Source organism: Notamacropus eugenii, chromosome 1 (assembly GCF_028372415.1).
Source record: "Notamacropus eugenii isolate mMacEug1 chromosome 1, mMacEug1.pri_v2, whole genome shotgun sequence".
Lineage (NCBI taxonomy): Eukaryota > Metazoa > Chordata > Mammalia > Diprotodontia > Macropodidae > Notamacropus > Notamacropus eugenii.
In genome coordinates, this window is record NC_092872.1 from 257434429 (window position 1) to 257578607 (window position 144179).

Sequence of the window (144179 nt, forward strand, 5' to 3'; positions counted from 1 at the left end):
GCTTCTCTGTAGCGATAATTAGTAATACTTGTTGACTGACTTACTTTCTTAAAGACTTCCAGCAGTGGGAAACTCACTACCTGGAGAGTTAGCATGATAGGATGAAAAAAGCACTGGACTTATTTGGAATTAGGATAGACTAGGGACCATGTCCCACCTTTAAGACTGATTTACTGGATTTGGGCAAATTTCTACTAGTTCTACGAATGTGTTTCCATATTTGTAAAATGGTGATCATAAAACTTGTGCCTACCTGTGATCTACAAGGATCCGATAAGATAATATATGTAAAGTACCTCGTAAAGTTTAAAGTTCTATGCAAATATAAGCAAATATTATTACCCCGTTGCTCCTGACTTTATCCTCTGAGGTCAAGCCAAACAAGTCTAAATCCTGGGCCACAGGATATCCCTTCAGATACTTGGAAGGTCATATTTCTATAACACTTGAAGTTTTCAAAGCTCTTGGCTCACAACAATCCCACGAGGCAGGGAATGACATTATTATTATTTTGGAGATGAAGAAATTGTCTTGGAGAAGCAGTGGGGCACAGTGGAAAGAGGACTAGATTTGGAGCCAGAGGTCTTGGGTTCAAATTTGACCTCTGTATCTTACTATGTGAACTTGAGAAAATTTCTTAACTTCTTATGTCTTGCTATCCTCATTTTTGAAATTGGAGTTGTTGGACTAGTGACCTGAAAGGTCCTCTCCAGCTCTGTATCTATAACCCTATGACATGAAGTGACTTGCCCAGGATAACACAACTAACATTCATCAGAGGCAGGATTCAAACCTAGTTCTCAAGTCAATGGACTTTCTATTAGTACAATACCTCTCCACACAACCAGAGACTCTTTTAAAAATCTTTTTAAAAATTTGGGCATATCTTTCATTTCTGACTATATTCTCTTCCTTCTCCCCTATGCCAGGTAGCCATTATTTATAGCAAAGATTTAAAAGGGAAAGAGAAAATAAAACAGTTTAGCAAAACCAAATAATCCATCACCCTCCTGACAATAAATTCAATATTGCACACCCCTAACAAGAATCCCTTTCCCCCACCAGAGCCCATCCCCTTGCTAAAGAAGAGAGCCACGTGTATTTCTCCACTTTTCCCTGGGGCCAAGCTTGGTGACCCTTGTCTCTTGCAGATGTACTAGTTCATTCATCTTCACCAATAAGGAAAGAGTCTCATACCAATGGTTGTTGGGACAGGGGTTATACAGACAATAATAGGCACACCATTTCTATCTCATTGGACATATCAATCACCTTCTTTTGGGACCATGACAGCATGAGATTGTTTCTGTTCTTCCTAAGGTGTGACACCCAACACATACCACAGCCCTCTAAATGTAGAGTTGTGGACATGCACAGAGTCCTAGATTTGGAGTCATTGGACTTGGGTTCAAATCCTAGCTCTGTACCTCACTACCTGGGTGACCCTGAGATCCAATCCTATCTCAGACACTTCCAAGCAGGATGTTTCTGGGCAAGCCACTTATCTCTCTGGGTCTCAGCTTCCTTTTCAAGTGGTTGCATTTGAGGACCTCTAATTGAGGTCCCTTTCAGCTCTAGATCTATGATTCTAAGGCACTTCCTTCTGTGGGTCTCAGTTTCTTCATCTGCCAATGAAGGATTTGACTAGATGACTTCTGATGTCTCTTCTCGTTCTAATGTAATGACCAGGACCGAGGACAGTGGTGATCTCAGCAGTTTCAGACCCTGGTCTTTTGTCAATATCCCCTCAAGGTGTCTATCTTGGGGATGAGAGGGATATTTAGGATTTTCCTACTGCCCCCAGCCCCCACTCTAATCTTGAGGAAATCTAGCCTCCTCTCTTCCCTTCTCCTCCCCTCTCCTTCCTTCCAGTCTCTCCCTGTTTATCTGATTTTCAATTAAATGCTGTCCCCAGAAGGGGAGGGAGAAGAATCTATCAGCCCTAATCATCATGCAAACACTGGAGGGCCTCGCCTGTCTGTCTGTCTCTGCCCTTAATTGCTGCTCCTGGTTAAGAGTTAAGGGATGATTCCTTGATTTTGGTGGGGTGGGGCGAGGAGAAGGCAGTCACCCATCTCCTCTAAATATGGATCAGGCCTTGTTGGTATGTGTGAGACTGGAAGGGGGAGACCCCCAGAGCAGTCAGCTGGCACAGACTTGGGGAGGAGGAAAGAGGGGATCCCACAAGCTGCATCTCAGCCTGACAGCTGCTCTCGGCTCCCCTGCTCCTTTCTTTGGGATGATGCCCTGAGAGCCCTGAGCACTCTGATGTTGGGAAATGGCAAGGAATCAGAATATAGGACTTAGAGGGACTCCATGAGATCACTGAATGCTAGTTAAGACAGTCATGGATTCATGGTTCATAAAATGTTCAAGGGAAGAGTAACCTTAGAGTTGTTTTACTCATTTTATAGACAGATGGGGAAACTGAGAAAATCTGAAGAAAGGCTAAAATCAAACCAGAAGTTAGGAAGAAGAGCCAGGATTAAGATTCCACTGTCCTGACTTCTGAGGATTGAAAGTAATTTGGAGAGGTCACTCTTGCCTCTGAGCGGGACTAATTCCATACCTTGTACTGATCATGGCAAGAGCTAGTGTTTACCTGGATTACAAATCCGATTTTGTGTTGGTCCTGTTTCCTTTTTGCTAGTTGGGACTATCATAACCGAGGGGATGGGATGTTATAATAAAAAACCTGGAGCCAGAAGGCCAAATTTCCTCATTTTACACAGGAGGAAAGTGAGACCCAGAAAGGCTGAGTGATTTGTTTGAAGTATTCCAGAAGTAGGTTTCAGAGAAGGGATTTGAACCCATGTCCTCTGACTGAGCAGGTAGTAGATAAAGCACTAGGCTTGGAGTCAGGAAGACCTGAGTTCAAATCTAGCCTCAGATACTTCTTATCTGTGTGACCCTGGGCAAGTCATTTAACCCTGTTTGCCTCAGTTTCCTCATCTGTAAAATGGACTAGAGGAGGAAATGGTAAACCACTCCAGTATCTTTGCCAAGAAAACCCCAAATGGGGTCATAAAGAGTAAGACATGACTAAAAAAATGACTTAACAACAATCTTTGATTACAGAACCTTTGTGCTTTGCACTGGGACCCAACTATTAACAAGCAAGTCACCCCTTTTAATGGGGGTGGTGGTGGTGGTGGTGGGATTACCTCAAAGTCATGATCAAAAAAAGAGCCTAGACATCATCTTTCATGAAATTATCAACGAAAACTGCCCTGATGTTATAGAATCAGAGGGCAAAGTGGATATTGAAAGAATTTATCGTTCACCTCCTGAAAGAAATCCAAACAGAGAAACTCCTAGGAATATTGTGGCCAAATTTCAGAGTTCCCAGATCAAGGAGAAAATACTGCAAGCAGCTACAAAGAAACAATTTGAGTACTGTGGAAATACAATCGGTGGTGGAAATCATAGGACTTAGAAACGAAAGGGACAGATGGGCAGAGTCAAGATGGTGGAGGAGACAGACAGACCTCCTCTAGCTGTGCTCCCATAGATCATAAAATATTTCTTAAAAATGACTCTAAACAAATTCTAGAGCAGCAGAGTCACAAAATGACAGAATGAAAGAGATTTTCAGCCCAAGATAGCCTGGAAGGCAGATAGGAAAGGTCTATTGCACCAGGCTCAGAACAGAGCACAGTCCAACCTTGGCGACACAGCATGGCAAGGACAAGACTGGAGTAGGCTTCAGGGCACAGAATCATGAGTAGCAGCTGTGGTCCCAGATTACTCAACCCACAAATGCCAAAGATAGCTTCAAAGGTCAACGAGAAGGCTCTTTCACCTGGATGAGAAGGGAACAGGGTCCAAAGAGCTCAAAAAGGATTTCAAGTAAGAGAGATGGAGGAAAAATTTGGAAGAGAAATGAGAGTGATGGAAGAAAATCATGAAAAGCCAGTCAACAGCTTGCTAAAGGAGATCCAAAAAATACTGAAGAAAATAATACCTTTAAAAATACACTAACCCAAATGACAAAAGAGATTCAAAAAGCCAATGAGGATAAGAATGCTTTAAAAGCAGAATTAGCCAAATGGAAAAGGAAGTTCAAAAGCTCACTGAAGCAAACCGTTCTTTAAAATTTAGAATGGAACAGATAAAAACCAATGACTTTATGAGAAACCAAGAAATTACAAAACAAAACCAAAAGAATGAAAAAATAGAAGACAATGTGAAATATCTCATTGGAAAAACAACTGATCTGGAAAATAGATTCAGGAGAGATAATTTAAAAATCATGGGATTACCTCAAAGTCATATCAAAAAAAGAGCCTAGACATCATCTTTCATGAAATTATCAAGGAAAACTGCCCTGATATTCTAGAACCAAAGGGTAAAATAAATATTTGAAGAATCCACCAATCAAAAAAGATCTGAAAAGAAAAACTCCTAAGAATATATAAGGGACTTACTAAAGTTGAACTGTTTACATTCCTACATGAAAGATCTTATTTGTAACTCATGAGACTTTTCTCAGTATTAGGGTAGTTGGGAGGATTATATACATATAGACAGAGGGCACAGGGTGAGTTGAATAGGAAGGGATGATATCTAAAAAAATAAAATTAAGGGATGAGAGAGGAATATATTGGGAGGACAAAGGGAGAAATGGAATGGGGCAAATTATCTCTCATAAAAAAGGCAAGAAAAAGTTTTTCAGTGGAGGGGAAAAGAGGGGATGTGAGAGGGACCAAGTAAAGCTTACCCTCATTACATCTGGCTTAAGCAGGGACTAACATCCACACTCAATTTGGTATGAAAACCTATCTTACACTATCAGAAAGTGGGGGAGAAGGGGAAAAGTGGGGTATGGGGGGTGATAGAAGGGAGGGCAAACAGGACAAGGGAGTAATTAGAATTAAGCACTTTAGGGGAGGGGCAAGGTCAAATGAGAGAATAGAATAAATGGGGGGCAGAATAGGATGGAGGGAAATCTAGCTAATCTTTCACAACATAACTATTGTGGAAGTCTTTTGCATGACTACACACGTATAGCCTATATTGAATTGCTTAACTTCTCAGTGGGAATGGGTGGGGAGGGAGGAAGGGAGAGAATTTGGAACTCAGAGTTGTAGGAATGAATGTTAAGAATTGTTTTTGCATGCAACTGGGAAATAAGAAATATAGGTAATGGGGTATAGAAATTTATCTTGCTCTACAAGAAAAGAGAGACGATGGGGATAAGGGAAGGGAGGGGTGTGATAGAAGGGAGGGCAGATTGGGGGAAGGGGTAATCAGAATACACGATGTCTTGGGGTAGGGGGAGAGGAGAGATGGGGAGAAAATTTGGAACTCAATATCTTGTGGAAACAAATGTTGAAAACTAAACTTAAATAAATAAAAAAAGAAATGAAAGAGACAATAAAGCTTACCTTACCCAAGCATTTCATTCTATAGAAAACAGACCTAGAAAGAGAACATGATTTGCCCAAGGTCTGAAGGTAGTAAATGACAGAGCTGAGTTTTAAATCTAAGCCCTTTTGCCCCTCAGTATACCACTCTTTCTTTCTTTCTTTCTTTCATTTTCTTTTTTTATTATTAATTTATTTGTTTTCAGTTTTCTACAATCACTTCCATAAGTCTTAGATTTTCTCCCCCTTCCTCCTTCCTCCCTCCTGAGAAGGCATAAAATGTTATATGAGATCTACACATACATTCTTATTAAACACATTTTCACATTAGTTATGTTGCATAGAATAATTAAAATGCATGGGAAAACCCAAACAAAACAAAAACATAACACAAGAGATAATATCCTGCTTCATTTTGGGATCCAATTCCATAGGTCTTTCTCTGGATGTGGATGGCATTTTGCCTCAAGAGTCCTTTGGGAATGTTTTAGGTCCTTTCATTGCTGTGAAGAGCTAAATCTACTAGAAAAATTTCTTGCACACTGTGGTTCTTACTGCATACAGTGATCTCCTGGTTCTGCTCCTTTTGCTCAACATCAGTTCATGTAAGTCCTTCTAGGCCTCTTTGAAGTCTTCCCATTCATCATTTCTTACAGCACAGAAGTTTCCCATTACATTCATACACTACAACTTGTTTAGCCATTCCCCAATTGATGGGCATCCCCTTGATTTTCAGTTCTTGGTCACCACCAAGAGAGCTGCTATAAATATTTTTGTGAACGAGGGACCCTTTCCCATTTTTATGATTTCTTTGGGATAAAGTCCTAGAAGTGATATTGTTGGGTCAAAGGGTATGCACATTTTTGTAGCCCCTTTGGGCGTAATTCCAGGTTACTCTCCAGAATGTATACCACTCTTTCTACTATGCTATCTCATCAAGAGGGCTCCATATTCTTAGAAAAGACTGAGACTTTTCGGCCTCTAGGCCCTTTGCCATTTTGAATCCTGATTTAAAATTAAAAAAAAATCAAATATTTTAAAGTATCTATTGTGTGCCAGCAGGCATTGTGCTTAGTGATTTACAAATAGTATCTAATTTTATTCTCACAACAACCTAGGAAGGTAGGTGATATTATTATTATCCCCATTTTATAGATGGGGGAACTGAGACACACAGTTAAGTGACTTACCCAAGGGTCACAGATCTACTAAGTGTCTAAGACCAGATTTATATTCAGCCTTTCCTGACTCGAAGCCCAGACCTGTCACTGTTGACAACTGCCATCAGTCAGCCAACCCAGAGATGTGTACTGAGTACTTCATGTGTTCAGTCTTATGCTAGGTGAAATGAGAGGACAGACAGAGGCCAGTACAGACAGTCAGGGATGGGTATAGATAGAAAGAAGTAGGCATAGACAGACAGCGGTGGGCACAGCTGGATGTGAATGTAGACAGATAGAAGTAGATTCATACAGATAGAACTGGGCATAAACAGATAGAGAGGTGGGTGCAGACAGATCAGAGAATTGGGACCAGACAAACTAGGAACTCCTAGAGACAGAAGTGGGCACACATAGGTGAACATAGACATTCAGACTGAGAGACATGTTGGGCACAGAGAAGAATGGGTGCAGACTTTTCTTCTTTTTGGAATGAAGGTGGGGAATTATAACAATGATATCCTATAATGATTCTCTTACCAGGAAAAAAGTCTTTTTATGAATGTGTATGATTTGTAAATATATGTGTAGTTATATAAAATGTATGTGCTCACGTGTGTTTTTATATGGAATGAGTGCATCACAAGTGTAAGCAGATGACTGAATGTGAGTGTGTGTTGTGGACTGTGCAGCAATGAACTGTGTATGTGCATGGGCTCGAGAGGGTCAGAAGACCCAAGTTCTCTACCGCTGGCATGCTGTGTGACATTGGACGAACCACTCTACCTCTATGAATTTCGATTTCAGGGGTGAGGCGAGTGGCGATTGTAAGCCTGTCTCTTTTACTTCACAGTCATGTTGTGAGGTTAAATGAGAGAACAGAAGTGAAAGAACCTTGAAAATGATCAAGTTCTGTACATAGAAGGCTGGGGAGGATGTGATGATGCTCGTGAGGGGTGGTTAGCGTGAGCTGTGGGTGACAGGGAAGGAGGGCTAGATAGAGGAGCTGCTGGGCAGGGTGAAGGGAAGAGAGAGAAGGTAGTGGGGGAGGGGCAGCTCCGGAAGTTCTAGGTTAAATCCAGCATCAAAGCTGGGAGCTCTGAGAGCTGCCTCTGCTCAAAGTCTGCATGCCACTCCCTCCCTGGGAGAGACAGATTGTCACTTTGATGAAGAGATTCTGAGCTGGGAGAAGGAGGGGGCTATGAGTGCTGGTGGGAGGTGGGGGGCTGGCAGGGGGAGGCGTTTCTTTCCCCAGTTCTCCATTCTTTGGTTGACCTGAGAATGCAGAACAATTTAGGGGAGAAAATCTGTGAAGGCCTGCATTATAAAAGAATTTTTAAAAAGGCAGTGGAAAGGGGGATGGGAAAGCTCTTACTGAAATGGTAGAAGAAACTAGAAAGAGCAAAGGGCCTGGTGAACTTAGCTAGAGATTGGGAGGAACCTTGGGAATCCCATCACCCACCCCCTTCCTCACTTGCATTATGCCTTCATCATCCCACCTGCCTCATCACAGGATAATTAGAGTCAGAAGCAATGGGAGAGCTCATGTAGACCATCCTCCTCCTTTTCCTGATGAGAAACCTGAGGCTTGGGAGAGATATAATGACTTGCCCAGGGTCTCATGGTTCTTAAATGCCAGTCCTGGGATGTGAACTTCATTCTGTTGAATCTAATAGCACTTTCCCACCTTGTCTTGTACAGTTCTAAGATTCTATGGACCTACATGTAACCAGTCCAGAGCAAGAGTCTAAAATGTTAGAGCTGCATAGTATAGTGGAAGGAGTGCCAGGGTTCTTAAGAATGCCATCTGGCACAGCAGAAAGAGTGTGGGGTTTGGAGTCAGGGAGACCAGAATTCAAATCTTGCTTAGATGCTTGCTACCAGGAGGCACAGTGGACCTGGAATCAGGAAGATCTAAGTTCAAAGCCATATTGAGATGTTGATCAGCTGGGTGACCTTCTGCAAATCACTTAATCACCACCTGTCTCAGTTTCCCTGTCTGTAAAACAGGAATAATAACGGCCCCTACTTCTAGGGTTATTGTGAGTTTAAAATGCAGCATTTGTAAAGTGCTTTGCAAATCTTAAAACACTATATAAATGCTAGTTCTTATTATTATGAGGGTGACCCTAGGAAAGTCATTTAATTTCTCTGAGCATCAGTTTCCCCATCGATAAAATGATAGAAAGTGTTGGACTCAATGACTTTCAGCTCTAAATCTATGATTCTATGAGTCAGGGAACTGAGGTTCAAACCTGACCTCTAACATTTACTACCTATGTGACTAGGGGCAAGTAATTTAAACTTCTTGGGCCTATGTTTCCTTAGGATGAAGAGCTTAGACCAGCTACTCTTGGAAGTCCCTTCTCATCCTAGAGCTATGACCCTATATAGCCTAGAAGGGTCCTTAGAAGTCATTGAATCCAATTTTAGAGCTGGAAACAGATCCAAAAAAGAATTTGACCAAAGTTACAGCTGGTTGTAGAACCAGGACTAAAAACTCAAGCTTCCTGGCTCCTAGTTCATGGCTCCTTCCACTGAATCACCCTGCCTGCTCACCTTTAGGGTTCCAGTTTGATTGGGGAGGAAGAGGTTCCCCAAAAGAAATTGTGCAAAGGATTCTGGGCCAAGTTATGTAAGTAGCTTTGAAAAGCTCCATCTAGACTACCTTTTGGAGGCCTAGAGTCAGGAAGACTCATTTTCCTGAGTTAGTATCTGGCCTCATACCTTTACCAGCTATGTTACCCTGAGCAAGTCACTTAATTCTGTTTGTCTCAGTTTCCTTGCCTGTAAAATGATCTAGAGAAGGAAATCGCAAGCCTCTCCAGTATCTATGCCAAGAAATGGGGTCATGACTGCACAGTCTTCTTGGAAGTTGTTAGGGTGGTGCATTAGAAAAGGCTCTGGATTTGGAGTCAGAAGACCCGAGTTTGAATGTTCACTTGGCCACTCAATATCTCTATCACTTGGGTCAAATAATTTTGCCCCTGAGTCTCAGTTTCCAAAGAAACAAAATTGGGGAGCAAAGAGTCTGGGAGGAAGAGATGAGGGAAAACAGTAGAGAAGAATGAACTGTAGATGGGAGAAAAGTGGGAGCAAAACCAAACAGAGACAAATGTAAAGTCTTATATTTGGGTTTTAAAAAGTAACTTCTCACAAGATGAGGAGTGAGGTATGGTAAGATATCCCATCAATCAACAAACATTTCTTAAGTACCTCCTATGTACCAAGGACTGAGCTGTGGAAGAAAATCACAATAAAAAGGATGAAAACAGCTCCTGCTCTCAGGGGATCATTACATTCTAAAGGATATCTAGGTTTGAGAGTTTCACTGGATTGAAAGCCCAATACTCCTTAAATTACAGAGAAATGGCAGACAAAGCTAATGGATTTAAGGCTGTTTATGGATGTAAGGATACTAAGAGAGGCATTATGTTCAGAACTAGGGAGGAGATGGTCATGTCTCTTCTGCCCTTGTCAGAGCACATCAATCAGTTAGACAATAAACATTTATTTAGTGACTCCACTGTGCTAAGGCTATGGCTATAAAGAAAGGCAAAAGATAGTCCCTGCCCTCAAGGACCTTACAATCTAATGAGGGTAGAGAACACAGGAAAGGAAACTGGAAAGCTGTTGGGGGAGGAAAGAGAAGGTACCTGGGGTGAAATGTATAATGACACCTGGAGGAGAACAGCTAAGTGGAAAATGAAGAGGTAGCTGACTTGGATGCCCTCCTAAAATGGAGGTTCTTGGTGGAGATTTTCACTTTCCAATAAGAGGGAAAGAGGAGCTCCAGGGGTAAAGGGCATAGGGTGAGGAGCTTCCTGAGGCATGATGGAAAAGTCCAGATAGTGAAGCTAAGTGAAAATAGTATTGTAACATTGAAGCCTTGTATTCCAGAGGCCACATTTCTCTAACGACGCTGATGTGCTGGAATGTGCCCAGAGGATCTTGAAGGACCTCAAGTTTCTATTACATGAGGACCAAATGAAGGACCTGGGAAATTTTAGCCTGGCAAAGAGAAGACATGATGATTGTCATTTAGTATTTAAAGGACTGTCACATGGAGGAGGGATTAGACCTGCTGTGTTTGGAAGATGCAGAGAAGCCATTTGAGGTTTGATGTCAGGAAAATAATTCCTAAGAATGAGAGCTGTCCAAGGTAACTGAAGGTAGGGGTGAGGGAGGAGCAGGGGTAGGACCTCAGAGTTCCCCCCACCCCAGGCATCTTTAAGAAGAGACTGGATGACTGCTTGTCGGAGATTGGGAGGGGATTCGTGGTTCAGATATAGGCTAGAGTGGATGTTCCTTGGGGGAAATCTCTCTTTGAATCTGTGAGCTAAAGTATATGGGAAACAGCAGGACCCACATATCCAGTGTCTGCATGGTGCAATGTTAAGGTCTTGGTGCAGGTTTGTGGTTTAAATGAATGAATGTTGAAAGCACTAAGCTTGGCCAGTGAGCTGCTGTCATGACTCCCTATTCTACCATCTCCTAGACAATAGATGTACACATAATGATGACAACAACTAATATTTTTCTATTGTTTTAAGGTTCATAAAGTGCTTTATAGTTATTATATCATTTGAATTAAAAGGGGGGCATTCTGGATACAGTGTGTTTTTGGAGGAAGGCAGATACTTGGAGGCAAGTGAGTGGGGTCTTATGACTATTCCATGAAACACAGCACTAAGCCACCTCTCATACTGTCTACTTGAAGGGCTGACCTGGCCTCTGTCTGACATCCCTCTCACTTTCATGGCCCTGCTTTCCCCCTCCCATTTGACTTTATTTCCTAAAGAAATAGAGGGTAGACATGTGGAGCTAACAAGAGGTGTCTGTGCTGGATACTGGTGGATGGGCACACATAGCCTGGTGAGGCAGTTTTGTGGCTCCCAAGTTCATTACTTGTAGGGAGCGATGTTTTGGGGACTGCTCTGCCAGAAGAGCAGATGATGGCTTTCATGGAAGGACCTCCAGATTGCAATGTCCAGGAATATAGTTGACAGAGAAGCTAAATTTCAAAAATCAGTCCCAGCAGATGTGGTATCCGATGAGCCTCTGGGCAGTCTGAGAGTCCCCTGGATTCTTATGGTCAGCATGATGGCCAAGAGATGGGGCTAGAAGGAAGAACTAAGGAATGATATGGAGAAGGTGCAGGGAAGTAGAGCTAATCTTGGTGTAGGAAATGCTGTCTTGACTATTAGAATGGCTCCAGAACCAAATGAGCTGTCCAGAGAGGCAGTGGGTCAGTGTTCTCTTAGGGGAGGTCTCTGAACATGGACTGAATGGGCAACTAGGTGGCACTGGATAGAGCACCAGGCCTGAAGTGAGGAAGACTTATCTTTGTGTATTCAAATCTGGCCTCAGACACTAATTAGCTGTGGGACCCAGGGCAAGTCTCTTCATCTCCAGCCTCAGTTTATCCATCTGTAAAATGGGTATTAATAATATAATAAAGTTGTTGTGAGGATCAAATAATGAAACTGTTTCCTCATTAGCAAAATGAGCTGGAGAAGAAAATGGTAAGCTACTTCAGTGTCTTTGTTAAGGAAACCCCAAATGGAGTCATGAAGACACAGACATGACTGAAAAATGACTGAACAAGAAAGCCTTAGACAAATCACATCCCCCTCTCTAAGCCTCATCCATCAAATATGAGTTGAACTAAGGTCCCACAGTCCCTTCCCCCAGGGATCTTCAGGAGAGACCTCATAGAGCTAGAAAAAGAGCTTAGAGACTAGGTAGCCCATTTTACAGATGAGGTAACTGAGGCTCAAGATGGAAAGATAACTCACCTGAGACTACACAGTGAGTAGCAGAGCTGAGATTTGAACTCAGGCTCAGCACTCCACAGCTGAAACAAGAGACTCATCCAAGACAGAAGACAATCAAGCAAGGCTTGGCCTCTAAGTTCATAGGAGTCTGGGGAGGGAGAAGTCAGTGTGGAACAGATGGCTCAGGGAAGGCTTCTTGCAGAAGAGGAAGTGGAGCTGAGCCTTGAATGTCAGGCAAGACAGGGAGTGGAGGATAAGAGGGGATGTGGAATAGCTAAGATCTGTACCTGTAGAAGTCAGGGTCTTGGCTTAGTCTGGTCAGGTCCTTGTGAGACTTCATAGTGAAGTGAGGGTATAAAGTCTATAAGATGAGGGGATTTATTAGGTCTCTTCCAGTGGAAGATCTATAATCCTCTGGGTCACATAACTAACAAGTGTATAAGATGCAATTCAAACTCATATCTTCTTGACTCCAACTCCAACAATCTATGAACTATGCTACCTAGGTGCCCTAAAGCTACTTAACTTCTCTGGGCATCAGGTTCCTGCTCTAGATGATTTCCCAAAATCCTTCTAACTCTAAATCCTACAATCCTGTGATGTAACACCATCAAATAGCATGTCTCCCTTGCTCCCATTCCCATCCAGCTCCCATGGACTTTTTTGTGTCCTAGAAGGGTTCCTCTGTCCAAGGTTTCCCTTGGATTTGGGCTCTAGGCCTCAGCCTCCAGATCTGTGGCTTCTCTCCACTGTCTGCCACATGAAAAACAGGAACTTGGAGGCATGATTTATTTCAGATAAACAATCAGATTTCAGCAACACCTTCTCACCCAGAATTGGGAAAGGCAAGAGCCCCAAGGCCTCCCTGTGTCCCTGGGACAGCCAGACTTAAGTGGATGTAAGTGGCACCCTGGGCAGAGGAAGGGAGGAGCTCCCTGCTTAGTGGGGCACAGAGAAGTCAGCCACTTACAGGGGAATAGATGACAGTCAGGGGAGCCCTGGGCTACCCCCCTTCCTTGCAATTCATGCATCCGCCAAATGGCATGTATATTAAAGCGACCAGGACAGGCGCTATTGATGGAACTCTGTTTTCAGGAGTCCCAGGTGTGGCTACCTGGAGGCCCATGCAGCAGCGAGGGATGATAAAAGGATATGAGTGTTTGAAAAGACACCGAGGACTAGCCATAAATTCTAATAATCCATATTTCTCACAAGGAATAGCTATTGACTCCAAAACAAAGAAGCCAGCATCATAATGTAACAACCATCAGATGGGAGTAGGAGCAGCAGGAATTCAATTTGCTTTCACCATAGATCAACGGGCCTTGGAAGGGGTAAGTAGAGATGGAGAGAGGTGCATGCTCACTTAATGGCTAAGATTGGCTATGCCAGATGAACTGGGGAGACTGACCCCAGACCTTCTACCCCACTGCTTGCTAATGAAGAATGGGGCTAAGAAGGCTGCCAAGGCCAGAGAGGACCGGGCCATGGACTAGCCAGATGGCTCTTAAACCCCAAAGAGCTGTAGGATGAATGGGGTCACCCAACCTGACAGCCCATTTCATCCTCTCTGACACCCTTAATTGCAGGCAAATGGGAGTCACATAGAGGGGCAGGGGAGACTCCCAAAAGCAGACCTGGTACAACACCAGGGTCATCGTTGTTTTTACTCCTATGATATTCCCATTTAAAGAGGTATATGAAACTAGAAGTACCATAAACAGGTGTCAACTTGTTACACAGAATCTCAGAAATTTAGAAGTGGAAAGGATCTCAGCATGCATTTATATAGTGCATTAAGGTTCACAAATGACCTTATGTATGTTTCTTCCTTTAATCCTCACAACAATTTTATTAGATGGAAAAACTGAGGCTAAGAGATTATATGACCTGCCCAGAGTCACACAGCTAGCAAGTATCTGTGAGGCAGGATTTGAACTCAGGGCTCCTGATACTTCATCTTCTATGCCAGCTAGCTGCAGAATCTCTTCTACTACATCCCCAACAGGTATTTATTCTGAAAGTGTTCCAGTGATGGGGAGCTCTCTATCTTCATCCATACTACTTTGACACTTAGCACCTATACGACCAGGGGCAAGTTATTTAAACCTCTTGGGTCTGTTTCCTTAGGAGGAAGAGGTTAGAAGTGCACAGCTTCTACTCTGGTGATTAGGAAGGTGTTTTTCCCCCTTCCTCCTCAGGAGTCTAACCTGCTTCTCTGTAACCCTGATTTCCTAGGATTTAGAGTTGAAAGAGACCCTGGGGGTGTCTCATAGGAGTACAGTGGGAAAATGTTGGATTCAGAGTCAGAGGACTTGACCTTGAATTGGCCCTGCCACTCATAACCCATGTCCTCTCTAGGCTTCAGAACCTTCCCCTGTAAAAGGACAGGATTTGACAAGATGACCTTGGAGACTCCTAACTCTGTGACGGGCCTTAGATGCTACACTGCATCCTCTTGCCCTGCTTCACCTCCTAAGCAGAACCCAAACTCCTAAGAAAAATTAGTGAATCCTAGCCCCACAAGGATGTCCACAGCATTGACAGGCATGTGATTTCTTTAGTGATCATTTTGGGGCCTGGCAGAACTCCCATCCCCTCCTGACCAATCCACCAATCTCTGAGTGGCTCAGTCACTTGAGAAGACACATGCAGAGTGTGCCAACAGGGTCTCCTGCCTCCAGGCTTAGGGGACCAAGTAAATGAATGAATCAGGCTTGGACTTAAATTTGGAATTAGAAAACCCTGATCTGAGTCTCCGCTCTATAGCTGGTCACCTGCACAAGTCTGAGTGAATCACTTTCTCTTCTCTGGCTGCAGTTTCCTCATCTGACAAATGAAGGGCTTTGAGTGGCTGGTCTTTAAGCTGCCAGTTAGTTCACATATTATGTTCTGAAGTCCTGAGCTGTTCTCACCTCTGCGCTACAAGTGCAAATGTTTTCGTTTAGCTTGACAATCTCAGTTCTCAGGTGCCTTCTGAGTTCTTTGCTCTAAGACTCCTTCTGGCTCTGACAGTCTATGGTCCAGATTCCTTTGATTCTAGGTTTTAAGTTCTAAATTTCTATTTCTAACTGTCTAAATTCTCTGCTTGTGTTTTCCTTTAGTTGGACTGTCTGGGGTTTGGGGAGGACTAGCACCTCTGGGGCAAGGGCTTCCAAACCCATTTCAGGGCTGCTCATCCACCTTTGATGTCCATCTGCCACCCAATTTTCACCCTTGGTTCCAGGAAGTTGTAGAATGTGCAGTGACCACACCCTGGTACAGTGTCTCAGCAGATGGGCTAAACCAGGTTGAGGGTAGCTGACAGGCCTCAAAACCATTGATGAGTTAGGGAAATGTCTACCCCAAGCATGTGAAGACTTCCCCTGGTAGACTGGGTGAGTGAGAACAATGACCATAAAGGTGGTTGAAGCAGGCACTGAGGAGTATTTAGAGCTTGGCCAGATATTGAAGATGCCAAGGTCACCCACTGCATCCCAGACCGTCACCAGTCATCTTGACCTTTGTCTTGCCACTGGACTCCCACGACTCTGGAAGAGAAAGTGAGGCCAGTGACTTTATGCAACTCTGCCTCATTTAAATCCGGTTTACTCACATATAAAGACATCACCTTGTGACATCATCGGTCATCCTTGAAAACTTGAGGGATGTTCTAAATTTGAAAATGCTATGTGGTAAGTTTTAAGGCCCCTGACATCTCTGACATTCTAAGTCCTCTGTTCCAAGGCCCCTCTCCACTTTGATATTCTCTGAGTCAGCCTCCACTGGTGACATGTTAACAGCTGTTCCTGAAACTGTAAAATAAAAGTTATTGGGATTTCAGCCCCTCCCCCTTCTTTAAATGATCTGACGTTTTATTTCCCCCCATCAAACTCTCTCTTCCCTGCTAATGGCAGAATAATAAGAAAATTATCCAGCCCAACATGTGAGTGAAAGTCTGAAACAAGAGCCCCCAAGGGGAAAGGGGGGGGGAGAAGGTTATTCTGAGTGTGTCAGCCTTGTTTATAGCCCTTTATCAGCAAGAACGAGCCAGGGAGAGGGGGAGAGCCTGCCGTTAGCTTGCATTTAAAAACTGTTTGGCAGCTTCGCTGGGGAATGTAAATAATTTTTATATTCAAGTTGCATTTATGTTTTAAAAAATATACACACATCACCCCTGATGCTGAGCTGGGTAGAGCCTGCTGGAGTAGGTTTGCCTTTTGGCTGTCCTTAATTGGACCATGTATGGTAATTAGGACTTCCTTAAGCAATATTTACCGATAGAGACTTTCGCAAATGGAGGAAAGAGAGCCTGGTGCATCTTGGTTTTCACTGAACCATTGGCAGCAGCAGCAGCAGAGAAAAACATTCAGCGGCTGAGTTGGGCCTCCGGCTCCCTGACTCGCTGTAGGGCTAATCTAATGGAGCAGCATCCAGGAATTGGGTTGTTGGTCATTTTCTTCCCAGCTGAGACCCAACACTCCCACAGACATGCATGCACATGCACATGGACACACATATGCTGTTTGCCCAGGCTGTGCGACTACTGCCCTGGCCCAGAGGGGGGTTGTGCTTTTGATTTACTTCATTAGCTTGTATATTTGGAGGCAAGCAGGTGGGAGGGATCTTGGGTGGGTGAAAGAGCCTAAGAAGGGGGACTGGAACAATGTTGGTATAGAGAGTAGGTCATGGTGGGGAGATAGGCTGATGGGAGGGGAGGGTGCTTTAAGTATCTTGGGATAGTCCCTAAAACCATGCATGGTTTTAATATTAATACTCCTGCTTCTGGTTGCCACCTCCAGGAAGGCATCCATAGATGGGTCTTAGGTCACTGAGGCTCAGACCCAGGACTCGAAGGAACCTTGGAGGTTGAGTCTCCCCCCCTTCCCCAAAGGAATCTCATTTCTGATCTCTCTTATAGAGAGAAATCCAAGCTCTCCTTTAAAGGCTTCATCGATGAGGAGCTAATCCCAATGCAGGCACCCAAAGAGTGGCCATAGATTTGCTTCCCTTATACTATGAACAATGGGCATTTTGTTTTGAAGGTCTGCAAAGTACTTTTCAGTCACTGGAGTCTTGCAAGAATGTCATGAGACAAATGCTATGGGGATTATTAGCTGGATTTAAAAGATGAGGAAATGGAACCTTAGAGAGGCCAAGTGATTTCCCCCTGGTCACAGAGCCTTGTTTGGGAGCCTGATCTGGGCCCAGCTCTTTCTAACTCCACGTCTAGGACTTTAGCCAATATAGTATGTGGGCCAAGGGGAGAGGACAGGGAAGGAAGGTAATAGAAATTTTTCATAGAATAGTAGACTTTCAGATCTGGAAGGTTCCTTGGAAGACATTGAGACCCATTTGTTTCTGAGTAGGCAAAGACAGATCCAGTAGAGGGCAACCAAGGTATGCCCCAGATGCTGGAATCCTAAAAGGCAAAATTCCTTCCTTGGTGATAGGTTTCCTGCCCTCCACTTCTTCTTGACATCAACCTTTCTGCGCTGTTTTACTTGCCGAGGGTTTCATGGAGCCCCAACCTTCTCTTCCATAGAGAGGGGATGGGAGATGGCACTATCCCCCACTCTCAATAAGTCAAGTCCTCTTCCACCCTCCCTTGCTCCTGCACCCATTGAGATTTTTTCTCCCTTGAGGCACAGGAGGAAATTGGATTGATTTGGAATTAGAGGCCCTGAGGGTGAGTCTTTGCTGTACCACTTGCTGCCTATATGACCTTGGACAAGTTGCTTTTCATTTCTGGGCCTCAGTTTCCTCACCTGCAAAATGGGGAGATAGGGTGAGATGACCACTAATCTTGCTCTAAGTCTCTTCATCTTAGATTTCATCTTCTGCTGCTCAGTGAAGTCCACCTTTCCCCTGTAGACACCTCATCTTTTGGCACCCTTTCCAAGACCGGGTGCTCCTTCATCCACACCTGCTGACACACTGGAGGAGGAGGTCTTCTACTTCACTTGCAGACTACCCCCCCCCTCCCCCCCCCCCCCAGTGCCATCATTCAACAATCACTTTCCTCCTGGGAAGTTCACTCCATGCTCTCCTGACCCTTGTTGTCATCAGGGACTTCTGGGTCATCTGCTTCCCTCAATAAATTCAGAACCTGACTCACATTTTTCTTCTATCCCCACCCTTATCCTCCTTGGGACATCCTGATCCCTCACTTTCTCAACCTCTAGTCTACCTGCTTGCTTTGGGCCCTCCAATCCTCATCCTTCCTTATCACCAGTCCCTAGGTTGCAAAGTAGATAGATTGCTGCCCTTGGAGTTAGAAAGACCTGAATATTCAAATCCTGCCTCAGATAAGGGGGAAACAGAGCTGTCTTCAACTTAAAAGCCTCTCTGAAGAGAATTTAGAATTATTTTGCGTGATTTCTGGAATCCAAGTTTAGAATTTTATGTTTATTCCTTGATTTCAATTCAATAAACATTTATTGAGAGCCCCTCTGCACTGAAAATAGGAAGCTTCCAAAAATACTGTCAGCAACCTTTAAACTCCAGTGCCCTGAGGCAAAACTCCAATCTCCCTTCTCTACTCATTGCTCTAGTTAGATTATGTGGCCTCCAAGGTCCCTTCCATTTCTGAAACTCAGTTATACTTAATATTTCAAAGCAATGTGTTCTAACGGTCATTGACTGGTTCAGACTGGAAGGGCTGTAAGTGTTGAGAAGAAAGAGATGGCAGTGGACTGGAATGAGCTGGGAAAGCTTCTTGGAGCTCTATTGTTCTTCTAGCTAACATGAACATTGCATTTTAGCAAGCTTGGTAATAGTGCCAGTGAAGGATCATACAGTCTTTAGTTCTTATAATCCTAGTTTCAGAGTTGGAAGGGTCCTCCAAGGCCATCTAGTCTACCCCCTCATTTTACAGATGAAAAAACAGAGGTTATGAGCTGCAGTTCACTGGTCAAGGTCACACAGCAAATGTCAGAAGTGGTATTTGAACCTTGGTTATCTGACTTTAGAACCAGTGTTCTTGCCATGGTACCACATGCTTTCCCCTCTGGTGATGATGGTTTGAGTCGTGAGAAGCTAAACACTAAGGTCAAGAAGACAGCGTGGTCAGGACATGAGCAGAACAAGTCATTAGGTTTCATATTTAGTCTAAGGATTCCAGGTCAGCTAGGGAATCTATAAAATCAATATGGTCCCATTTTCTGGACCCTATAGTCCTAGTAACCAAGAGAGGTCATTTTAGGGGATGACAGTTCAGAGCCCCCTGACCTTCCTCTTGGCAACCCTTCTGAAATCTTCCCATGCTTGCCTGACTTCTTCATATATGATTTTTGTTTAAACAGTGTGATACTATTCAATTACATTCATGTACCACAATTCGTTTAATTATTTTCCAGTCTATAGACATCTACTTTGCTCTTTTTCTTTGACAACAAAAAGCTCTGCTTATGAATATTTTTGTTTATAAGGGATCTTGGTACATGCCTATCAAGTAAATAAGTCAAATGTAGCCTCCCACATTAAAGGTCCCTAACACATGCAGTTCCTACCTCTTAAAATCCCTTAGTCCCTTCCTCCACCTGTGGAAACTACATTTCCCAGCAGTCATGGCTGCCAACCTGGATCTACACTTAATATTTTCCCCACAACAATTCTGACATGTAATTAGTGTGTTTTTATTTGTTCCTTCCTTCCTTCTTTCTTTCCTCCCTCCTTCTCTCTCTTTCTTCTTTCCACTTCTTTGTTCTTTCTTCCTTTCCTTTCCTTTCCTTTCCTTTCCTTTCCTTTCCTTTCCTTTCCTTTCCTTTCCTTTCCTTTCCTTTCCTTTCCTTTCCTTTCCTTTCCTTTCCTTTCCTTTCCTTTCCTTTCCTTTCCTTTCCTTTCCTTTCCTTTCCTTTCCTTTCCTTTCCTTTCCTTTCCTTTTTTTCCTACAGATGTGAAACTGAGGGTAAGAGAGTTTAAATGACCTGCCTGGGGTCACACAGCTAGTAGTATGAGCTGATACTCCAACCAACTGGCTCTCCCACCTCTCCACTCCACGCTGCCCTTCTACATATGGCACCCTTGAGCCTGAACTAGCTCTGGGAAGGAAATTGGCTGATGCTTAGGCGCTAATGCAACCTGAGAACCTCATCACACAAGCCATTTTCTGGCGTATTAATATTCATTTTCTACTAATGTGGGATGAATATGCTTAAGTGTTTGGCCAGGGCCCATTCGTCATTTTTATATCACGCTTGCTGAACGCATCTGCGTGATGTATCGTGTATTTTTACATCATGCCAGACAATGCCATGCATTATTTCACCAGGACACCCAGGCCTAGGCAAGCCAGGCATCAGCTGCTGGTAGACACAGAGCATGCTCAGGGAGACAGAAATAAATTAAAATATATTAATCGGGAGTGAATGCCATAGTTTGAATAAATTACAGGCAGCCGGCAAACTTTTCAGTGGCTTGTCATCTATTTATTAGGTTTTCCCCTTATTTTTCTTTATTCGCTCCCCTCCTGGGTGACTGTGGTGGGAATGAGGACCTAAATTTAGTCTCAATTCAGTGAAAAACTTGAGAATTCAACTTCAAAGAAACAACACATGAAAGGAAGGGGGCCGGTGCTTACAGCCAAACCTCAGACTCAGTTCATGCTGTTGGCAACTCCTTTTATAGCTCATGCCTGTCTGCGGCTCTGCAGCCAGGAAGCCTTGGGGGGCTCAGGAAAGCAGAGCTAGTGGGGGGAAGCCACCACCCACATGACTCAACTGGAATCTCACTCTCTGATTTGCACCAGCCCTCCCTGCAACCCTGTGAAAGCTGGAAAGTTGATACTATGTAAACCACACCACGAATCTTCCATGGCTGGTGATTCTGATTCTTCTTCTACCACTCCTGGCTGGTTATTTGTTGCCAAATAGGGATTTTCTCTATGTGTGGGGAGTGAGAGAAGTTATATATACATTATAACACTAAGGAAGTTCAGGAATGGAGTAAGCCAGACTTGGGAGCCAAAGCTTAAAGCCAGTCTAATCTGTTAATGTTAATCTAATTAATGTTAATGAACTTTTATGACTGATGAAAGCCTACTGCTTATGCGACAAAGAAGCCTGAGGAATTCAAGAGCTGTGGAGGAGGCAGGCTGTAAGTCACTATCTCCACAGCATTGCTGTGGCTTCACCCTCATGGTGGGATGACTATAGCTTAGAAGCAGAGAGGCTAATACGTAGATTCTGTCTTCTTTCTTTTCCTTTGTGTGTTATCTTTCCCTATTGATTGCAATTTCCTTGATGGCAGAAATTGTCTTTCTTATTTGTATCCTAAGGCTTAGGTTCTTGACACACAGAAGGGGCTTAATAAATGCTAACTGACTGACTATACAAATTAACCCTAAGGAGTCTTTCAAGTTTAGGTGATTTGGATTGTGATTGGATTCCTGAGACCCTTTCTTGTTATTGACTTTAAAAGAAATTCTAAAAATAAATTAATTTTAAATTCATTAAAAATATTCTCTTCTGCCCTCCAGCCTCACAACTCCACCAATAGTGCATTAGTGTCCCTATTTTTCCACATTCCCTCCAGCATTTGTCATTTTCCTTATCTGTCAGGTTGGCCAATCTGATAGGTGTGAGGTGGTACTTCAGGGTTGTTTTGATTTTCATTTCTCCAGTCATTAGAGTTTTAGAGCACTTTTATATTACTATTGATAGATTTAATTCTTTTTCCCTGAAAACTGCCTGTTCATATCCTTTGACTATTTAGCAATCGAAGAATACCTCTTATTTTTTATAAAACTGGCTCAGTTCCCTATATATTTGAGAAATGAGCCCTTTATCAGAAAAACTTGCTGTAACATTTTCCCCTACTTTCCTGTTTACCTTCTAATTTTGGCTACATTGGCTTTATGCAAAACTTTCAAATTTCCTGTAACCAGACTTTTTCATTTTATTTCCTGTGATCCCATCTTTCTCTTGTTTGGTTACAAACTCTTCCCTTACCAAAGATCTGACAGGTAAATTTTCTCATGCTCTCTCAATTTGCTTATATCTCCCTTTATGTCTAACCCATGTCCCCATTTTGAGCTTATGTTGATTTATGCCTAGTTTCTGTCAAACTTTTTCATTTTCCCCAGTAATTTTTGTCAAATACTGAGTTTTTACTCCCAAAGCTTAGATCTTTGGGTTTATCAAACACATTTACCATGTTAATTTACTACTGTGTATTGTGTACCTAATTTAGTCTACTGATCCACCACTCTATTTTTCAGCCAGAACCAGATTTTTTTTGATAATTATCTCCTTGTAATGTAGTTTGAAATCTGGTACTGGTAGGCTGACCCTGAGCAAGTCACTTAATCTCTGATAGCCTGATAAAATGGACCCACTAGATCCGCTGGAGAAGGAAATGACAAACTAAGCATCTTTGTCACGAGAAACCTAAATGGGGTCATGAAAGATCAGACACAAGTAAAACACCTGAATAGCAATCAGTAACAACAGCAACTGCTAGGCTGCCTTTCTTCACATTTTTTTTTAATACTGATTCCCTTGATATTCTTGACCTTTTGTTCTTTTTTTTTTAATTAAAAAAATTTTTTTAACCTTATAAAATAATTTTTTAGCAGTTGAATAAATTAAATTAATTTAGTAGAATTATCATTTTTATTATATTGGCTTGGTCTATCCATGAACAATGAGTATTTTTTCCAATAATTTACTTTGTCTTTGTGTGAAAAGTGTTTTGTAATTATGTTCATATAGTTCCAAGATTTGTCTTGGCAGGTAGATTCCCAAGTATTTTATATGGTTTGCAGTTATTTGAAGTGGAATTTCTCTTTCTATCTCTTCCTGCTGGGATTTGTTGGTAATATATAGAAATGCTGATGACTTATGCGAGTTTATCTTATATCCCGCAATTGTGCTAAGGTTGATAATTATTTCAACTAGTTTTTTAGTTCATTTTCCAGGGTTCTCTAAACGTGCCATCATATCATCTGCACAGACTGATAGCTTTGTTTCCTTGTTGCTCGTTCTTATTGCTTCAATTTCTTTTTGTCTTATTGCTATGGCTAGCCTTCCTAGTACAATATTGAATATAGTGGTGGTGATGGGCATCCTTGCTTTGCCCCTGATCTTATTGGGAGGGCATCTAGTTTATCCCCATTACATATAATGCTTGCTCGAGGTTTTTAGTAGCTACTACTTGAACGGAAACTTACTTTACCTGAAATATGCTTACTTTGTATATATTTATTTGCATATTGTCCATGTTCAGAACAAGGCAAATGTAAGTCGAGTTACAATTCAACAAACATTTATTAAGTCCTTAGTATGTTCCAGGCACTGTGCTAAACAATAGGAAGACAAATACAGGCAAAAACAAAGACTTTGCTTGCCTCCAAGGAACTTCCATTATGATAGGAGAAGAGAACACATAAACAAAAAGCTGTAAAATACAGGGCTTGGGGAGGATGAAAGTACACATTTGGGGGAATGGTCGAGAAAGTCTAAAGAGAGCAGAGGTGAGCTTGGAGACTGGTCAGGGCACTTCCCTTAAAATGAGGATTCTGAGAGGAAATGACCAATCAGAGGAAGGAGCCATAGGGGCAGAAAGTAAACTTCCAGTATGGGAAGGCTGTTGTGGCATGATGGAGAAAGTCTAGAAGGTCAGGAACGAGGCCCAGAGAGAAATTGTCTTACTGTTCTCTGTTTTGATTAGATTCCACCTGAAGATCTTCATCTAGTTCTGGTACCACATTTTAGAATAGACATTGAATAGATGTTGAGTCCAGTAGAGGGTGGCCAGAATGTTTGGAGTCCTTGAGACCATGGGAAATAAGGACTTGCTGAAGGATCTGGGGTGTTTAGCCTAGAGAAAAGAAGACTGAAGTCAGATATGAGAACTGTCTTCAAGTATTTGAAAGGTTCCTGCATAGAAGGAGGAGGTGTCTTCTTAGTCCCAGAGGGCAGAGCTAGATTAAGAAATGGATGTTCCAAAGAGACAGATTTCTGTTCCCCATAAAGTCAAAGTTCCTGACCTGCAGTGTTATCCCAAAGTGGACTTCCTTGGGAAGTAGTGGGCTCCTCTTTACCAGAAGTGAACTTTTAAGTTACCTTTTTTGTGTTATCTTCTCCTATTAGATTATGAGCTCCTCAAGGGTAGAGACTCACTGTCTTATTTGTATTTCTATCATTTATTACAGCACATAGTAGGCTCTCAATAAATGTTTACTAAATTGAAAGGTCTTCAAGGAAGGGTATGATGACGGTTTGTTGTCTACTGAATATCACAGAATAAACTCTGGGAAAGTTTAGATTCTGTAGTCTCGTCTAACCAAGAGTCAGAGATTCTGCAATTCACAAAACGTAGATCACAGACCTGACAAGTCACAGTGTATAAGGATCGGTTTCCTCACCTGTAAAATGGGAATAATGATATTTGTCCTTCCCTCCTTATAGATTTGTTGTGACAAAAGCCTAAAAGTGCCACAAACTGTGAGTTGTTATTATAGTTATCTTGACCTAGCCATTCTTTTGGCTCAAAGGATGATCTAGTTTCCTGGAGTGTTCCCTTTTCCCATCTATAATAATAATAATTCCCATTTCTGTGTAAGATTACTAAAGCAGTGTGGTACAATGGCAGCACATTAGTCCTTGGCTCTGGAATCAGAACATCTGGGGTTTCTGGGAAGAAATGACTAATCAGAGGGAGGGGCTGCAGAGATTAAGCCAACCTCTGATGTTTACTACTTGTGTGACCTTGGTCAAGTCACTTTGATTCCCTGGGCCTCAATTTTCTCATTTATAAAATGAGAGCTGAACTTGACAGTTCTGACATCCCTTCCAACTCTCTTCAAGTTAGGGAGTATTTTATAGATGAGGCCAAGGACACGCAGCTAGTAAGTGGTAGAATTCAGAACTGTATTTCCTCACATACTGCTTTGTATATTGCGGCAGATCCATTAAGGAAGTATTTAACAATTCAGTCCAACAAGCATTTATTAATTGCTTATCATGTGCTGACCACCATGCTAGGCACAGTTACTCCTTGGGAGCCATAGGAGTTAACTTGATGCAGAGGGTGGCAAGTGTAATTTCCTTTAATGGTCACTTATTGTCCACTAGATTGGTGAACAGGTAACTGAACTGCCTGACTTGGGAAGCATTGGGAAGTGAAGGAAGGATAGACCTCTTTAGCTGGGTATTGGAGGCCCTTCATTATCTGACTGGGATCCATCCCTCCAACCTTCTAGACACCTCTTCTCCAACATGGCCAGGACCCATGTTGAGTACCACATTCACTTGTCCTTCACTCACACCAATCCTCCTTCTCCCATCACAAATCTATCTAACCTTCAAAGTCCAACTCATGTCTTTCCCTTCTCTGAAAAGCTCTCATTGCTCACCATCTTCTACACTGATCTCTCTCCCTCTGGATTCTTGTAGCACTCATAGTCTTCATCAGGCCCTTAGGATTCTATGGTCCTAAGTTAAGAACTGGAACGAATCGCTGAGGTCATCTAGCCAAGCTCCATCCTCCCTTATTTTATAAATGAGGAAACAGGCCTGAAGTTGGTAAGTAATTTGTCCATAGTCACTAAGGTGGCAAGAGACATTGCTAAGACTTGAACTCAGGTCCTCTAGATTCAGCATTCTTTCTTTGACTTCACACTTACTTCTCCTACATTTTTTTCTTATTGTTATTTATCTTTCACATGTGTTTGTCCTATCTTGTCTCCCCAATTTGACTGAGGGCAGAAACTCTGTCTTTGTAATCCCAGGATGGGCAGCTAGGTGGCACAGTAGAGAGTGTCTGCCTGGAGTCAGGAAGACCAGGGTTCAAATCGGTCTCAGAAATGTATTACTTACCAGCTGTGTGACCCTGGGCAAGTTACTTAATCCTGTTTGCCTCAGTTTCCTCATCTGTCAAATGAGTTAGAGAAGGAAATGGCAAACCACTCCAGTATCTTTGTAAAGAAAATCTTTAATGAAATTACAAAGATTTGGATATGACTGAAACAACTGAACAACAACAACAACAAAAATCTCCAGGTACTAGATGGCACCACTCCCCCACCTGGTAACCACTCAGTGAAGATGATCTTCATGGTGCTTGGAGTAGGGGGTGTTGATGGTGCTGGTGGTAGATGATATTGCTAGTGATAGGTCATTTTAATGATGATAGTGAGAGGAGATATTGATGGCAATGGTGACAGGGGTGTTGGTGGTTCTGCTTGTAGATAACGTTGATGTTGATGGTGGTAGGTGGTGCTAATGGGGGTAGTGGTAGGTGGTGTTCATTGTGCTGGAGGTAAATGGGAAACTCCACCTTCAGCTGGCTCCTTCCCCCTTTTTGGATAGTCCTCATTGTTAGGAAGTGACGATGATGATGATGATGATGGATAGGTTGGATGAATCCCCAGAAGAATGACAAGATAAACACTACTGGGAATGGGGAGAATAGGAGCAGGGAAGAGAAGGAGAATCCATAGGAGGAAGTCATGGCCACCTGTGTGCTTAGGTGGCTCGGAGACAGGGCAATTACTAATCTGATTTGAGTCCTGTTTTTATTTTTGTCATGCTTTGGCCTGGGGCAGCAGTGTTTAGTAATTTAGTCCAAATGTATTTTGAAGAGTCTCGGCAAAGGGGAGTTCTAAAATCAATGGTTGTTAGAAAGAGCCTGCTGATGTTACAGGGAGATTAAGAGCTTGGAAGAGAGGAGAGGCAGTGCTTCTGGAGGCTGTGGGGCTGGCTCTGAGAGGACTTGCCCCTTAGGGAACCAGAGGTAAGAAGAAAGGAGACCAGAAGGGGTGGCATCCATTCCACCTTTCTCATTTCCCCTCCCCCCCCATTACCTTTCCTTTCTTGTCACTGGGCTGAGAAAAAGAAAGATTACATTTTGTAGATCTGGGTGAAGCAAATTTGGGGAGATAAAGAAAGAAATTGGAGGGTTATCTGGGGAATACAATAATGACAGGGAGCAGAAATGCTGGTTCGTTCTTTGTTAGACCCAAACTGATTCTTCTAGGGCTGTTCCTGGGGAGGGGAATGAGCTTGACAGAATCTTATATTTGCAAAGAAAAATAGTACCCCCTACAACACCCACCCCCCAAGTGATCATTCATTCTTTGCTTGAATACCTTCAATAAGAGGACACTTCCTCCCCTTGGTCTATTATAAGTCAACATGCATTCCTGGTCAGCTAAAGGGGCATCATGGTGCAATGGAAATTGGAGTCTGAGGATCTGTGTTCCTATTCCAACTCCACCACTTACCATCTGCATAACCTTGGGCAAATCACTTTACTAATTCTCCTGGCTTTAATTTCCTCATTTGCAAGATGAGGGGAGTTAAATTTGATGACTGTGGAGGTCCTTTACGTAGTAGCATGCTAGACTTGGAGTCAGGAAGACCTGAGTTCAAATCCTGCCTGAGACACTAATAATTGCTCTCACATTACAGTATTTCAGGGAACCATGCTTTCATGGAGGCATATACTTTATATCTGAACACAGATTGCAACTCTTCTAGCCCTTTGGAAATCGTCTGTGAGAGTTACAGCAGTCAAAAATTCATTATGCTACAGCCAACCTGGTGAGGAAACTCTGTGTACTTGGGTACGCTGGTCCTCTGATGGCAGACACACCATCCTTCCATCATCAAGTCTGTACTGGAAACATTGCCAGCCTGTCAGAACCTGTCAGAGGTTGGGCTCTGCTGGCCAGGCTTCCAGCAGAATGTGTGAACAAGTTAGTAAAAGTATTGTTATCTGCATTTACAGATAAAGAAAGTGAGTGACTTGCCTAAGGGCATCCAAAGAGTAAATAGGAGAGAATTCTCACTTCCAGGTTTGCTGACTGAGGATTTTGTGCTGAAAGAAGTGGGGACATTCAACTTGAACAAGGAAGGATTTGCAGAAAGAACAGCTATGATTACTGTCTCATGTGAAGAAGAGGGATTGCACTGATTCTGCTTGGCGCTGGAGAGCCAAGAACTGGGGACAGTGGAGGGAAGCCATAAAAGTCAGCTTCAGCCTGATATAAGGATCAGAGATTTTGAGCTGGAAGGGGCTTCAAAAACCATGCAATCCAACTCTCTGCTTTTACAATTGAGGATGCTATGTCCCAGCAAAACGATGTAACTTGTCCAATAGCACACAGCCAGTAAGTGGCAGAATCAGGATTTGAAGTTAGGGCCTTAGATGCCAAATCTATCACCTTTTTGATGGTTCTATAATGCCACCCTTGAGGAGAAACTTCTGAAAAAAGAGAATTATGTCCTGAAAGGGGAAAAGAGCTATCCCCAGATGGAATGGGTTCCTCAAAAGGAGGTGAACTCTCTGTGCTCGGAGGTCTTCAAGGAGAGACTGCCTGTCAAGAGAGATTGGGGAGGAGATGGTTGGTGGGGATCATTTGGATTGGATGACGTTGGAGGTCCTCTCTAATTCTGAGCAACACCAGGTAGAGGTGGAAAGGACATGAAGAAAGCACATTTGCTGGTGCTGCTGTGTCTGGCCATGGTGTCACAGGATCCCGTGATCTGAGTGCGGATCTAGTCAACAAGCACTGACTATGTGCCAAGTGCTGTTTCAAGCACAGAGCTTAGAAAGAAAGGTAAAAATCATTCCTGCTCTCAAGGAGCTCACCATCTAATGGGAAGGACAACATGAAAATAACTATGTACAAATAAGATATAGATAAGATAAATGGGAAGTTATTTTCCTCTCAAATTTGTTAATGTTTTCAACATTCACTTCTATAAGTTTTAATTTTCTCTCCCTCCCTCCCCAAGGTGGTATGCAATCTTATATGGGCTCTACACATACATTCCTATTAAATACATTTTCCCATTAGTTTTGTTGCATAGAAGAATTAAAGTGAATGGAAGAAACTATGAGAAAAACAAAACAAAACATGACAAAAGAGAGAAGAGTCTGCTTCTTTCTGTGTTCCAACTCCATAGTTCTTTCTCTGGGTATGGATGGCATTTTGCCTCGACAGTCGTTTGGGAATGTTTTAGGTCCTTGTGTTGCTGAGAAGGGCTAAATCTATCAAAATTAGTCCTCATACCCTGTGGCTGTTCCTGTGTATAATGTTCTCCTGGTTTTGCTCACTTCACTCAGCATCAGTTCATATAAGTATTTCCAGATTTGTCTGAAGTCCACCTGTTCATCATAAATTGGAATTAATTTCAGAAGGCACCAGCACTAAGGGAGATTGGGAAAAGATTCTTACATAAGATTGACTTTTAGCTGGGACTTGAAGGAAGCCACTGGTCACAAATGAGGAGGGAGAGCATTCCAGACATGGGGGACAGCCAGCGAAAAGGCACAGAGCCTAGAGATGAATTGTCTTGTGTGAGAAACAGCAAGGAATACTGATCCAGATCGGTGCTTTGGATCTTGGAATATGTGGAGGGGGGGTGACCTATAAAAAGACTGGAAAGGTAGGAAGAGACCAGGTTATAAAGAACTTCAAAAGCCAAACAAAGGGTTTTATATTGATCCTGGAGCTGATAGCGAGTCACTAGAGCAAGATCACTGATAGCTGAGGACTCGGGTGCAGAGAGAATTGAGGCCAGGGATGAGGTGATTCCGGAGATTCCTCCTGGGGGATGGTAATATCTGAGGAGAGAAGGGTGAGTATATAAGAGATGGTGGGAAGGTAGATTTGATGAGACTTAGACTTAGATTGTCTATTGGGGGTGAGAGAGACTGAAGAGTGGAGGAGTGAACCTAGATTGTGAACCCAAGTAACAGGGAGGATGGTGGTGACCTTGACAAAAATATGGAAATTAGGAAGAGGGGAAGGTGATTAGGAACGAGAGCAGTAATAATAAAAATAATAGCTAGATCCATACAGCACTTTAAGGTTTTCAAAGAGCTTCACATATGTGATTTCATTTGATCCTCACAACAACCCTGCAAAGTAGGTGCTATTATTATTTCCATTTTACAAATGGGGAAACTGAGACTCCAAGAAATTAAATGACTGGCCTAGCATCACACATCTAAATATGCAACTGGGGAAAGATTTGAACTCGGTTCTGGATCCAGTTATATCTATTCATTGTATCATCTACCCCCCTTTATAGGACTGAAGTAGGCTGGATTTTGATCTGGATAATCCATAAGATACCAGGGTATTTTCCTAACAATATAGAGGGATAGCAGAGGGAGAAAGGTGTGGTTGATTCAGTTTCTATAACTTCTTTTCTCCCTTTCTTGTGGAGTTAGAACAAAAACTCTGCATTTGGGTCCCCAGGGAGAGAGGGGCTGCTATCTGACTGCCTGACCCCTTATAATGTGTGATTTGGAAATACCTTCATGGTGTTTAGTATGTGTTTATAGCATCTGCCATGGTGGGGTCAGGGAGGAAGGTAGTCTTTGAGTTTCAGGCAGGAGCAGAGAATCTTCTGGGGTAAAAGACTCAAAATTGTTCCCTACCATTCTCCCCAAGTAGAGGTCAGGGGCATAAGATAAGATGTGGGAAAAGGTTGCCCAAGTGTAGGGAAATTTCACGGTACTTACTTAATCTCAGAACATGTACTGTAGGGGAAGCAGTCAAGGAGGTATTATAATAATGATGATGATAATCACCAGCCTCTGTTTCCCCACATGTAAAATGGGGATAATAATAGCATCTACTTCACAGGGTTGTTAGGATCAATAGACAGGTGCTTTAATCAATAAGGTGCTTTAAGATTTGTATTTATTTGTATAGGATAATAGCTAGCATTACAGAGTGCTTTAAGTTTTATTTTTATTTATATAAGATAATAGCTTAGCATTTAGAGAGCGTTTTAAGGTTTGCAAAAGGCTTTACAAATATTCTCTCATTTGATCTTCACAACAACCCTGGGAGGTAGGCTATGGGGTATGGGAATGTGGTTATCCCCATTTTACAGAGGAGAAAACTTGAAGTATATGTGTATTAAGTTGTCCAGGGTCACAGAGCTAGGAACTATCTGAGGCAGGGTTTGATCTCAGGTCTTCCTGATTCCAGGTCAAATGGAATTGGCCATTAGGCCACCTAGCTGCTGTTATGGAAAAAACCCAAAAGAAAACACTAACCTTAGAGCTGAGTTCTGGGTTCAGGCTTCACTTGTTACACTTGTTGTTTGAGTGAAACGGATTCTTATGCCTGCTTATCCAGCCCTAAACTCTCTGCTAACCTCTAGACTCCTATTTCCAACTGCCTTTCAGATATCTTGACCTAGATGTCTAAAATGGAACTCATTGTCTTCCCCAATTCCTGCACTCTTCTTAACTTTCCTATTACTACTAAGGGTACCATCATCCTTACAGTCCCCCAGGCTCACAACCTAGATGTCCTCAACTCTTCACTCTCACTATTCCTTTCCCTCCACCAGCCCCCCCCCCCCACCCCATCCAATCTGTTTGTTGCCAAAGCCTGGCTATTTCTCCTTATGCCAGCTCTCACATTCTACCCTTCCTCTCCCCTGATGCTGCCACCACCATGGCACAGAGTCCTCATCACTTCATGCCTAGACTACTGCAATAGCTGCTGGGAGGTCTGCCTGCCTCAGGTCTCTCCCCAACTACATACCATCCTCCATTCAGCTGTCAAAGCTGTCTTCTAAAGTACAGGTCTGACCATGTCAAACCCGTCCTCATTAAACACCATTGACTTCCTATCACCTTTAGGATCCAATACAAAACCCTCTTTTTTTGTCATTCAAGGCCCTTTATAATCCCTTCAGTCCCACCTCTCCAATCCTCTTACATCTTACATCTCCCCTACCATGTACTCTCTGATCCAGTGGCATTGCTGTTACTCAAACTAGACTCTGAATTTCCACTGACTGTCCCCAGGCCTGGAATTCTCTCCCTCTTAATCTCTGCTTCTTGACTTCCCCAGCTTCCTTCAAGTCCCAGCTAAAAGCACATTTTCCACAGGAAATCTTTTCCTGATTCATTCTAGTTGATTGGAATTTTCCCTTCTATTGATTATTTCCAATTTGCCTTGTATATAGTTTGTGTCTATACAGTTATTTGCATGTTGTCTCCTCCATTAGACTGGACTCCTTGAGAGCAGAGGTTGTCTTATGCATCCCCAGTGCTTAGCACAATACCTACATAGTAGGCACTTAAATGTTGGTTGATTCACTGATTTAGATAGTGTGTGACCCTAGGCAAGATATTCTTCATCTGTAAAATGGAGAAGATAATCCTTGAGTTTATGTCACAAGATTGTGGTGAAGAAACTGTTTTGTGAAACTTGCAGGACTAGTGAGAGTTCTTCCTCTTCCTCCCCTCATCTTCCTCTTCCTTTTCCTCTTTTTCTTCCTCTTCCTCCTCCTCCTTCATCATCATCATCGTCATCATCATCATCATCTTCTTCTTCTTCTTCTTCTTCTTCTTCTTCTTCTTCCTCTCCTTCCTCTTTATTCTTCTCATTTTATATTCAGTGAAGGTCAAATAGAAATGGTCCTGTCTCAGGCTGCTATTCTGTTTTCATTCTGTATACATTTAATATTCAACAAATTATTTTACAGTTGGATAAAATGATTTTTTATAATTGAATAAAAGTGTAGGGCTACATATGGATAACCCATATCAAATTACTTACCATTTCAGGGAAGGAGGAAGAGAATTTAGAATTCAAAACAAAAAAACCTGATTTTTAAAAAATTATTTTTTACATGCAATTGGGAAAAATAAAATATTATTTAAAAATAAAAAGTATAAGGATATAAGTTCATCTTCTGTAGATCCACTGAAGGTATCTTTGAGACAACTTGAGCAGCAGATAAGATGATGGGAATGTTCCCACATGGTTTTGATTTCTTCTGCTACACACTTATACAGGGTGTTCCAAAAGTCTGAGAGTTTAAAGTTTAAAATGGCACTAAATCTTTTGGGATACCTTGTATAATGAAAATTTTTAATTCCATGTAAATTAGAGGTAGTGAGTATTTAAGACTGTACATAAATTTTTATGAGTTAATATTACATCTGGGTGATTGTGAGCAACCTTTTGGTCAGCGCTGTTGCTTCAATTCAAAAATAGTTTACTTATTGAATTTTCAAGGCTGTTTGGGGGCTTTGTAGTTGTATGAGAGATATTTGCCTTATTTTTTAGTTTGAGAAAGGTACCAAGTTCCTGATGCATAATTCTACTCACTAGTTCATGTCTTGCTGCGTATTTGCTAGGTGCTAGATTTTCCTGTATGATTTCCACCATTTCCTTGTATAATCCATGAAGTCTGAACTCTTTAAGGATGTCCCTTCTGTAATTTCTGCTGGCAATTTCCTGATCTTGAGTTGCCATTATATACTCTTCCATGTCTGCAAACAAATCAAACAAATTAGTCATTTGTCTGATGATTCTTTGTTGACAAATTGTTAGTGAGTTTATGTGGATGTTGCCCATGGAGGGCCTTTGGATTCCATTCTTGGATCATATCTGTGCCATTGGCTGCCTATGAAGGTACACCACTTTCAATTACATTTAACAAATCCTGCAGTACATACCTATTGTCAACCCTTCCTATTACTTTGCTGTAGAAGCTCTTTGGTAAGTTTTTAATCTACTTATCACATGTTCTGAAAGCAATTATCAATTACCTTCTTCCTTTTTGATGACTTCTTCATCCTCCTATAGTTGCTTTAAGGTGATAGAACCCCATGTTTCATAAATATACTAATTTTTGATGGGATACTTTTCAAATCTGTTGTGATCCATTTTCTATTTCTGAAAGGATATGTTAAGACTGGTACTGCATAGGTATTGATTGTTTTAAATACATTCTTCCTTTTATATTTTGATTTGTGGATACAAAGAAGTCATTACTTGACATACAGGACCCTAGGTTTCCCCTTGATAGTTTTATTCTCAGTTTGTCTTAACTGAAGAAAACCAAGGAATTTGTAAATATAACTTTTGCCAGTTGGTTTAATATAACCTCCAGATTCAAGCTCAGTGGCTTTGGTTTCTATTTTTACTTGGTGTGAACTAAGGATCTTGTATTTGTTGAGTTTGATTATTTGGGGTATAGTACAACTAGTCCCTGAGCCTGAGATGGGAGAGATAAGGGTGGTATCTGGGAGATTCTGACTGCTTTCATTGGACTCACTCTTCCTCCAAGGACTTCAACATCTCAGGGTTGGAAAAAATGCTGAGGTCTGTGAGAATATCTCTGAGGCTCCATTAGTCCCCAATAGTGGATCCCCACTCCCTAGCATGACAGGTTTTCTCCTATATGAACTTCTAAAACAAAGAAAAAGCCTGAACAACTAGCAGCCTATATGCATGGAAATGATTCATTTTATAAAATCTGTCTTCTTTTGTGTCACAGTGGGTTTGAGAATTCACTTCAGTTGAATTCAGTTCTCTTCAAGTCACATTTACAATTAACTTGGCAAGAGGGGATGGGTACTTGCAGTGGGATGGTGGCCATGGGAGAAGAAAGGAGCATACTCATAGAATCTGTGGGTTGTAAGGGAGTTTAGAGGCCATTGGGTTCAGCCTGTACCTGATAAAGATAACCTCCTACAACAAGCCTAATGGGAGGTTATGTAACTGACTCTTGATCAAAGAGCTCCAAGTAGGAGGACTTCATTTCCTCCCAAGGCAGCTCATTTCCTAAGGAAGGAAGTAAAGCAAGGAAGTTTGCGTTTTGCAACCTTACAAACAAATTTAATCCCTCTTCCAGGTGATAGCTGCTTAATGGATAGGGTACTATATGTAGATTCAAATTCCACTGGCTCCATTTTCTCACCTGTAAAATGAAGAAGTTGGATTCAGTGGCCTTCATGGTCCCTTCCAGATCCAAATATATGACCCTATGACTTGAATTCAGCTCTCATGTTTTCCAAGAGTCTTCTTTCTATAGGTTAGAAAGGAAGGGATGACTGGGAGAGGTAGAATCAACCAGACTTGACAGCTGTCTGGTAGTGAGGATAGTGATGGTGAGCAAGAGGGAAGAGTCAAGGTGAACTTCAAGGTTATGAACCTTAGTGACTGGTGCTTTTACCAGAAATAGGGAATTTTAGTTGGCAGGACAGTTTTGGGAAGAACGGTCATTAATTGCCTACAACATGACTATTTTGAGGAGGTCTTCGTAAATTGTCCAGAGCTATGCATCATCATTATTAGGTGAGACAAGTATTAACTTTATTTTATAGATGATGGAACTGAAGCCAAGTGACTCACCCCTGGTCCCATAACTAGCAAATATTGTTGTATAGACCTGAATTCAGGTCCTCTTCCTCCAAGTCTAGGGAAAGAGTTCCATCACCCCTTCCTAACTTGCCAGGCATAAACACTTACTAAGTCTTTGAAAAACAGAGCGCAAATTGAAGTCTGTAAATAGATGCCTCTTTTGGATGCATTGAAGGTACTCATCATTTAATGGATCCTGTGGTGAATCCTTTTGTGAAAGGAAGGATTTTTGGTAAAAATAAAGGGCAAAAAGGCATTTTAAAACTACTTTAAGCATTGCAAAGTACTTTCCTTTAAACGGCTCCATGAGGCAGGTAGTATAATTATTGTGGTCCTTATTTTAGAGTTACGAAAACTGAGACCCAAGAAGGGAAACGTCTTGCCTAGGGTCCCATGGTTGATCCGCATTGGAGCTAGGATTCAAACCCAAGTTTCCTGTCTCCTGGTGACCATGATGTAGAAAGGTCACTCTCAGCTCTAAATTTCTGATACTATGAACTTGAAGGGAGGTCTTTAGTGAAGTGCTCCAGAGATCTGTCCTTGGTCCTGCATGGCTTAACATTTTCATTGATGACTTAGATAATTGCCTCAATGGCATGTTTATACAACTAAAGAATGATAATAAACTTGGAAGGAGTAGCCAATATGACAAAACTGGGATCGAGCAATATCAAGGTTGACTAAGTCAAAATTGTTGATATGAAGTTTGATTTGAAAAATTGTACAAGGCCATGTTTGGGTTCAGAAAATCCAACTTAAAAAAGAGAGGATCAAGGAGGCATCTATTTAATATTTAATGTGACCATATTTAATGTGAAAAAAAGGTGTCTGGGTTCTAGTGGATTGCAGTTTCAGTAGGAGTTAACAGCAGAAAAAAGGTGTCCAGCATGAGATAGATGATAAGACCCATGACACTCTGCCCTGGTCATATCTCATCTGAAACATTGTGTTCAGTTTTGGTAGTCACAGTTCAGGAAGGACTTTGACAAGATGGAGTCCATCCAGAGGAGAATGACCAGGATAGTGAGAGGACTGAAGTCTATGTCATATTCAGATGAATCAATGCGGCCAAGGATGCTTAGTTTGAAGGATAGAAGACTTAGGAGGGATGTGATTGCATCTGGGAGTATCTGAAGAGCTGTAATGTGGGAGAGGCATTATATTTATTCACCTTGGTCTCAGAGGGTAGAACCAGGAATAAAAGGTGCAAATTTTGGCTCATTAAATTAAAACTTTCCTAACAATTAGAGCTGTTTTAATATAGAATGGGTTGCCCATCACTGGAGATCTTCAAGCCAATTTTCAGAGACATCAGAGGGTACTGGAGTTCCAGATATGATTTGAACTAACTAACTAAACTTAGAGATCCCTTCCATCTTTGGTTTTTGATGCTGAGATCCTCAGTCAAGACCCTGCTATTTTGCTAGGTGACTTGGGTTGAGTTACTCCATCTGTAAAATGGGGCTAACTCATTCCCTGCCACCTCTCTGCCTCATTGTGGGGAAATTTAGAGCCCCCAGCTGTATGGCTCCATCCCCTACTGGAATGAGAAGCCTCTTGGGAGCATGACCTTGCCCTATGTCCCCAGCCACCCTTCTCTAGAGCAGTTCTTGCAGGATCTCCCCATTCTCCCCCTGCTGCTCAAACTCAGTCACATTTAACTCCAGCAGCTGCTTAATGGTAAATGAGCCCATTGTGCCTGAGGTTGAGGTGGTGCAGTGGGGGCTTGTGGGACAGCAGGGGGCCCAGGAAAGACAAGAATGTAATTTCACAGACCAGTTCATTCCTCTCTGGTCGACCTCATCTCTGTGGAAGAAGTCAGAGGGATATCATATTGTACCAAAAGTCAGCACCAGGAGAAGCACCTGGGAGCGTCTGGGACAGAAAAAAATCTCTGAGTCCCTGTACCTGATTTCTTGAAGCAGTTATGTCTTGTCTAATCAATCAACCAATCAATCAGTGTTTATTAATCACTTACTCTATGTCTAACCTAATGCTAGGCACTATGACAGATACTGAGCTTGGAATCTGAGAATCATTGAATTTAGGAATAGTAGAATCAATCAATTAACAATAGATTAAGTACCTGCTATGTGCCAGGCACCATGCTAGGCACTAGGAATATAGAGTCAAAAGTGAAAGCATTCCTGCCCTCAACAAGCTCATAATCTATCAGGGTCAGCAACATGTATATAAAATATTGTCACCAATCAACTTGCATTTATTAAGGTATCTACTATGTACCAGGCACTGTGGTAAGTGCTGAACATACAGAAAAAGAAACAAAAGGAAAAGTTCTTGTCCTCAAGGAACATACGTTCTAATACACAAAATATAAGTTTTTTTTAAAGCTTGCTTTACCCCCTTTTTAAATAGTATTTTTTTCCAATTATATGTAAAGAAAGTTTTCAATATTCATTATTATAAAATTTTGAGTTTTAAGCTTTTTTCTCCCTCCTTTCTTTCCCTCATCCCTCCTCAAGACAGCAAGCAATCTGATGTAGGCTATACATGTACGATCATATTAAACATATCTCCACATTTGTCATGTTGTGAAAGAAGAATCAGAACAAACCACAAAAACAAGAGAAAGAAAAAAACAAAACAAAACAAAACAGTGAAAATAGTATGCTTCGATCTGCATTCAAACTCCATAGTTCTTTCTCTTGATGTAGACAGTATTTTACGTCATAAATCTTTTGGAATTTTCTTAGATCATTATATTATTGAGAAGAACCAAGTCCATCAAAGTTGCTCATTGTGCATGTTGTCATTACTGTGTACAGTGTTCTCCTGGTTGTGCTCACTTCACTCAGCATCAATTCATGTAAATCTTTTCAGCTTTTTCTGATGTTCAACTGTTCATCATTTCTTATAGTACAATAGTATTCAGTTACATTCATATACCACAATTTGTTCAGCCACTCTTGAGTTGATGGGCATCCCCTCAATTTCCAGTTCTTTGCCCCCACATATATTTTGTACATGTGGATCCTTTTCTCTTTTTTATGATCTCTAATTGCTGGATCACAGGGTATGCACAATTTTATAGCTTTTTGGGAGTAGTTCCAAATTGCTCTCCAAAATGGTTGGATCAGCTCTCAACTCCACCAACAATTAGTTGTTTCATTAGTGTTTGAATTTTCCCACATCTTTCCCATATCTTCTTCAATACTCATCATTTTTCTGTCATATTAGATGTTATTTTTTTTAAGGTGGGGAAGAGAAGCACTCATGGAGAGGAAGAAATCAGGATAGACCTGTAGACCAAAGATCCTGATTGTGTATGTGTGTGTGTGTGTGTGTGTGTGTGTGTGTGTATGTATATATGTGTATGTGTGTGATGGCCCCCTTTGCCAGTTTATTAAGCATCACTGTATACTGGTCACTGTGATAGGCACTTGAGATACAAAAAGGGCAAAAAAAATACAGTTCCTGTTATGAAAGAGTATACATTTTAACTTGCAAAACAAAAAGCTATTTTTGATGAGATGAGGCAGGGAAGAAGCAGTTCTGGAGTGGAGGAAATCAGGAAATGCCTCCTGTACACCAGAGGTCCCTAACTTTTTTTGTGTGTCATGCCCTCCTTCCCTTTAGTCCATGGGCTCCTTCTCAGAATCCTATTTTTAAATAATTGAAGAAAATGCTAAATTTTAGTTCAAGGTGGAGTGAAAATACATGTAATTTTTTTCCCTGTGGAAGTTTACAGATCAATTCATAGACCCTAGGTTAAGAAACTTTGCTAGAAGATGGTGGAGTACAACTGCAGCCCAGCTGAAGTTTCCCAACGTTCTCTTCCAAACAGCTTAAAAATCAAGTCAAATTTTGGAGTGGCAGAACCAGTAAAAGGTCAAAGGAGAACATTTTTACAGCCTAAGACAACTTAGGAGGTCTGCAGGAGAGGTTTGTAATACTGGGGTGGATGCAGGCCTAAAGTGTGGCATAAACACCAGTGGTGGGTCTTGGAGGCATCTGTCACAGCAGCAGCAGCTGCTTCAAGAGCTCTCAGCAAAGAGATGGTAAGGGGGTCAGATTGCTGGTCAGAAAGAGATTACAAGGGACCCCTTAGTGGTACAGGGTGCAGCTGGTGCTGATTAGGAACTCTATTGTGTATAAGCAGTTCTGTGTTGCAGTTTCAGGATAGAGAGGAGAGCTTGTGATTGGTCACAAGAGTTGCACTAATACTTGGACTAAAGGACATCAGGGGTCCTCTCTGGGTAAAAATCAGGGTGCAAACCAGGAGAGGAATAACCACACCTCTTCTAGGATAACACTAACTAGGAAACACCAAAAACTTTCAGACCCATAGAACTAGTTCTGAAAATAGTAGCACAAAAAAGTCTGAAGCTTGGCACAGTACCTCCCCAACCCCAGGTGAGCAGAGCTCAGCTATAACATATAGTTCATAGTAAAGAAACAGACTGGGAAAATGAGCAAACAGACAAAAAAGCACTTGACCATAGAAAGCTAATACAGTGGCAAGGAAGACCAACACATACACTCAGAAGCAGACAACAATGTGAAAACAACTACAAGTAAAGCCCCAAAGAAAATGCTAATTGGACCATTCCTGGAAAAGTTAAAGAAAGAGATAAGTGGTAGAAGAAAAATTGGTAAAAGAAATGAGAGTGATACAAGAAAATTATGAAAAATTAACAGCTTGGTAAAAGAGGAACAAAAAATGCTCAAGAAAATAATAGTTTAAAAAAGAGGATTGGCCCAATGACAAAAGAAGCACAAAAATTCACTGAAGAAAAGAACTTCTTAAAAAGCAGAATTGGCCAAGTAAAAAAGAGTTACCAAAGCTTGCTGAAAAAAATAGTTATTTAAAAATTAGAATTGGGGAACTGGAAGCTACTCCATGAGACATTAAGAAACAATAAAGCAAAATTGACAGAATGAAAAAATTGAAGAAAATGTGAAATGTCTCATTGGAAAAGCAATTGATCTGGAAAATAGATCAAGGAGAGATAATTTAAAAATTACTGGACTACCTGAAAGCTGTGATAAAAAAAGAACCTAGATATCACATTTCAAGAAATTATCAAGGAAAACTCCAATATCTTATATCCAGAATGTAAAATAGAAGTCAAAAGACTCCATCAGTCATATCCTGAAAGATATCTCAAAATGAAAACTTCCAGGAATATTATAGTCAAATTCCAGACCTCCCAGATTAAGGAGTCAAAAAGAAACAATGCAAATATTATGGCGTCACAGTCAAGCTCACACAAGTTTTAGCAGCTTCCACATTAGAGGAACAGAGAGCTTGGACTATGATATTCTGGAATGCAAAAGAGTGAGGATTACAATTGAAACTAGCCTACCAGCAAAACTGAGTACTTAATTTTTCAGGAGAAAAATGGATAGTTAATGAAATATAGGATTTTCAAGAATTCCTGAGGAAAAGGCCAGAGCTGAATTGAAAATTTGACTTTCAAATACAAAACTCAAGCGAAGCATAGTATGATAAATATGGAAGAGTAATTATAACAGACTTGTTGAAACTAAATTGTTTGCTTTCCTACATGGGAAGATGATACATGTGAAGTCCAAGAACTTTATCATTATTAGAGAAGTTAGAAGGAGTCTACATAGACAGAGGGCATGGGTGTGAGTTGATAATGTTGGGATGATCTCCAAAAAGAGAACGTGTGTGTGTGTGTGAGTGTGTGTGTGTGTGTGTGTGTGTGTGTGTGTGTGTGTAGAAAGCACTAGGAGAAGGGGGAAGGGAGAAGTAGAATGGGGCAAATTTTCTCACGTAAAGGAGATACATAAGGAGGAGAAGAAAAGGGGGGGATAGCAGGCAATGATTAAATCTCACTTTCATTGGAATTGGTTCAAAGAAGGAAGAATACACACAAACACACACTCAGTTGGGTATAGACATCTATCTTACCCAATAGGGAGATAAAAGGGGAACGGGATAAGAGATATGTGCTAAACATGACAAGGGGTAGAGTGACAAGACAGACTTCTGGGGAAGAACAGGATTAAAAGAGAGAGGGAAGAATAAACAGAGAAAAATAGGATAGAGAGTGTGTGTAATTGCACAGTTAGTGATCATAACTGTGGATGTGAATGTGATGAACTAACCCAAAGAACAGAAGCAGATAGAATGCATTGGAAACCAGAATCCAGCAATATATTTTGTATAAGAGACACACTTGCAATAGAAAGAAGCAGAAAAATAGAAATGAAGGACTGGGGTGGAGTCTATGATGCTTCAGCTGAAGTAAAGAGGGCAGGAGTGGCAATCACGATCCCAGACAAAGCAGGAGTAAAAATTGACCTCACTGAAAGTGATAATCATGGTAACTACATTTTGCTATAAGGTACCATATATAATGAAATCAGATAAAAATTACAGCAAGTTTCTCTGATAGAGGACTCATTTCTCAGATATATGGAGAAGTGAGTGAAATTTATAAAAATAAGAGACATTCTCCAATTGATAAATGAATCAAAGTACATGAACAGGCAGTTTTCAGAAGGAGAAATCAAAGATATTGATAGTTATATGAAAAAATACTCAAAAATCAATAATAATTAGAGAAAGGCAAATTAAAACAACTCTGAGGCACCATCTTACACCTATGAGAAATGACAAATGTTAGAGGGGATGAGGGGAAATAAGTACACTAATGAATTATTGGTGGAGTAGTGATGTAGTACAATCATTCCAGATGCCCAAAGGGTTTTAAAACTGCATACCCTTTGATTAACAATACCATTATTAGATCTGTACCCTAAAGAGATCAAAGAAAAAGGAAACGGACCCACATGTACAAAAACATTTATAGCAGCTCTTTCTGTGGTGGCAAAAAATTGGATATTGAGGGAATGTTCATCAATTGAGGAATGGCTGAACAAGTTGTGGTATATGATTGTAATATCGTTGGGATATAGGAAATGAAGAGCAGGATGGTTTCAGAAAACACTGTAAAGGCTTTTATGAACTGATGCAGAGTGAAGTGAGCAGAACCAGGAGAACACTGTACATAGTAACAGCAATATTGTACAATTATTAATTGTGAATGACTTAGCTATTCTCAATAATATAATTCTCAATGATCCAAGACATTCCAAAGGACTCATGATGAAGAAAATGCTATCCACTTGCAGAGAGAGAATTATGAACACTGAGTGCAAATGGAAGCATAATTTTCTAGCTTTTTTGTTTCTTTTTGTGTTTTTCTTTTGCTAATATAGACATATGTTTTGCATGATTTCATATGTATAATTGATATATTGTTTGGCTTCCCAGTGGGTGGGAGAGGGATAAGAGGAAGGGAGAGAATCTGGAACTCAAAAATTTAACAAGGAAAGAGTATTAAAAAAGAAACCTTGCTATAGAAGGTGGTTCTTGAGCTGAGCATAGAAAGAAACAAGGCATCCAACAGATTGAGGTACAGAAGAAAGGCATTCCAAGTATGGGGGGAAAACTATGCCTTTAAAGGTGTGGAGGCAGGGAATTAGTGTATTTTGTGTGAGTAATAGCCAGATGAATATTAGATCCTTATAACTGTAATGTCTCAGAATAATAGAACCTTAGAATCTCAGAATGTAAGGAGACTTATGGGTCATCATTTTTTAGTCAATTTCACCTCCTAAAGTCCCTCTCCAGTTTGGAAAGAGGCAGACGTGGTGGTCCCCGGGGCCATAGTGGTCCATTTCTCAGCGTACCTGAACAATAGCTGTCAGGGTGGAGAGCAGGGTCTCTCTTCCCCACCCCAAGCTCCCAGATAGTTTTCTATGCTTCGCCCCAACACACTCTTGTCCTCTTCCCTTGGTCTCCCTCTGCACCCCCTCCCATTGTGAAGTTTTAGTAGACTGCAGAGATAAAGCAGGGGGAGGCAGATCCTGGGGAGAAAAGAGAGACAGAGAATGAGATATGGGGGATCTCTGTAGGGAGAAAGCAGGGGGTTGGCTTAGACATACTCCCATGTTCCGGACCCTGAATTCAGGGCTGCCAAGATAATAATAAGCAAGAAAAATAGAGGAACAAGAAAGAAATGTCACACATGATCTGGTGCCATTAGTCCAACACAGATCTGAAATATTACATAATTAGTCTGGGCCCTTTTATGTGTGTTTGGAGCCAGGGAGGAGGATATTAAAGAGTGAAGAATGTGGGGGGAGGGTCAGGGCCAGAGGATGAAGCTGGTTTGGGGGATATTTTCTCAGGGTAATCACAGGTGACCTCTAGGTCTCAAGCTGCAATTTCCACTGTCAGGTTAGGAGAAAAGGGATGAAAATTTAAATGGGATGGAGTAAAATGATGATAGCTCTCCCAGCCCTTCTTTTTTCCTTCTGTGTTTGAGGATCCTGCCCCATCTTTTTCTGGTCCCCTTCCTCTCCAGGGTGATGGAACAGGTTACTGATGGGGCAACTTCACTGTCCTTTTTACCTGTCGTGTCACACCTAGATACATATTCTCCTATCTCTCTCTCTCTCTCTCTCTCTCTCTCTCTCTCTCTCTCTCTCTCTCTCTCTCTCTCTGCCTCTCTCTTTGTCTCTCTCTCTCTCTCTCTCTGCCTCTCTCTTTGTCTCTCTCTGTCTCTGTCTCTGTCTGTCTGTCTGTCTCTCACACATATGATGGGATAGAACACAAGAAGGAGAAACATTCCATCCTAAAGAAGAGCCATATGAAATTAAAAAAAAATTCCATCCTTGCCAGGCTCCCTTTGCCGTCTGTTTGTTTATATTCTCCTCTTTATTACCCAAGTCACAAAAACACCCGGGTAATAGCTGTAAAATTACACCCTCGCAGCTAATTCGGGGACGATTCTTGGCATCGCTGTGGCATTTTAAGGAGAAATAAACAAGGCCTGAAATAAAAGTCGGCAGGAATACAAATCTGCATCACTAAGCACCACCCCCAACCTTCAGACCCCCCCCCCCATCCCTCCCCAGCTGCCTTCTTCTCTGGCTGAGCATGGGTTGTATCTGCTGCCTCCCTTCCTGGACACTGATGTTGATCCCTACAGGGGAAGGTGAGAGACATAGGAAAGCTTAAGAAAAGAAAAATGATTCTTTTGCATCTCTTATATTTATTCATTAATTCCACTCATTCATTTTGTTCATTCATTCATTCATTGCATTCATTCATTCGTTCACTCACTTATTCATTCATTGCATGTGAGAAATAACGCAAAAAATAACATTGCAGGCATGTATGACTTATCTGAAAAGGAGATGGACTGCTTCTGTTTCAGGGGCAAAAGCTAATGGACGGTGGATGGCCTGAGGGCTTCACTGTTGTCCATGAAAGACGAGCAGACCCAGGGGAAGGCCTTCAGTGTTTTGAGAGGCTCCTCTGTGGAGCAAAACAGGAGAAGGATCCTACAGCAAGAGCAGGTATGGTTGGGTTGTAATCTGCACTGGAGGAAGGACCCACATCCATCACAATGAGCATCCAGGAGAGGGTTCATTTGTTCATTCAAATAGCATTTTCTGAGCATCTCCAACAGGCAGAATCCCATCCTAGGGACTATGAGCTATCCAAAGATGAACTTGCCCTCAGGGAGCTTACATTGCAGGTATAGCGAAGGGGATGAGGGGGAGAAGTCCCCATTTCCTGCATAGGCTTGGCCATGACAGAGGAATGAATTAATGACAACAACTTAAGGAAAGAGCCTCAGGGTAGGAGCCAGGAGACTTGTGGGGTTGGTGATTGGTTGTTGATAAGATCATGGGTAAATCCCCTTACTCACTATGAAATGGGGGCAATGATACTTGTTCTGTTGACTTTATAGAAAGGTTGTGAGATGCTTATGAGATAATGTGTGTGAAAGCTCATCATTTACAGGAGGTGAGGGTGATTATCTCCATTTGGGGCATGGAGAAACTGAGCCTTGGAGAAACTAAATGAAAAAAAATTAAATGATTTGCCTAAGGTTACACAACTACCAAGTGGTAGAACCCAGGTATTCTGACTCCCAGGTCAATAAAGTATATGTGTGGGTACACACACACACACACACACACACACACACATACACACATATATTTACCATGCCATATTGTTTCTCTATTAAGTAGCTACTGGGTGCCTAGCTCTGTGCCAGTGCTAAGCTACATGGCAGGGAAAACAGAAGGGGGGAGCTTCCTTCCTTTGGGGAGCTCCTAACTTGGTAGGAGACAGGACCTAGAGACCACATGGTGTAGTGAAAAGAACACTGGATTTGGATTCAGACGGCTTGAGTTCAAATCCCAATTCTGCTATTTACTGCTTGTTTGGCCTTGGACAAACCACTTGTCTTTTCCTCATCTGTAAAATCAAAGGGTTAGACTAGATGACCTCTAAGGTCACCTGTGATATTCTATGAATCAGAGAACAATATAAGACAATTTAAGACCTGTAAAGAGGAGGAGGGAGATTGGGAGGGGCTGGAGAAGCAGGGCCAGTGTGGCATTGTAGGTCAGTCAGGGTGTCCTCAGAACAGACAGGACCACATCCGCTTGGGCACATCAGAAATCATGTCATGTTTTTCTGTGGATCACTCATGCTTCAATTTCTTGAGCCTCAGCTGTAGTAACTTTGGAATCTACACCCAAACTCAAATGAAATAACCAGTCACAAGCCGGGCATTAGTTCCGTCTTGTATTTATGTGGTACTTGAATAGGATACAAAATGGGGGAAGTTATAGGATTGGGGATTATGAGACCTCAGAGGCTGGTAGGTGTTGTGAATAGATAGGCCAGAAGTCAGGAAGACTCAAGTTCAAAACTGGCTACAGATACCTACTAGTCATGTGACCTTGGACAAGTCACATAACCTCTGGCTGCCTCTGTTTCCTCAGCTACAAAATAGGGGTAATAATAGCATCTTCCCAGGGTTTTTATGAAGATTAAAGGAGATAATATTTGTAAAGTATTTAGCACAGTTTCCTGGTATATAGTTCCTTCCTTCATTCCCAGCACCATGTTAAGTAATGATGAAGCAAAGATGAAAACTCTCCAACCCCTACTCTTAAGGAGTTCACCCACTAATCATATTATTATTCTATGAAAAAGCATTACTATTGGGCAGTAGCTTTCTTCTCTCTATGTCCTACCTACTGTGATGCAAAGAAAACATCTTGATTTGGGCTCAGAAGACCTGAATTCAAGTCCCATTTCTGCCCTAAATTCAGTATGACCTTGGACAAGTCAGCTTCTTTGGGCCTCATCTCAATCAATGCATGAGAAATTATTAAGTGCTCACACTGTGCCATGTATTATACTTGGTGCCAGTAATACAAAGACAAAAGTGAAACTATCCCACCTTCATGAAGGTTACATCCAAATGAGGAAGGCAATATGTACACAGAGAAGTATATAATAGAATGTAGAGAAGATAGATCCTCTGCCCCTGAGGGACCCCTTCTCCCATCGCTGAGTTCCTCCTGGAGGAAGAGCCTAGGACCACCATCCTTCTTTCTTCTCCACGCTCTGCTTCTGACTGTCCAAACTTGACCATTATATCCCATGTGACTACTTTCCAGTCCCTTTTATATGGATCTTCCTTCAGTAGAAAGCAAGCACTTTGAGGTCAGGGATTATCTTTCTTTTTGCTTGTATTTCAATTTCTCCAACACTTAGCAAAATGTCTGGCACATAGTAAGAGCTTAATAAATACTTATTGATTTGACTTGATTTTCCTTGTTTGGGGAGGATCAGGTAAAGCTTCATATTAAAAATAGTGCTTCTTCTGAATCTTGAAGGAATCTAGAGATTCCAAGAGGTGGAGACAAAAAGACAATTTATTCAAGGCACCGGGCACAGCCAGTGCAAAGGCACGGAGATAGAAAAGGGAGTGTTGTGTGTGGGGAACTCAAGTAGGTTAGTATGACCGAAACACAGAGTGAATGGAGGTAAGCAATGTGTAAAATGATGGGAAAGTAAGAATAGAGCCATATTGTGACGAGCTTTCAAACTCCTAACAGCAGACTCCATATTTAATCCAAGAGCTAATAGGGACACACTAGAGTCTGTTGAGTAAGGTAGTGATGTGTGCTTGAGGGAAATCACCTTGGTAGCTATGTGGAGGAAGGACTGGAGAGAGGAGATGCTTGAAGCAAGGAGACCAATTAGGAGGCTATTGGAAAGCATATCTTCCATTTTTGATAGAGAAGTAATGAACTAGCAGAGACTCCAGATGCAGCTATGAATTTTCAGGCATGACTAGTATCCTGATTGTTTTCCTTGACTATAGAGCTTTGTTATAACAAGGGAGGACTTCTGCTTCGGGATGTGGGGGAATCGGATTGGCCGGCAGTGAGGGAGGTGGGAAAAGACATCAACAAAGCATTTTCAAAGCTGCCCAGAGGGAAGAGGGGGAGGGAAAGAAGAGATCGGAAAGAGAGCACTTTGTTACTACCTGGTAAACTTTATATAGGGATAGGAGACTAGATATGGGATTCATTGCATTGGGAACTCTCAGATGTGGAAATTCTCTCTCCCATTGCAGATCTGCCCCTACGATCTCTGTGTCTTTAAGTCTTAAAGAGCTGCCTAGAGCACTAGAGATGGCACACACACACACACACACACAGAGTTGTTTCTTGAATTGTTATTTTCCTTCCCTGTTTTTTGTGTCTTGAAATGTTTGTGATCTTTGAATGGTAATGATAAAGCAAACACTTTCAAAAGGTAATTGCAACAGCCCAGGTGAGAGGTGAGGAGGACTTGAAGCAGGGGGGCATCTGTGTGAGCAGAGAGGAGGGGATGATTGTGAGAGATGTTGGAAAGGAAGAAAGACAAGATTTGGCAGCTGTCAAAGGGAAACTATTACCCACTCGGCTTACCTTAAAGGCTGTTGTGTGATTCCCAAGAGACCAGGTAGATGAAAGTCCTTTGAAAAATGGAACATGTGCAATAGGAGGGACCGAGGGAAGGGGAAGGGTGCTGCTCTTAGAGTTGGGTGACTGGGGTGTGAGTAGAATGTAAGTTCCTCAAGGTCAGGTGCTGTTTTTATTTTCTGTCTCTTCATCTTCTTTGTGTCTAATATAATGCACTGCACGTTGACAGACATATGACTTAATCCTAGAAAGGATGCCAGGATATATCAGAGACAAGACTTGAATCCAGGTTTTCCTGCCTCTAAGTTTGGTTCTCTGCCTGTAGTTTACTTCCCAGTGCTGCCTCTGTTTAACTCATAGTGGGCACTTAATAAATGTTGAATCTGAATTGGACTGCTAATCAAGAAACTAGTAACTGACTGAATCACTTGGTGGTGATATGTACTAGCTGTGTAATCCTGGGCAAGTCATTTAAATTTGCTGTTTCCTTACCTGTAGAAAGGAGATGTTATTACTTTGCCTTACAGACAAAGGTGCTCTGCAAATCATCCAGGACCCTAGAAATATTATTATTCCTGGGATCTGTCTGCCTTTACTTGCTCTAGGACCCAGTGGGAGATTAGGTTAATTAATCTGAGTCTGAGGAACTGAGGCAGACTGGATGTCAGTGAAACCTAATGTTAGTAAAGGGACAGAGAAGGGAAATGTGAGAATGAAGCCTTTGCCAGACCTCTCAATATCATTCCTGAATGGTTTCCCTTAAGTGGATGTCACTTCCTTGCTCTACAACTTCAGTGACTCCCTAGTACCTCTGGTAACAAATGGGCCTCCTCTGACATTTGAAAGTTCTGACTCCAATCCCCTTGCTCAGTCTTCTGACGTAGTCTTGTCTCCATGGCTTCTGCTATCCAGTCATGCTGTACTGCTCACTGTCCCATAGATATGTCAGTGCATTGGTGTTACCTATGAGGTCCACGCTGATTGTGTCATGTCCTCAAGCCTTCTAGTAGCCCTCAGCTGCTCAGCCCATGCTGAGACCAGTTAGCTTAGTATTAAATCATTGTCCCCAGGAACCAACATGCCAGCATGATTTTATCTATGGGAAGGAATCTTTGTGTGTTTAACTGGTTCAGCAGCCACAGAGGGGTGTGTTTGTGTGTGTGTGTGTGCGTGTGTGTGCGTGTGTGTGCAAGTACTGTTTGCCATGCTGGGCCTATGTAAGGGGGTTTGCACTATTTCAGGTCTCAGAAACCTTTTCTCTGTGGATCCACCCCTGAGAGGTACCCTGGGGGAGGATCTGATGCCCAGTCTTTGCTTGGTAACTGTCACTTGAAGATCTGCTCGAAAATTGAAGATGACATTTTCTGTTGCTGCAGCTTTCCCAGGGGGCTGGTTGTGGTTCAGAGAAGTCGGCTCTTGCCTAGTGACTGCTGGTGGGACCTCAGCTGCCCCAGCTCCCTCCTCCTGATTCCTCTTCTTTCATTACATCCTTCCTTTCCTCTTCCCCTCCTCCTCCCTCTCCTTTTTCCTCTCAAGACTCTAGATTTCCTGCTTCTCTCCATTTGTTTCTCTTTCTTCTACCTCATCCTTCCTCCTCATATTTCCACCCTCTCTTTCTTCTCCTCTCTTTTCCTCTCTGCTCTTCCCTCTCCATTTCTCTTCTTCTTGTTTCATTCTTCCTTCCTCCCTTTCCTTCTCTTCCCCAAATCTTCCTCATCACTCCTCTTCTTACTTTCCTTCTCTTCCTCCTCTTTATTTTCCCTTTCCTCTACATTTCTCCATCTCTTATCTTTGTGCTTCCTTTCTTTTCTCCTTTTCCATCTCTCATTTTCTCTAACCCTCCCTCCATCTCTGCTCCTCCTCACCATTCTTCTTTCTCTTTCTTCTTATCTATTATTCCTCCTCTCTTCCTATTTTCTTCTCTTCCTTTCCTCTACCTTTCCTCCAGTTCCTCTTATTTCCCTTTCCTTTATCTCACTCTCCCATCCTCTTCACTTTTTCTATTCCTCTTTCCTTTGCTGTCCTACCTCCCTCTCTTTAATTTGCCCTGTCACTCCCCATTATCCCCTCATCATTTCCCCATCTATTCCAATTCTTTCTACTTCCACTAGTCCCTTTTCCTCTTTGTCATTCTTTCCTTTCCTTTTCTTACTGCTTTCCCTAATTTTCCACCCCTCCCTCCACCCCCATCATGGTATAGTAGAAAAAAAAACTGGCTTTGGAACCAGAGGAACTGCATTCAAATACTGATTGGTGTAACTCACTTTTCTGAGTCTATTTTTATTTTAAAGTGAGTGAATTGGATTAGGTGGCCTCTAAGGTCCCTTCCAACACAAAATTCTCTAAAATCCTTCATGCTGTCATTCATTTCTATCTTCCTGCCAATCTTTGCTCTCTATCTGCTTCTGTTTCTCTTTCCCATTTTTTCTTGTTTTTCTCTCTCTTTTGTCCCTGGATGTCTTTCTGCTGCTTGGATGGATGGAGCCTACGAGGGACCAGCTGACCACATGATAGCATCTGTAGCTATTGGCCTTCAAGTCTTTGGAATGATTTGTCTCTCCAGACTCTATTGGTATCTTATCTGAGGAGGGGCCCCTGTAACTGTAATTCTCAGGGTTGGACAAGGGGTTGCTAACCTTGATTCCCCCATTCGGTTCATTGGACAAATGCTTGTGGAGTACCTACTATGTGCAGGGCACTGCACTTATGTGTTTGGAATACAAAGACAAAAATGAAATGGTGTCTGCCCTCAGTGAACTGATATTCTACTCAGGGGATGCAATGTATGCACAGATAAATGTGATTCAGGGTAACTTGTTAGTTGTGAACCTAACAACCCTTACCCATGTGATCTTCTTCTGAGCTTGTGAGGGTAACATTGCACAGCCTGTGTTTCAGAGGTTGCCATCTAAGGGATCCTGTTGTGCAGCTGTGTTAATCACCTTCCTTCTTAGCTTTTTGTGCTCCTTATGAATCACCTGGATCTCCTGTTCTTTTTCTCTTCCAAATCTCACTGATGTGGGTGTCAAGGAGTTCAAATGGACCCCACCCCAAAGATGCAAACTCCAAAAATATTTCTCCTCCTCAACTCACCTGATAACTCAGTCTTAGTATATGTTTAGATAAATTCACACTGATGTGTAAATGACTAATAGACCCTTAGACCTTCCTGAGGAATCATTGAGCAGTCAGGAAGAGCTAATGGATTGGTGGAATATCAGGCAAGATAATGGATTTAAGGAATTCCAGGCATGATAGGAAGTTATTTTACTTGAGAGAGGAGCATTCTAGAGTCCCTTAACCTTCCCCTTGACCCCAATCTTCAAGTCTTTCACCATCCTAGCCCACAGACTCCTCAAACCTCAGGTAGAACTAGATGAGGGAAAAAGATTGCTGAGAAAGACTTCTCATTCGTGGTGACTTTCCAAGACTGGCCCTCTGTGTGGGAAGAGCAGAAAGTAGCCTACATGGTATAATATGAAAGATTTTATGAACCCCAATAGCTTCCCTATCTACCTGTTGCTAGTCTCTTAAATTCCACCATTACAGCTTCAGTCTTTTGGGGTAGTGGGGTGGGGGGATAAAACAACAAAGTTCCTTGTTACAAATCAAATATTCCTGAAACCATTATCAATCATCAACACTTTGGTGGGGATTAATACTATTTTTCAGTCTCCGTGAAAAGACAAGGTATAACAAGAGAGTTCTAGATTCAAAGATCAGATCAACATAAGTGGGGAATAGGATGTGGGGGTAGATGGGAAGACTTAGGAAGTGTAGAAAAGAAACTTTGCAGTATGATCTTTGATGACTCTACCCTCTGAATTGTAGCCTTGATGAAATAAGACTCATACTCTCTCTGCTCCAAGACAAGATAAACTACTGAAGGATGGTGCACCTTTGATTTTTAAATCCATCTTTAGGAAAATGGGGAAAGGTCTTAGGACAAGTTTAGCATGATACATGGAAAATGACATGAGATCTGGAATCAAAGGACATGATTTTAAATCTTAGCTCTGCTATTTACTGCCTTGGGCAAGTTAACTCAGCTCTTTGGCCTCAGTTTCTTCACTAGTCATAAGGATGGGCTGGACCCTGTGGTCTCTAAGGTCACTTTCATCACTAATGTTCTAAAATGCAGATTCCAGAACAGGAATGCAACCTGGACTGAAGATGAATGACTTCATCTTCATGTACTTAGTCCATCACTGAAACTGACCCCTTGATATTGAGGATGGCAGGTTTTGAGCAAGGCCAGGGAAGGAAGGCCAAACTGTCCCCCCTCTTCTAGTGAACCCATGGTAGGGGTGGGGTAGCAGAGATACAGACATGTCAGGGAAACTTCCTGGGGTATTAGAACTCAAGGGATAGCGTGATTCTTGTTCACTTTAAGGGCACTGAGCTAGTGGCCAGTCTAACAGCTAACTGTTAGTCACTGTTCTTTCTATCTCAGGTAGCATGTTAGAGTGGAAAGTGTCTTTGAAGTCAGAAGACCTGAGTTCAAATCTTACCTGTGACCTATGCCACTTTAGCAAAGTAACAACCTCTGGGGTGTCAGTTTCCTCAACTGTAAAATGAGGGGATTGTATCTGAAGTCTCTTTCCTCTATGATCCCATGACCTGGGGTTGAGTCCTAGTTCTTCTAATTACTACCTTATGACCTTGGGAATGACCTCCTTCACTTCCTCCAATGTTGCCCTTGTTTTCTAGGACCAGCACCAAACATCTTGATTTATATCTTGCCGTGGAGCCCCGATGACTCAGGAGGAAAGAGTGAGGCTGATGAATTTGGTCAGCCCTGCCTCACTTAAATCTAATTCACTCATGAGTCAACATCACCCTCTTGATGTCATTGGTACGCTTTAAGAACAAAGGACGAACAATAGTTTCTAGGGGCATGGACTATTTTTGGCCCCTGGGCATGGAGGCAATCAAGTAGTAGATGGAGCACCGAGCTTGGAGTCAGCTTTAGACATTTATTAGTTGTGGAAGGAACTCAGTTTCTTCATCTATAAAATGAGTTATGACCCTAAGCTTTTGCTTTTAAGAATGAGAGAATTGGGGGCCTTCCAGGGATCCATAAAATACCCCACTACCCCCAGGTAGACTAGATGACTCCTTTGTTAGCAGTATAAAGACATCCCAGAAGAATGAAGGGAACAATTTCAAACAATTGTGCTCACTGGCTTATTTAAAGGGGATCATGGGACCATAGACTTAGGGCTTAGGGACTGGCTAGTCCTGCCCTCTCCATTTACAAGAGCAAACCCAGCCTCATAGAGGTTAACTGACTTGCTTAGGGCCTTGAAGATAGCCAGAAGCAGAGCCAGGATATAAAGCCAAATTCTAAGCCCAAACCTAGTCCTCCTTTCATGATATCATGCTGCCTCTTTCCATCATCCCATTCATAATAAATGACCCATGTTGTTCCACATCCTCCCAGGAATGGCTCAGGCACAATCTGATTAACAGTTTCAATGATGGTATGGGCAGATGTCCATTTAGTCTGTCAACTCACATGGAGACCATGTGTATATTATCAGAGATCTGAGGGCAGTCTGGCATGGGAAAAGGAACTTTCAAAGATTCAGCTGACTGGTCCATTTCTTTACCTACATCTAAGGTCATTTCTAGTAGGGGCTTTTGAAAGAGTAAACATAAGAAAGGTCAACTGGAGGCCGCTGACCTTCAAAGATAGGTCTATCCCTAGAGCACCATTTTGCAAGGCCCAGTTCAAGTCCTATCCATTCAACTTTGGGCAAAGAATTTACTTCTGTGGGCCTCAGCTTCCCTATTTGTAAAATGAGGGAGTTGTACTAAATGATCTCAGGAGTCCTTCTCAACTCTAAATCTATGATGTTTTAATCCTACTCTAAGAATCCTTGACTATGATAGACTTCACATCCTCATTACTTCTAGCTTCAAGTCCTGGAATAACTCCCCAATTTGTCTCCCCACCTTTTCTTTTCCCTCCCCATTTCGTCTTCCACTCTGAAGTCAAAGTAATTTTCCTTAAGCACAGGTCTGAGCATGTCATTCCCCTGCTCAATAAACTCAAGTGGCTCCCTATTACTTTCAATTAAATAAATGAGGTAATATTACCAGTTACATCATCCCCTCTGTTTAGCGTTTGAAGCTTTTCATACTTCATCTTCTTACCTCTACAGCCTTTTTACACATTCCACTCTTTCCTATACCCCATGGACTGGCCTTTTACTGGTCATCTCCCTGTCTCCCAGCCCCCTGCCTTTGCACTGGTTGTCCCTTAGGTTTGGAATTCTTTCCTTACTTCCACTTCCTAGAATCCTGAGTTTCCTTCAAGGCTTAGCTCAAACACCACTTCATGTATGAGACCTTTCCTAATTGTTCCAGTTATTAATGCTTTCCCACCTCATACCCTCCTTTAAATTGTCTATTTTGTATGTATTTATGTGTTGCACATACATGTAAATTGTACATACATATAATTGTGGTCTCCCAGATCAAATGTTCCTGTTTCATTTTTGTTTTTGTACCTCTAGCATATAGCACAGTGATGAGCACATACTAGGCCTTTTGTGTGTGTGTGTGTGTGTATGCATATATATGTATATTACATATGTATATATGCACATCTATCTATATCTATATTTCTATCTATCTATCTACTTATTGATTGATGTCTCCAAGGCCTGCATTACAGCAGTTACAATCTGGACTGCATGCTTTGGAATCTGCTGGCATGTTGTCTTGACTTTGTTTAGTTATTCCATGTTTGTGAGTCTTAGGTCTTTTCCCTTTCCCCAACCCCAACTTTCATAGATAGGGACCTTACCTTTTCTAACTCTCGTCCTTAGCATTGCTGAGTACTGATCCAGGCCCATAGGGGATACCCAATGGATGCTTAGGGAATGAATGGATGATAATGGCTAGCACTTACACAGAGCTTTATAATTTACAAAGCACTTCAGATATGTTATTTCACTTGATCCTTACAATTACCCTGTGAGGTGAGTGCATTTATTATTCCCACTAAATAGATGAGAAAACTAAGGCTCAGGGAAATTAAATGACTTACAAGATTTAAATTTGGGTTTTCCTGACTCAAATCCAGAGTGGTATCCCTGTGCATTGAACTTAGAGAATTGAATTCAACTCAGTTCTCCCAAGTGATCTTGGGTAAATCACCTCCCTTCTCCAAGATTCAGCTTCTTCGTTTATCTAATAATGACTCTGGACAAGAGGATCCCAAAGCTCCTTCCAGATGCAATATTTTATGTTATATGGTGAGGTGGAAAGAGCACTGATTCAGTCAAGCAATCTGGATTTAAATTCTGTCTCTGCCATGGTAAGTATGACCTTAAGCAAGTCACTAAACCACTTCAGTCTTCTGTTTCTACATCTACAAAATGAGAAAGTTTTTAGGTTCCTTCCATTTCTGGAACTATGAGATTTAGCTATGAAACTCCATAATTACGGAAACTAATATAGAGCCCATGGTTTCCTCCAGCCTGGGCTTCTTCCCCTTAGGTGGGCGGAGATATTGCCCTCTCTGTCTCACCCCCATCATGGAGTTTCCTTCCAAGAGCTGGAAACCCTGTGCTCCAGCCATTACAGGGCAGTAATCAATTGAGTACTTTCAAATATTTATGAAATCTTGATGGATTTTCTTGGTGTGAAGGTGTAGCTTTCATAGAATTCAGTTTTGTTAGCTGGGAAGTCAATATTTTCCCAAGGCTGCCTCAGCACTACATGAATTCCTGTTCTAGTGGCAATCTGCCAGGGTAAGGGGCTCCATTCCCAGGCCATCTCAGGATGTGCACAGAGCCCTGAGAGCTCACAGACAAAGAAAACAAAAATCAAGCTGAATGTTAGACTAGAAAGGACCTTAGAAGCCTCCCATTCCCATTTTCCAGAGGAGAAAGATGAGGTCCAGAGTAAATAATGACTTGCCTAAGGTCATCAGTGGCAGTGAGGAGGTTTGAACCTTTCTGCCCTCCCCAAATAGTACTTTTTTCACTTCACCCAAAATTCCACCTACAACTTTTGATTAAAAAGGCACATACTGATAATGGAATCATGTAGGAAACTGAGGTAATGGAGTACAAAATCAAGGCAGGACCACTGAAGTTGATAAATATTTGAGACTGTCAATGAATGTCAAGGATAACAAAAAGAGCTTAAAAAGCCATTTTGGGGGAAAGAGGAGCAACAAAGAAGAGATGAGGATGATACTCATGGAGGATGGGACGATTGATCAGCACAATTTACAATGGCAGGGAGAGGGAAGAACTATTCCCTTCTTATTTTTCTTTTTTTCCTCAAGAAAATGACCTTTGGATTGGGATGAAGAAAACAAAAACTGCTAATAGGGAATTGAAAGAAAAATAATTAAAAATAACTGACTTTCATATACTACTAAAATTCTACCTTCTAGAGGAAGCCTTTTTCCAACCCCTCTTAATTTTAGTGCTCTGCCCTTCTTGATTATTTCCCATTTTTCTTGTAGGTACCTTGTTTGCACATACCTGTTTGCATGATTTTGAACTCCTTGAGAACAAGGACTGTCTTTTACTTTTCTTATCCCCAGAATTTAGCATAGTATTTCACATATAGTAGGTGCTTAGTAAATGTTTATTGACTGCCCATATTATCTCTTCTAATCCTCATGACAACACTCTGAGGTAGATACCATAAGTATTGTTATTCCCACTTTACAGAAAAGGAAACTGAGGCCCAGAGGTTTTAAATTATTTTCTCAGGATCATACAAGCCAGTAAATGTTAGAAAGTAGGATTAGAACCCTGAATCTTCTTGACCTCAAGTCCAAGACATTATCCTCTACTGCATGCTTTCTCTAAAGTAAATAAGATGATCAGAGAGCACCTAGCTCCTTTCAATGAGTTCAAATCACCAGGCCTATATTCTATAGAACTATATTCTAGGGTGTTAAAGTATGGAAACATGTGATCACTGAGTCACTATCAAAGGTCCTACCCAGGTAATATAGGTAGTAAAACCTGTGAAGAACAGAAGAAAAATCAGAGGACTGGAAAAGAAAAAAAAAATCCTAATTTACAAAAATGGAAGAGGTTAAAGTTTGGAGGCATAAGCTACTGAGCTGAACTCCTATTCTTGGTTGCATTTTAGAAAGTATTAGGAAAGGGATGGTAAATGAACATTTAGAAAAGGAGACAGTCATTGCCAAGACTCAGTGTGGCTTCATCAAGAATAGATCATGGTGCTTGCTAATTTCATTTCTTTATTTTTTAAATAGAGTAATTATGCCAGAGAACCAGGGAAATGTTGCAGACATAGTACAATTAGATAACAGCAAGTTGTTTTCAGTAAAGTTTTTTATGACATTGGCATGGACACCATGGAGAGAGATATTCAGGCTAGATGACAATTCAGTTAGGTGGATTTAGAATAGGTCCACTTATTGGACCTGAATACATTGATTAATGAATTAATGTCAGCTAGTGGAATGCCCCAGGGATCTCTTATTGGGTCTTTATGTATTGTTCAGCATTTTTACCAATGATTACACAAGATGTGCAGAGTTTATGTACTTATAAAATACACATATGACATTAAGCTGAAAGGGGAGAAGTAAATTGTTTAATGACAGTCAGTATCCAGAAAGATCTCCATGTTCCAGAAGGATGAGCCATATCCTATAACACAATATGATATAGGGATATATTTGTAGCCCCAAATTTGGGTTAATGGATAAAAATTAATTTATTTATTGAAATATGACATTGGTAGGTGTAAAGTCCCAACTTTGGGCTGAAAACACAATTTTTGAAGTACAAGATGGACAAGTACAGCTGGAAAATAGTTTGTATAAAAGAGAGCTAGAGATTTGAAGGGGCCACAAGCTCCATTTGAGTCACCAGCGTGATGGGACAGCCCAAAATACTGGTGTGACCTTGGGCTGTATTAAATTAGATAGAATATGAAAATGGAGGGAGATGTGTATCCTGATGTTCTTTACCTTGGTTGGGCCACCTCTGGAGTAACAACAACTAAGATAATGGCTAGCATTTAGATTGTGTTTTAAAGTTTGAAATATACTTAATTGATTTGAGTATTTGAATGTTAAGTTGGATTCTAGGCATCAACTTTTAGAGAGGATATTGACAAACTCAAGTGAATTCAGAAGTTGACAATCAACATGGAGACATCCTGGAAGCCATGCCATATGAGGATCAATTTAAGGAATGGGGGAAGGTTAGTATGGAATAGTACAGATTTAAGGGGGACAGAATAGTTGCCTTTAACTATTTAAAGCATTGTTATGGGAATGAGAGATTAGACTTATTTTTCTTGGCAACACAGAATAGAATCAGGAAAATGAATGGAAATGGGAGAAAGGGAGGATTTATATTCAACAGAAAACTTCTTAACACTCGAAGCTATTCCAAAGTGGCTGCCTTTATAGGTAGTGAGTTTCCTGTCCCTGGAACTGTTCAAGGTTTGGCTGAATGAGCACTTATGAGGGATATTGTAGAGGGAATTTCTGTTCAGATATGAGTTGGATTAGGTTACTCTTATGGTACCTTTTAATTAAGTTTAATTCAGTAAGCATATGTTGTGTCTATTATTTGCCAGGCCCTGTGCTAGGCACTGGGAATACAAAGGCAAACGTGATGAAAACCCTCAAAGAATTGGAATTCCATTTAATCATAGTTCCCTGATTCTGTGAAGTCACAAGAGACCCCAAACTCGTGAAAAGGGTGTGTGTATGTGTGTGTGTATGTATGTATGTATGTATGTATGTATGTATGTATGTAATGGAGATTGCTGGAGGTTAAGAACCCTAGAGAACTTTACCAATGAATTGTCACCCAGGATAAACTTCCCATTAAGACAACAGGAGATCCCAAATACACCTAGTAGAGAACCAAATCTAATACATACATGAATGGGACATCACAGGGGTATGGTGCAGTGGAAAGAGAGCTCTGGATTTGGAATCAGGAGACATAGATTTGAATTCAAGCTCTGTCCCTGTTTATTCTACCCATAAAACATAGAGGATTTATGATCTGTGTCAATGCAGAGATTATGAAATTATAGTTTCTTGAAGTATTGCTATCTTCACCATTATTGGTGGGGTTTGCTTACTTGCTTGTTTGTTTTTTGGGTTGTTGTTGTCATCATTGATGGAAGTGGTGGAAATAGACAGGAACCATAGAAGTAATGGGTCAGGAAGACAAAAAATGAGTAAGAGTCAGGGACAAGGGACAACAGCCAGGTTAAGAATGAGGCTAGCACCACGGAGAGCTCTAAGCCAGTACAAAGATGAACTCCAGTACCATGGAGAGCTCCAAGAGAAGGTAATTGATGACAAGTACTTGAAGTTACTAAGACCTGGATACTGGAGGTCTGTCCAGGTGCACCTGGACAACTCCACCCCAGAGACAGGCCCTTCTTAGCAGTAGCAGATCTGGTTCTCTAGTGTCAGTGACTGTATCTTTACCTACTAATAAGCAGAGATGGAAGGGTCTTAAAAATCATCTAGTCCAACCTCCTCATGTCACAGGACAGGAAACACAGACTAGAAGGGTAGAAAGGACTGACCAAAGGTCCTACATAGGTAATGGGTAGCAAAAACTGGATTCGAACTCAGGTTCACTGACTTCAAAAGGATTATCCTCTGGGGTCTTTTTTACTACAATTAGTGGACAATTAGTAAGACAACTAGTATGGTGGAAAGAGTGCTGAATTTGGAGTCATAGGACCTGAGCTCAAATACCACTGTTACTTCTTGGTCCGCCTTAAAGTTCCATTTGTTGTAATGATAAACATAGTAGATTTGGGGATGGAGGACTTGGGTTCTAGTTTCAGCTTGGCTGTTTTCTACCTGTGTGACCCTGGGCAGGTCCATTCTCTTCTTTGGCTCTCTGTTTGCTCATCTGTAAAAGGAGAGTGTTGGACTGAATGGTCCCTAAGCTCTGGGTCTGTGGTTCTATTTTTGTCTCTCCCCAGACTGGGAATTCACCAAGGGCAAGGACTGCATCTCTCTTCCATCTTTTGTCTTCCCCATAGCACAGCTGTGTACAGGTTTGCATTTTCAGGGAGAGTGGAAGAGGGACATTCAATAAAGATTTATTGGTTGATTGATGTAAAAAGTTTGTAGTGAAGGAACACGACATGCTTTTGAGGTTAAATGAACCCTGAATGAAGAGGTGGAGAATCTCAGTTTTTGCCCTCAGCTATGGCTAACAGCATTGTTGTTCATCTCTAGGCAGGCAGGGAGGGGTCTCTCAGTGGAAAGTCCGGCCTCCTGCATAGGGCAGAAGAAAAGTGGCTTTGACTAGAAGCAATGATTTTCAGCATGACTGACAAAGACCTGGGAGGTAAACTATTGAGACATGCTGATCAATGGATGTAAAAAGGCAACTCACATTTGCCAGTCAGAGATATAGATAAGGATGGAAAGGAATGATGAGACTTGGCTCCTGCCACTGGGGAGAGAGGTGGTATGGGATGCCAGGATTCTAGGTTTGTCTCACAGCACATGTCCCAAGGAGAAACTCTTGCTATCAGAGATAGCCCTTTGTAAAGTTGTCAAATGAAAAGGACAGTGAAATACATCTTCACTATTGCCAGTCTCCCTTCCCTGTGATTGTTTTGCACCTTTCCTGGTCTTCTCCCCTAAGAGGCTCATAAGTTCCTCAGGATTGATGTAGTAGGGAAAACACTGGACTTGAAGCCAGAGGACCTGGGTTAGAATTCTACTTTTGCTAATTACTATTTACATAACTTTGAATGAATCACTTTCTCTGTTAGGGATTCAATTTCTTTATGTATAAAATGAAGACTATTAGACAAAATGGCCTCTGAGGTTCCTTCTAGCACTAGTCTATGATCTTATGATCACAGCCTTGAAGAATCTGTGATCCATATTTGGTGCAGCAGTCTCCACTAAGATGGAAAAAATCTGGTTGTCCAAGAAGCATTTGGCATAAAACACACGATGTATATGTGAGTATGTGCACAAACATGTGTATGCCCATGTTTGTATATGTGATGCATGCATGTGTCATGTGTATATGTATGTATGCTTATATGTATGTGTGTGTATGCACACATGAGCTCAATGACTGAAGTCCAATCATCTTTATCATTTACTTAATGGCAGCATCCTGTAGTGAAAAGATTGCTGGATTCAGACTCAGAGGCTGGGGGTTTAATCCTGTCTAAATCATTAAACCTCTTTGGGCCTTAGTTTTCTTATCTACAGAATGAAAGCATTGTCTTAGATGTTTTTTAAAATCTCTATCAATTCTAAATCTATGATCCTGTGAATGGGATGTCAAAAACGCTACCTGAATCCTTCTGTCTAGAATCCCTGTTCTTAGCTACTATATGGGGTGATAGAAGGAGGAGAACATGCTCTTGCCCTGCGGGTCTTTCCAAGAAAGGGGAACCTCAAAGCTAGAAGGGACCTGAGAAAATCGTGGCATCATAAGCTCATAGATTTAGAACTGGGAGGAATCCTAGAGATTATGTAGTTTAACTTCTTCATTTCTCAGATTGGAAAACAGAGGCACAGAGAGATTCCATGCCTTGCATTACATAGCATAGCAGGGACAGGAACTCAGGCTCAAATTTAGAACTGTTTCTGCTAGCTAAGCTGGACCTTAAGAATAAGTAGTTTTCTATGGGGGAGGAAGGAGGAAAGGATAGTTTTTTGATGGTACAGCCTGAGCAAAGGTTCAGTAACACACATGAGTGGGTTAGTCTGTTTCTCTTGAATGGATAGGGTCTGGGTTCTTTTGGTGTGTATATACACATATAGAAATGCCACTAACTGCATGGCCTTGGGCAAGCTGCTTAACCTCTATAGACATCAGTTTTGTCATTTGTTAAATGAGGTAATTGAGCTAGATGAGCTTTAGGTCTCTTCCCAGATCTGACCTTCTGTATTTATTGTTGTAAGATCCCTTCCATCTTCAACCTTTTATTTTCTATTTACTGTATTCCATTTTGTAAGAGCCCTTCTTGCTCTGACATTCATTATCCCATATAGAAGGCTTCTTTCACTGTCTGTGTTTACTAAACTCATTCATTCTTCCTTTGATTTTAACCAGTGCCTTGAGACACTGGGAATAGGGTTCGGGGTGTAAGGAATTTGAGGATCCCCAAGTGGAAGTCCTGGGGGAATCTCAATGTCCTAGATACCTCTGGAGATAGGGAGAGAGTGGGACCCTGATCCCAGCGGAGGGTCTCTGAAGTGGAGGGTGGTTATCATGGCACCCTGCTGACAGCTCTGCTCCTCCCTTGCGGATCTTGGAGTGACCTGTGGCGGCAACTCTGCTCCTGCCCCACCCCCTACTCCAGGCCTCCTTTGAGAATAGTTGTGACAACTCAGGAGTTGGGCCGTCTGCGAGTGCCCCCTGCCACCTCGGTGTGTCTCATTTGCATTTGTATTTGCATAAATCTGCATAAATCAGGAAGCAGCAGGTACTCATCTCCTGCAGTCAGATTTTAGACAATTTCATGAGCTTTGAAATTGCTTTCTCTTATATGTTTATTTTCTCTCTCTTCTCCCTTCTTTGTTTATTTCTTATCCTTTCCCCCCTTCCTCCCGTTCCCTCTCCCAATCCTAGTCTCTTTCTTTGCTCTTTCTTCCTGTCCTCTATTCTCTTGCTTTTGTTTTACTGTCCTAATTTCTCTCCCAGGTCTCTCCCCCTATCCCCTGCCTTCCTGGAGCTTGGGGTTACTGAGTCTTCCTCCATAGACCTTAGGGATGATACTAGTCTGAAGTCAGAGAGCAGGCTCTGAGATTGACCAGGATTGCGTTACAAACAGGGATGTTTACTTACTCGTTGGCATATTAGAATTGTGATTTGCACCCCTGATAAAAGTCACAGAATGTCAAGGGTGGAAGGGACATAAACGATCATGGAATCCAACCACCCCATTTTGCAGAGGGACAAACTGAAGTCCAGTCAGGGGAAGAGTACATGACTATGCAAAGGCATAGAGACTGAAAATGAAGTGTTGTGCATGAAGAACACTAGGAAAGCTAGTTTGGATGGACCATGGAGAAAGGTATAATGAGACTAGAAAGGGAGGGTTAGGGCCGGAGAGTGAAAGGTTTTAAGTGATGGAGGAATTTCTATTTGATCCTTGTGAGTCATGTGAATTTATTGAGTAGGGAGGTGACAGTCAAACCTGTTCTTTAGGAACACCTCTTTGACAATCATGAGGAGGATGAATGAGAGAGGAGAGACACTTGAGTCAGGAAGACCAACCAGAAGACTGTTGGAATATTCCATTTGGGGGAGGTGATTAGGACCTAATTGTTGGGTCAATTGTAAAATTAGGGGGGATCAAATTATATGACTTCTCACGTCCCTTCCATTTCTAAATCTATTCTCCTATAAACTGCCCTATGCACTTATCCTGTGCTGGGAATCTGGGCCCCACTTCAGAGGTCCTGAGCACTGGTGATAATGCTGCTGAGCAAGGACCAAGGCCACTCATAAGAACAAACAGCTTCTGGCTTGCCTCTCTCAGAACACTGAGCACGTAAATGGAACCACTGGCTCTGCTGGAGCCCATGGCCTCATCTCTGCTCCACCTGATTCCTCTGGCTCTTGACCATACCTTTGGTTTAATTCTGATTTTTTCCAAGTGTTTTATTGCATGCCCTGGTCTAGGTCCTTGCTCCCCCTCCAGATGGCACATCAGTTGTGAGAAAGGCTCTAGAAAGCCCTGCCCTCATTTGATCAGCTGCCATCCTCTCCTCCAAGGGACCCTGACTTGGGATGAATTTAATAACTGCTCCTGACATTTTTATGGGCTGCAGGCCTGCAGATTTCTTTTCTCACAACAGCCTTGGGACCTAGGTAATGCAAACATTATCATCCCCATTTTATGGATGAGGGTCAGAGAGGTTAAATGCCTTGCCCGAGGTCACACATCTAGTAGGTGTCTGACTCTGTATTGCTTCTAAAATTAAGTACAATCTCCTTCACCTGGCATTTATGTCCTTCCACAATCTGACTTCAAACTCCCTTTCTGACCTTATTTCACATTACTCGCAGACTCTAACAGCAGGAAAGGGGATGAGAAGCTCTCTAGTGCAGCCCATTCCTAACCAAGAGTCCCTTCTATCCCAACCCTAATAAGTGGACATTCAATCTTCACTTGAAGACCTCTAGGTAATGGAAATTTACTACCTTCCTGCATTCTACATTCCAGTCCAACTGGACTGGTAGCTGTTCCTAGAATTTAGTGTTCTATCTCCAAAATCCATGTATTTCTATAAGGTATTATTGCCTGAGGCAAACCATAAACACATGACTTTCTCTTCTTTGAAATTCAGAAAGTTATCTCCCTTTAAGGTTCAGCTCAAGAGTCATCTCCCCCATGAAGCCTTGCCTTATCTCCAAAGGCCATCTTCCTGCCATCCTAACCTGCCTTTGCTGCTGTCATACTCTTTAAGTCTTGCCCTGGAGATGCTGAGTCACTCAGCTACCATAGACCCATGCTGTCCTGATTGATGAGAACCTATAACCAGACTCCCTACCATAATTCTCCTAGACCATCTTCTGTCATACCACTATGCTTGTATTATCCTCCTTCCAACTTTTACCTTTTGCTCTAGGGACAGTATCTGCAAAAGATGTTTCAATTGATGGGCCTATCCCTGGAACTTTCTGGACCACAACACATTTCTTTAGCCATCACTTCATATATATATATGTATGTATAGTCTTTATTAAATTATAAGCTTCTTGAAGTCAGGGACTGCTTACTGTATTGGTATCCCAAACGTTTAGCATGTTTGGCACACAGTAAGTGTTTAATACACGCTTTTCATCCAATCATTCACATATTTTCTGATATATCCTCTTCTACCCTGCCCTTAATTGCTAGTGCTCTTTGAACTCTCTCTCCACCACCAGTAGAGTAAGTCCTTGAGGACAAAATTGTGCCATTTTTCATCTTTTGATTCCTAGGATCCAGCACAATTCTTTGTACATAGTAGACACTTAATAAATATTTGTTGAATAGATTTGGGTAGTTGGATTAATGAGTAGATAGACTGATGTTAACTTGAACTCTAGATGGTGTGTCTAGGAGCTGTCCTTGGTCCTGAGACATTCTACATTGTTAGTGCAGATGATATTGAGCTAGGAGGATTAGCTAATGAGTTGAGTAACTGAGTCTGGAACCAAAATGGCATTGATGTGCTAGAATGATGGACACATTGAATATGATGACATTGAGTAAAGAGAAATATAAAGTCCTACACCTGGGATGAAAATTTCCATGCAGAATGGGTTGGACTAGAATCAGAAACCACTGCTGTTTTATTTTGCATGACCCTGTGCTAAGAATGCTTTTTACATTTTAAAATTAAGTTTTGTTGTTATTTAAACATGTAAGAGCCATTCTTAGCTGTTGGGCCACACACAGACTGGCAGGTTGGATTTGGTCCTATACCAGTCATTTGCCCACCACTGGACTAGATGGTCTCTGTTTTAGCTTTGACATTTGAGAATTCTGTATCAGATGTGGGATTTGAATATACATGTTCCACTCCAAGCCCTTTAACATGGGCTTCTACTCAAGCATTCTGGTAACACTGGGAGAGAGGCAAAGACCAAGAAAGATATGGTTCCCATCTCATATTTGGAACTTTGGTGTTTCCTTCTTCTTTACCTCTCATCAATCACCAGGTCCTTTAGCTTCTACCTCTATGGTAGCTCTTGTATCTGTCTTCTTTGCTCTATTCCTACCACCTTCATCTTAGTATGAACCCTCATTATCATTTTTGGAGACTAAACTGATAGCAACATTTCTCCACTCTCCTCTCCACCCCTGCTTTTGAGTATTCAGACATTGCCACCATACCCCAGGTGCCATCTCATCTGGAACTTTTCTCAGCAAATGAGACTGCCTCACCCTGGAATTTCCATCCACCCCACAGCCATTTACCCTGGAATATCACTCTGCCATGCTGGCTCCCTTTTTCCACTGGTGATTGAGTTCCTCCCTAAACCATTTTGGTAAGGGGCCCCAGACTGACCAACTTTCATTCCTCTCCAGTTTCTGTTTCTGACTTTTCAGACTTCAGCACCATGTACCCAGAATGGGAACCTTCTCCCTTCTTCTCAGTTTTTTCAGATTTCTTTTGTGTTTTGCCTTTCCATATTAGAATGTAAGTATCCTGTGAGTAGGGACTGATTTTATTTTTGCTTGCATTTGTATCCTCCAGATCTTAGCATAATGCCTAGAACATTATAAGTGCTTAATAAACATGTGTTGCCTCATCTTTCCTTAATTTATCCTTCCTACTGCTGCCAGATTTACCATTTATTATTGAGTATCATAAGTATATTGGCATCTTATCCAATGATAAGAGACTGAAAGATCCTTGCCAGGGACCAAGTCATATCTCCTGTTTTTTTTTCTCCCTGGAGCCTGTCAAATCCACAACAAATGTTTGTCATACGATCAAGTTCAATGCTCTAGCATGCCCCCTTGGGGACATAATGGTGTATTTTAGTACTATGGAATAGGCTCCCACAGGAGGCAGTGGGTCATCTTTCTCTAGAGGTCTTCAGGTAAAGGCTGAATGGCCACTTCCTTGGTCTGTTGTTGAGGGGATTTTTACTCAGGTGTGGATTTGTCTAGAAGGCTTCTGAGCACCTTTCTAAAACTAAGTTACTATCACTCTGGCCTTCTTAACCTCTCCAGATGGATGTGAGAGAAATGTCCCCTCCAAGAAGAGCTTGGGTTAGGAAATCTGGCTTTGAATCCTGCTTTGACCATTTTTTAACTTGCGTGAACAAGAGCAAATTCACCCTCTCCGTACTTCAGTTTTATTATCTGTTCTATGGGACAAATTTTGTTCGTAAATAATTGTTTATTTTATTATTTGTAAAAATAAGTTGTGAATAATAATACTTGATGGGTTTCATTGTCTGGAAGAGAAATGGAGATAGTCTGTTACAGGAGTTCTTAACTTTATTTGTGTTCTGGACACCTTTGACAGTCTAGTAAAACCTATGGAGCCCTTTTCAGAATTAAGTTTTGAAATGCATTAAATAAAATGCCTGAGATTACAAAGGAAACCAATTATAGTCAAATACAATTACTAAAATATTTTTTTAAAAGAAGTTCAGAGACCTCAGGCTAAGAACTCCTATTATGACTAATATGGAAATGTTTTACATAATTGCATATGTACAATCTATATCTGATTGCTTACCATCTCAGGGAGGCAGGGAGAAGAGGAAGGGAGGGTGGAATAGAATTTGGAACTCAAAACTTTAAATTAAAATGTTAAAAAATTGGAAAAAAGGGCTCCTTTGTAGAAGTTGGAAGGGTGGTTGGAGGAAAAGAGGATGAGCATGTGAATATATGTGTTTAAATGTGTATATATGTGTATATTTTTGTGGGGTGGGGAGAAAGATTGGTTATTTTTTTTTTTTAATATAAGAGAATCTGGAAGGATCTGGAGGAGCTGGAAAGGATTTAAAAATCATCTTTGTTCCACTCCCTCATTTTAACTTTAGGAAATGTAGACCCAGAGAGTTCAAGACTGTTGCTCAAGGTCATATAGCTGGTGAGGGAAAGAGACTTGAATCCCAAGCCTCTTATCCTCCTCTCTGTTCCCACTGGCTTCACCCTGGCATGGGCCCCCATTACCACTTCCTGGGACTTAGTCCAGAGAATTATTCTCATTCCAGTGTTCTTTGCACTACCTAAAGCTGCCTAAAGTTGGAAAGATCATAAGATTATAAATTTAGAGCTGGAAAGGATCTCAGAGTCAGTCTTGTTCAACACTCTCATTTGACGGATGAAGAAACTGAGACCCAGATTGGGGAAGGGACTTGTTTACAATCATAGAGGCAGGAAGAAGCAGTATTGAAATACAAATTCAGGTTTTCTGATTCCAAATCTAGTATTCTCTCCACCACACCATGCTGTTTTTCTGCAGGAGAAAAACAAAACATTTTCCTCTGAGTATTAGAGGAAGGGCTGGAAGGGATGAAGAGCCATAAAGACATGTAATTTCCAAGTTGGAAGGGGATTTACCAATCATCTTCTCCAATTGACCAAGGCCCAGAAGAAGGAAGTGACTTGTCCAAGGCTCTATGGAAGGAAGGAAAAACTAACATTTATTAAGTGCCTACAATGTGCTAGGTATCGTGCTAAGTGCTTTACAAGTATGACTTCATTTGATCCTCATAACAATCTTGTGAGGTAGTTTCTACTGTCATCCATGTTTTACAGTTGAGGAAACTGAGGCAGATTAAATGGCTTGTTTAGAGTCACATAGCTAATAAAATACCTGGGGTCAAGTTTATACTCTAACTCTGGGCCCAGTGCTCTACCCACTGCACCACCTAGTTACCATGTAGATTCTTGTTCTAGCTACAATTGAAACCTATTTAAAACTGAAGGAACAAATTTCCATCCACTAAGTATTGAGGTTATTGGAGCCTTTAATATAATACTTTATTTTCCCCTAATTACATGTAAAAGCAATTTTTAATATTTTTTTTTTTAAAGTTTTGAGTTCCAAATTCTATCTCTCTTCTCCTCTCTGAGATAGTAAGCAATCTGATACAGGTTATATATGTGCAATAATGAAAACATTTCCATATATTAGTTATTTTGTGCAAGAAGACTTGAGGAAAGACAGTAAGGAAGGAAGGAAGGAAGAAGAAAAGAAAGAAAGAAGGAAAGAAAGAAAAAGAGAAAGAGAAAATAGTACTCTTTAGTCTGTATTCAAACAACATCAGTTCTTTCTCTGGAGGTGGATAGCATTTTTCATCATGCATACTTTGGGGATTGTCTTGGATCGTCTTGTGTTGGTGAGAATAGTTAAGTCATTCACAGTTCTTCATCATACAACATTGCTGTTACTGCATACAATGTTCTCCTGGTTCTTCTCACTTCACTTTGAATCAGTTCAGTCTTTCCAGGTTTTTCTGAAATCATCTTGCTTTTGATTTCTTATAGCACAATAATATTCCATTACAATTAGATGTGACAGCTTGTTCAGCCATTGTCCAATTAATGGGCATCCCCTCAATTTCCAGTTCTTAGCCACCACAAAAAGAGCTGTTAAAATATTTTTTGTGCAAATAGATTCTTTTCTCTCTCTCCTCCTCTTTTTAAAAATCTCTTTGGGATATATACCTAGCAGTGGTATTACTGAATAAAAGGATATGCACAATTTCATAGACCTTTGGTTATAGCTTACGAATTGATCTCCAGAATGGTTGGACTGGTTCACAACTCTCCCAGTTTTCCCACACCCCCTCCAACATTTATCATTTTCATTTCTTCTTGTTGCTGTTATATTAGCCAATCTGGTAGGTGTGAGATAGTACCTCAGAGTGGTTTTAAATTGCGTTTCCCTAATCAACAGTGATTTATAGTATGATGTATGTTTATAGTTTGATATGACTAAAGATTGCTTTGATTTCTTTGAAAATTTCCTGTTCATATCCTTTGACCATTTATCAACTAGGGAATGACTTGTATTCTTATAAATTTGACTTAGTTCTCTATATATTTGAGAAATGAGGCCTTTATCAGAGATATTTGCTGTAAGATCTTTCCACTCCCACTTATCTGCTTTCCTTCTAATTTTAATTGTTTTGGTTTTGCTGGTGCAAAAACTTTTAAATTTTATATAATCAAAATTGTCCACTTGCATTTTATAATGCTCACTATATCTTGTTTGGTCCTAAATTCTTCCCTTATTCATAGATTAAATAGGTAAACCATTCCATGATCTCCTAATTTGCTAATGGTATCACCCTTTATGGGTAAACCATGTACCCACTTTGACCTTATCTTAGTATACAATGGAAAGTGTTGGTCTATACCTAGTTTCTGCCATACTGTTTTCCAGTTTTCCCAGCAGTTTTTGTCAAATAAAGAGTATTTGTTCCCAAAGCTTGAATCTTTTGGTTTGTCAGATGCTAGAGTCCTATGGTCATTTACTTATGAGTCCCATGTACCTACTCTATTCCAATGATCCCCACTCAATTTTTAAAGCCAGTACCAGATTGTTTTGATAATTATGGCTTCATAATATAGTTTGAGATGTGGTATGGCAAGGCTACTTTCCTTCACATTTTTTTCATTGATTTCTTTGATAGTTTTTACTTTTAATTCTTCCAGATGAATTTTATTATTTTTTCTAGCTGTCAAATAATTTTTTGGTAGTTTGATTAGTATGCCACTGAATAAGTAGATTAATTGAAGTAGAAGTGTCATTTTATTATATTATCTTGGCCTACTCATGAAACAATTGATATTTTCCCAGTTGTTTAGATCTGACTTTGTGTGAAAAGTGTTTTGTAATTGTGTTCATGTAGTTTCTGGGTTTGTTTATGCAAGTAGACTCCCAAGTATTTTATATTGTTCACAGTTATTTTAATGAAATTTCTCTTTCTATTTCTTGTTGCTGGACTTTGTTGGTAATATATAGAAATACCTACAGTTTACATGGGTTTATTTTGTATCCTGCAACTTTGCTGCAGTTGTTCTTTCAAGTAGTTTTTTAGTTGATTCACTAGGATGCTCTAAGTATACTATCATATCATCTGCAAAGAATGATAGTTTCACTTCTTCAATGCCTCTTCTAATTCCTTCAGTTTCTTTTTCTTGTCTCATTGTTATAGCTAGCATTTCTAGCACAGTAGTGAGTAATAGTGGTGATAACGAACATCCTTGCCTTACCCTTGATTTTACTGAGAAGGCTCTCTAGTGTTTTTAATAGGAATGGGTGTTGTATTTTGTCAAAGGCTTTTTTTGCATCTATTGAGATAATCATATGATTTCTGTTGGTTTTTATTATTGATATGGTTAATTATGCCAATAGTTTTCCTAATATTGAGCTAGCCCTGCATTCCTGGTATAAATTTCACCTGGTCATAGTGTATGATCCTTTTGATATAGTGCTGCAATCCCCTTGCTAGTGTTTTATCTACATTTTTTGTGTTAATATTCATTAGGGAAATGCTTTATAGTTTTCTTTTTCTCTTTCTCTTCCTGGGTTAGGTATTAGAACCATATTTGTGTCATAAAAGGAATTTCATAGGACTCGTTCACCTATTTTTCCAAATAGTTTATGTAATATTGTGATTAATTGTTCTTAAAATACTTGGTGGAATTTGCTTATGAATCCATCTGGTCCTGGAGATTTTTTTTAGGGAATTTATTGATAACTTGTTCAATTTGTTTCTTCTGAGATTGGGTTACTTAAGTTTATATTTCCTCTGTTAATCAGGATAATTTATATTTTTGTAAATATTTATCCATTTCATTTAGGTTGTTAGATTTATTGACGTATAACTTGACAAAATAGCTCCTCATGATTGTTTTAATTTCCTCTTCATTGGTGGTAAATTCAACCATTTCATTTTTTATCCTGGTAATATGGTTCTCTTCTTTTCTTTTTAAAATAGAATTTACCAATGATTTATCTATTTTATTAGTTTTTTCATAAGACCAGCTTCCAGTTTTACTTATTAGTTTAACATTTTTCTTACTTTCAATTTTATTAATTCTACTTTGATTTTCAGGATTTTCAATTTAGTGTTTCATTGGGAATTTTTAATTTTTGCTTTTTCTAATTTTTTTAGTTGCATGCCCAATTCATTAATCTACTCTTTCTCTATTTTATTGATGTAAGAGTTTAAAGATATAAAATTTCCCTAAGTAATGCTTTGGCTGCACCCAATAAATTTTATATATTGTTTCATTGTTGTCATTCCCTTTAATGAAGTGACTGATTGTTTCTATGACTTGTTCTTTGACCCACTTTTTCTTTAGGGTTAGATTACTTAGTTTCCATTTAATTTTTATTCTATCTTTCCATTTCCCCTTATTAAATGTAATTTTATTGCATTATGATCTGAAAAGGATACATTTAATATTTCTGCTTTTCTGCATTTGGTTGTGAGATTTTTAATGCCTTGATACATGGTCAGTATTTGTGTAAGTGTCATGAACTGTTGAGAAAAAGGTATATTCATTTCTATTCCCATTCAGCTTTCTCCAGAGATCAATCATATCTGACTTTTCTAGAGTCCTGTTGAGCTCCTTAACTTCTTTCTTATTTTTTGGTTAGATTTGTTTAGCTCTGAGAGGGAACAGTTGAGGTCTCCCACTAGTATATATAGTTTTACTGTCTATTTTCACCTGTAACTCATTTAACTTCTTAAAAATTTTAGATACTATACCATTTGAAACATATGTATTTGGTACTGATATTACTTCACTATCTATTGTACTTTTTAGCAAGATATAGCTTCCCTCCTTATTTCTTTTAATTAGATCTATTTTTGCTTTTGCTTTGTCTGAGATCATGATTACTACCCCTTGCTTTCTTTTTCTTAGTTCAGCAGAAGCATAATGCATCTTGCTCCAGCCTCTTACCTTTACTCCATGCATATGTCTATGTTTCAAATGTGTTTCTTATAAACAACATAATGTTTTTAATCCATTTTGCTATCCACTTCCATTTTATGGGTGCGTTCAACTGAGTGTGAATGGTATTCCACCTTTGAGCCAATTCTGATGAGAGTAAGGTTCAAGGATCGCCCATCCTTCCATCTTCCATTCTACTATAGCAGCTCTTTCGTGCCTCTTTTATGAGAGAGAATTTACCCATTCTATCTTCTCCTACTTCTACTCCCAGTGCATTCTTCTTTCTCATGCCTTAATATTGTTTTTTTAATATCATCCCATCATAGTCCTCTTACACCTGCACCCTCTGTCTATGTATATTCCTTCTAATTGGCCTTGATAAAGTTCTTAAAAAAATTGTAAATATCATCTTGCCATGTAGGAATATGAACAGTTTAAACTTATTAAGTCTCTTGTGTTTTCTTGTTAGTTTTTTAACCTTTTTATGTTTCTCTTGAATCTTATATTTGAATAACAAATTTTTATTCAATTCTGATCTTTTAATTAGGAATGTATGAAAATCCTCTATTTTGTTTCCCCCTGAAGGATTATACTTAATTTTATTGGACAGGCGATTCTTGGTTGTTATTCTAACTCCTTTGCTTTCCAGAATATATTCTAAGCCCTCTGGTTCTTTAATGTAGAAACTGCTAAATCCCGTGTATTCCTGACTGTGGCTCCACAATATTTTGTGTATTTTCTTCTTGACCTGGGGGCTATGCTATTCTTGGGAATTTTCATTTTTGGGTTTCTTTCAGGTTACCATTGGTAGATTCTTTCAATTTCTATTTTGTCTACTGGTTCTAGGATATCAGGGCAACTTTCCTTGGTAACTTCTTGAAATATGATGTCCAGGATCTTTTTTTTTTTATCATGGCTTTCAGTTGGCCCAATGATTCTCAAATGATTTCTCCTCAATTCCAAGTCAATTATTTCTCCAGTGAGAAAATTCACATCTTTCTTTTATTCTATTGATTTTTTTTTAATCATTTCTTGGTATCTCAGGGAGTCATTAGTTTCCACTTGCCCTGTTCTAACTTTTAAGGAATTATTTTCTTCGGTGAACTTTTGTGTATATTTTTTCATTTGTGTGTTTTTTTTCCACCAAGCTGTTGACTCTTTTATCATGATTCTCTTGTATGACACTAATTTCTTTCTCTATTTTTCTTCTACTTCTCTTATTTGACTTTTAAAATCTTTTGAAGCTCTTTCAGGAGTTCTTTTTGGGCCTGAGACCAAATTACATTTTGCTTTAAGACTTTACATGTAGACATTTTGACACTGTTATTCTCTTCTAAGTTTGTGTCTTGATTCTCATGTGGTAACTTTTTATAGTCAAGTTCTTTTTTTCTTTGTTTTGTTCATTTTTCTGCCTATTTTGTAACTTTCTATTTTTGTGCAAGAGTTGCGCTTTGCGCCTGCACTGTCCTGAGCTTCTTGTGCTGGTGCCTAGGGCCTATCTACTGGCTTTGACTCAAGGGAGGGGAATCTTGGCTGGCTTCTAGGGATGGGACCTTTCTGTTGACCTGCCCTGGAGGTGGAGTCTTGATGCTGGCTGACTCTAGGGGCAGGGCCTTGTTTGTGGCCTTTGCTGGGGGTGGGGCCTCTTTGTGCTGCTGGTCTGGGGCTGCTAGTTTGCCTCCAGGGATGGTGGCTTGTATGGGCATGAGACCTCACTGATGATTTACTCTTGGTCTTGGAGCCTTGCTGCAGGCCCCCTCCTCCTTAGCCTGCCACTGTTGTTTGTTTGTCCAGCTTCCTTCCACCCCAGTGAGACAAACCTTCCCTGCTGAGCTAGTAAGCTGCTTCCCTGCTCCTAAATTGGTTCTGAGGAGTTTTTCAAGGTTGTTTGGAAAGGCATTTAGGAGGGCTTCAGGAAGTGACTTCTTTACTCCACCATCTCTGTACTGAAAGTCCAGTCTGGGCCTTTTTAGGACAGAAAAGCAAGGGAGGGAAAGAATCATTATTTACAGATATGAGAAATGGAAATCAAACAAAATCTCTCATCAACTCCCCATCACTCCCAGGCTGGAGAAGTGCTGAGTTGTGACTCCTTCCCCTGAATGTTCAACTCAACACTTTCCCTGCCTGATTCAGTCCAGGAATAGGCTGAGGTTGGTCAGTAGTCTCAGACATATTCCCCATAGGAGCATCTCTCTTCGACCTCATGCCCCAAACATATCTCCCTCCACTTCCAGCAGAGTGAGAAGCAAGGATTGTTATGCCTTGGGACAAATCCAATTTGGCTGGGGGTGGCCGTCCAAAGGCCAATCAAAGGGGAGTTGGAGGTGGGAAGGTAGTTGTGGTAGAAGAGTTCAACTGCAATGAGGTGGTAGAAGAGGCATAGAGCATGGTCCAAACAAAGATGCAGTTGCATTGGGTGGGGGCAGCATGACCCCTGCAAGTGTTGGCAGGGATGCTGAACTGAATTGAAAGTGACATGATTAAAACATGACCTGCAGCCCTGAGATGATTGTACCTGGTGTTGGTAAGGCTGGAGACAGGAAATGGGGGATGGATAACCGTGGGGAGGAACCTTGACTCTGCTTTCCCGCCCAAGAAGTGGAATTCTAGTTATTGGAATCCTAGGGCGAAGCTTCCAATCTCCTCATTCTAGCACTCTGTAGGGAGTCACAGATCACAGACTGTTTAGCAAAAAGAGACCCTAGAGATCATTGAGCCCAACTCCTTCCTTTTACAGAAGAGGAAATGAGTCCAGAGAGGGGAAGGGACTTGCACTTAGTAAGTGGCTGGGATTAAGATGAGTGGATGGGATTAGTAAAAAGCTGGGATTCAAATTCAAGTTTTATGGCTTTCCCCACTCCAAGTCTAATTCCCTATGAGATATTTTCTGGCCCTATTTCTCTATTGCTTTATGGTTTCTGAAGGTCATGGATGCAGATGCTCACACGCCCATTTTGTAGGTGAGACTCACATGGGAAGTAGCTTTTGTGTGGTCACACAGCTGGTAAGCATGAGAGCTTGGATTTCATTCTACATCTTCTGGCTTCATGTGCAGCATCTGTGGACTCCTAGTATGGAATCTGCTTGTCATTCCCTAACATCACTGTGTTACAGGAGAGTGATCATTGTTTTTGGAGGTAGAATATTAGAGAATGAGTCCCAGTTCTAGTAAGGTAGAAGTCCTACCTTACTGTGTAATTCTGGGTAAGTCATTCAGTCTCTCAGAGACTCAGTTTCCTCTTTTGTAAAATAGAGATTACATTATCTCCTTCTGGGGGCTGTTGTTGATGAGTCAGGTCAATAATTATTATTATAGTACATAAATATGTAGTATAATAACATTATAATGAATATTTTTTAGACCGTTAAATGTCCTGGGCCTCAAACAGGTGCAGAGAGAGAATATAGAATGTTCAAAGGAAATAAAACCTCCAAGAAAGGCTTAAGGTCAGAGGATCTGGGTTTGAATTGCCTTTGTCTCTTATTACTGTGTGACCTTGGTTAATAATAATAGCTTACCTTAAGGTTTGCAGAATGCATTGCATCCATTATCTCATCAACAATCAGATCCCAAACTAGAAGTTTATAGACCTAGAATCTAGTCTTAGCTTTGCCATGAATTCACTGTGTGACCTTGGACAAGGGCCTTACCCACTCTGGGCCTCAGCTTAATAACTCGTGATTTGATAGGGGATGAGGGGGAAACTCTCTTCATTCCTGCTCTGGGACTTTCCATGCCCTACAGAAGGGCCTCACTGATGATTTTCCAATAGATTGATGGATTGCATACCTTATTTAAAATCTCTGCATGAGACCCAAAGGATACATGGGGCTCAGAAGAAACATCCAGGACTGACTCGAGCAAGGGCTTTTCATGAAGCCACCAATGGCAGCCATTGCTTAAGGTTGAGCACCCAACTTGGAGCTGCTATTCTTGTAAGGAGCAAGAATAACTGGGATGAGTTTCTGGGAATTTAGGCCATGCTTACTCCCTCCTGCTTCTCCCTTCCCCCAAAGGATATGCTCCTTTTCCAAAAGACAAATACCTTAATGATCAGGGACTGTTCTTGACACTCTCTATTACCAACATCAAGGCTCAAGGAAGTTGAATTGTAAAGAAGAAGGCTGCAGCTGCTTTAGCTTCTCTCTGGGTAGGGCACCAGCCTCTTCTCCTTTTTAAGGCACCTAGTGGCAGTAGATACAGCAGAGTAACCTTTTATACTACAGTTCACAGATAAATAGGAGGCAGGGAATATAGACTTCAGGGCACTGAGTCTGGATGAGAGCTCAATTCCAAGCCTGCTGCAGACTAGCTATGTAACCCTAGACTCGGGCCTTCTGACTGAATCCATTATTGGAAACAGGATTTAAAACCTGATCTCCTGGCTCCATAAGTGGCTATCTTTCCTTTCCCCATCAATGTCTTCCTCCAATATTACCTAATGGCATTTTGATGGCCCTGGGATCCCAAGGGTTATTCTAATGGAGTTTAAGCTCTGATGGGAGCTTAAGGATGGGCCCAGTGACCCTGGTCTGTTGTTGAAGGATTAGTCCCGCTTATTTCAGACAGTCCCATCATGAGAAGATTGCCTATCAGGGATTGAATTATTTTGTCCAAAGTAGATCATGAGGAACTGTCTACTAGGTATGGAGGGATGGATCCAAAGTCTTTGAGAAAATCTTTCTCTTTTGAATAAGGATCTACAGAAGTGCCTTAGAATCAAGAAAGGAGTATGAAAATATTTTTTAAAAAAATATAGATGCTAGGCTAGGAGCAGATGGTGGCAGCAGTTTAGGGACCAGCATTTGTGACCATTCCATTTGTAATTTGTGCTCCAGACAGAAGATCACAAATTTGGAGCTGGAATGAACCTCAAAGGATATCTAGTCCAATCCCCTCATTTTACAGAGGAGGAAACTGAGGCCCACGGTCATGCAAGAAGTAGGAAGCAGAGGTCAGTGTCCCACCTTGGTCCTCAGCTTCTTGATGCGGTCTTCTTTCTACCACACCAGGAGATTCTTCTCCACAGAAGTTTGATTCAATTCAAAAAGCATTTTAAAAACACCTACTATTTTGCTAAGGCTCTGGGGAGATCAAGGCAAAAACAGGAAACAGTCACTGCTCATATGGAATCTGCATTCTACACTCCAAGTTATTGGTAAGGTCAGTTACACTAGAAGATACAGGCCTATGATATTTTACTAGAAACTTGAGGGAAAGTGGGAAATCCTGTGGTTTCCAACCAAATATTTCTGAGGAGGTCTCCTGTCTCCCTTTCTAGATTGGAGAGAGTACAACTCCAAGCCCAACAAAATAATTGGGTATTGTGATTATTTATTTCAAATAGAGCAGCTAGAAAGAGGGTATCTAGTTCTATTTCTCCTCCCCTTGTCCTCCACTATGTTCCCTTAGACTGGAGACTACAATCCTAAGTTGTAGTCCATGTAATATGTGTGGGAATGGCAGTATTTGGTTGTTGCTGACTTCCTCTGACAACTTCTGGGGACACATATGATTCGGTATTGGAAGGCTTGGTGCTCTTAGATGACAAGGAAATTCTCTTTTTGGCCACTGAACAGAAGGGATGTTGATTCGGTGGGCTTTGAAAAGAAGTGACCCTGCTCTGAAACTCCTCTTCTTTTTCCAGACGATGAGCATAACACAAATCTTTGAGTCTCTCCCTGAAGGGGTGAGATGGGATGTGGTTGGTGTCCTTCTTTCATCTGGGTAGAAATGTCAAACTGTGAATACATGGTAAGTAAAGCATGTGTATGACCTTAGGCAAGCCTGAATCGGGGCTGTTGCCCTTAGCTACTGTTTCTGTTTTATTTCTTTCCTGATTAGAGGTGACCAAATGGCATTGCCAAGGTGAATGTATCCAGCCTTGGAAGCAACCTTGGGAGCTCAAGAATTCTGGAGATACTGGGTCCTTTGGTTGGAACTGACTTGCCACTGAGGGGAGTTTCTGTATCAGAGAGGATAATCACTAATGGGGGAAGGAGCTCAGCTCCTGAAAGGGCTAGTCAGAAGACTTGTACCTAGAGGGATTTGTTTGGACAGTACGGAGGCAAGGTGAAATGTAAAAATGGCTATTCAGCAATCTCATAAATTGCTTTACGTTTTGATGGTTTTTGTCTCAGCCTCTCAGAAGAGTATAATAGTAGTATAAGTTATTATCATTGCTTTTTTGTTTTCTGTCAATGCACACTTGTGAGTCTTTTGTGTTTAGAAGAAATAAATAGCTGTCCTATGTATACACTGAATGCCTTTCTACTCCTCCCTTTAGAGAGACTTTAGATAAAAGCCAAAATCTAAACTTCAAATGATTTTCTTAGAGGCTTGAAGACAGCTAGATGGTGAAGTGGATATAGTGCTGGCCCTGAGGTCAGGAGGACATGAGTTCAAATCTGACCTGAGACACCTATTAGCTGTATGACCCTGGGCAAGTCACCTAACCCTGCTTGCCTCAGTTCAGCCTCTCATACGTAAAATGAGCAAGAGAAGGAAGTAGCAAACCACTTCAGTGTTTTTGCCAAGAAAACCCAAAATAAAGAGTCAGACGTGACTGAAACAACTCATCAATAAAACAGACATTGTAAAGAGTCAGGGAGTATGAGAAAAGAGCCTGGCTCTTCTTTTTAGGTCGTAAAGCTCCATTGGGACTGAAGTTGGTCTATGACTGGTTGCATCTGGAGTTGAAAGGGACCCCTTCGTAGAGAGGGAGAGGGAGTAGCATCCTAGACCTTTGGGTCCAACAACAGTTACTATTATTGCCCTAGGATCTCAAGGTTGGCAGGATTGTCAAGAGGAGAGTGACCAGCTCATGAAATACGCCAGTCAGTTGAAGGAACTGTTTAGCCTAGAAAAGGGAGGATGTAGGGTGGGGTGTGCTCACTGCCTTTGAGAAGCTGAAAAGACTGCCACGTGTGTCAAAGCAAATAAACTGAATCACTCAGTATTGTATTTAGGACTCTGATCTATTAGGAATACATATTTATGAATTTTACCAAGTATGGTTCAGGAGAAAGAAATGAGAAACACCAAAGACTTCTAGATTATACAGGAGCCTTGCACCTCTATATCATGAACACTTTCTTAAAAAATAACTGGTAGTCACTGGACATGGTAAGCAGAAAATAATCTCACTAGAAATGAAAATGACTACATTCTGACAGACATGGCTTATTATGAATGTAGGAATTATCCTTAAGTCAGCTGTCTGTTCACAGTAAGACTATTGAGTTGTCAGAGCTAAGGCTGGAATTTAAAATAAACAAGAAGGACTAGTAGTGATAAAAAAAGATATGGCATACAAATGAGAGGCAGCCCTTAATTATTTGAACAAGCAGTTGAAAATTTCTAAAAAGGCAAATGGATGGAAATGGCATGGTCACCAACGATTATAATTTCATCCAGAAGTTAAACCAATATAAACTAATTTCTGCAATAAAGAGAACAAATGAGCCTCGAAAGCACACTAGTCAGAAAACATTTGACTTACTTGCCAAATGGAGTGATGGCTGCCAAATGAAACAGTGGATTATAGTTTTATATATGAGTGTATACACATGTATATGTGTATATATATGTGTATATATACACATATACATATATATAGGGAAAGAGCAAGTGAGAGCTTGTATACATATACACCTATATATACATACACACACATAAACATGTTAAAAAGTACCGATTATGTGTCAGGCAATGTGCTTAGCGCTAGTATTTATATAGGCATTTTACAAATATTATTCTTACAACAGCCTTGGAAGGTAGTCACTATTATTATACCCATTTTGCAGATGAGAAACTGAGGCAGGCAGTAGCAAAGTGGCTCATCCAGAGTGACACAACTAATAAGTGTTCAAGGCTGGATTTGAACTCAGGTCTTTCTGACTCCAAGTCCAGCATTGTATCCACTGTGCCACCAACCTGCTGTAAAATATAAACTTATCCTTAAAATCTTATAAAGAAGGATAAGGCAAGATCATGAGAAGTATTGCCTCAGAAAGCACAGAGAAGAAGTGTAGGGTAAAACTAGGTCAGAGAAAGCTTGGTAAGATATCCAGGTTAGCAAAGTCATCCCAAGGGCATTTGAAGATAAAAATGGAAAGAGGATGACAAACAGAAGAAAAGTGGAAAAGATCTGTAAAAATGATTACAACAAACTAGTTTCTCCTTTAAAGACCATGGAACCACCACACTTAGACCCTGATGTTAGAGTCTCTGAGGTGATCAGAAAGGATATAGAAATGGCACCAAAAAGAACATAGATAGGAAAAATAGCTCATTTGAATCAAGTCTATATATAGAAGAGATCGGTGCTAGAGGTGATATAATTTTGATGTCATGAGGGGACATCAAAGGTCTCTAAAGGAGGAGAATATATCAAAAACATGGAGAAAAAGATCTCAGAACTTATTGATACAAAAAAGATGACCAAGACAGCGTCCAAAAATACTAACCTATATGTCTAATCTCCCATCTATCCAAAATCTTTATGAGGCTCATCTATACACAAATTGAGGGCATCCTCTATGAGGCTATTGGTTGTGAGCAAGAAGCCTTTTGCAAATGATTTTCAATGATGTATCACATCTTTATGATGTGACAGTTGCCTGAAAGATATAGAGAACATAAGATCCCCTTGAGAGTTTTGGTCGAATATTTTGAAAAAAAAACCACTGGGTTCTTTTACAACAAAGTGTCTATCATCCATATATGATCATCTTTCAGGATTCCTTGGAAGATATAATGATAGGAATGACCTTGTTCAATGACGCTCTGATAATAAATGTCAGGAAAGGTATAAAATGGATATCATGGGGGACATAATGATGGAGGACATTCAGCACAGAGTCCAGGTCAAAGAAGGATTCTCTGAGGATGGTGAGGTCCTTCAGATGGTCCACTTTATGAATGACATTATGTGGATTGCACCCAAGCACCTTCACAGAGCTTCCTGCAAGAATCTGTCCTCAATTTAGAGAGTTTGGCCTGTCCATCCACACAGGAAAGATAAATGGATGAAGACTGTCTGTTTAATGCCTACATTTCAACCTACATCTACAACAGCCTATAGCGCTTGTCTGATAGTATAAGACAATACAATGAGCTAGGCCCAGAGTTGAAAAGGAGGAGAGTAGGCTGGATTGCTTTAGGGAAATTACATGGTTCTCTTGCTGCTCCCAAGCTTCCCATGAAATCAAAGGGCCATCTTTTCAATACGAACATTTTACCAGTCTCCCCATATGCCAGCAATAGAATGTCACAGTCACCTAAGAACTAAAGATGAATGTCATACAGAGAGAACGGTAGAGAGGTACATGCTTTTGAACAGGCTAGAACATATAACCAAGGAGAAACCCTGAAGAACAAGAGTGAAGGAGGTCATCAGGGAGAGAAGATGAGTTGGTCCTGTGGCAAGTTGGTCCTGTGATATTGGAAGAAAGCAAGGAAGGCCTCTAACATGTTGGGTGGACTCCTCATGTTGAAATGTTGGGAGGACATAGATGAGAGGTTCACAGGATCTACATCACAAGAAGGAATTCTTGAATCAATGAAATCACAGATTGTTTTTGTATTTGAGTACAAATAATTATACAAAGTATACATCAACAGTCCCTTACCAACTAGAATTCCTAGTTCTCTAAAACAAAGAAAATCTAGGGCTTGAAGATGGGTTCCAGGGACTACTACAGAATTCTAGAATTCCTTGACCACAAAGCTTGCATTAGTTACTAATCAAGAACAGAGTCTAATGCAAAGGGTAAACAAGTTAAAGATGTATTAATGATGGTGGATCATGACACATCAAGGACTCTAGGACTTGAAAAAGGTATTTCAAATCACGGAGACTCTAAATAATACTAAATTGTGAGGATGGTCTGAATGGTATCTGGTCACCTTTCAGAGCAGTTGGAATCTCCTTTGTAGCAAATACCAGTATTGGCACTCAGGTATTTTACCTTGATCCACACCTAGTGGCCTATTAAATCAGCTAAAGCATTAGGGTCTTTTAAATTCTAATTTACTTAGAGTTTTGAGACTTCAACATTTTGTTTCTTCACATAGAAAAGGAAATAGACTCTTTCTAGTTAGTCCCAGAGGACTGGACCAGGAGCAATGAGTAGATGTTGCTAAGAGCCTGATTTAGGCTGGAAAATCAGGGAAAGAACTTCCCAACTAGACCTGCCCTCCAATGGATGGACCTCCTCTGGACATTGCAGGCTCTTTGTCCGTGGAAGCCTCCAAGCTGAGGCTAGATGAGCACTGATTTGGGGCGCTGCACAGAGGATCCTTGTTCAGGCATGGTCAGACTAGATGGTCCTTTCACACTCTGACATTCAGTGACCTGAAAGTTCATCTGATCCAGGCTGATGGAGCAATCTCTTGGGTGGTCCCTGATGCTGCATAAAATGCCTCTCCTTCTGGGCAGTGGACATCTGTTTGCAATTCTCCTCCAAGTCCTTGTCTCCTCAGATGCTGGGGAGCAGAGACGTTTTGTTCAGTTACTCAGCAACGCAACAAATATTTGGGCCAGTCTGGCCTGTTTACACTCCAGTCAGCTTATCAGACTCTTTAGACATGAGGCAACTTTTCTTAGTTTTTTTCTTTCTTCTTCTTCTTTTTTTTAATCTGGGAGCTTAGCAAAAATAGCCCCATGTGGGAGTGGGAGGGAGAAAGGGTTTAGCAACTTGGCTGAACCCTTCTAGGACATCTTATTTCAGAGAATTACTATTTACGGCCCTAAGTGGGTGAGGACGGCAGGAATGTCACTTGTAAGGGTGGAGAGAAGGTTGTCTTGACCGATGATAGCTTCTCTCAGGCTTCCTGGGTGTTCCAAAAGAAAGACTGAAGGCAGCACCAGTTCAAAACACCTCAGGGGTAGAAGATCTTAAGGAGCACTTGAGTGGTGGAGGTGGAATGCATGAGTGTGTAAGTTGTGTGTGTGTGTGTGTGTGTGTGTGTGTGTGTGTGTGTGTGTGTGTGTGTGTGCCAGGGAGGGGTTGCTCCATGTAGGGATCAGTATTTAGCTACCCCTTGGTCCTAGACCCCATCTTCCTTGCCCTCAGGCCTCACTTGTAAATTTAAGCTTTTCCCAATCCTTCTTCCTCTCTCCTAGAATTGAATGGAAAACCAGTGAGAGGCCAAGCTAATGTGAAATGCTTTCATCTAGGGGGTAGGACCCTGGGCCAGAAGACAGACGAAATGATAGATAAGAAAGAAAGCGTTGTTTCCTAACCTTGATAAGGTAGGCACCAGATTGCCTATCTGTAGGATGATGGTTGGACCAGGCATGGCTTCTGCACCTTTTCTGTGCTATGGGATGGTCTGGGGGAGCCTATGCATACGTACCTCCACAGAACCACATATTTAAATGCATAAAATATAGAGGATTACAAAAAAACCCAATCATATTGAAATACAGACCTCAAAATATTTTTTTTTTAAAAAGTCCCAGACTCCAGGTTAAGAATCCCTCCATGAGGTCATCTCTAAGGTCTCCTGCAGCTCTGGTATTTCTATTTAACAGCTTGTTTTTTGACTGGATTGGTGATTTCATTGGCATAAGTAACTCCAGGTGACAAAAGTCTTTTACTAATGAGGATCCACTACTTGTTTAGAGAATTGTCACGTCCCTAAGAGGTTGACTGATCCCCGAAGTGTCACACAACTAGTATGTGCAGAGGTAGACCTTGAACCCAGGCCTTGCTGACAGTAAGGCAAGCTCTCTATCCACTCCATCAAGATAGATCTTTAGCTTTGTTGATTCTGGGTAAATTGTTTTGCATGACTTCCTTCATATGTATAATGGGTACAGTATTTCTTGCTTTCTCAATGGGTAGAGGAGGGGACAGAGGGAGAGAGAATTTGGAACTGAAAATAAAAACTAAAAACACTGGGTAAATTGTTTAATGAGAAGCAGTGTGGAATAGCTGGCAGAAAATCAACCTTGGAGTCCAGTAGAATTGGGTTCAAGTTTGGGACACTATGTGTGACCCTGGGCAAGTCACTCAAATTCTCAATATCTTCCAGCCAATAATAATACTAACTGGTCATCCCAGAAAGTTTTTAAGATTTGTATAGCCCTTTCCATACGCTCTCATTTGATCCTTATAACAATGCTGTGTTGTAGATGCTACTATTTTCCTTGTTTTACTGATGAGAAAACTGAGGTAGACAGAGACTAAGTGCCCAGGGCCACACAGCTATTAAATTCCTGAGGCAAGATTTGAACTCAGGACTCCTTGACTCCAAGCCCAGCTCTTAAGACTATAAATTGCAATTCTGGTGCCAATATGAATTGGCAGGGGGTGGTTTCTCAAGCATGTCATAGTATCATCCAAAAAGAAATTGTTAAATTCCTCTGAGCCTCCATTTCATGATCTATGAATTGGTGCTAATAATGTGCATCCTTTCTACCTCACAGGGGCCTTGGGAGGGAGATGTTTCCTTTGACATGGTGGACTCCAGAAGTCTGAGCTGCTCTTCCTCCCTGGATAGAAGGGGAACGTGGATGGCACTTGGGCTGTGACACCGTCTTATCCTCCTTTCCATGGGAATTTGCCTAGGCCTGGGCTTTGGCTCTCACCAAATCCCTCACTCCTCTCAAAGGCCCTTCTGTGGGAAACAAGACACTTCTGCCTCTAGCTTCAAATTGCCAATTCTGAGCCCATTTTCACAGCTGCAGTATTCCAAGAGCACTATTTAAAAAGCAAGAGATCTAATCTTTCCTCCATCCTGCCAGATCGTTTCGGTGTAAAAATCAAATATTTCCATTCTCCACCTTGTGCTTAATATACTCATCTCTCCCTCTCTCCTTACATGACTACCCCCTCCTCCATTCTTCTCTCCCCATTTTCTTTGCCTTCTACCTCCCTCCTACAGGGGCTCCGGGGAATGTTATGTATGAAATTATTTTGTAAAAATCCAATAAAAATTTTAATCAGGTCAACATCATTACAGGAAAAGGAAATGATGGATCTTCTGTGATGCAGAAAAAATGTAAAAGAGAAAAACCCTCCTTCCCTCCTACCCAGGCAAAATCCATCCTCAAGGAGGGGTCCTCATACTCACTCGGTGGGGCTTTGACCCACTCAGCAGACCTTTGGGCTCACAATCGGTGCACCCCTCAATTCTCAGCTGTGACCATGGGCTCTGGGCTTCCTTCTGAGGCTTTTCTCCCCTCACTGCTCCCATGGACCAAATAAGGTCTCCAAATCATACCAACAGGACAGCAGGAGAGCTCTAGGCTTAATGTCAGAAAAAGATGCAACAGGAAAAAACTCATTCCCCTTAATTTTACAAATAAAGTAACTGAGGCTTGAGGAGCGCAAGGGACCTCAGGATGAGAATGCTTGGAACATAGAATATCAGAGTTGGAAGAGACCTTAGAACAAAGAATATTACAACTGGTACCTTAGAACAAAGCTGAGAGCTGTAAGGTCCCTAGAACATGGAATATAGATTATCAGAGATGGGAAGGAACATAGAACACAGAACAGAGAATATGAGAGCCATCTGATATGAGAGCTGAACCCTACAAGATGTTCTCTATGTTCTAAGGGCCCTCTGTGCTAAGCTGAGAGGACTCTTAGAACATAGGATGTCAGAAGTGGGAAGGACCTTGAAACATACAATACAGAAGTTCAAACCTAGGAGGGACTATGGAATACAGAACAGAGAATATTAGAGTTAGGATGATCACAACATGTGATGTGATTGCTGGGAGGGACCTCAGAACATAGAACACAAAATGTGAGGGCTGGGAAGGACCTCAGAACAGAATGTTAAAGTTGAACACAGAGCATGGGAGCTGGGAGGGATCATGCAACAAACAGAACAGAACGTCAGAGCCAGAAGAGCCTCTGGAGGAAGAGCGCATTTTGCCCAAGGCTTTCATTTTATAGATAGGGGAAGCGATCCTGAGAGAAGGGAGGACATTAGGTGAGGTCACTAAAGTGAGTGACAAGCCTACAATTGGGAAATTCTGCTCTTTTGAAGCTTGTGAATTTTGGGGAGAGAAAGCACACACATACGCAAGAAACAGTAACCAAGCTTCCATTCTTTGTAATGAAGCATTTGATGGCGCTGTCAGGCGGGGCTGTGGAGGATGGGAGTTCGGGGTGCCTCGAGGGGCTTTGGGAGGCTGTCCTGGATGGTTTTGATCTCTTCTCCCCTCCCCCAGCTGGATTTACATAGTTTTAATAAAACAGAAGGAGATTTCACTCTGGCCTTGACATTTACAGAGCCAGCAGCAGTGAGTTCCAGCCCCCTCCTTCCCTTTCCAAGTTACAAGTGTGTGTTTGGCTGGGCCAAGAGGAGTAGATTGGGAGTCAGGGCACCTGCGTAGTAGGGGACTGGCCATCGCTCACCTGGATGTTAGAGGAGCTTGTAGAATTCACTGCTACCCCTCCATCCTAAATCAGGGCTTTCCAGCCTGGGGCCACGGATCCCTGGGAGACTGAGGAGTTATTACAAGAAGTTTGGGAAGCCTTTTGGACCACCAGTCTTGTCATCTTGAACTTTATTTGCCTCCGACAAAATATGCGGTGGGCACCGGTCTAATAAATAAGCAAGTTAACCTTCTCTGGACTGAGCAAACAATCCAGTTTATATAAAAACATAGGACGATTTCTCAAATGGCTGTAGATGCCAGGATGAAGAAAGTGCAGATTTGTTAGCAAGTGTCTCTGAGCTCAAAGAAACTTTCTGTCACCATAGCTTTTCTGTATTTGCACATGGCTAAGAACACAGCTATGATCATGGCCGGGGTGATGGGGTGGGCGAGGCTCAGAACATCTCTGAAGGTTAAAAAGTGGACCTCCTCCTGTGCTCCAAGGGATTCAACACCCTCCTGCTGCTTTAGGGGTACATGCATGTGGGAACTCACCCTCAGATGACCTGGGGCCCACTGGGAGGGGAAGAGATTGGGTGAGTGAATTTTGTAATTGAACTTTAGAATGTCAAGTTTTTAGAGCCCCCCCTAGAATCTTTAAAATCAGAACCATAGGATCTTAGAATTTGAGAATCAGAAGCATCCTGGCATATAGTAGACCCTTAATAAATGCTTGTTGATTGGTTGAATTATAAGACTATTTTTGGGGGGCAGGGGGAAGAGTCCAGATCTTTTTTTTCTCCAGGTGATAACTTCTGGTGCGGAAATGCCATCCCCCTACCCTCAGGCAGATCAGAAACTTCTCTTAATATAGTTATCAGAGAAGGGACTGGGAAGTTCATAGGATCACAGATTTAGAGATGAAAGAGATTCCAAAGGTCATTTAGTTCACTCCCATCCTTCTTCATTTTACAGATAAGGAAACTGAGGCTCAGAAAGCAAGGTGACTTGCTCAAGGTCAGGCAGAATTTGAACACAGGTCCTCTAAGTCCATAGCTACTAAACAGCCAGATTGAAATTTGTGTGAATAACAGAGTCCCTGAAGAGACAGCTTTATTTGAATTTGCGTTGAGTATTTCCATTAGGTTGGAACCACTGACCATATTTTAAATAACTTCCAATCTATAATATTAATATGTGCCCAGGAACTTAGTGCACCCATGAATACCATATCCCCTGTTGCTTGTGCATGGTCACATAGCTAGTATATGTCACAAGCAGGATTTGGACCTGGATCTTGCTGACTCCAGGGTCAGCCTTTACTCCTTCATATCAAGTTTTCTTTCCATGGGCCATTGGACCTTAGAACCATAGAACCTCAAGGTGTCCTTTTCCAACCTTGTTTCTCTGACTATGACTCTAAGACTCAACTATTCCAGCTCTCAGCCAAAGCAGAAGAGGTCACCAGCCTCTGCATGATGATTATCGGGGAAACTGGGCTCCCCAGGACTCACTTGTTCACTTCCCTCCATGGGCCCCAGTCTTGTCCCATTCATCCCATCTCCTCCTCCACGAACGTCTGACCACGGTTGCCTGTCTATTAGTCTCCTTCTTGCTGGCCAGGAGACACAGCTCCATCCTCCCATCACCCCTTTTCCCCCCTCCCCCTGCAGGATGGTTGCAGTGAAGGACATGGGGGAAGGAGGTGGAGGGCAATCACTCAGGCAGTAAATAAATTTTGTGGGCTGGGCAATATCATAAAAACCACCGGCCTCTGCCCTCATGGTTTATTTTATAATCAGGGCCCTGGGATTGATTTATGGGGCAATCCATCTCTCCTTGTCCCTCCAGCCTCCCGGCCCTGGCTCTCTCTGTCTTACCCAGGATGCAGAGCCAGGTCATGGGTGAATGAATTGCCACACCAGTGAAGTTTGTCTTGGGTGACCCCCATCTCCCTGACCTTTGTCTTCTCTCCTATTTGGACCTCTTCTGTCTACATGTCAGGCTGGTCTTGCTGAGGCTTCCAGCAAAAAGCACAGAAGTCATTTCCAGGGGCACAAAGAGGATGGGATGTGGGGGCCGTTGTAAGTTCTTTGGTCTTATGTTGAATGCTGGGAAAAACACAAAGTAGAGATATGATATCAAACCAGCCTGCTGGTTGTTCTTTGGACTCTGTACTTCCTCTCTCATCCCTGGTGTTCGCAAATGGTCCAGACTGAACCCTTCTTCATTTCTGCCTCTTGGGATCTCTAACTTCCTTCCAGCCCAAGTGTGATCTCCAATAAGATGCCTTTCCCACTCCCTTCAGCTTGAAATCACTTGAAATTTTATTTTGTTCTTATTTCTCTGTACTCATGCTGGATCATTCCAAAAGAACATGAGCTCCTTGAGGGCAGGAATGGTTTCATTGTGATCTCTGTCTACCTGTCATCCAGAGCTGTTCCTGACACTTAGTTGGCACTTGCTAAATTGCTTTTTGGTTGATTTTTGTTGTACCTTTGTATAATGGAAAGAATGGTGATTGTGGAGTCACTGGAACTGAGTTCCACCTCACCTGCCTCTGAGAGGCAGAAGCTGGTATTCTTTGGTGAAAACTTAGAACATTTGACTGAGTACAATGAAGTGAGGAGAGGGAGGAAGGGAGAGAGAGGGAGAGGGAGGGAGAGAGGGAGAGAAAGAGAGAGACAGAGAGAGAGAGAGAGAGAGAGAGAGAGAGAGAGAGAGAGAGAGAGAGAGAGACAGAGAGAGAGGGAGAGAGAGAGAGAGAGAGAGAGAGAGACAGAGAGAGACAGAGACAGAGACAGAGACAGAGACAGAGAGACAGAGAGAGAGAGACAGAGAGAGAGAGAGAGAGAGAGAGAGAGAGAGAGAGAGAGAGAGAGAGAGAGAGAGAGAGAGAGAGAGAGAGAGAGGAGAGAGAGAGAATGCTAACCTGGGGATACTTGGAGTGCTTCATGAAGGAAGTAGTTGCTGAACCTTGAAGAAAGAAAAAGATGAAAACTCTTTAATCTTTTTTTAAATGATTTTTTTTGGTTTTTACTTCACTTTAATTTCTGAATATATCACCCCTCCCCCTGTCTAGGAAGCCATTCCTGGACAGACAAACATAGGTGGTCCAGTGAGTACAGCACCAGCCCCAGAGTCAGGAGAGCCTGAATTTAAATTCAGCTTCAGACACCTGACACTTACTAGCTGGGTGACCTTGGGCAAGTCACTTAATCACAATTGCCTTACTTTCCCCCCTCCAAAAAAGCCAAAACAAACAACAACAACAACAACAAAACACCAAAGAGAAAGAGCAATTCAGCAACACATCTACCATGTGGGCTGTGTATGCAACATTCCACACCCATGGCCCTCTATCTCTGCTAAGAAGGGCAGGGGGGCGTTTGAAGGAAAAGTAAATCTTGAAAGACAGTTGAGGCTACACCTGAAATCCCACCCTCAATTCAGGGGCACTGCCATTTCAAAAGGGCACAATGAGTCTCCAGAGTCAAGAGGAGGAGAGCAGGACGGTGAAGGGTCTGAAGCTGACGCCATGTGAGGGTCAGCTGAAGAAGCTGGGGCTGTCCAGCGTGAAGAAGAGCATGCTTGGAGGGCGGGGGGCAGTGGTTGCCTCAGGAATAAAAGAGCTGGCACACGTGGAGAAAGACCTGGTCGTGTTCCAAGTCTTAGAGGACAGACCTAGAATGGTAGATAAGAGAGAGGCAGATCAGCTTAGACTTGAGGTAAAGAAACACTATCTCCAAATGAGATGAGGGTCTACCTTTGGGCATCGCGCGGGTTCCTCCTCCTCAGAGGTCTTCAAGCAGAGGTTGGGTGGTGGTTTGACAGGGATGATTGTTTAGGCAGGGTTTTCCAAGCTCCCTTTAAACCCTTATTTGTTGTGATTCTGTAATAATAGCCCAGGCTTCTTGTAACTACAAACTCCCTTTTGGGGAATAAATGAGATGACATTTGTAAAGAGCTAAGCTCTGTCCTGTATATACCATGTGTTTAATAACTACCACTTCCCTTCCCTTCACTTCCCTACCTGCCTTTAGAGAACTTCTCCTGTTTGGCTGCAGAGGGCACAAACAGAAACAATGAATGAATGGGTACAAGCTGAAAAAAGACCAGTTTAGGCTGATGACTCTTCAACTCAGCTTGATGACTTTCTAACCATTAGATCTGCCCCAAAATAGAATGGGCTGCTTTAGAGGGAGTGGATTGCTGGTCACTGGAGGTTTCCAGGCAGAGTATGGATGGCCACTTGTATGGGAGAGGGGAGATTCTCCTTCGGATATGGGAGGGACTACATCAACCATCTCTTCTAACTCAGAAATTTTGTGATCTTGTGAAATGGCCCTTTGAACATCTCATGCTCAAAGACCCTCATGGGTGCCCCAGATGTACAGATTATCAATGCCATCTATCCTCTAATACATACTAACTACTGCCCAGGACTTCTGGGCACATATGTATACAAGGGCACATTACATTCCCTTTCTTGATGCTATTTTAGAATGAATCTCTTTTTAAGTATAAACTTAAGCAGTCGCATCTAACACTGTGTTTTGCCCTCTTTTCTCCCAGGTCTTGTGCAAGCCCAACCTGAAGACAAATAGAGTGCCCTGTCTCAGACTCCTGGGGCCAGCAATAGGTTGGCAGATTAGAAAGTCCCTCCCCCAAAACTTGACAAACTGCCCCCAAAGGGTAATGACTGACTGGTTGTGAGTCAAGCATGACCATATTCCCTCTATACTACCATAAGTACTTGTTGGAATGACTCGTATTCAGAGGTCCATTGGCCCCATAGAATCATCCCTCTCTATATGCTGACTGATGTTTCTCCCTGCTTTGGCTTATAACTATTGGTCCAAACAAAGCCTTTCAATCACATGTCCTAAAGGATAAACAGCAGGTCTTCTTTCCAGGACAGCTTCTCTTTCTACAAGGCTTCCCAGTTACCAGACCTTTCCTGATTCCCTTAGGCACCTTGTGCATATATGGTTGCTTGTTCCACATCTCCCCCAATTAGAATGTAAACTCCTTTACAACTGGGTCATGCTTTTGCCTTTCTTTCTCTCCCCAGCCCTTACCACAGTGCTTGGCACACAGCAAGCACTTAATAAATGCTTCTTGATCGTTGGCTGGGTTCCACCCCTCCACCCACTCCCAAAGTTATTTAGTGTGTACTTGGAATGTGCTTTGGATTTGCTTCTCTGTTATACACAATCTATAAGCTCTTTCAGGGCAAGGACTGTTTTTTTCCTTTCTTTGTATCTCCAGTGCTTAGATCAGTGCCTGGAATATAATAAGTGCTTAATAAATGCTTGCCCAAGAATTCTTGAAGGAATGCATGAAAACCATTGAAGCACTGACTAGACTGACTGACAGAAAGAATGGCTGGATCAGGGCTTAGTCTGAATCATAGCTATAGAGCTGGGCGTGACCTTAGAGGCTATCTGGTCCTCCCTACTCCCATTTTACAGATAAGAAAGCTGAGGCCTAGAGAGGGGTCACAACTTGCTGAAGGCCATACAAAGTAATAAGCAAGCCAGTGAGGTTCCCAGCCTCTAGGCCTCCCTGTTTCTCCCATGTACTAGAGAAATGCCAATTACTCTTTCTAGTAAGAAGGTGTCGCTTCCCCTGAGGTCAATCCAATAATCTCCAAATTGCAATATGGTCACCCCAGCTCTGGCAAACCCTGGTCATACACATCTTCTCTCCGAGCCCCATGGTCCTCCTTCTGCCCCTTTTCATTTTCCTGGCTTCTGCACTCTCTCTCTCTCTCTCTCTCTCTCTCTCTCTCTCTCTCTCTCTCTCTCTCTCTCTCTTCCTGTCTCAGTTTCTTACACTTTAATCTCAGCTTGTCCTTTTTCCACATCAAGGGCTGTACATCATCTTTAAAGGTCAATGACAAGCTGAGGTGAGGAAGGAAGGAAGTGGGGGCAGAGCCAGGAGACCCTGGGCAGGAAGGTTCAGTTTGACCTTGGGAGCAGCTTCTTTCATCCCAGAGCTATGTTGGTGGCTGATCCGACCTTGGGCCCAGATTAGTGAATGCTTAGAGTGGTGGACAATCCTCCTCTCCCTTCCAATCCTCCTTTCTTTCCACAGCCAGAGGTTGATCACCTCAGGTCTTATCCTTGCTCAGACTTCTTTTTTTTAGAGCTGGGCTATCAATTCTCTCCATTTCCACTGTGTAGATCTTGTCCGTACATTGTTGCTTACATTCCATCTCCTCCATTAGGATATGAGCTCCTTGAGGGCAGGCCGTGTATTTGCCTTTCTTTATATCTCTAGCCCTTACACAGTGCTGGATACACAATAAGCACTTACTAAATGCGTATTGACTGACTGATTGATTGATGGATGGACAATTACAATCAATGGCAGATTCAGGGTGTCTGGGGTCCAGAGCTTGGAAACTTGTAAGACCTTTCCTCATAAATGTTCCACAGAGTAATGAAAAGAGGGAGGAGGCCTGGGTTTGAATTTCAGTTCTGACCCCATAGCTATGTTCCATCAGGGAAATCACTTAAGCCTCAGTTTCCTTATTTGTAAAAGGAGAGTATTAATGCCTGACCTACCATTCTCATGGGGTTGTTATGAGTGAAGTGCTTTGTAAATTTTAAAGCATTATGGAAATGTGAGTTATTTTAATTCCCATAAATTGTCAAGATTTCTTTAAAAAAACAACTAGGGTGAAGGGATAGTGTGGTATAGACTAGGAGTGAGGAGACCAGGCTTCCAGTGTTAACTCTACTATTTATTAGCTGTGTGAACTTAGAATAGTCATTTTGGGGAAGTGGGAGGGAGCAAATGTTTTATTAATTAAGCACCTACTATGTGCCAGTCACTTTGCTAACTAAACACTTTACAAAGATTATCTCATTTGATCATCCTCACAACTCTGTGCGGTTGATAGTGTTTTACACTCGAGGAAACTGAGGCAGACAGGTTTAGTGACTTGTCCAGGGTCACACAGCTAGTAAGCATCTGAGGCCAAATTTAAACTCAGGTTTTCCTGACTCTAAGCCTAGTGCACTATCCATTACATTATCTAGCTGTTTTTTGGTCCTCACTTTCCTCCTTTGTAAAAGGAACATATTATATTCAGTGCTTTCTGAGATCCTTTCATACTCTAATGTTTCATATTTAAAAAGCTTTTTTTAAAAAAATGACACCACGATTTTAATGGGAAACAATGTCATTGTTCTATTACTTTATCTAAAAAGGTTTTTTTCTCTCACACATCTTTTTTGAACTTACCACAACCTTGTGAGATAGGTAATGGAGATGTTGTTACTTTCATTTTGCAGATTAGAAAACTGAGGCTCAGAGATATCAGGGGACTTGCCCACCCAGAAAGGAAATATCAGAGGTCTAGGTCATCTTGACTTCAATTCTTTTCACTATTCATTGCCTCCAAAAAACAAACAAACAAAAAGCAAGAATGGGTTACCAAAAGGATTTTGAGTTCTTGTCTTTCTTTCTTCACCATTTTCCTCCTGTCTTCACAGAGGTCAGTATTGCCCTTCTCACACCACCTTATGTGCATTTACTATTTTTAGTTGTTTCAGTTGTGCTCTACTTTTTATGACTCTATTTGGGGTTCTCTTGGCAACGATACTGGAGTAATTTGACATTCCTCCTACAGCTCATTTTACGGATGAGGAAACTGAGGCAAACAGGGTGAAGTGAATTGTCCAGGGGCACATAGCTAGTGTGTGAGACTGGATTTGAACTCAAGAAAATGAGTCTTCCTGACTCCTGGCTCAGCACTCTGTGCACCATGGTGCTACCTAGCTGCCTTATGTGCCTTTAGGGGTTAGTAAAGGGAAACTTCTCTACCGCATGGGGGGTGGGGTGGGTCTGAGACTGGGCTTGATTCACTTCACTTAGTGAGCTTTTGCCTGGGTAATCCAACACTAATTGCACCTGACTGTTCTCCCTGCCCCTCCCTAGTCTCACCCATTTTTCATCTCTCATGTATGCAGTTGCCAGACTAAAATCCCTAAAATAGAATTCTGGATCATGCTATTTTCTTGCTCAAAAGGCTTCAAAGGCATAATTTTGGGAAAATGGAAAAAACGCAGAAATCAGAGGTGGAAGATTGTTGTTTGAATCTGAGCTTTGCTCCTTACTAATTGTTCAATCCTTTTCTTCTCTGGGCCTTAGATTTCTGATCTTGGTAACACATGGCCCATTCCCAAAGGGTTGGGTAGCTCCAGCACATGGACTGGGTTTAATATTGAAAGGTTCCCACTAACTCTCTTTGGTTTTATACCCCAGGTGAGAGAAGAGATTATTAATAACCATTGATTTGGGGATATCCAGCCCACCCCCCACTTTTTATAGACCTCATTTCAAAGTTCAGTCTCTGGAAGGACATTACTGATAATGAGATTGAATTAACTCTCCTCAATTCTGGTCAGAACCCCCTCCCCCCTTCTATTCAGGCTGGGTAACTTAGAAGTAAGTGACATAATCAAAGTTCATTAGAATAGACCAGTCCCTCATCAGAATATTCATTCTCTCACTAATTGTCACTCAATCAGAGTTGTTTGCCACACTGGGGAATATCCCCCTTCCAAGAGTATATAAGCCATGAGCCTGCTGCCATGATTGTTTTTGGCATTCAAGAGTGCCATTGACATTTTATTAAAATGCTGGCATTATTAATAAAATGATTAATTACCCAGAAATTATGTCTCTTGAATTTCTTAAACAGCACACAGGTTAAGTTCTCTGAAAAGCTGTGGTTCCACTAAACATTGGGATGAGTCCACTAAGAAAATGGTTACAATGACAGATGAACCCTCTCACAGCAACCCCAATGGCTTTCCTAACTGTGTTGTACTGGCACAATGTATATCTTCAGCCAATGTGGAAAACCAGCACATTGATCAAAATAAGTCATATCACTGAAAGGCTGGCATCTTATTGATCTAGAGTCAACTGTTGACCATTCTCATCAATGGACGATGCCTAATCAATTGACTGTTGGTTTGTCTTGGCAGAGCATGTATAAAGTAAATGGAATTTACGTTTGACATTGTCTTATACAACATTTTTATCAATGAGTTTGAAAAAGGCACAGATGATGTACTCATCAAATTTGAAAATGACAATGCAAGAAGAGAGAACTCAGGCATTGAAGCCCCATTGGATCTAGGATCTAGGCAGACTAAAACAAAGGTCTAAAGCAAAATAAGATGGAATTTAATATGGACAAATGTGAGTTCTTATGAATTATTTTTTATGGATCACACACTCAGAGTCAAGAATGCTAAGTATCAGCCTCCTAAATACCAGTCAGGTCTTAGGCTGTGTTCAGGAAAGGGAACAAGCATTTATATAGTACCTACTATGTGCAAGGCACTGCTCAAAGTGCTTTTTAATAAATATTAACTATCTGATTCTTTTTTATTTTTTTTAAGAAAAAAAAAACCAAAATCTTTATTCTGTTGGAGGAGGCAAACTAGACACACGTGGCACCCTGTAGTAGGAGACCTGCTTTAGTGTGAGCAAATCTCAGTACATATACCAATGGCTGTGGAGTGAGCTGTTGATGAGAAGGAGGGTTAACAACTATCTGATTCTTACAATAATACTGTGAGGAAGGTGCTATTATTACCCCCATTTTACAATTGAGGAAACTGAGGTTGGCAGAGTCTACTTGACATACTTGCCCAGGGTTACTCAGCTAGTAAATATTTGAGGCTAGATTTGAACTTAGTTCTTCCTTCCCATAGGCTATTTCCAATGTGTCAACACCTACCTCTAACTAATGAACAGAAGGGAAGTAGTCACTTTATTATACCTCCTACTGGTCAGACCATATCTGGACCCTTAGGTTCAGTTCTGGAAGTCATATTATAGTAAAGACAGAGAAAGAGGGACAGTTTGGTAAGGAAATTAGAGACTGTGTCATATGAGAATTTGATGGAGAAATTGGGATATTTGGTCTGGAAAAGAGGAGCTAGTGGTGAACTCCAGAGTTTTCCTTAAAAATATGAGCTTCTTATGAAGGAGCAGGACAAAATTTGTTAGGCTGCTTGGCCTTAGGGGACAAAACCAGAAGAAACTAGTGAAGGTGATAGGGAAGCAGATTTGTGCTTTGTGAAAGGCACTATTTCCTAACAAGTGGACCCATTCCAAAGTGGAATGAACTTCCTGGGGGAGGGAGTGGGTTCCCTCTCATTGGACATCTTTAAGTGGATGACTACTAATCACAGAATTATCAAATTTGGAGGAAACTCAGACATCATTTCCATGACCTCTTTGTTAAACAAGGGATTCCTGATCAAGTACATTTTGGACCATATGATCTCAAATGTTCCTTCTAGTTCTGAGATTCAAGGATTCTGTATTTTTGGTGACATTCTGTGTGCGTGTGCGTATGTATCTGTGTGTGAGTATGCATGTATATACCTTTTCTTACCAATATCCATTACAGATAATTAGATAAAATCGGAAAATGATGAGACAAGAAAGCAAAAGTGTTTTTATTAAACCAAGGCTCTGATGATGAAACAAACCACCCTGAGCCTCAGTTTGAGAAGTGAATTCCAAATACAGGAGAAACGCAAACACAGCCAACTTGATCTCCAATTTGGCTTTACTTCCAGCTATCTTGATGAACAATGTGAGTTACCAAATTAGAAAAAAAATTCCATTTTCCTCTGGAGAAATTTCAAAGGCATTTATAATGCAAACATAGTGGGCTTACAAAGGCAACTTTGTGATTTTTTTCAAACAGTGTGAAGATTAGAACTTTAAGCAAAAATGTTGTTAACTGAAGCAATGCCCTGACATTCTGGCTCCCAGAAAGGTAAGAGAATAAAGAGAAAATGGTTGTGAATCCTTTTACAAGATGAGCCACTATATCTGTGGTCAAGGCTCTTTTTTTTGTTCCCAATTATAAAACACTTACTGATAGATAAGAAGGGGATCCTTAGAGAGCTATAAGACCAGAAAAGGAAGCGTTCTCTTCAAATAATCAGAGCAATAGATACCAGTGGATGGTCCATAGGCTCCGTAAGTAGCCATGCAATTGTAGCACAAGAGAAAGGGAAAGGTCCCCTAGCTAGTCATGTTGAGCTTCTTGAAGCAGATTTATGAGAGGATATAGACAAACATCATGCAGGATAAAGAGGCATTGCTTGACATCCTCTAATGAAAGAGATCATGGATCTACCAGAACACTTAAAATGCTGATTTATATCTTCTTATACTTTATTCCCCTCGGTGTATTCTATGATCAAACCATACTGGCCTACTGGATGTTCCTTACACATGACACTCTATCTCTCATCTCCATGCCTGCCTGTGACTCATGCCTGGAACAGTCTATTTTCTCACTCTTAGAATTTTGTGTGGTCTGTCCTTCATTCTCAAAGAAGACCATGATATCAGGAAGATGATGACATGACTTGCAAATGAATTGGATTTGAGTGAGGGCTGTCCAAAGCTACCAGCCTCACTGTCTTCTCTGGAGCCATCTGGGTCCAGTGGCCTAATATAGGTCAGAATGATTGGAGATGGCCCAGGATGCAGTGGGAGATCTTGACCTTTTTAAGCTAAGGTCTTTCTCACTTTGAGTGAGGCAATGCTCATTCAGTATGTGAGTCAAGGGCCCCTTTAATAAAAAAAAAATCAAAGTGGGAAGGGAAGATCCTTAGGATTGTTAGCCAAAAGAGAAACAACTACTATTTACATTTCACTCTGAGCCAGGAGTGTCAAAAAAATAACCAGTAAGTGGTGCTTGGTCAAGGACCTATTGTCCAATCAATGAGAACCAGAGTGAATTGGGTTTAAGGCACAGTCTTTAAGAAAGAAACCTAGCTAGTACACCTCAAGATAACTAGATAGGTTTCAGCCATCAAAATTTACCTTCTTTTGGACAGAGCACCCTTAGGTAAGGGCATGATACTCCATGTGAGAAGAGGAGAGAGTCCAGTAGAATGCCTGGCTTCCCTCTAGACTCAGCTGAGACTCCACCTTCTATAGAAAGCCTTTTCTGGTCTCACTAGCTGCTATTAGTTCCCCTCTACAAATCTTTTGTTTTTTAAAAATTATTTTTCTAATTAAATGTAAAAATAAATTTTAACATTTATTTAAAACAATTTTGAGTTCCAAATTCTCTTTCTCCAATCTCTTTCCCTTCATTGAGAAGGCAAACAATTTGATAAAGGTTATACATGTACAATGAAGAAAAATATATTTCCATATTAGTCATGTCATGAAAGAAAACACAGACCAAAAAAAAGCCCAAGAAAAATAAGGAAATTAATATATATATGCGCTTTGGGTGAGTGTGTGTGTGTGGGAGGTAGTATGGAGCCAAGATGGTGGAGAGAAACCAGGAAGTTACCTGTGCTCTCCTCAATTTCCCTTAGAAGCAACATTAAATCAAGCCTTTAAAAGAATTTGGGAGCAAAAAATCCACAAAAGATGGAGTGAAACAATGTAGCAATCCAAGATTGCTTAGATGGACTTCAGGAAAGATTTGTCTCACTTGGGTAAAAGGGGAGTGCAGCCCAGCACAAGTGGTGTTTGAGTAAACCAGTGGGAGGCTCTTAACCACAGCACAGATCAGCAACTGAGGCCACATGGCACACTAGGCCAGCTGTGAGGCTCCCAGCTTCAGTGCAGCAGGCAAACTACCATGACTAGGTATGGGCATGACTAGGTTGGGCCATCATAGTGCAGTAGACAAGCCACCAGCCCCAGAGGCCCTGATGCAGAAAGCCAGGGGCCAGGTCCCTGGCCCCCAGTGCAAAATGCTTGGGACAGTGCCCCCTGTATCCCAGCAGCAGGGCTCAACTTTTAAAAATGAGCAGAAAACAAGAGCCTTGAACATAGAAAGCTGCTATGTCAACAGGAAAGATGAAAACACAAACTCAGAAGAGGACAGCGATGTCAAAATAACTTCATGTGAAGCCACAAAAGAGAATATGAATTGGTCTCAAATCCAAAAAGTCCTTTTGGAAGAGCTCAAAAAGGATTTTAAAAATCAAGTAAGAGAGGTAGAAGAAAAAGTGGGGAAAAAAGATAGTTATGCAAGAGAATTATGAAAAAAAGAGTCAATAGCTTGGAAAAGGAAGAACAAAAAATTGAAGGAAGAAAACAACTCTTTAAAAGATAGCATTGGCCAAATTGACAGAAAAATCTACTGAAGAAAACAACTTCTTTAAAAAGCAGAATTGGCCAAATGGAAAAGGAGGTTCAAAAGCTAACTGAAGAAAATAATTCCTTAAAAAATTAGATTTGAGCAAGTGGAGGCTAATGACTCTATGAGACATAAAGAATCAGTCAAACAAAATCAAAAGAATGAAACAATAGAAGAAAATGTAAAATATCTCATGGGAGAAATGGCTGACCTGGAAAATAGATCCAGGAGAGATAATTTAAGAATTATTGGACTACCTGAAAGCCATAATTAAAAAAGAGACTTGAACAATATCTTTCAAGAAATTATCAAGGAAAACAGTCCTGATATTCTAGGACAAGAGGGTAAAAGAAATCATTGAAAGGATCCACTGATCACCTGCTGAAAGATTTCCAAAATGAAAACTCCAAGGAATACTGTTGGTGTGCTTATCCTTTGTTACTTTGTTGCCTTCAGAGAAATGATGACATGACTTGCACTTGACTTTGTTTTGAGTGAGGGAGGACTTTGCAAGGCTTCTCCAGAGCCATCTGAATCTAGTGACCTGATATTCATCAGGATGACTGGAGATGACCCAGGATGCACAGGGAAACTTTGGCCCCTTTAGGCCAATGTCTATGCAGGTACTCACTTAGGGTGAGGTAGACCCCATTCATTGAATAGGCTTGTTTAAGAAGTAGCCAGGGCATGGCCCCTTTAATGAGGCAAAGAAAAGAAAGACATCAGGCTCGGAGGGAAACAGCAACAGTTACTATTGATAATCACTCTTTAGCCAGAGCCTTTAGGCAGGGGGCAGCAGCCCCATGGTGCTTGAGCTTCATAGTGCAGTAGGTTTAAGGTTCAGGGAAAGGAAAGGAAGGGAAGGGAAAGGAAACTAGCCCATAAAACCCAAGTCAACGGGGTATCTTTTGGCCATCCACGTTTACCTTCCTTTGGAGAGGAGAAGGAAGGGAAGGGGGAGACAGATAGGAGAGGAGGAGCTGATATTCCAGAACTATCAGGTCAAGTAGAAAATACTGATAGAAACCAGAAAGAAACAATTCATATATGAAGGAGCAACAGTCAGGATTCATCAGCTTCTACATTAAAGGATGAGATGGCTTGGAATATGATATTCTGGAAGGCAAAAGAGCTTGCATTACAACCGAGAATAAACTACTCAGCAAAACTGAGCATATTCTTTCAGGGAAAAAGATGGACATTCAATGAAATAGGGACTTTCAAACTTTCCTGATGAAAAGACTAGAGCTGAACTGAAAATCTGATCTTTAAATACAAGATTCAAGAGAAGTATAAAAAGGCAGGCAGGAAAGAAAAAAACACCAGGGTATTCAATAAGGTTAAACTGTTTACATCTCTACATGGGAAGATGATGCTTGTAAATCTTAAGAACTGTATCTCTATTAGGGCAGTTAGAAGGAGTATACTTAAATCAAGGGTGTCTGTAGAAGTTGACTTTGGTGTGATAATAAAAAAAATTAAGGAGTAAAAAAAGGATTGTTATGGGAGAGGAGAAAAGGTGGGAGGAAGAATGGGGTAAATTATGTTACATTAAGAGACATGAAAGACCTTTTACAGTAGAGGGAAAGAATGGGGGAGTGAACATTGTTTGAACCTTACTCTCATTGGATTTGACTCAAAGGGGGAACAACATAAACACTCAGTTGGGTAGAGATATCTATCTTAGCCTATAGGGAAGTAGGAAGGGAAAGGGGGAAAAAGGGAGGAGTGGGTTGATAGAAGGGAGGACTAATGGAAGAAGGTGGTGGTCAGAAGCAAAACTCTGTTGAGGAGAGATAGGGTGAAAGGAGAGACAAAAGTATAAAAAGGAGGAAAGTAGGATGGAGGGAAATATACAGTTAGTGATCATAACTGTGAATGTGAATGGGACGTATTCTCCTATAAAATAAAAGCAAATAGTAGAGTGGATTAAAAACCAGAATCCTACAACATGTTGTTTACAAGAAAAACATTTGAATCAGAGTGACATACATGGAGTAAAGATAAGAGGCTGGAGAAGAATATATTGTGCTTCAGTCGAAGTAAAAAAAAGAAGCAGGGGTAACAATCCTGATGTCAGACAAAGCAAAAGCAAAAATAGATGTAATTAAAAGAAACAAGGAGGGAAACTACATCTTGCTAAAAGATACCATAGTCAATGAAGTAATATTAATACTCAGTATACATGCATCAAGTGATATAGCATCCAGATTCTTAGAGGAGAACTAAAGGAAGTTACAGGAAGAAATAGATGGAAAAACTACACTAGTGAGGGACCTCAGCCTCCCCATCTCAGAACTAGACAAATATAACCACAAAATAAATAAGAAACCAGTTAAGGAGGAGGAGAATTTTAGAATAGTTAGATATGATAGACCTCTGGAGAAAACTGAATGGGTAGAAATGAATATACCTTTTTCTTAACAGTATGCGGCACCTACACAAAAACTGACTGCATTAAAAACTTTAAAATCAAATACAGAAAGATAGAAATATTAAATGCAACCTTTTTAGATCATGATGCAATAAAATTACATGCAATAAAGTGCCATGGAAAGATAGATTAAACATTAATTGGAAACTAAATAATCTAATCCTAAAAAATGAGTGGGTCAAACAACACATCACAGAAACAATCAACAATTTTATCAAGGAGAATGATAATAATGAGACAGCATGCCAAAATTTATGGGATGCAGCCAAAGCAGTACTGAGGGGACATTTTATATCTCTAAATGCTTACATGAATAAAATAGAGAAATAACAGATCAGTGAATTTGAAATGCAACTTAAAAAGCTAGAAAAAGAACAAATTTAAATCTCCCAAATTAAATACCAAATTACAAATTCTGAAAAGCAAAGGAGAGATTAATAAAATTAAAAGAAAACTATTGAATTAATAAATAAAATCGAAAGCTGGTTTTATGAAAAAATAGATAAATTTTTGGTTAATTTGATAAAAAAGAAGAAACCAAATTACCAGTATCAAAAATGAAATGGGTGAATTTACCACCAATGAAGAGGAAATTAAAGTAACAATTAGGAGCTGTTTTGCCCAACTGCATGCCAATAAATTTGACAATCTATGAGAAATGGATGAATATTTGCAAAAATAAATTGCCCGGATGAACAGAAGAGAAAATAAAACATTTAAGTAATCCCATTTCAGAAAAAGAAATTGAACAAGCCATCAATGAACTCCCTAATAAAAAAATCTTGAGGGCCAGATGGTTTTACAATTGAATTCTACCAAACATTTAAAGAACAATTAATTCCAATACTATATCAACTATTTGGAGAATAGGCAAAGAAGGAGTTCTACCAAATTCCTTTTATGGTACAAATATGGTGCTGATGCCTAAACCAAGAAGAGTTAAAACAGAGAAAGAAAATTATAGACCAATTTCCCTAATGAATATTGATGCAAAAATTCAAATAAAGTATTAGCAAAAAGATTACAGCAGTTTATCATGAGGAAAATCCACTATGACCAGGTGAGACTTATCTAGGAATGCAGGGTTGGTTCAATACTAGGAAAACTTATTAACATAATTGATCATATCAATAACAAAACCAATAGAAACCATATGATTATCTCAATAGATGCAGAAAAAGCTTTTGATGAAACAGCACTCATTCCTATTAAAAACACTAGAACAATTCCAAAAGACTCATGATGGAAAAGTTGTTTAATTATCCACATCCCGAGAAAGAACTATGGAATTTGAATGCAGATTGAAGCATACTGTTTTCACTTTTTTGTGGCTTTTACCCTTTTGTTCTCTTTCTCCTTTTACAACATGATTAATTTGGAAATATGTTTACATGATCACACATGTATAACCTATTTTAAATTGCTTGCCATCTTGGAGATGGGAGTATGGGAGGGAAGGAGGGAGAAACAAATTTGAAACTTAAAATCTTATAAAAATAAATATGGAAAACTATCTTTACATGGAAGTGGAAACAAAAAAATAATAGCTACCTCCCCAAAGAAAACAAAAGTATGCTTTAATCTACATTCAGACTCCATCGATTCTTTCTCTGGAGATGGACAGCATTATTCGTAAGTCCATCAGAATTGTCTTGGATCCTTGTACAATATTGCTGTTATTATGTACAATGTTCCCCTGGTTCTGCTCACTTCACTCTGCATCAATTCATGTAAATCCTCTCAAGGTTTTCTGAAACTACCCTGCTTGTCATTTCTTATAGCACAATAGTATTCCATCACAATCATATATGACAACTTGTTCAGCCATTCCTCCTTTTATGAGCATCCCCTCAATCTGCAATTCTTTGTTACTACAAAAAGAGCTGCTATGAATATTTTTGAACATATGGATTCCTTTCCTTTCCTTTTTAAAAATCTCTTTGGGATCCAGACCTACTAGTAGTATTACAGGGTTAAAGGGTATGCACAATTTTATAGCCCTTTGGATGTAGTTCCAAATGGCTGTTTAGAATGGTTGGATCAGCTCACAACTCCATCAACAATGCATTAGTTTCCCTATTTTCCCACATCCCCTCCAACATCTGTCATTTTCCTTTCCATTTCATTTATTAGCCAATTTGATAGTTGTGAGGTGGTACCACAGTGTTGTTTTAATTTGCATATCACTAATAAATAATGATTTTGAATATTTTTTCATATGTTTATAGATAGCTTTGATTTCTTCATTGGAAAACTGCCTGTTCGTATCCTTTGGTAATTTATCAATTGAAGAATAACTCATATTCTTATAAATTTGACTCAGTTCTTCATATATTTGAAAAATGAGGCATTTCTTCACTATTATGATTACTATGTATTTCCTTCCATTCTATATCCCCCCTTTATCCTTCTCTCCCTCTCCTTTTTCCTTGCCCTTCCTTAACAGGGTTTTGCTTCTCACCACTGTCTCCCCCATCCACATTCCTATCAACTCCCTTCTCTTATCCACCTCTCATTTTACTCCCTTAGAATAAGGGTAAGATAATCTAGGGTTATTTCTATCTATTCTGTATGTATGTTGTATGTACTTATTTATAGACATGCTATCTCTCCCATTTGGGCATCTAGGTGGCACAGTAGATAGTTGGCTTGAGAACAGGAAGATTCATTTTCCATAGTTCAAATCTGGCTTCAGACACTTATTTGCTGTGTGACCCTGGGCAAAATCATTTAATCCTGTTTGCCTCAGTTTCCTCATCTGTAAATGAGCTGGAGTAGATGGCAAACCATCTGAGTACCTTTGCCAAGAAAACCCCAATTCAACAACAACAGTTTCTTCCATTAGACTGTAAGGTCCTTGAGGTCAAAGACCATTTTTTTGCCTTTCTTTGTATCCTCAGACTTACTACAGTGCCTGGCACATAGTAAATGCTTTTTGATTGATCAATTTCATTAAATATTTATCAGGTACTGATTATATACAAATATTACCTCCATTGAATTCCAACATGGTGGTGACTCTGGCTTCTCAAAGGCTCAAAGGTAACACTAGCAGGTGTTACCAAGTGGAAAGGCTTTGATGATGGGTCCAGAGATAAACTTTGCCTATTGTCCAAGGACCAGCCTAATTGTTTGGAGAATTTCATCATCAGAGATGCAGGCACCAGGTGATGAATATCCTTGGCAACAGCAACTCACAAAGACCATTTGCTGAGGTGTGGAGAGACTGTGATCTGAGCCAGTGAAGTAAATGATCAGGATGAAGGACATGCTACTCTTGTGGAAAAGATGGTGAGATGGGGGATAGATGATAGCACAATTAGGCAGAATCAGTACTGGTTGAATCATAGACCCAGACCCAAAGACTAGTCATTATTGAGTGAATGAATGAAATAAATAACGTTTATTTAGCACTTACTATGTGCCAAGTGCTGTACTAAGCTAATGATTCAATGCCAGCTCAGAAGGCGGTCTCCTGTGCCCAGGAGATCTGTGCTTGGCTCTGTGCTTTTTAGCATTTTTGTCAATGACTTGGATGAAGGCATAGATGATGTACTTATTAAATCTGTCCTGATGACCCCAAAGCTAGAGGGCATGGCTAACACAATAGACACTAAAGTCAAGATTCAGAAAGATCTTTGACAAATTACAACATTGAACTGGAGTTAATCAAATGAATCAACCACCCAAACAGTATCTGTTTGTGCTTACTCTATGCTAAGCTCTGGGGGCATATAGAAAGTGTTGTTATGGACTACTAGTACATACTAGTACATGCTGGTTCTGGGAATGTGGACTTTATTTTACCTCTCTAAGACAGTTTCCTCTTCTATAAAATAGAGATAATAATAAATCCTCAAGAACTTACTATGTGCCAAGCCTTGTGTTAAGCCCTAGGAATATAAAGAAAGGCAGTGATCCCTGCCCTTAAGGAGGAAGGACATTCTGATGGAGGAGATGCCATATAAAGAGCTACACATATCCACATACAGTGGATGTGGAAGTACTATCAGAAGTAGGGCACTCTGTAAGTGAGTAAGAAGTTGGAGGGGGAGTGGGATTGAGAATGTTCTCTTGCAGAAGATAGGATTTGGTCTGAGATTTGAGGGAAGCCAGGAAAGCCAAGAGATAGAGGTGAGGTGGAAGAACATTGCAAGTTTGGGAGACAACCAGTGAAAAAGCAAAGAGATTTGAATAGGAGAAAATTCAAAGTCTTCCACTCATGTTAATAAATATCAAATTCAGAAGTGGAAGATGGAGAAGACATAGCTAGGTGGCCGTGTGATTTAAAAATGCCTGAGAGCTCAATGTAAATTAATTGTGTTGACTTACAGAGAGTGCAATCTTGGGCTGTACTGAGAGACATAGAGTCTAGAGGAACCATAGTTAGTCATCTGGAGACAAAGTCAAGCAGCAACAATGTGTCCTCAAATTTACTTTTCATGTAAGATTCAGCTGAGGTCGGTTCCATCTCCCTTTCCAACTATTTTTGCTTCCCTACAATGCCCCCCTACTTTGGGCAAACCAGTTCACTTACTGCCCCTAGCACATACCTTATACTGTTCCAACATTGTGTCTTTGCTCATGCTACTACACACACTTGGAATGGCTTTATTCTTCCCTTTTTGCACCTCCCCAAATCTTACCAATCTGTTATGGTCTTGTTCAAGTTCCACCTTCTCCAGAACTAGATCAATCATTTATCTGGGATTCATCATCTAGTTTGTGAATAATCCCGGTTTTTCCTCCCCTGTCTTCATTCTGCCCATCACCTGTTCACTTCAGAGCCCTCTCTTGCCCAACACAATGGGGAGTTCCCAAGCAATCCTTCTGGCCAATTTGTCCCGACTGCTGAGCAAACACAATCATTTCTCATAGAGGAAAGGCCAGTATCAGTGGGGAGCTATCCACAGGCAAAGCTCATGCAAAGACCAAGAGGAAAGGGATTAGTCTTAAATTCTGGGGCTTAAAAGCAGGGTGGGGAGGCATGGTCACCCCTGCTGAGTGAATCAGATTGGAAATCTGCCTCTTGTATGGAATCAAAATCATTTGCACACCTGATTTCTGGCTCCATTGGTCAGATATTCACAGCACTATATACTTAGTGCTGCAAGGGAACTTGGAGATTATAGAGTCCAGCTTCCTTATTTTATGAAAGTAACTGAAACCCAGAGAGGTTAAGAGACCTCCTTAAGGTTACATCAGCAGTGAGCAGCAGAGCTAACATTTGTATTCACATCTCCGACACCAAATCTGGTACTATTTCCATTGTACCATACAATCTTCATGGTTAAATGGTGATTTCTTCCCCTATTACTCATGACAACTCTTTAGGCTGTTGCTACCACATACGTTGCACCATATACAGACAATTTGTATGTTACTTTCTAGCTCTGCAAATGTGGGTACTTTACCTCTATGAGAAAAAGCTTCCTCATCTGTAAAGTGCGTATAAAAGTCAACAAGCAAGAATTTATTAAGAACTTACTATATTTTGGGTTCTATGTTGGAGTGCTAGAGATAAAAATAACCATTGTCTTCAAGGAGGTTGTATTCTAATAGGGAGACAACATGTAAATAAATTGGTACATGCCGGATGCATATGGAGTAGATGGAAGGTGACATTAGAGGGGAAGGTTTTAGCAGTTGGGGGAGGAGAGACTAGGGAAGTTCTTTTGTCACAGGTGGCATTTGAGCTGAGCATTAAAGCCAGGAATTCTTAAAGGTAGAGATGAGGATGGAGACAGACAGCCATTGCATAGCGATGGAGATGGAAGTTGGAGGATCATTTAAATAAACAGGAAGAAAATTAGTTCACTAGTTTTCACTAAATCATAGAGCCCTTGGAGGAAAGGGAGGGAGGGGTCAGATAGAGAAAAGCTTTAAATGTCAAACAAAGGTCATCATGACTACTTGCCTTAAAGAATCCCAGAATCTCAACATCAGGATAGATCTCAGGCTTCTTATAGGATCACAGCTTTAGAGTTGAGAGGGACTTCAGAGGTCATGTACTCCAGCCCCCTTGTTTTACAAGTAAGGAAACTGAAGTCCAGAGAGGTTCATGACTTGCCCAAAGTCAAGCACGTAGTCAGTATTAGAGTTAGGATTTGAACCTGACTCCAAGTCCAGTGCTCTTTCCATGTTGCCACAATACATCAGGAGGCATTTATAGTCCAGTCCATAATTGAACAAGAATATTCTTTACAATATTTCTGACCAATGGTGATCCAGCTTCTGCTGGAAGACCCACAGAGATGGAGAATCTCACTAAATTACAAAACAGCCCATTTTAATCAGTCAACAAGAATTTATTAAGCACTTACTATGTGCCAGGCACTGTTCTCAGCCCTGGGGGTACAAAGAAAAGTAAAAATTTGACTTCTGCCTTCAGCAAGCTAACTTTCTGATGGGAGAGTCAACAAGCAAACAATTTTGTGTGTGTGTGTGTGTGTGTGTGTGTGTGTGTGTGTGTGTGTGTGTGTAGCTATAGATACAGTGTGAACTGGAAATATTCTCAGACGGAAGGCACTAGAATGCTTAGGGAGGGGTGGTGTCTGGGAAGGGGGGAGGGTAAGACCTCTCTGGTAGAGAACAGGATTTGATCTGGGTCTTGAAGAGGGCAAGGGGACAGAGGTGAGGAAAAGGTACATTCCAGACACAGAATCAGTCAATGAAAAGACAGAGTCAAGAGATGAAATGTCGTGTTCAAGGAACAGCGGGGAGGCCACTCTTGGATCTCTCTCACCCTTAGGAAGGTGTCCCCATATTGATCCTAAATTTGCCTCTCAGCGACTTTAACCCACTGCTCCCAATTCTATACTTGGGGCCAAGAAGAAGGAGAAGGAGGCTCAATCAAGTTTTGAATTTGGATTCACTGAAACAGAAGATTGTGGCTTCTCTTTTCCTGCTGGGCCCTAGGGACTGGGGCTCTTGTGCTCTCCCTCTGTATTATGGGGTCCTTCTCAGTTCTGGAACCAAAAATGTATGGACTGAGTTCAGTCCTAGGGGAGTCTAGTCACCTAAAAGGAAGGATCAACCTCTTTTCCTCACACTCTTTGGCTCTTTTTACTCCTGCTCCAGATCCCCAAGTTTTGACTCATGTCTAGAGTCTTCCAATATAGGGAAGTAGAAAGGTACTCAATATACAATGTAAATCAGGTATAGGACAGCTATTTTTTACTCCATGTAAAATAAATGCTTAAAAAATGAGAAAACTCAAGAGAGTCCATTTACAAAGACTTAAAAGAAGAAAAAGTACTTTTTAACTTGAGCATTATCATGGGATACTGGATAGAGTGCTGACTTCAAAGCCAGGAAGACCTGAATTCAAGTCCTGCTTCTGGCATATACTGGCTATGTATCCAAGCCAAATCACTTAACCCCACAGTATTCTACGCAACTCTCTAAGATTATAAGTTTCATGGAAGGTGCTAACTAAGGGTAGAGGCCATTACTTCATGTGACCCTATGCCAGTTAAATCAAAGATCCAGTCTTTTTTTATTCCTAATAAAATTCTAAGATATGATTCTAAGCCAAAGGACTAAAAGAGATAAATTGACTTGCCCTTAGTCCCCCAGCCAGTAAAGGAGGCGAGATTCAAAGCCAGATATTTATTTCCTCTTCAGTTCCCATAACTCTCTTTCTCTATCTCAATGAGGCTGAAATTTCTAAATATGAGAAATGGGAAATGTCTATGTGGTATGCTAAGAAGTCTCTTCTACTCAGTTTCCACTGAGTCCATCAGCCCTTCTATTCAGAGTGTGCGTGCTTGTGTGTGTGTGTGTGTGTGTGTGTGTGTATGTGTGTGTGTGTGTATGTAGGTGTTGAGGGGTGGGTACATAAAAGACTAATAGACATCCATTCTCCATTCAGCCACCCTGGAGGATTTCAGTAGATGGCACGCTCAGTAGAGTCAACAGCCAGAGAAGCTGATATCATATTAGATGCATCAAGAGGAACATGATGCTCTAAACAAGGAAAGGGAGAGTCCTGCTCTCCTCTGTCCTTGTCATCTCCCATCTAAAGCACTGTGTCTTGTCCTGGGCACCACTTCTCAGGAAGGAAGTTGGAGACCATCTAGAAGGGATGACCAGGATGGTAAAGGACCTTGAAGTCTTGCTATATAGAAAGTAGTTGAAGAAACCAGGGAATGTTTAGTCTGGAGTAGAGAAGAGTGAGGAAGAGGGCAGGCTCATAACTTCCTTTAAGTTTTTGATGAACTATTATGTAGAAGATGGATTAGATTTTATTTTTCTGTTTGGCCTTAGAGGATTGAAGCAAGAACAATGGGTATTTATTGCAGGGAGGTAGAATCCAGTCCCATTTATAGTTCAATTTTTTCAGTCTGTCTGATTCCTGACCCCATCTGGGGTTTTCTTGGCACAGATACTGAAGTGTTTTGCCATTTCTTTCTCCAGCTCATTTTAGAGATGAGGAAACTGAGGCAAACAGGGTGAAGCTAGGAAACAGCTAGGAAATAATTCCCTTCTCAAAGTGAAATGGGGTGCTGGGTAGGCAGTGGGCTGTCTCTCACTAAAAATCTCTAATCCAAAGCTGAATGAACACTTATTGTGACATGAATGTCAACACACATGAATGAATTATTGTTTGGTTACCAGAGGAACTAGTCACCCTCTGAGGCACCTTCAACTCTGTTTAGTGATTCCTGTGTTAGGATACTAAGATTCTCTGTCCCTGGGCTGACAGGAGGCTCAGGTGGTTCTCCTCTAGGGGTGGCGGCAGGGAGCTGGCTTAGGAGATAGGCCCACTCCCCAGTCTAAGTGAGAGATTTATGGAATGTGCTGTTAGAGAGCATCTTCCTTGTCTGCAAGTCACCAACTTCTTTGGAAAATATGGCCCCAGCTGAAAGCAGTAATGGGATTTCCCAAAGGTGGTGGGGATGCTACCTTCCTCTGGATGACACTCTAGGCTGGCTGTGCTGGTCCTTATTAAAACTGGTCTCCATTTTTCTCTCTGATTGAGATTTAGTGCAAGGAGTGGCATTTATGATGAAGAATAGCTCCGATCAGCTGTCTAATACATTGCTGTATGTCAGGGAAGGGGCTGAGAACATATGTTTCAGATATCCTTCTGGGCTCCAAAGGCTATGTGGGGCATTGTGGAAACACTCCATCTGTCTTGGAATTTTCTGGAGGGTTCACCTCTGGGAGGTGGGAAGAGGAATCCAGAGAGCCCTTTCTTGGAAATGACCACTGTCTTCTAGCCTCTGTAGCAAGGACAGCTCCCTCTATGGAAGGAGGTAGGTAGGAATCAGTGCTGTGGAGGTAGTGAACCTCTTACCACTAGTAGTGTGTAAGAAGAGGCTGGGTGATTACCTAGAAAGGATGCTATTGAGAGGATCCTTGTTTGGGTATAGGCTGGATCTAATGTCTTTTGAGGCCCTTTCTAACTCTATGATTGGGGAAGGGAGATAACCTTATTTCTGTACAGAACCAATGGAATGACCCTCCACTATTTACTCCCCACACACCAATACACAATCAATCCTTCTCTTTCCAATGGGAAAATGTTCCCTAGGGACTGCCTTAGGAGGAGGTAGAGTAATTGGTCATCCCATAAGACTTGATGGATAGAGCCATGTAGGCAATCAGCTCCTGTGGAGATGAGACTTGGCAGCTGCTTCTGTGGATGTTGTGTCCCTCCCCCATTGGCAGCCCATAAGAATGCCCAGAAAAAGGTTCTTGCCCCTAAAGTCCTAGGCATAACCAAATGGTTAAATATCAAATACAAATGTGATTTTATCGGTGGAAATGACATTAAAAATGAGGAATAACCATCTATTTGTCACTGTACCCTGAGAGCTTTCCATCTGGCTTGCAGCTGAAAACTTCCTTATCTATGTCTCCCTTATCAGAAAGAGAACAGGGACATCTTTTCTCTTCAATTTGTAACCTTGGCATTTAACACACAGTAAGTGCTTAATAAATACTTTTCCACTTATGAATTCATTTCCCTCCTTGAAACTTTGAAAATTTGCTATTCCTGGCCCATAATACTCCACCTTTCATTTCTGCTCTGGCTGTTCCCCAAGGCTGGAATGTGCTGCCCCTTCTCCTTCACACCTAGTTTCTCCTACTATAGTCAAGGTTCCACTTAAATCCGCCTTCTACTGGTCCCTTGTGCTGCCAATGCTTCCCTTGTGAGATTAACTTCTATTCACTCTTTATTTCTTGTCTGTCAGACACTTACTAGCAGTGTGACCCTGGGCAAGTCACTTAGCCCTGTTTGCCTCAGTTTCCTCATCTGTAAAATGATCTGAAGAAGGAAAAGGCAAACCGCTCTGCCATATTTCCAAGAAAACCCCAAGTGGAGTCATGGAGAGTCAGACAAGACTGAAAAAAAATGACTCAACAACAAAAATCTACTTATTTACATGTGTCTCCACATTAGGATACAAGTTCCTTGAGGAAGGGCCTGTTTTTGCTGTTCTCCCCCTTTGCCTTTATCCCCCAGTGCCTAGCACATAATAAGGACTTGATTAATGCTTGTAGCCTGACTAGCTAGTTAAGTATCTGAGGTGAGGTTCAAAGCCAGGTCTCCAGGCATTCTGATCATGCTGCTGCACTATCTCTGTTAAAATGTAGCTGTCATAAGGAGCCAATGGTGCTTTGTAGGTCACTAAGATCAGAGGATCACAGACTTAGAACTAGAAGAGATCTTAGAGATTTTCCTGTCCAAGTACCCATTTTACAGAGAAGGAGACTGAGGCTTTGAGAAAAGTGATTTGTTCAAACTCACACAGATAGTAAGTGGCAAAGCTGGGTTCTGGATTCCTGGTGCATTAAGTACTCATTTCGTCTGGAAAAATTGGGAGGCTTTAAACAGAAAAGGAGGAGGGGATAGGTAAAGGAGAACAAGAGCCTTTGAATCCTTCAGAACTACAACTTACAGTATTGACTTAGCTGCAGTATGATCCAAAGTTTGCTGGCACTAATCAGCTTCCAGAGTCACTCTCCCATGGGCACCGCTCACCTTATTAGATGTCTTATGGTGGGGGGGAGCCTTGTCTCCTTAACCAGACTGGAAACTCTCTGAGGGTAAGAGCTATGTCATTTGATTTCCCCATAGTGTGGTGGAACCCAGGGCTAGCCAAAGAGATGGGAGAGGGAGGGGGAGGAGAGGGGAACAAAGGAAAGAAGAGAGGAGGGGAGGGGACAGAGGAGAGGAGAGGAGAGACACAGGGAGAAGCACAAGAGGGAAAAAGAAGGGAGGGGTGGGGAGGCAAGGGGAGGAGAGCGTAATAGCTTGTTGACTAATTCATCAAGCAGCTAGGTATCTCTTACGAGATAGTTACTGTGCTAAAAGTATTGGGAATACAAAGAGAAAATTAAATAGTGCCTGCTTTCAAGGAACTTACGTTCTGGGGGAAGGGGGTGCAACATATGCATAGATCTAGATTTAGAGTTGGTTGGCATCCAGACCAACTCCTCATTTAGCAGATGAGAAATGTGAAGACCAGGGGATTGCTAAATGACCCAAAGTCACCAGGTAGTGTCAGATAAGCAAAGACAAATTAGGTACAAAGTAATTGGGGAACAAGTGCTAACAATTGGAAGGATCGGGAAAGTCTTTTTGCAGGAGATGCACTTGAACTGAGCCTTGACTGATAAATTGGTAGATTAATGAGAGGCATCAGGGTAGAGGGAGAAAAGCACAAGATCTAGAGCTGAAAAGTAGGTTTCAGTCCCAGCTTTTTGACATCCTAGCTGTGAGACTTTGGGCCAGATATTTATCTTTGCTGGGTCTCAGTTTCCCCATCTGTAAAATGAAGCACAAACTTGATAGGGATAGTATGTGAGTTGCAAGCTGGATTTCCTTTGATGCCTAAAACTTTATCATTATTGGCCTTTCCAGGGGCCCGACCCAGGGGTGCTGACCAGGTGGAGAGCTCCTGGCCGAACAGACTCATTTCCATCAAGCCAAACCCTAGTTTCCAATGTTCCCTAAGGCTTTTCTCCATCTTGTTTCTTTGGTTCTGGATCAGAACGTTGTTTTTGCCCCATTTTGTGCTCCCTCATTCCCCTTTCTTTTCTTTCTTTGCCTCTTTTCTCTCCTACTTGTTTTTACTCCTCTCCTCTTGCTATACTGTCTCTTCCTTTGTTCTCCTCTCATTTTTTCTCATTTCCTTCCCTTTCCTCTTTTCCTTGTCCCTTCTTTCCCTGCTCCTCCTTCCACTCTTCTCTTCTTTCACTCTCACTTTCTTTTCTCATTCTTTTTTCTTTTCATCTCTATCTTTTCTTCCTCTTCTCTTACTCCTTTTCCTTTTCTCCTTTCTCTGATTTCTTCATTCTCTCTTCTTCTTTTTGCTTATCTCTCCTCTCACTTCTTCAGCTGCTTTTCACTATTCCTTTTCTTCTTCACTTTTCTACTTCTTTCTTTTCTTTTTCTCCATCTTCTTTCTCTCCTCTCCTCTCCTCTCCTCTCCTCTCCTCTCCTCTCCTCTCCTCTCCTCTCCTCTCCTCTCTTGTCCCAGGCTCTCATTGTCCTGGAAACGTCTGTCCCTCTGACTGTCTGGACCCTGGTGGGAGGAGGCCAGAGAGCTTCCATGCCCACATAGAGCACTGAAGCCAAATTCAGAGGGAACCAGGCTGGTCTGGCAGTCAAAGCCATAGGGGGCTAATAGCATATGTACCCAGGGCTCTTTTGCTCGTCCCATTCCTTCTGAAAGGCTGTTCTTTTCCACACTGGAAATTCTTAAGCTAGGATTTAACTTTAATTACATATTGATTAAATAGAACAAAGGCGCAGGGGCTCTGGGGAGCTGGTTCCAGGAGCGGCCTGATGGAATTTCAATTCTACTTCTTTTCCTTAATCCCCATCCCCCATCACTCTTCCTACTTCTAGATGGTCCCCCTCCCTAGCATGCCTGTTTTCAGCTGAAAAAGCCAATAATTAAGCTTATTTTGGTGAACAAAAGAGCAACAGATGGATCCAGTGGTCCAGAGAAGGCATTCTTCTCCCTGTACAACCCATAGCATTCTACTGGTGCTAGCCAGAGGTTCCTGTTCTAGCTTCTTATGAATATGGTGGAATGGATGATTGTTCTAGAGCCACAAAGGAAGTCAGAGACCTTCTGGTCTGAATTCCTTCTCTTTATAGATGAGGAAACTGAGGCTCAGGGAGGTTAAGCAGCTGGCCCTAGGTACCATGGGTAGTAAGGTAAAAGGTCACTGGATTTTAGAAGCATGAGATCATAGAATTTTGGAGTTGGAAGGTACCTTATAAATTATTTAGTTCAATTCCCTCATTTTACAGATGGGGAAACTGAGATATACAGAAGTTAAGTTGTTTCAACTAGGGTCACATAGGTAATAATTAGCAGATTCAGGACTTAAATTGAGGTAATGTGGCTTCAAGTTTAGAGCACTTTCCACTGCACCATACTGGTTTCTGTCTCAGCCTCCAGACTTTGCTTTGAAACCCAACTCTTCCACTTACTACCACTGTGATTTTGGGTTTTCTCATACAAAATCAAGGTATAGGAACGGATGAACACAGCAGTTGGATTGCTGGACTTGGAGTCAGAAAGTCCAATGGGATCATTGGAGCTACCATGGAGGTCAAAGGTTATCTGGTATAGATGAGCTGCAATGTGGGTCATTCCCATAACCGCAAAATCATACTGAACAACTGCAATATAACCCATATGAACCTTTCCAACTCTAAATTCTGTGATCCTACAGCCTCAGGAGACTCTTGGCCTTGACTGTCCCAGAGTTACAAATGCCAGCCTTAGCCATAGAGTATAAGGCTACATCATCATTAGAACTTTAGACATCCTGGTATAGAGGAATAAGTGTTGAATTGCAAACTTGGAGATCAGGGTTTGAGTTCCAGACCTTTCAGAACCTATATGACCTTGAGCAAGTCACATCTCAGAACTCTGCTTCCTCATCTGTGAAAAAAATCAGCTAGATCATGTCCAAGATCTCTTCTAGTTCTGCCATTCTAGGAGTCTGTGCTGACTCCTTCTGGATGACCTCTCCTCCTTTGACTTCTGTGATGATGTTTTCTCCTGGTTATACATATCTCTGCCATCATCTCTGATTCCTCTTTCTCCTTCTACCCCTTGAATGTAAGCATCTGTGAAGTCTGCCCCCCTTCTCATCTTTCTCTAGACTCTCTCCTTTGATGTATCCTCCATTTCTGTGATTTCAATAAAATTATTTAGGCATGTGAGCTCTCATATTTTCTTCCAGCCTCTAAACCTCACCACCACTGATTACTGTCTACGTAACCTTGGGCAAGTCACTAGCTAATACTTGGGCAAGCCTCTTTGAGTCTCAACCTCTCTATCTGTAAAATGCTAGATAACCTCTGAGGTCCTTTCCAGCCCTAAATTTCTGATCTTCCAAATCTGTCTCCAACTGCTAATTGAGTATTTTTATTTACATATCCCCCTGGTCCTTTAAACTTTTTCAAAATTGATTTCATGGGTGTATAGACCCTGCTGTGAGGAAACTCCTTCTTTCAATTTAGATAAGCTTCTGGAAGATGTACAACATCTATTCTTAAGGAGTTAAGTAATTTGCCCAAGGTCACATAGTCTGAATGGGTTAAAAGCTGGACTTTAACCATTCAGAAGTTGGTTCTCCTACTATGTCACAATGCCTCTCCAATAAAATGGGTCTAAAACCAGTCTTGTTCTATTTCTCCTAAAACTGTCTCTTCTAACTGATATCAACAAAACATTTGAGAAATGTTTCCTGCTTTTCCATTATGAGCCTTGGCCATTCTGAGCAAAGCTATCCCAATATTCATCATCTTCCTCTGAGTTACTCCAACATGGAACCCGAGTCTCATTACCACCACTCATTTCCCTGCATTCCATCAGTTGTCACATCTCAAGGAGTCTTCTGTTTCCTCCAATATCTTTTGCATCCCTACCTTTCCTTCAATTCCTTCCATGGTCCTTTTAATTGTTGAGGGGAGATCCAGACCTGTAATTTCAATGGCATAGGAACTTCTGCAATGGAATCGTCCTCCACAGAGATGAAGTTGGGACTCCTCTGTAACTTAACATCTTGGAGATTTGCCTGGAGGGACACTGAGAGGGGAGTGAGTTACCCTTGGTCACACAGCTAGTATATATCAGAAGCAGGAACCAAACTCATTTTTTTATGATGTTGAGATCAGCCTTCTATCCACCACAGCAGGCTGCCTCTACATGTACAACAAGAGTTCATATTTCTATCATAGAATCATAAACCCAAAGCTGTAAGGGAACTTAGAGGTCATCTAGCCCAAGATTCTCATTTTATAGTTGAGGAAACTGAGGGCCAAGGAGTCTCAGTAACTTGCCAAGAACACATAGATAGCAAGGAGCAAATTTATGAGAAACATTTCCTCACACATTCCTCCAGTCCTCTCTCCACTGTACTCCACTATACCTCACTGCCTAGTCCAGAGCTCCTTTCACTTGTTCAGTGAATAGAAACACTGAGTCTGGAATCAGGAGGACCTGAGTTCAAATCCAGCTTCAGACACTTGACACTTACTAGCTGTGTAACCTTGGGCAAGTCACTTAACCCTAATTGCCTTGCCTTACCCTCCTCCAAAAAATAACCAGAACAAAAACATTTCCTAACAACTGCTCTGTAAGGTATGAGGTACAGGTATTATTGTTGCCATTTTATGAAGGAGGAAATGAAGACTGATGGTGGGGAGAAAAGGAAGCTACTTTACCTAGGTCACAAAGGAAGTTGATCATCTTAGAGTCAAAATGAAAACCCAAGTCTCCTAACTTATAATGATGACAATGATGATAGATTGATGGATGGATAGATAGATAGATAGCATTTATACATAGTGCTTACTCTGTGCCAGGCGCTGTGCTAAGAACTTATCAAATATTATTTCATTTGATGCTGGGAGGTAGGTACTATTACTACCCCCATTTTACAGATGGGAAAACTGAACCAAATAGAAGTAAAATGACTTGTGCAGGATCATACAACTTAAGTGTCTCAGATCAGGTTCTAATTTAGGTCTTCTTGACTCCATGACCAGCTCTCTCTCCTCTATACTCCATTATACCTCAGTGCCTAGTCCAGAACTCCTTTCACCTCACCATACCACATGTTCTCCAAGAGAGGAGGAACAAGGAATCAAGCCAAGGTCTGACTGGGAAGACTACTACAATATCTTTTCTCTGATTCAAGATGGCAGCTGGTCATAAGGTGGGATAAGACATGGATGTGAGATGGGTTCAAGTAGAGGGGCTGTTTTATTTTATATTGCTTGGTCGGGGGGAGGAGTTGGCTTCTGACCAATTGATTTCTCTCATTCAATTGATAAAGTCATGGAAAGTAAGACAGATAATGAAGTACTGTTTTTAAGAAAATATTTTTTGCATGTATAATATGTCTCTCTAACTGGCCCCATTACTTGAACAAAAAGAAAAGAAAGGAAAAGAAAAGGACATATAAACATGGGTAGCCTAGCAAAACAAATTCCCATATTGGCCATGCCTGAAAATGTATGTCTCTCTTTGCATTTTAACTTACTGCCTTTTTAGCAGGAGGCAAGGGGTAATATTTCACCTTCAGTCTTCAAGACTTGTAGTTCATATTATCTTTGTTGTTTTTCTTTAGAATATTATCATCCTTGAATGAATTGTTCTCCTGGTTCTGTTCACCTTACTTTGGATCAGTTCATAAATATTTTTCCAGTTTTCTCTGAAATAGTCCATTTCATCATTTACATGAACTGTCTAGCCCCTATCCCTCTACAAAGTGTGAACAAGTTTCTTTTCGATTAAATTGGAAGAGGAGCCTAGTCGTTGGCCTGGTGAAAACTGGTCATACAATGGAGCTACAGTGGAGCTTACCAGCTCTAGTCCGTTCATGTTCAAAGTAGCTTTGGGAAGTGTGTGAAGGAGACACCCCATCTAGCACTTCCAGAGATTGTCTATGCAAGAGAATTAGAGATATAGATGAGGGAGCAGAGACACAATCTCTCGTCAGACAAAGACCCAAAGAATTAATGACTGAGGGAAGAAGAAATTTCATAAAGTCTGGCCTCTGGCAGTAGAGAAGAGAACCAAATATGGATTCAAGGAGAGCTAGTCCTGGAAACTGAGAATTGAGCTGCAGAGAGGAACAGATTCTGGCAGTCCAGATGAATGCCCTTCCCCCAGTAGAGACATTGACCTTGGGTAGAGCTGTGTGAAGATTCCACAAGGAGAGAAAAGACCAGGGCCCTGAAGGAGCAGAGGCATGAGTTGCTTTGGCTACACATGTAATCATACATTTCACTTTAAGTTTGCGCCCACTCTTCCCACAGACCCTATGTACATTTATGAGAGTGTGCTCCCTAGATTTATTGCAGGGGTTGGGGGTGGAGAAATGGTTTGTAGCAAATGTTCTTACTATGCCATTTTAGTAAATGCTACTGCTTTGAGATAATTTTATCTTCTGCCAGAATGTTAAAAGGAAACTCCCCATTGGGGGCTCATGAGTCATAGTTTTGAAAGGTTTGTACCCACAGGAGTCTCTTAGAACCTGAGAAAAGTATTTATCCATTGGAGAAAGAGCCCAGAGAATATGCTAAACTAGCAATACCCTTTGAAAATTCCAGCTTCATTCCCATTTAGCTAAGAGAAAGGGAAAAAGATGTAGAGAATAGATTATATGAGAACTGGTGGAAGATAGCTAATGGGGGCTGAGTAAAGATTAAGGAAAATATCATATACCATTGAATCTCTAATGTAGCTTCAAGTATATGGGGGTCCTTTTCTTGACTTTTAAATATTTTTCTTTCTTATTATAAACTAAATCATCAAACTCTACAATGTTTTAATATACAAAAAAGAAAATTGTACATGAAACCATGAGCTTCTTTTATACTGAAATTTTTTTGAAAAAATGTCTGTGGTAACCCTGGTGTTCTCCTTGACTCTTCACCTACACTCAACCCACATATCAAATCTATTGCCAATTATTGATAGGCATAACATCACTCATACCCATACTTTCTCTCTATTTAAGCCCAACCTCAGGCCCTCTCTCCCTCTTATTTGGACTCCATCAGTAACTTCTTAATTGGACTCTTGGCTTCCAGTCTTTCCCAGCTTCAAGGAATCTCCCACTCAGCTGTCCAAGAGATTTTTCAGATCTGCCAGGACTCTCTCCTTCTCAAGAATCTTCAGAGGTTCCCTAGTGCCTCTAGGGAACTCAGCCTGACATTCAAAGCCCATTGAGTCTGCCTTTGGCCAACTTTTCTAGCTTGTTGCACATTCTTCCCTTTCAGAAACATGCATTTCTAGCTCAATTGGTCAATTTTCTGCTCCTTCAAACTCCACACTCCATCTTCCACCTCTGTGACTTTGTACAGGTTATATCCCTTGACCCTAAAATGTATCCCCTCCAAATCTTTACCTCTTAGAGTCCCCTTCCTTCAAAGATCAGATCATGGAGCATCTCATACAAGAAGCCACTGATGCTTTCTCCCTCCTCAAATTATCGATATACATATTTATATGTTTGTATGTATATATACATACATAGTATACGTAAGTATATACATATGAATGGAATGAAGTTAGTGAAGACTTTTCAGTGCTTAACAAAAGGCTTTTAGCAGATGGTTAGGCCTAAGTTTCTGTTTCCCAGAAATCATGTGACTTTTGGGAATATGAAACTTAAATTCCCCCCTTGGGTTGCCGTATCAGCATAACATAACCCCATTCTTGGGTTGGCACATCAACATCCACATAATATGTATTGGTTATTCCACTGCTTTCTTGTCTCCTATTCACAGGGGAGACTGTCACATTTAGATTGTGAGCCTGCCTCCCAGCCAATGGGAGTAAAAGGCCAGCAGGGGGGTGGGATCTGCGTTAGGGCTATATAATCTCTATTTTTGCCTTCTGTAATTGCCTCACTCTCCTGATTACTTATCAGAGAGAAAGTGCCCTTTCTCACCAGATCATAATAAAATCTTGCTGCTTTGCTTCTACCTTGAGAAGTCTCTGATTTTTATGGGAGTCGGTGGTCTCTGACCCACACACATATATAATATATATACACATATATATGTAACATATACACATATGCATATATATATAAATACCATGTGTACATATTAATTATCACACTATATATGCATACACAGTATACATATATACATATTCATATATAAAAATTATCATATTATATATATATATATATATATATATACATACATATGTATATATATATTTCAGACACAGCCAATGTGGAAACTCATTTTGTTTGACTGTATATTTGTTGCAAGAGGTTTTTTTTTGTTTTAATTGGGAGAGGTGGAAGGGAGAGAAAATCAATTTTTGTTCATCAAAAAAATTACATTTAATTTAAAAATGATCATGTATATACTTAAGCTTGCATACTGTATTCTCTCAAATAGATGGTGTGTATGTCTTTGCACCCCTAACCCTCTAGCACATAGTAGGTTCTCAGTCATTTCATTTTGCTCTGTAGTAAATGGATTCATTAGCCAGGAACATGATTCCCAGGCTCAGGCTTCTACTCTCTGTCAGTCTGTTGTAGTCTACTTTCCTTCTTTCTGTTGTTACAAAGCTCCCCTCTTCTTCTGTCTCTGGGGGAGGGGGCATCCAAGATGATCCAGGTGATCACTCGTGGCAGGAGCAGAGAGCTACCTTGGGGGCCAGCTCCCCACCCCCACCCAAGGGAAGAGAAGGGGAGGCCAAGCCTAGGCTGGAAGGATCTGGCTGGCTGCTCCCCCCTCCCTCCCTGCCTGGGCTCCTCTTTCCTCCCAGCTGGTTTGCAGCTCACAAGACAGGATTGAAGTTTTCTTCCCCAGCTTGGGAAGGTTCAGTAAGAGCAGAGGCTGTACTGGGGGGAGAGATAAGGAGCTGGTCCAGGAATCATCAGAGGCTTTCCCCGACAGATGTTCGGGACCATGAAAACAGCTATCCTCACTGCCACCCCAGCTCTGAGCCTTCTGAAATGTGGCAGGAAGAGATTCGCAGTTTCTCTGCTCCTCCCCCACCTCCTTCCTTCCCCCACACTCCCCTTCCTCCTCTCTTTATGATTTATTAAAATGGATCGAAATTGTGTAGCTTTAATTAAAAGAAGGAAAAATATATACAACAAGATGATTTGGGGACTGGCAAGGGCTGGGGTGGACGAGCCTGGTGGGACTGGATCGAAGCTTCTTCAACACTTGGGCTAACAGGCTTCAGGAGAGAGGGGATGTTCAGGAAACAGAGTTGGGGGGAGGGGAGGAGAGAATGGTAATCACCCAGTGATGAGCCTTGGACCCTCACCCACTGCAGAAATACTATCCCACTGTAGGACAAAGAAAGAGAGCTGGCTCTGATATAGAGGTTCTGGATTCAAATCCTGCCTTGGATACTACCTGTGTGGATTGGATTAGTTGCCTCTGAGGTCCCTGCGTTCCACATTGTAAGAATGGGGGTGGGGTGGGCAGGAGAGCAGAGATGGTAACCAGAGTCACTGAGTCATACAGTATTAGGCAAGATGATTTCCAAGACTATCTCCAGCCCCTTCATTTTTCAGGAGAGCAGAACAGGACCATCACTGTTTGAATACTAGACCTGAAAGGGACCTTGGAAGCCAGTTAGTTCAACCTTCTCATTTTACAAATAAGGAAACTGAGGCCCATACAGGAGAAGTAATTTGCCCTGAGTCTCACAGCTAGTTTATAACTGAGGTAGGATTTGAACCCAGCTTTTCCTTCCTTCCAGTTCAGGGCTCCATATGCTACACCTCACTGGTTATCACTGTTTTCAAGTTCTTTGAAAGATTGTCAGATACAAGAGCCACTGGATTCTCTCTGCTTCCCCCCCAAAAACAGCTATGAGTGAGAAATGTGGAGGGGTTCAGATAAAGAAGAAATTCTTAACATCTAGGATTGTCCTGGGATGGATTGTGAGGTAGTGAGCTCTCTGTCACTAGAAGCAGTAGATGGATAACTCTCTGTTTGGGATATTAGTGTGGGCATTCCTGCATGTGGTTGGGAGAGTGGACTAGATGACCCCTTCCCTATCTATGTGTCAATGTTTCTAGAATCATCCTTGGAGATTGTCAGGGCAGGATACCCCAGAAGGAGCACATCAAATGTCAGGAATGTTTTCCTGGTTCAGCCCCATGTAGAATGTTGAGCAGGAGGGAACACAGCAGATCTAGTCCCAGATTTGGGCTTTGATGGAATCCTGGAGGGATGACCTGAGGGACTGTATTCGCTGGGCAGGATAAGCCCTGGTCCTACCCTTAGTGTCCTATTAGGGAATCTGAAAATCTGTTTCTATTACAGTTCAGTGTCCCCTTTGTGGAATCCAATCCCATATTTGTTTGCAGCTGGAGAATCCCACTCCTCTTCCCCAAATCTAAAGTCGGAGTCCTGAGTTCTCCCCTTGGTCATGTCGGATAGAAGGGTCACCTCTGAGGAGGTCTCTGAGGTCCCCTGGGCTGCAGGATTGGGGCTGGTTGTGGGCTGGAGTGTGGAGGAGGACTGATCCAGAAGATAGCAAGGGTCGGGCTCAGTTCAGAAGTCAGGAGGGGCTCTCAGAACCAGCTGTTCTCTCCCAGACTCCTACCCTGTCCCTGCCTCAGCAGAGCTGAATTGGCAGGCAGCCAATGAGACACAGGCCAACCCTTTGGCCTCACACTGGGGGAGGGGCAAGGCACTTTCCTGAGCTGGGCACCTCTGAATCTACTTTCCCCTGGGCAAGGCCTGTCGAGGGTGGTGGGGGGTGTCTGACCAGCGGGAGGCCTGAGTACAGAGCAGCTCAGCAAAGCTGCTTAACTGCTTTTGGGCCTGGGGAAAGTTCAGGCGTTGGGGTGTGGGGGGGAAGTTAGAGCAGGCTCAGTGCCCAGGCCTGACAAGGCGCCAGGCCAATGCCTGGGTCTGTCTGAAATGCTGCTTCAGCTGGGGCTATAATAAGAACACGGCATGCATATGCATGAAAGTCTGATGAATATGCATGATGGAGGTCTTACTAGAGCCAGGGGAGGCCCAGGAGCCTTTCTGATGCACAGCCTGTCCCAGAGGGGGCTGGAGGAACCTCTGAATGGCCCTAGCAGATCTGACAAGGGCTTCCATTTCTACAGTGTTTCGAAGTCTGCACGGCACTTTTCTCTTAACAACCCTCAGAGGTCAATCATGCAAGGATTCTTCCATTTTACAGATGAGGAAACTGAGGCACAGGAAGGCCTCAATGAGGTATATCCAGGGTTACGTGGCTAACAACTTTTACACAATTAGGATCATAGATTTAGAATAAGAAAGGGCCTTAGAGCCTGTCTAATTAATTTTACAGAAGGGGACAATTAGAGAGAGGAATGGACTTGCACAAGGTCATACAAGAGGCAAGTTAAGTAAGACATAGAACGAAGTCTCTTCGACTTCTCATCTGTTTCTAACTCAGTAGCTCCATGCAGCTGTGGCTTCCATTTAGTTGACCTATAGCAGTAGGTATTTATTGAGTACCTATTGTATACTAGGCACAGTACTTTCCCTGGCCTCAGGGAGCTCTGTTTTACTGGAAGGAATGTGGTTGTTGACATGATCTTGTGTCATGAGAATTTTCCTGGTCTACCACTTCTGGATAGAGTCATCCCACCCTGGCTGTATTGTGAGTGCAGCTACTCACTGAGGAAAAAGCAAAATGAAATAAAACAAATCACAACCACCCACCTTGCCCCCAAAACCCTGGCCTCATTCTATCCCAGGGACAGAAGAGTCTTGTAGCCTGGGAGATAGGGAAGGAGGAAGGTCATCTCTAGGGCAACCAGCTTCTCCCTCAAACTAGAGTCTCCCTTTCCAAGTACTATTATCTGTCACTTCCAAGGGAGTTTCAGACCCATTCTGTTCCTGTCTTTACATGGGAGCTGATGCTGGCCTGAGCGTCTGAAACTGACAAGACATGTAGGCGGGTGTGGAAACTGTCAGCAGGGCAGCCGCCTGTGAAATTAACATGATATCGAAAGCGTCAATGTTTATTTACTGGAAATATCTGGACAGGATGCTGAGCTCTGGAGGGTTGCTGCTCTTTGTGTGTGTACTGTGGGGTGGGGTAGGGAAGGGAGGGCAGGGCTATCTTTCTTCCTCCATCCCCCTCACCCCAATTCATAAAGACATCATCCAAGAACCCAGGAAGATCGCTTGATCCTTGTCCTGAGTAGCTCCTGTAGGTGTTATCATTCTTAGAAACTCAATCAACATTTATTAAGTTCATGATTTTGGTCTACCCCCAAGAGTGATAATATGAGAATGATACAAAGTTTAGATAAAACATGATTCGATTTAATTACATTCAACCCTGATCAAGCATTTATTAAGTACCTACTCTGTTCCAATACTGTAGTAGGCACCAGGGGATACAAAAATAAAACAGAATAGGATGTAGATGGAGAACTAGCTTCACAGCCAGGAAGATTTGGGTTAAAGTCCCACCTCTGACGCATCCTGGTGGCTGTGCAACTCTGGGACAGTCACTCAACTTCTCAATTAGAGAGTTAGGCAATTCTCTAAGGCTTCTACAGAAGATGACAACCTCAAATGATAGGAATTTCCACACCTATAGTGATGTCACAGGTCCTATCCCTATCCCTATCCCTATCCCTGCCCTGAAGGAGCTCATGTTCTACAGAAGGAAAACAAGTACACAGATAAGTAAATATATACAAAGTATTTTTTTTGGAAGCAGGCACTGGAAAAGCAAGAAAGATCTTGTAGTTCTTGAACCTAGCTAAGATGTTGTAGAAGTAGGTCCAGACCAGTAGCTAATGCAGCTTCCCCAGTCCCTGGGAACATGCCCAGTACTTGAACCCAAGGTGGAGAAAACACTTTTCAGGGTGAACACCACATGGACTGTGCTGAGTTTAAGCCAAATTCCCCTTAGCACATAATCCTTTGTCTAGAATTCCTATTTAAGCCACAGTGCCCCTAAGGGAATGGGTTCCTTGGGTCTTATTCAAATTTTTAGTTGTTTAGAACAGTCCTTGGGATGATGGGGTCAGAATGTTCTTGGGGCCAATGGGGCTTGCTGAGACTGTTTGGTGCCAACTAACTTCTATCTCCATATATCCTTCAATAAAGTCTATGGCAGTAAGCTAACTATGAGTCTGCTCAATTATTTAATCAATAAGCATTTATTAAGCACTTAACATGTGCCAGGTATTGTGCTAGGCACTGTAGACACAAAGAAAATTTAAAAAACACAACTCCTGCTTTCAGGGAGCACATATTATAAGGGGAGACACAACACATAACATAGCATGTAGAATGAGTTAGATGGAAAGTAACCTTAGAGATGAAGACTCTAGCAGTTAGGAGTGGTGAGGACTGGGAAGGCTTCCTGCAGATAGAAGCATTTGACCTAGCCTTGAAGGAAACCAGGGCTTCTAAGAGGTAGTGATGAGGGGGAGCACTGCAGTCATGGGAGGCTCAGAGAAAGGAGGAGAGTTATGTGTGAGGGATGGTGTGACTAGCTCATAGGAGCCATGATGGGGAAAAAAGTGCAAGAAGACTAGAAAGAGAGAAAGGGCCCATGTTATGAAGTGTTTTAAATCTTTAACAGAGGATTTAGATATGATCCCAGAGATAATAGGGAACTCCTGGAATTTATTGGGTGAGGGAGGTGACACTGTCAGAGTTGTGCTTGAGGATATCCCTTTGGCAGCTGAGTGGATCATGGAATGAGGCAGGGAAATGCAAGGCAAGGAAGCCAAATTAGAAGGTAATTGCTATAGTCCAGACAAGGGGTGATGAGGGGTTGACTTAGGGTGTGAATGGAAGGAAGGGATGATAAAAATGACAAGATGTGACAAAGAATTGGGTAGAGGGGGTAAGGAGTTGAGGATGACACTGAGGTTTTAATCCTGGGTGCCCTGGAGGATGGTAGTGCTCTTGACAGTAATAGGAACATTGGGAAAAGGGGAGGGTTTGGGGAAAAGACAATAAATTCTGTTCTGTACATGATAGTTTGGAATGTCTATAGGAAATCCAGGTTGAATTGTCCAATAGGCAGCCAGTAATTCAGGGCTGGAACTTAATAAACTGATGAAAGCTAAAAATAGACATGTGGGAAACTTTTGCAGAGATGATAGTTGAACCATCATGTCAGACAATAGGAACACTTTGAAACCAAGACATTGTAATAGGGATTCCAAGAATGAGGAGAGTGACAATTCCAGGAATGTCCTCACTAAGGTTGTAGTCTGGTAGTGGGATAAAACAAAACGCATATAATGCATAATATCATATAATGAAGACATATAGGTAACAACAGCTCAGCAACTGCCTCCTTAGTACATAGTAGGCAGTTTATAAATTCTTGTTGATGGGTTGGTGGATTGAAAGAAAATATTATGTTAAGTCTAAGGTCTATGGGAGGCAGGGGTGGATTGGAGATCAAGACGGAGATCATGAAAGGTTTCCAGGAAGGGAATAGGCATTTATATAGCACCTACTATGCCAGAGACAGCACTAAGTGCTTTACAAATATTATCTCATTTAAGAAAGAATGGCATCTGAGCTGGGCTTTAAATTCTACAGATGAGGAGCAGAATGGATAGCTTTGTAGGCATAAGCAAAAGCAGCTGCAGTGGTGGGAGAGGAAAGGACTTGTTTGATAGATTTGATTTGATTGTAACATAAAGCATAGAGAGGTAAAGAGTGGGGAGGCATTGCAGGTATGGGGATAGCTCATGCAAACCTGCAAAGGCAAGAGATAGCCATATAGTAACAAGTAGCAAAGATAGAATTTAAACCCAGGTTCTCTGATTCCAGTCATTGATCTTTCTATTCGACCACACTGCTTTTTTTCAGTTAGGTGTCCCCAAAAGTAGGGATCAATTTCTCCATTTAGACAGAGGGTTAGCCTGGAGCCAGTCACCCATCAATGGGATGAGATTACTCAGTCAACTCTTGTATATCAAGAATTGTAACTGAGGCAATTAGGTGGTACAGTGGATGAAGCACTAAACTCAGGAAAACATGAGTTCAAATCTTACCTCAGGCACTTATTAGCTGCATGACCCTGGGCAAATCACTTACTCCCATTTGCCTCAGTTTCCTTATCTGTAAAATGAACTGGAGAAGGAAATGGTAAACTATTCTAGTATCTTTGCCAAGAAAATCACAAATGGGGTCACAAAGAGTCCAACATGACTGAAAAAACGACTATACAAACAAAAAACAAAGGCATACGTAGGGTAGATGAAATAACCTTATGTAGGATGCAAGAATATAGCACGAGTGTGCTCTAGACTGTCCCGTCTTTTAATGATACCTAAAACTCCTTGCTGAGCCTGGCAGTGGTGCCTGGAAATCCCCAGAGGTCGTGGCAAGCTCTGACGGAAGATGGTCCTCACTCTTTTTTAAAAAAATTAATTTATTTGTTTTCAGTTTTCAACAATCACTTCCATAAGTTTTAAATTTTCCCCCCCCTCCCCTGGCTCTCCCTGAGATAGCATGTAATCTTATATGGGTTCTACACATACATTCTTATCAAACACATTTTCACATTAGTCATGTTGCATAGAAGAATTAAAATGAATGGGAAACCATGAGAAAAACCAAACCAAACCAAAACATAACATGAGAAAATAGTCTGCTTCATTCTGAGATCCAATTCCATAGTTCTTTCTCTGGATGTAGATGGCATTTTGCCTCAAGAGTTCTTTGAGAATGTTTTAGGTCCTTGCATTGCTGTGAAGGGCTAATTCTCTCAGAAACAGCCCTCACATACTGTGGCTGTTTACTGTGTATAATATTCTCCTGGTTCTTCTCATTTCACTCAGCATCAGTTCATATAAGTCTTTATGGGTTTTTCTGAAGCCTGCCTGTTCATTTTTTCTTATAGCACAATAATATTCCATTACATTCATATACCACAACTTGTTCAACCATTCCCCAATTGATGGGCATTCTGCTGTTTTCCAGTTCTTAGCCACCACAAAAAGAGCTGCTATATATTTTTGTACTTGTGGGAAAATGGTATCCACTCTTAATCTCAATGTCTTCCTGAAACCCACATCTTGGGCAGCTCTTACCTGGGCTGCTTTGTCTGCTCACCCATGGGGAAGGGTGACAGCTGAGAAGGTCAAGGGGTGGAGGTCATAGGACCTTAAAGGCAGAAGTGAAATAGATATTTTCACAGGCAGTGTATCTGGGAAGACTGGTCAACAGCTGAGACCATGATGTTAAAATATGCTTATAAATAAGTTTATAGGACATTTATTTTATAGCTTAAAGGAATTTACATTCCTTATTAGGAACAAAAGTGAGTCAAGTAATGGTCCTATTCTCCTCTATCCTGTGAATTAATCAATCAACAGGCATTTATTAGATACCTATTATATGCCAGGCATGGTGGTAATTGAAACAATCTCTGTCCTCAAGGATCTTATATTCTAATAGAGGACACAGTATATGCCTATGTAAGCCTATATAGATTATATACAAAATAAATGCTAAGTAATTCTGTGAAGGAGGATGCGAGCAGCTGGGGGGGTGGTCAGAAAAAGCAGCACATCTGGAGTGTTCTGGCTACTCTGTTTTTGAAAAGACACTGGAACTCAATTCATCAATGAGTAAACATTTATTAGCCACTGTGGACCAGGCACTGTGCTAATTGCTGAGGGTAGAGATAGCAACTGGACCTGAGATTTCGTCAGCACTGGAACTTCTGGGAAAGGAAACTCTCTCTATTCATTCAGGTTGACTTTTCTGTGACTCAGAGTCTCAGAAAGTTGCCCAGACCACCAAGGGTTAAATGAGTTGTTGAAAGTCACACAGGAGGTAAAGACAAAAATGAAAGAATTTCTGACCTCAAAGAGCTTGAATTTTATTGGAGGGTGCCCAGAGGAGGACAATTAAGGATGTGAAAGGAGTAGACACTGTCATACCAGGTTTGGATGAAGGAACTGGGGATTTTTTGCCTGGAGAAGGAAAGGCTCAGGGAAGACGTGATTACTCTCTTAAAATATTCAAGGAGCTGTCATGTGGAATAAAGATTAGAATTCTTCTGCTAAGCCCTAGAGGATTGAACTAAGAGCGATGGCTAGAAAGTTCAGGGAAGCAAATTGGGGACTTGATAGGAGGGAACCTTCCTAGTAATCAGATCTGTCTAAAAGTGGAGTGGGGGGCCTTATGGGTAGGGGGATCCCAGGACCTGGAAGTCTTCAGGTGGAGATAGAGAGATCACTAGTCAACAAGGGTGTAGACACCTGCTTAAATACAGGTTGGGCTAGATGAACTCGGAGATCCTTTCTAGTTCTGGGCTTCTGTAATTCTCATTCAATCTTCTGGGGAGTCATAGGAGATCAGCAGAACTAGTAGTTATGCTCTCCTTTTATCTTATGGGAAAACTGAGCTCCCCACCCCAGAGGAATGGGACATGCCCCACAACATGCAATAAACCAGTTGTTGAACCTAGCTTGAAACCTGAAAAAAAAGGGTCTTCTTCAGTGACCTCATTCCTGACATCTATCCTTATGAGGGACATGTGGCTCAGCACTTTGGAGAGCACCTGAATGACATTCCAGGCCACCTTCTTCAAGAGGGCTGAATGGAACTAGCAACCGAAGGGTGTGTGTGCAGAAACCCTTAGTCTCCCCTTCTCTGGCCAAGAGGCACCCTGCCTTGCCTGCTTAACAATTCAGAGAAAAGTGGAATTGTTAGTTCTTTGTTTGGCGGTTTTCTTCCTTCTTTTCTCTCACTCCTTTCCCCCACCCCCCATTTCTTCTCCTCTTTTCTTCAGGTTTGCAGAAGCTGGTCCCTGGTAGCTCTGTGCTGGTCGCCTAGGAAACAGTTCAGGGAGGGACCTCCATTGGCCAAGCTGCCAGCCGGCTCTGCTCCCCACATATGGGAACAGAACTACGCTGTGTGGCTGTTCAGGGCTGTGTGCCTGCATGTGTGTATGTATGTGTGTGTGTGTACCCACATGTGCATGTGTGTGCATGTGTGTGTGTGTGTGCTCGAGAACAGCTACACAGATGGAAAATACTGATATGATCAGGGAGAGTTGCTGAGGGGAAAGAAGGGATGCTTAGTAAGGGGGCTTCTCTGAGTCTTATGCCTAGCAGGTTTTGTGTGTGTGTGTATGTGTGTGTGTGTGTGTTTGTGTGTGTGTAGGGATATTGGAGTGGAAGATAAAGAGAAGACCAAACCCTCTGACTAATTTCAATCCCTACAATCTCAAAGGATAATCAAATGGCAAATATTCTGATGAACACATGGTACAGTGGAGTCAGAGGATCTTGGTTCAGATCTTACTACCTGTGTACCTTTGGGCAACTCATTTAACCACCTTGAGCCTCAGCCTTCTCATCTACAAAGTGGAGTGTCAGTAGTGGGCTACTAGCCTCTCAGGTCCTTTCCAACTTCAGATATGTGCTCCTCTGATCTAAAAATTGCGTGTGAGAATAAACAAGGAGTTTCAAAGAACTGTGGTAAACGGTGTCATAAAAGAAACATCTGAGCAAATAAGATGGTCTAGTCACGTGCCTAGAGGGAAGAAAACCAGATGGATAGTCCAATTCTCTGGGTGTGAGAAGAAATCAGGAAGACCTTCAGCATATTGGGTGGACTCCCTGTGGTGAGTTTATGGAAGGACACGGGTGAGAGTCACCTAAAATGGGAAGGCATGTACGGATGACAGTGTGGATTGTTGGAGAGAATATTCACATCTGTGAGATCTCAGGTCCATTTTAGTATCAGATGATATCATAATGTCTGGGGAGCAGAGGAGCTTTTTGGAGGGATGGTGACAGGACTGAATTTATTCTTGAAGGTATTCTGCCCTATGAGCGTTTTGGAGGAAGAGAAGAAGGTGAAATAGTAGCCTGAGCCCTTGAATACTGGGATGGACAGCTAGAGAAAGCATCTGGCTCACATAGGCTAAGTTTCTGTCTCCCCATGCCAATCCCCAAATTACAGGATCAGACTCAAAGAATGCAGAGATGCAAGCAATCATCTAGTCTAATTCTCTCATTTTCCAGGGGAGGAAACTGAGGGTGGGTTTGACCTTGCCCAATGTCACAGTGTTGGAGAGCTGAGAATGGTCTCCAGGTCATCTGATTCCAAGTCTGGTGCTCTTTCTATTTCCTCAGGGTGTCTAGAACTGGTGTTCTTCTGAAGTAGGGTGGGGCTGGGGTGAGCCTTGTCTTCACCATTCACCCCTGGAGACCCTGACATGAATTTTTCAGCTTGTGGATTTCTACATCTTAAGCTGGCAGCAGCAGCAGCCCAAATACAGGGAGACTTTCCTGGAGACCTTGGCCCCTAGCTTGAAAGCCAAGTGCTTGACTTTGATCCTAAGCCAGTGTCTGTGGTGGGAGGGCTGATGATCCTGTCCTTCCCCCTCTCCATGTCCTCCCCTGCCCCATCTCAATGGCTCCCTGGTCTCTGCAGTCTACAGCTGGAGCTGGAATAGGAAGTTCCTAGAAGGTCAAGTATCTGGCCTTCCTGTTGTGGAATGCTTCTCTAGGTCCCCTTTTCCTGGGTTCCTCTTTTTCCCTTAACTGCCCCCTCACACCCCTCATCAGTCACATTCTCCAGAAGGACTCCCCAGGAAGCAAGTTTATATTTTTGGTAAAATGAGGAAAGCTGGAAGACAGATGAAGACCCTGAGGTCACTTTCAGTTATTAACGTCATGATATTCTGCTCAGTTCTTGGGTCCTCCTTCCTGTAGACAGGGCTAAGGTGGTGCTATTCTGGGGACTTCTCTCTCTCTCACTAGTACAGGCACAGAACATTTTAAACAGTTTTCTTAACAGAATCATAGAACATCAGAGTGGGGAAGGACCTGAGACATCAAACCCTTCATTTCATAGATGGAGAAACTGAGGCCCAGAAAGGAAAAGCACCTTGCTCAAAAGTGTATGGATAATAAGCAGAAGAGTCAGAACTTGAACCCAGGTCTAATCCTTGGTCTAATCTAACCCCAGGTACCTTATCCTAAGCACAATTTCACCTCTGCTTCTTTATCTTTCATCACTGTACTGTGGACTGAGAATGGAAGTGTCTGGGCACCCCAGACCTAATTCAGGGTTCTGTCCCCTATTTTATGGAATAGAAATAACCACATTGAGTTTGGGCCAAGGGAAGACTTAGGGGAAGGAAAATTGTATGAGGTAGACCATTTTCTTGGTCATACTTGTCTTCCAGCTCTTTAGACTTGGGTAAATCACAAGTCTGTGACTTACTCCTCTCTTAAAATGAAGGAATTGGTCTCTCTCCTTTGAGGGTCTCTTTCAGCTCTGTAACTATGTGCCTCTGATCTCATATCTGACTCCTCCACTTTATTTCCAAAGCTACCATCCTAATGTAGGCCTTCATCACCACCAACCTGGACTATTGCAGGAATCCCCCTTCTCTTCCTTCTCCAAATGTTCTCACTTTATTTGCTGCTTGAAAGCAATTCTTGGAACACAATAGAAGCTTAATTCATGCTTGTTGCTTGTATCGTATCATGGAAAGAACCTTGGAAGTCATCAGACCTCTCATTTTATAGATGGGGAAACTGAGTCCCATGTTGGCTCAGTGACTTACCCATGGTAGCTAGTTCATCTCCTTGTATTCTCATTTCATCTCCTTCCTTACCCTCTATTTACACACCCACTCATTTTCTATATTGCTCTCCTTGCTCACTTTTAAGCAGGTGGGACACCCCCTGGCTGTCTCCAGGAGCTCAGGCTGAAAATTCCAGGAGCCAGAGACTCAGGCTTTGCTCTTCAAGGGCACACAGGGCAGGCAGGAAAGCTAAGCTGTTGCTCCTAATCTGGGGGTGGCAGATTGGGCCCCAGCCTCTCCCCTTCTTTCCCCTAATCACCTTACTTTCTGTCCTCTCCACTCTGCTTCTGGTCACAGCTGGTTCAGACAATCTTCAACAGCTTCCCTGACTTTCTCTTCCTCATTGTATCCTTATTGATTGACCTAGAACTGGTTGGGAAAGTTCCATCCTTCTGCCAGTCAGGAGATGGGGTAGAGGGAATTGGCAGGCAGCCAATCAGAACTGACTCCTGGTGAAGAGCCCTAAGAAAAGTTCCAGTTGGATTGGTGAGGGAAGGCAGGGCTCCATGAAGAGAGAGCCTGGGGGGTAGAATAAGCCAGTGTGAGGGGAAGAACGAAAGAGAAAATAAGGGGGGAGGGGAATGTGGGAAAGCCTGGGCATCCATCCAAGACCCTTTCTTCCTGAGAGGAAGGTACAGACTTAAACTGTTGTACTCCTGCTATCCTCCTCACTAGGTACACTTCATCTCTTCTCTTTAAGGGGAAAATGTACTGGATTTTGGAGTTAAGGATTGTATTGGGAATCCCACTTCAGACACTCCCTTTGGCCTTTGGGTGAGCCAATTAACATCCCCTGCTTCAGTTTCTTCATCTATAAAAGAGGGGCTGGACTAGGTGACCTCTGACAACTCTCCCAGCTCTAGATCTATGATTCTATAATTAAAATCATGTGACCTCTCCAAGACTCCATTTCCTTATTCCCAAAATGAAGGGATTATCCCAGATCCTTGATTAGGACCCGGAAGGGACATTAGGGAGCACTTGGGCAACCCCCTCCTTCTACAGAGGTCCAGAGAAATCAAGTGACTAGGACAAAGTGAGCACTTAAATGCTTATTGATCGATTGCCTAAATTTGCAGAGGCAATAAGTGACAGAAAGTGAGTTCTTGGATTCCTCTGAGTCACCTCCAAGATGTCTTCTTCCTGCTCTCCATCTCCTCCTTCGTCTTTCTACAATTTCATCTGGAATGTGAATTGAGGGGGGTCCCCTTCCCTGTGGCACAAATCCATCATCCTTAGGATACTGAGGTGGGAAGGAGATCATGCAGGAGATTCTTATTTTAACTAACCACGCTCACACGTTTAACCACCCTGAGCTCTGTGGTTCTGACAAGCATGAGCTTGCCCCCTGTCAATCTGATGTCCTGAGGCAAAACCCCAGGCACCCTTTCCTAGCTGTGGCACGGCCTCAGCCGCTCTTTCAGCGCTGTCCTGTCTCTCAGGCAGCTGGTCTGGGAACAGAGGTCTCCAGACATCCCAGACCCACACAGTCCATGTGAGTGATAACCACAATAGCAGTGATGATGATGATGAGGTGCCCATCACCATAACCATTAAGAAGAATTCTAGTGTCTCCCTGGGTCTCTGTAATGAAGGGGCTCCAGGTGCTGCTCACAAGTGCTCTGAGTCCTTTTGTTTTTCAGTGGAGGATAGTAGAAAGAGTGCTAGATTGGGAGACAGGGGATCTAGGCTTCAATCCTGGTACATATGTGACCTTCGACATATCCCTTGACCTCTGGGCCTCAGGCTCCTTATCTGCAAAAGGCAGGCCAGTTGGATGAAGTCAGGTCTCTCCTGGCTCTAACTCCTGTGACCTTCCTTTCTCTTGGCCTGAGTTTTAGCATCTATAAAGTGAGGGGGAGAGTCCTTCAGGCTCTTTGTAGTCCTAAATCTTGTGTTTCCTCTGCCTTTTCCTCCTTCTCTCTCCTGATTCCTAGCAGCCTTGGGAAGCTGGGACAAAGGAGTTTTTTATGGAAAAAATAGCCCCAACTAAGGTTTCTGCCATTACGAGTGCTGTTTCCATGATCCCTACCGCCGTGAAGGCACTCTGACATAGGTCAGCTTCTTCACTTGCCCTGCCTTCCCAATCCTGTCCCAATCCCGGTCTGCATTCTCCATAGGAGCAGAACAACCAGTGGGCTAGTTTGGGAATGTGCAGAGAGACCTCGAACTTCTGCTGGGGAAGCCCAGTCATCCCCTTCCCCCACCCAGGCAATTAAACAGAGTGTAGAAGGAGGTTGGAGCTCGGAGTTTCCCCAACAAGGCTTTACCCAGCCAAATTCCGGGCCCTGTGCCTGCCAGCGGAGCCCCCATTCCTCACCTTAGAGAGATTTGGCCCTGCATTCCAATGAGATGCTTAAATGTCTCATTCATCATTTCCCCCTCCCCTTCCTCCTCCACTCAGCCCAGCTTGGGGGCCGATCAACCTTGCAGTGTCCCCTTCAAGCAGCCTCCTGGGGAAAGAGGGAACAGCTGCTCTCATCCTCCCTTCACGAAGGGCCCAGGTATCCCTGCTCAGCCTGTCTGTGCCATCAGCACAACGCCCCCCCTCCCCAATGCCCCAACAAAAGCCTGAATCTAGAGTCTCTCTTGTCCCAGGCCTGGCATAGAAGTCTGTTAGCTTCCCACCTTCTAAGCAATGAGCAAAGGGGAAATGCATGAAATGGATGGGAAGAGGGTTTGGATGATCAGTTACACATGTGCCAGGCACTGAGGGGTCCACAGAAATAAAGCATGTCATCCATGTACCCTCTGCTAACAGTTTTCCCCCTCTCCTCACCAAAGTGCTGGTAGAAGTCATGACCTTCCCAGGAAAGGCAGCCTGGGAAAAGGAGCTGCTGCCAAATCATATCTGAAGTGAGAACATGAGCTGGCAAGTGTAGATGAAGGGAAGAAAGGTATATAGAATCTTGGAGCTGAAAAGGGTACCTGACAGTCTATGAGTCAGTCAACAAGCATTTATGAAGGACTATGTGCTTAGCCTGGATTAGCTGGTGGCTTCCTCCTCTGAGTCTTTGCTACAGCTAGTGATCTGCCTGTTGAGCCAAAGTGGGGGCTTCTCTAGAGGCCGTATAGGCAGGACCATACAAGGCCTCTTCGGGCATCCTTTCCCTATTGTCCTCCAGTGTGAGTCATGGTGGACCCTTGTAGCATGCCCCCTGTGTTCTGGGCTTAGTATTCTGTGCCACCCATGTTTCTTGGGTAAGGGGGAGAGTCACTGGGTCAAGGCTCTATTTGTAGCACCCTGTGGATAGTTGGAGAACACCAGGCAGCTAGGCACAGTTGGTCAGATCAGGAGGGGAAATGGTCACTAATGAGAATTTACTCCAGACTGCATTGGCTCAGCTCTCATCTGAGAGTGTATGTAACCCAAAGATGACCCCATCAGGATAGCACACCAGGGAGGAAAGAAACCAGCATTTATTAAGTACCTACTATGTGCCAGGTAAGCACTTTATACATATGGTCTCATTTGATCTTTGAAACAACCTTGGGAGGCAGGGACTGTCATCCTTCATTTTATAGAGGAGGAAACTGAGGTTAAGTGACTTGCCCAGGGTCATATAACTAGTACTAGTATGAGGCTGGATTGGAACTCACTGCTTTCTAACTCCAGGTCCAGTGCTCTATCCACTACATCTGTCCTCTAGTCACTCACAATTCAACTGGACACTTGTGTGTAAAGTTAACTGACTATGCAAGGTAGTGTGTGATGTGTTAAGTGCCAAATGAGTGGTTCAGTGGAGGGAAAGATAACTGTGAGAAGGAGGTGGGGCTTCAACTGGTCCTGACTGGGAGTCAGAGAGGATGGGGAAGACTGCAGATGGAGAGGACAACATGAGCAAAGTTAGAAGAAGATAGTAGTATCTGTAAGAGAAAATGAGGAAACCAGCCTGACTAGGGTGGTAGGATCCATGCAGGGAAGATCTGGAGGATAATATCATTTCCCCTGACTATCTCCACCCCTCCTCCTCTCCTCTCTTCTCCTCTCCTCTCCTCTCCTCTCCTCTCCTCTCCTCTCCACTCCTCTCTTCTTTGTAGGACACTGAAAGGTTGATTGGCTTGCCTAGGGTCACGGAACGGGAAAGTGTCTGAGGGAAAACTTAACCCCAAGGCTTCCTAACCCCAGAGTTTGACTTTCTTGCCACTAGTAAGGCAACAGAAATCACAGGATCAAGTTTCAAATTTCAACTCCACTATTTTCTAGCTGTGTGACGTTGGGTAAGTTACTTAATCTCCCTGGGTCTCCATTTCCCCATCTGTATAATGGGCACGGGGACTCAATGGCTTCTAAGGTCAATCCATCTCTAAAACTAGGATCATATGATAATGAATAAAAGAGAGAGACAAGAACACCAAGGATGTTTTCTACCCTCCCTGGAAGAATTCAGATAGTGGGAAGAGAGATTCCCTGGAGACAGTGAATGACTCCAGATTCTCCTGTTTGTGAATCATGAGATCATAGGTGCAGAGCTAGAATGGACTTTGGAGGACATTTAACCCAACCCTCCTCGTTTTACAAATGAGGAAAATGAATCTCGGAAAGGTTGATTCACTTAACCAAAGTCACAAGTGGGAATCATAGATCTAGAGTGAGAAGTGACCTCAGATACATCAAACTGGCTAAGATCAGCACTTAACCCAGAGTCTGGAACACACAGTAAGCACTTAGTAAATATTAGCCCATTGACAAATGTTAATTGCTTAGTCCAACTTCCTTATTTTGCAGATGTGGGAACTTGGGTCCAAAGAGATGAACAGACTTCCTCAGAGGCATATGGGTCATAGGTGACCATGGCAGGATATGAGACATCTTCCAAAGCCTATGTCCAATGCTCCAGCTACTATGCCATCCTATGTGACCTAGAATCACAGATCTCTATCTGGAAAGGGATGCTCCAAGTCACCTTGTCCAATTCCCTCAATCTGTGGATGAGGAAGGGAATGACTCTCTAGTGTTGTACAAGTAGCAAGTGTTGGAGCCAGGATTCAAATTCTTTCCTGTGACTGTAGGTTCTGCATTCTTACTGTGGTACCATAATTATGCTGAACAGACTGAGCACCAGAATATTATGGGATTTCTTCAGTGAGATCCATATCCACTCAACAAAAATTGGCTTAGTAACACTCACAGGAAAAAAACAAAACCAGACGGTGAAGAATACATTATCTTGAGACCTTGGCACGTAGGTGGACAGGCCCCTGTGTTTAGCATATTTCTTCAATGGACACTATACATGGATAATGAACCAGGTCCAGAATTGACCAGGAAGAAACCAGACTAGATCACATGTAGGGAATGGTGGAGTATCTCCAATGGCCTTGTGGTGAAAGCTTTGAACTTGGAACCAGGAATTTCTGGGTTTAAGCTCAACCTCAGATATTTATGAATTGTATGACCTTGACTAAGCCATTTAAACTCTCTGAGCCTCAGTTTCTTCATCTGTAAAATGAGGAAACTGGCCTTTCTGACTGACTGCATGATTGTTTCTGTACATAAACCCCCACCACTTTATAGCTGGCTTCCCCCCACTGCTGCTGGATGGCCATGCATCACAGGACACCATGAATTGTGAAGGATCCTAGCATCAGGTCATCCAATGGGAAATGGAAAGGATGTAAATAAGATACAGCCAGTTACCCAGGATGATGTCCAAAGGAGAAGTAGCCTCAAAGACATCACCCAGGAAAGTTATTACCAGAAAACTGAGGTGGTTTGGTCATATTGAAAGAGGGTTCCATCAAACAGAGGGTCCCAATATTGTACTAGTTAAGGCCTCCAACATCTGGAGTCACCAAGCCCAATCCCCTACCTTGGGGAAGGATTTCTTAGGGTCTGGTAGGATCACCAATGCAGAGCTGGGACTTTAGAGATCAACTAGTCCAATTTTCTTATTTTACAGATAAGGAAACTGAGGCCCAGAGAGGTTGTGACTTGACCAAGATCATATCTGCTGTTTCACTGTTGTCTTTAATTTATTTTGTATGTACCATATGTGTATCTGAATATAAGAAGATGCTGGAGCCTGAGGGTAAAAATACTCCAGAGACTGTTTCTTTTGTCTGTTTATATACTAAGCCCTGGTATATCTGTATACAGCAGGTGTTTAATAAATGCTGATTGCTTGGTTGCCACATTGCCTCTAATCATAGTAGATACTACATACGCATTTATTTACCTCCTTCGATTTGAGCCCAAACAGATTCAGGATCCAGCTTTTGGACACATTTCTTGGTTTTGCTATTTGATCACATAAGACAACTTTTATATTAGGTAATCGAGAGTTTTGGGTTAGGCACTATAAAAAACAGAGAGGGAAGAGGAGGTGGGATCCCCTGCCTTCAGGGAGTCTGCTATCTGATGGTGCTCCAGGTATCATTATCTCTATTTTATAGGTGAGGAAACAGAGGCTCACAGAGACTGAGGAAGTTGGCCAGAGTCAGACGGCTAGTAAGTGGCCGATTCAAGATTCAAACCTTTGGATTCCCAGTTCTGTGTTCTTTCCACTCTATGACATCATTTCTCATGAATTTACCACCTGGGCTGATGGAGAATAACCTGATAGGAAAGAGAGAGACATGGTGCTTAACCCAATCCCCAACCCCCCATTTTTAGCTCATTTTGTGTGTTGTCTTTCATTATTAGACTGTAAGCTTCTTGAAGACAAGGGCAGTCTTTTTTTTGTTTGTTTGTATTTTTATCATCAGCGCTTAGCCCAGTGCCTGGTACATAGTAGGTTCTCAATAAATGTTTATCAACTGACTGATTGACTTCAGGGAGCCCCAGTTCTGATGGGGGAGATACTGATCACCAATTCAGAGACCTCCTGCTATGGTGATAGAGTTATAACTCCCATCCTCAGGAAGTCTCCACTTTGACGGGCAATTCACAGCCTATACCTTAGGGGAACTCCCTTAGAAACAGCTCAGCCATGAGGCAGTCCCTGTCATGATAACCCAAAATATAGACCTTGCCCTTAAGGACACCCTAGTCTGCTAGGGGGCATATCCCTGCCCTTAGGGACCCCCCCAGCCTAGTTTAGGTCAGGCTTCATGTCCATTGCACTCAGGGAGCCCCTGAACCCATACATGTCAGGTGAAGATCACAGGCATTGGCTAGTGCAACGCCCCTGAGGTCTGGCTCCTGGGGCTGCCTCCCTTGCCTTTCCCTCCCCCTTCCCTTGACGAGCTTGGGGATCTCTCCGCTCCAGGGGAGATCCCCATTACCTGCTCTCATGTTCATTCACTGTTAAGTGAATATGTTTTTTGTGTCTCACACCCAATTTTCCTTTCTTTTCCCTGCCAAAGAGAACAGCAACCACTTAAATACTCCCCAGCTGGGGGACAGGCACATGTGTGGGAGATGCGCCAAGGTGCTCCCACGTTTGAACTCAGATTGCCTTTTGAACTCCTGGGCACCTGGGGTAGTGGGCTGCTTTAGGGCCTGAGTGGTTCCCAGGGACCCCTGGCTCATAGGAGGTGGGGTGGAGGGGTCTAAAAGAAAGCTTTGCCTTGGGTCATCTGATCTAACTCCTTCATTTTACAGATGGGGAAACCAAGGCCCGGAGTGGTTCAATGGCATGCTCTCAATCACATAGTTCTGATTTGATGCCCACAGCCTTTCGCAAGCCCACCTTCTCTAGACCCTTATTGTTGCTGTGTGCATATCCAGTTTTTACAATGAATTGATGCCTCAGCTGGCATTAGGACTCTGTGTCCTGACCTCTTCAACCCTAGCAGGTGGCAGTGGGTATTACCCAGCAGGATCCCTCTGGTGCTGCTGGCCTTTGTCCCTTTCACCCCCCTCCTTGCACTGGTCACACACTGGGGTCAAGTTCAGAGAGGACATTGCTGTGTCTAGGATCACAGGGTCTTCCCAGGCCATTTCCTCCCTTCTCCTGTGGGTAAGATTCAGCCTCACAGCACGGGCCTTGGAGGAGGTGGCAGTGATGGTATGGATGGCCTGCCTGCCACCTACTTGCAGGCTGAGGGGATGGGGCCTGAGGATGGCAGACTCCCTGGTAAATAGGATGGTGAATGGCATCGGGTCACAGGGAGGGCACCAGCCAGGCAGCTGGCCCTTTATTGAAGGAGAGATGGCCTAGTTTTCCCATTTCAATGGCTGCCTTAATCATCCCCACTCTGTATGTTTTGTGGTTGGCTAATTGGTTTTGTGGTTGTCAGGGGAGCCAGGCAGGGTTGGGGGAGGGAGAAAAGGGGAGCCAGGGAAGGATTGGGATATGGGGAGGCAGAAGTGAAGGGAAGGAGGGAGAGTAGAGACTTAAGGAAGGAGGATAGAGAGGGCATTTAGGGGGTGGGGATGGGGTACAGTGAAAAGAAATGGGGTGGGGGTGTACAGAGGCAGAGTTATACCTAGCATGGGACTTGGGGCTTTGCTCCAAGGGACCGACATGGGTGGGAGCTTTCTCCCATGGTGAGGGATTCACCCCTAAAATGATCACCATTCTTCAGCTTTGCCTTTTGGTCCTTTGTTGGTTCAGAGACCTGTCATGGAGGAATCCTTCTTCCTGATCTGCTTTACCTCTAACCCCATTGAGGATGAGGGCTGGCTCAACTCTTTCCCAGTTGAACTACACCTGTGATTGAACTGTCCTCTGTACTGTTCCCCTCCCCCCCAATTTTTTGCCCCAGGTGAAAAATTTCTAGTTGTATGGAAGAATGAGTAGTGATGATGCAGGGAGCAGAGAAAGGAGTGATGAGGCAGTCACCTGAACGTTGGAGGCTGGAAGACACTGGGAATAAGCCCTGGGGCTGGCTCCATTGTTCTCAGAGCAAAGTGGGGAGATGGACCAGAGCAGGATACTGGGCCTCTCAGTCCCCCGGTCTCCTGGGGGTTGGAGCTGATCAGGAGCCATGTGAAGGAGGAGGCTGAGAGAAAGCTACAAGACAGCCTTCCCAACATGACCGTGGTTTGTCCTTTAATGCCAGTTGTAGCTACTGCTGTGGATTAGAGTAGGCCTACCTTCTGCCTGGAGAATCTCTCCTTCCCTTTCCCAGGTACATAGGTACACACACACATCTGTACTCACAAACACATACACACAGAGAACAATTAGATTTGAGGGAAATTTAGGACAAAAATACCTTTGGTGACATAATATTTCTTTAGTGGCCCAGGTAATGGTGATGGATGTCTCGCTGCTTCAGGCTCATTACCTGGGACACTAAAAACACATCTCACACTTTCTGCTGAGGGTTTCACAGCTCCTGATTCTGAATGTAAAGAGAAATCAGAAAATGTCCCTGAGAAATTTATGGGTTTTAATCAGGAAGTTATGGAATCACAGTAAATCAGCCACAACTACCCAGATGACTCTCCCTACCTCAATGCCTCTGGGAGATGCCCAGAGGCTGGACATCACAGTGCCAAGGGTGAGGTTGAGTGGGATGGGGGAATAGGGAAGGCACCTTCTTGTGTTTCAGTTTGACTTTTCATGACCCCATTTGAAGTTTTCTTGGCAGAGATACAGGAGTGGTTTGCCATTTCCTTCTCCAGCTCATTTTACAGAACAAGAAACTGAGGCAAATAGGGTAAAGTGACTTGCCCAGGATCATTTAGCTAGTAAGTGTTTGAGACTGGATTTGAACTCAGGTCCTCCTGATTTCAGACCCTGGTGTTCTATTCGTTGGGCCACCTGAGTGAGTTGGTTCACTGAGTTCACTCACTGTGCCCTCCCTCCCAGAGACTCTCTTGTTTTATCCCTTGGGCTTAGAGCAGGGTCTGTACCTCTCTCTCTATAGGCTGTCTGAGAGCAGTACTATGTCTTCCCTACCCCTGTAGAGGAAAGAGGACTTGGGCACCCTGAAGGAGCCCTGGTCTGGGACTCGGGCACCTTGGGGGTTCTTTCTGGTTACAGCTCTCCATGAATTTGCTCTGCAGCCCTGAGCAAAGTCACTTACCTTCCCTGAACTTCAGTTTCCTCATCTACAAATTGAGGGAATTGGATGAATTCCTCCCAAAAGATCCTCCCAGCTCTGATATTCTGTAATTCTAAGACCCTTGTGCTCCGTTATTATTAATAATGCTAAAGCACTT

The 144179-nt window shown here is 42.0% G+C and overlaps 1 long non-coding RNA gene across 1 annotated transcript; it reads left to right on the plus strand.

The window, feature by feature from the left end:
* Window positions 1-20982: 20982 nt before the first annotated feature.
* Window positions 20983-85583, plus strand: LOC140517435 (uncharacterized). The gene is made up of 3 exons (XR_011971585.1): window positions 20983-21378; window positions 78265-78371; window positions 85054-85583. It is a non-coding gene; the product is annotated as an uncharacterized lncRNA (long non-coding RNA).
* Window positions 85584-144179: the final 58596 nt, after the last annotated feature.